The sequence below is a fragment of the Rhinolophus ferrumequinum genome, chromosome 4, assembly GCF_004115265.2.
Source record: "Rhinolophus ferrumequinum isolate MPI-CBG mRhiFer1 chromosome 4, mRhiFer1_v1.p, whole genome shotgun sequence".
Classification (NCBI taxonomy): Eukaryota; Metazoa; Chordata; class Mammalia; order Chiroptera; family Rhinolophidae; genus Rhinolophus; species Rhinolophus ferrumequinum.
The window spans coordinates 99904713-100021655 of record NC_046287.1 but is presented as its reverse complement, the minus strand read 5'-3'; the positions used below and the strand labels follow the sequence as shown (position 1 = coordinate 100021655).

The following is a 116943-nucleotide window of genomic DNA, read 5'->3' as shown; positions in this document are numbered from 1 at the left end:
TTATTAGAACAGGAGCCCCTTCTATCTAGGACTAACCTTCTCTTGTGCTCTGAACTCCCCCTACCCTTCCCCAGGAATCTAGTCAGCATCTTCTCTCTTCTGACTCTCCTTTTAGTATGTGAATATGTAAAGTCTCACATTGAAATGATTTTTAAGGCATCCGTTCCTTTCTGTTGTGAACTTGTGTAGTCAAAACCAAAAATGTGTTTGTGTTTTAAAATCCCAGGAACAAACAATTGGGAAGAAGGCTAACTGATAAGCCACTTTGGAGGGCCACTCGGCCAGAGCTATAAAATTTTTAAATATACCCTACGACCCAACAGTGCCACACGTATCCCCCGCTAGAAAAACGTTTGTGCTCAAGGAGGCATGCATAACAGTATTCATTTGAGGCAGTGATGATAACAGTCAAATTGGAAATCACCTCAATGTTCATCTAATGTTCTCTAAGATCTATTGTTGAATGAAAAAGACATGATGCAGATAAAAATTGTCTGGAGGTCTTACTTTTCACACATTTCATATCTCCTAAAACCACATTTTGTAGCAACTGTCTACTCCTATAGTAGGCCTGTCTCTTTAGGAAGGGTTCATTCTTGAGTATCCTTAACTGAAAATATATTTTCGGTCAACTGTAAGTCATTCTCATGCTAATGAAGATTTCATCCAAAACTGCAAGTAATTCATCAATTGTATTTGCTTTGGGATATAGTGTGAGAATTATTTTTTGTCTGAGTGGCCTCCAGCAACATTTCTCCAGCAACAGATTGCTAAAAATCTAATGTTAATATTAATTCATATTAAGTACCAATAATTGGGAAAACTTCACATTTTCTAAGTGCTTGGTGATTGTGTTAGTGATTGCAGTAGCCTGCATTTAAAAATTCTCACCCAGGGCAATCTAGAGTGGAAACTACATGTGGATAAGTGAGGATGGACTATTTTTGAGTCCCAGAAATGAAGTTTAAAACTGCCTTTATATATTATATATTCATAAAGTTCTATGTCGTCTGATGCTCTAAGTTCATCTCTCTAATTCTTTACAAGGTTATTAGCAACTGCCTAGTGTTAATCTCGTTTTGACAAATTTTTGGTGCACTGAAAACAAAAGCCTTCCTATTTGTGGCGGTTATAAATGACTGCTACGTTAAAAGATTTTTTCGTGTATCTGTGACCTTTCTGCTAGAAGACATAGTCTTTCATCCCTGTCATCATACTTATATATACTTGTATATGTTGCACAGATATTGGAGTCACTGTGGTAGTAAAAGCAACGTGCTCTCTTAGCTTACAAGTTTTCAAAGGACTTAAAGACTCTCTTTATATTCCGGTGAGATTCTATGATTTTAATATTAATTATACTTGGAAGTAACCCTGATAATCAAGTATATTGTTGTTCTCCCCACACACAGCTACTACCAGCCTACAGAAGTACTTTTAACTTAGCAAAGCCCACTGCCACCATTTCTATTGGTTAAGCACCCTATTCCAGAAAATCACTTTAATATTTCTACTATGTGTAATGTGCTCATTATAATTTTAAATATCACAGAGTTCTATATTCAATATCGTTCAATATTAATCACTGATTTTACTGTTTCAAAGATCAGATATTTGTTTCCGTGCAGATTTTCTAGTTTATACTCTGATGAAAAGCTTGAAATCAGGAGACTTGCTGAAAAAAGACTGTATTACAGAAAGAATCTTAAGACATGCCACTAGTAAAATTAAAATAATGCTCCTGGAAGCAAGCAGCTTTGTCTCTTGCAGTCTTGTAACCCCTTCACGTTACCTAGTATAAAGCAAGGATCTGGCTAATACAGTTCATTTGGGATTTTTTATGTTGACCTAAATGCAAACAAAGTTTACAGCTACTCAACCAATGAAAGTGCCCTCTGCACGTATCAGCGGTGCCCTACTGAAGAGGAGCACTCAGCCTGCCCGTAAAGATTAGTCTGTGCTCCTGCTGCCCAGGCCACTGAGTGGGCAGGAAAAAAAAAAAAAAGACTTCCAGGTTGGATTAAGGGAAGAAGAAGACGTGTGTCAGGGTTCAGAGAAGCACTACCACCATGAGTAATGAAGAACAAGGGGTTTGTTTTAGGTCTGACATAATCCGGGGGATCTATGCAGCACTGATGTCTGCATCTGGTGGGGGGTCGGCCAGTAGTGTGGAAGGGGTGCTGGATGTGAACACGAACAGGGCAAAGTGGAGCCTAAAAGGACACCCAGATTCGGGACAGACTAGATCCCACGTCTTTCTCAGGAATTCCGTGTCCTCCTGCTGGGCCCAGAAATCATCAAAGCTGAGAGAAGACGCTGGAGGAACTTGGGGCCTGGTGCTTCCCCACAGCAGTCAGGGCAGCTTGTGCAGCGTCAGAGACCGCAGTGCCCCGGGCCCTCCACTGTGCTCGGCGCCAACGAAGAACCACCCCGGGAAGTGAATTCTGCTAAACACAAGTTCCAGTTGAGCTAATATGACGGAGCACAAAGCAACCACAGTCCTTGACTGTGCATGCTTTTTCTTTCAATGTTTTTAACTTAACAGTGAAAACGATAGCAAAGTCACGGTTCCAACTGAGATGATCCCCTAACCTTCATAAACTTAAAACAAGCAACCCTCCTCCCAAAGGGGGATACAAAGTCCCTTTGTCGGTCTTTGGGTGAATTTCACTCCTAACTGAATCACACACACACTCCTATTGATATCCTGCAACGTACTATTAGCACATATTATGTTAAACGGTACGGGAATGAGAGGAGAGAGGAAAAAGTTAACATACACAAATATATTCAAATCCAAAGAAGAAATAGCTGTTCCAACACTGTTTCTTCAACGTAATCACACGGTCATGGCTGTTTATATTCTTGTCTCCAATACCCATTCCATATTCCCTTGACCTTCAGCAAGCACCTGTGGCCGTTTATGACTCCTTATCTGTTGAGGTGAACCAAGCCTTCATCCCTGAAGGGTCTGGGCCTTTAGCAGTCCTGCCTGTTTTGGGAAGTTGTAGTTTGCCCTTGACTTTAATCGCTAGACAAGGGAATACTCCGAAATGCCCCAGGGGATCTCCATTCCAGGCATACTCCCTACCTCTTTGTGTCCTAGCAATCCAGTTTCCCCTCCATAGTTAGGATTAGTCACCCCAGCTATTAAAATAATTCCCTTCTGTGATTTATAGACATGAATAGCTAAATATGGCCAGTGCAGTCTCAAACCCCAATTCAATGGGTCAGTTAACATGTGCCCCCATTACCAGGGGAAATGGGGTAATTAATACCTTTAAAACTAATCTGATCAGAGAACTAATTCCAAATAATCCAGAACAATGTAGCTAATCCATCCATAAGGTTTTATTCCACTTCTGCTGATCTATTGCTGAATAAGAAGCCACACCAAAACTTAGTGGCAGAAAACCACAACAGTCATTGATTTCTCATCATGAATCTGCAATTGTGGTAGTTTTTTTAAGAAATGGCTCATCTCTGCCCCATGCAGTCAGCTGGGATATCTTGTCTGGGAGCTGGAGATCCATTTTCGAGATGTCTCACACGGCCTGCAAGTTGATGCTTGTTGTCACAGGAGACCACCCAGGACTGAGCCAAGAGTCTCAGTTCTGCTCTGCCTGATCCTTCAACGTGGGCTGCTTGGGCTTCCTCACAGCATGGTGGCCGGGTTCCCAGAGGGAAGTCACACAGCATCACTTCCACGACAGCTTAATCATGGAAGCAGGCACCCACTCACCCAGATTCAAGGGGTAGGGAACTACTCTACCTCTTGATGAGGCCGTGGTTTCTAGAAGAGCACATGGGATGGGAAATATCATCAAAGCCATCTTTGGAAAATATAATCTATTCCAATATGCTGTAGAAAATTGCAAGTAAGAATCAGAAAATTGCAAGTAAAACAATGGGAAAACGTGTATAACACAAACACAACAGGAAGTACTTGTAGAGATAAAGTCACCAAAAAGATTTAACAGTTCCAAATTTGTACATATATAATATATACTCAAAATAGATAATGCAAAATTGTCCAAACTAAAAAGAGAAAACAGACAAATCCACAATCAAAATGGAAAATTTAAACACATACCTTAATAACTGATAGACTAAGCAGACAAAATCAGTAAGGATACAGAAAATGCAAATATGATTAACAAATTTGCCCTGTTATGCACTGTACCTGCAGTGGCAGAATATATATTCTTCTCAAGTGCATACAGAACATTTATAAAACTGACCATATGCTGAACCATAAAGCAGCTTTCACTGAATTCTAAAGAATTGAAATTATGAATGATATGACAATTAAGTTCACGAACTTGCCACCATGAGTTTATATTGGCAGCACTGTGCAAACACCTCGGTAAGGTCTCATAACCTTGGTATATCAGTGTCTCACAGCTGTGTTCGTGTCGAGGTGTAGTGGTGTCTTGCTGAGTGGCGTTCATTATTGTTGTTGCGTGTTTTTGAGTGTTGTCACAAGAATGTCTGAGCTTGAATTAGAGCAACGAACAAACATTAAATTTCTTGTTAAACTTGGCAAGAGTGGACATGAAATCAGGGACACGTTAGTCCAAGTTTATGGGGATAATGCCATGAAGAAAACAGCAGTGTACAAATGGATTACATGTTTTTCTGAGGGGAGAGAACGCGTCACTGATGAAGAGCGGTCAGGGCGACCAGTAACAAGAAGAACTGATGAAAAGATTGCAAAAATTCATTGAATTGTGCATCAAAAGCGTCAGCTGACTGTGAGACGCAAACCATGAGAAAGGTGTGTGCAAAAATGGTCCCGAGGGAGCTCACCAATGGAAAAAAGCAAAGGAGAGTCGAAGTTTGCCAAGACCTTTTGGAGAGGCAAGACGATGTTTTGGGCCATGTTATCACTGGTGATGAAACATGGGTGTACCAATGTGACCCTGAAACAAAGCATCAAAGTACACAGTAGAAGTCAGCCAATTCTCCACAACCAAAGAAGTTCCATCAGTCCAAATCAAGAGTCAAAAAGATGTTGCTAACCTTTTTTGATATCAGAGGGATTATTCATTATGAATTTGTACCAACTAGACAAAGAGTTAACCAAGTTTACTATTTGGAAGTGCTGAAAAGGCTGCATGAAAAAGTTAGATGAAAACAATCTGAACTTTTCACTAACAATTCATGGCTCTTACATCATGAAAATGCACCAGCTCACACAGCACTGTCTGTGAGGGAGTTTTTAGCCAGTAAACAAATAACTGTATTGGAACACGCTCCCTACTCACCGGTGTGGCCCCCAATGACTTCTTTCTTTACCTGAAGATAAAGGAAATATTGAAAGGAAGGCATTTTGATGACATTGAGGACATCAAGGGTAATACGATGACACCTCTGAAGGCCATTCCAGAAAAAGAGTTCCCAAGTTACTTTGAAAGGTGGATGAGGCTAGCATCGGTGCATAGCTTCCCAAGGGGAGTACTTTGAAGGTGACCATAGTGAGGTATGTAGCACTTTTTCTAGGATGAGTTCATGAACTTACTCATCAGACTTCATATATAGTCTCTAATCACAGTGGAATTAAACTAGAAATCAATGACAACATCTGTCAACTGGTGGCTCCCAAATGTATAGCTTCAGTCTGACCTCTTGACATGTATGTCAGAATGCTTACCTGACATTATCATTTAAATTTTCACAGACATTTCTATCATACATTGTCTAGAACTGCATTCTCACTAGTTCTCCAAATTTCTTCCTCTGCTGGCCTTTCCATCTTAGTAAAGGGCATCTCCAAACACCCAGTTTTCTTAGGGAGTCATCCTGACCACCACTTCTCCCTAACTCCCTTCACTCTACCTTCAAAATACATCTACTCTCTTCTCTTCCTCCTCACCTCCAGGGCCCATGTTCAGATCATCATCCCCTCTCTCCTAGAGGATTCTGTTAGCCTCCTACTTTATCGTATGGAATCCATTCTATAAATAGCAGCCAATCAATATTTTAAAAACATAAATTGTCAAAGGGTACAAACTTCCAGTTACAAGATGAATAAGTTCTGGGGATCTAATGTTCAATGTGGTAGCTATAGTTAAAAATGCTGTATTATATGCTTTAAAATTGCTAAGAAAGTACATCTTAAATGTTCTCACCACACACGCGCAAAAAACATAATTATCTGAGGTGATGGATGTGTTAACTAACCTAACTGTGGTCATCGTTTCATGACATATGCATGTATCAAATCATCACATCGTGTGCCTTAAACGTACATAATGTTATATGTCAACTATATCCTGATATGGCTGGGGAAAAATAAAAAGTAAAAATTGTAACTGGAGGATCAAGTCATACCCCACCGCACCCCCATTAAAACATTTCCTGTTGAATTCAGTATATATCTAAAATCCTGGGCATGACCGTCAAAGCCCTGAATGATATGATACGCACTCTACCTCATCTCCTGTTAGTATAGCCCCACTGGCCTTATTTGAGTTCCTTGGCATACCAAACTCTTCTGCTTCAAGGTCTTTGTACAAACCATTTCCTCTGCCTGGAATGCAAACCCCCCACCCCAACACACACACTCTGTCTAACTAACTTGTGCAAATCCTTCTATAGGTCTCAGTTAAAATCTCCTCAGAGAGGCCTTCCCTTACCATCCACTTTAAATTAGGTTTTCAAAAAAATAAAAAAATAAAAAAATAAATTAGGTTTTCATTATGTAGTCTCTCATTAGCAGCTTCTACTTTCTCCCTTTTAGCATACATCATAATTTATAATGATAAGTTATTTGTTTAATGTTTGTCTATCCTACTGGGCTATAAACTCCATGAGGGCAAGGACTGTTCCTATTTAGCTCGGTGCTTGGTGTACAAAAAGCTTTCAATAAATATCTGTCAAGTTAATGAGTAAACAATATAATGGCTAATTAAAATTAGAGCCAGCCTACTAAAATTATAACAGGGTTTGAAGAATATCATCTCTGCTCCTATTATCTTTTGGTATGGTTTTCATGTCACTATTGTCTGTGAGGTATCTCAATGCCAAATATTTTGCCTTTTCTCAGCCTAATAATAATGACGATCAGTTGAATTCAGACTTTTTAGAGTTAGAAACATGATTAGAGCTGAAAGTAGCCATATGGGTGACGAAACAGGGAAGCTGTGGCCTGCCATGGTTATACAGTTTGTGAATGGACATCAGATCTAATAGTGGCCATATCAGTGAATTTTTTTTCACTAGGAGGTAAAATGAGCTGTGGGAGAGAGGAGAGAGCATGGAATTGTAAATGCTAAGTAAGCTAATAGAAATATTTTAGGACATAATTTTTACCCCTACAATATTTCAAATTATTGTCAAGTCTATTTAGTAAATATTGACTTTCCAAAGAAATAACTTTCAGATATTATTCTATAATTAAGCATTTTAATATTTTTAAACTATAGGAATATATAACAACTTCATTCATACAATATATTTTAGAAGATCTTTATATTCAAAATTACTATCTGGATTGGATTCTTATATTTCATCAAATATAAGGTGCGATTAAGATACACTGTTATTTTATGTAATACTAAGGAAAAAAGTGTTCTTATCATTTAGAATTTTTTATACTCATTGTAAGAACTCTTTTAGACTTATTTAGACATAGTTTGTTTGTGTTTTTGACTGTGTACACTCTTGGCATACATAAAAAGGAGAACAAAAGCAAAATTAATTGCCTAATTTTTCCTAAATTTCTTCATTTTTAGAGCCCAGCTCTTCTGAATCACTTTCTGATTCAGAGTTGTCCATGTCTCTGGTTTTTCCACATAAAAAAAATCTCTGGGAATTTAGATTTAGATTTTTAAAAGAAAAATTTTTGTCTACCTTTTTAATTTGATCCCCCAACCAACAAATATTTTTCTTGGAAAGTATATAAATTGCCTGCTGAAAACTGAGAAAAATATACCTGTCTAGCTAAACAAAATTAAAGTCAAAGACAAAAGCTACATGATTATGAAGTGACTAGAGAGTGGATGGAGAGTTGCTATCATTGAGGGGAAAAAATGTTTGGAGCTAGTAACGATGCGTGTGTGTGTGTGTGTGTGTGTGTGTGAGTGTGTATGGTTGGTTTTTAATTTATAGAAAGGAAGAAAATAAAGAAGGAAGGAGGGAAGAAGGAAGGAAAGGAAGAAGGAAAGGGAGGGAAGAAGGAAGAGAGGAAGGGAGGAAGGGAGGAAGGGAGGAAGGGAAGAGAGTGAGCAAAGACCCACTACATTTTCCTTTTTGCTTCTTACTTTGAAATTAAGTTTTATTTTAAAAGGTAAAACTTTATACATCCTTTTAAAATATGAAAATTTGTAAGTTATTAGGCAAGTCAATCCCACAAAACTGTTTACAGCAGGAATTAAAGAAGTGTTAACATTTTACCAGTGTAGAATGTCACAGAATTTGAATCACAACTTGGATCATCAGTGATTCAAGTGTTTTATCCCATTCAATAGGTCTAGCCAGTTTGAAGATACAATTCTTCTTTGGGTAGTCTATTCTCAACCTAGCCCTTCTTTATCACCACAGAGTGCTAGCATAGCTGGCCATGGTGGTGATACCGCAATGGTTGCTCTGGTCTTTGGCCATCTTTATGTAGCCATTCATGCCCCAATCTGTACCCCAACTCTTCTTGACAAGCCCACACTTATTGTTACCCAGTCTGCTCTCTCAATGCCATGGCCAACCACGAGAACACCAAAATCCAGGTCTTCGCTGCTACAGTCTGGATCATGATGAAGGCCTTCTTTCTAGAACTGGAAGGTATCCTGGCCTGCTTCTATACCAACAGAGATGGACCCCACATTTGCCACTACCTTCCTAAGGGACTTCTCCTGGTTACAGATGTTCACAAAGGCAGTGTCATTGGCAGCAGAATCCTCGGGCTTGTATTTGCAGAATTCAACCCTTGCATGATAATGATAGGATTCCTCTGAGCCCAGGCCGCCGTTGTCCATACTGGAAGGCATAATCCATGTAGCCACCATTGCATCCCTAATGACGGATGCTGTCCACCAGGTTCTGCTCACTCAGTGCAATAAGTTTGTCAGTTTTCCGAAGCGTTTGTCCTTCCAGGGCACCAGAGGCACTAAAAGCCCAGCAAGAACCACACAGACCCTGATCCTTCACACGAGTTACATAGCCTTTCTCACTCCAGTGCACAGATGGGGGGAACTCAGCAAAAGAGGTTCTTAGAGCACGTTCCCCTCTTGTGCTTCTGGTTTTGAAGGCCATTCGTCACCCACCTGAATTCTTCACTGGCCATGTAACCAAAGGCATCCGTTGCCATGGTGAAGATGTTTCCCCCGGGCAGTGTTTCTGATTGTGCAGTTCAATCTTTCCCATAGTCTTTTCCCACTGTACTGGCTCTCTACTTCCTCATTCGCTCCATTGTGCTCCCCACGTGTTGTCTTCCACTGGTACCATGTGCATCTAAATTTCCATCAACTTTTGGAGCAGCTGAGGTTATTTCCAAGCAAAGTGTCTTCAGGAAGAGTGAAGGATTCATGTCTCAAAAACTTGCAGCGGGCACAACTTCACAGGCCAGTCAGCAGGTGTGGGGACAGGGGTCTCCAGGGCCCCCACTACATTTTCTCAGCCTTGACCCTCTGTTCAGATTTGGAAACTCAGTCTAAGCTTCGTAACGTCTATTAATACTTGTAGTTTCCTTCCCCCAGGTGATATAACTGATAAAATGAACATTCTGGACTTGTTATTGTACCGCTCTGTTAAATATCCAGAAATAGCATGTGTTTACTATTAGTCTTTTACAGTTTTTCAAGGGGAACACTGCACCCCAATCTAAAATGTAAACTTCTGATCTATTTCACTAAAGCCATGGAAGATTGAACATGTGTGTGGGGGGGAATCTGTGTGGTTTTAGAAATATGCAAAATCAGTGTAGTAATTTTTTTTGATGTGAAGGTAATATTGGTTGAAATGTTTCTGAAAAGTTACTTGTCATTTCAACTCTTTAAATGTTTTTTCGTTTTTTGGGTTTTTTTTTTTTGCCATTCACGATTCATGAGTCATTCTGATTTTCATCCCCGTATTTAGTAGTGGAGAATTTTAAATCGCCAAATTATCCTGGGCCCAAAGTACAAATAAGTGAGTGTCATCAAATAATTTAAATATTTCAAAGGGACTCTTGATGACTCAGATTCCAACTCCACTGCGAAGAGCATGCTGGGTTTTCACGTTGCTAAAACCATGTGAGACTGAAAATATTCTGGTTGATACTAACTGATCATTTTTGCTAGTAATTCTTTTTCTGGAAGAAATTCCAAGCAGCCTTTTCTCAGTTTAACTCATGGCTAATGTAGGTGGTGAAATAATGTTGCAAAATTCATTCATCCAGCAGCCATTTATGGAATACTTACTTCCTACTAGAGCGATTCTACCAGTACGCAACACAATAGCCACCAACCAGTTGCTACTGAGCACTTGAAACATGGTGAGTGTGACTGAGGAAGTCAACTTTTTAATTTATTTAACCTTAATTTAAATTTAAGAACCAATACTCAATTCAGTTATTGGAAAACTTTTAAGTATGTTTACAACAGTTTGGGTATGCAAATCTACTTTTTTTTAATTCTAAAGTTTATGAAATGCAAACGCAGTTCAAGTATAAAAATTTAGCATTTTTTCAAAATTAAGATGTAACGGCAGTGTAAAATATGCACCAGATTTTGAAGACTCCATGCAAAATATACTGAAATATCCAAATAATATGTGGATTGCATACTGAAATAATATTTTGATATTTGGGATTAAAGAAAATACATTATTAAAATTTATTTCACCTGTTCTTTGTCATGTTTTGAAAATGTGCTACTAGAAAATTTCAAATTACATGTGACTTGCATTATATTTCTATTGGACAGCTTTGTGCTAGAGTTTAGAGATAGAGTCAAAAATGTTTTTATATATTCCTTGATCTCAAGAAGCCTATGACTTCAATTTCAATTAGCAAAACCACTTGCTCTCACTCTCTTCTTTAGCCATCAGTCACACCACACACCCCAACCAGTATACAAATATGTGCCATTGGACCTAAAGTTTGATGTGTGGATGAAGCAACACAAATGCATTCATCTTACTAAAAAATATCAACCCAAAGAAAATTGTATGTAGCTGATAGAATGAAAACATAATTTTTTACATACTATTACTAATCAATTCTCATTGTTTTTTATTTTCAACACACTCCAACTTTTCATCTTTTCATAGACTTTAATGATTTCCTGCTTGACCCAAGTTTTATACATGTCTCAATCTATTTCTTAAGGTTTGAGTATAGGCTAAGAAAGGGGAGTCTATTAGTTATCTATTGCTGCTTAAAAGATGACTGCCAAACTTTGAAGCTTAAAACAATGAGCAATTGTTATCTCACAGTTTCTGTGGGTCCGGAATCTGGGCGTGGCGTAAGTAAGTTCCTCTGGCTCCGAGTCTCCCGCAGTCTTCCATCAAAGCCATGGAGGGCTTCAGGATTGACTGGGAAGGATCACCTTCTAAACTCACATTATGTGGCTGTTGTCAAGCCTCACGTCCTCACTGGCTGTTGGCCAGAGATATTAGCTTTTTGCCACATGGACCTCTCCATGGGAAAGCCCACAAGATGGTAGCTGACTTTCCTCAAAGCAAGTGAATGAGAGAGGACAGAGGACCAGCCAAGATGGAAGCCTCCATCATTTTGTAACCTAATCTCAGAAATGGCATCCTGTCCCCTTTGCTATTTTCTGTGTGTTAGAAGAGACTCATTAGGTCCAGCCTACAATCAGTAGAGGTTATTACACAAGGGCATGAATACCAGGCAGTGGGGATCCTTGGAACCACCTTGAAGGTTGCCTACCACCAGGAACAAGCTAAGTCGCAAACCATTTTAACTTGAACCAAAATCAGTTAATGATCTCTTGAATAATTGAGACTGAAGCAAAGAAAGTCTTTAAAGTGACTCTTTTTTAGGTGTAAACCATAAATCAAGAATGCAATCAAATATTTTTGATACCTATATATAGTAATCCTAACTGACTAAAGACATTGGATTACTTTTTGCTGGAGTGCTGGGATTTTTAGGATTATGTTCATGATTTATGAGGGAAAAGGTCCACCAAAATATACGAAATATGACCCATCCCCTAAAATCATGATTGCATCATTAAAATTCTCTGAAGCTTATATTTTAAAAATCCATAGCCAGAGTGCTGAGGAATGTTTTTGTTCATAGGCAAATAATGGCTAGCCACCCTTCAAGATTTTTCCATGTTACTGGCGAGATTTAAGTCTTCCCACTGCTTCTCCTTGGCATGAAAACTTGTGCTGCACTGAGAATGACACCCAATTCCCATTTCAAATTAAAGCCCTCATATAAAATTGATCCCCCTCCTTTTGTTTAACTAACTCATCTCTCGCTATACCCCAACAGAAGTTTCCCATTGTGACCTGACTCATCCACTGAGGTCTCCCTATATGGCCATATCCATAGCAGTCACCCTGACTGATAATAGATCCTTTATGTTTCTCTCTATCAAACTACATTCTTCCCTCTCCTTCCTCTGAGAGTCTGCTGAAGCTCATCTTCCAGGTTAACCCAGCAGATTTTTAATCACACAAATTAATTAGATTTGAATTAAGGTGCAGTCCAGGGAGTAATTGAGAGTTGTTCTTTGGTTGATGTATTGAAATGTAAGATTTCAGAGGTAGAGGATTTTCAAGGTATAACCATGGCAATGAACAGGCACATAGTAATCCAAGTTATTGGCAGCAAGGGCATATATGTTCTTTGAGGGTAGATGGTTGGATGGGTGGATAAGTGCAAATGAATGATGAGAGTAACTAAGTGGGCATGCAACAATATAAAATATTAATATATTAATATAAAATATTAATATTTATACAGGTGTTAATACGTTTTGTAATCATTGTTATAGTTTCTATGTTTTATTCATGATTTGAGATATTTTATATGTTTAAGAGAATCTGACATATTAGACTAATGTTTTTAAATGAAATATTTAGAAATATTTAAATTTATAATCAAAGTTTAATCATTTAAGGGACTTTGATTATTAAATCTATAAATTTTACCTTATTATGCATGTAAATACTCTTTAAATGCTATGGAAATTTAATTAGACCTTATTAGGTATTTGATTGCTAAAGAGGAATAAATTGACTAAATGTGTGACTTATAGTTTGAAATGCTTAAGAAAATTTGGTAAATGTTTAGAAAGATTTAAGAATGAATTTATAATTAATAATTTAAACATAAGATGATTGAGAATTAATCAAGTACAAGTAAAAATGAGTGTTTTAAATGTTAAAGCAAACTATATTAGATTTATTAATAAAATTTGTAAGTTGAGCACCAAATCTTCAAAAAAACTAAGCTCTAAAATTTGCAACCATAACTGAATATTAACTAAAATAAAAAGAGCTATAAAATGCCCAACAACATGGATTGGTTACATAAATTATGATTCATCCATATGATGGAATTTCTGATGAGTAAAAATAACTTTGTAGAAAAATCAACATGGACACTTGATTTTTTGAAAAGCAAGCTATAAAAGAGCATGTATAAGATGATCTCATTTTTTAAATACCAATTTAAATATCAATAGCATATATGTATATATATGCTATACATGTATATGTATACTGTATATACATACATGTATAGAGGAAAAACTAGATGGACCAACATCGAATTGCTAATAGTTACTATTTGGTACTTATAGTATTTGTGTATGACTGTGTACTTCCCAATTTTTTGTGCATTAAACATGTATACTTCAGCTAGAAAAGGAATATTCTTTTTAAAATAAGAAAAGAAAACGGAGGTAATGGTGTGTAAGTAGCAATGAATAGCTCGAAGAATGCCCACGTTCCTGGCTCCACCATCCATGGCATTGGAGGAAAATAAGTAGCATTTGAGAGGACTACGGAGAGGAGTTTCCTTGAGGTAAAGCCGGGGTTCTAAGGCTGAGGGCATGTTTTGTAGAAAATTGACCATACTTTCCATTGGGACCCTGCTATGGCTGGCACATGTGTCTATCAAAGCCCCTGTAACACTTTGATGCAAGTATTTGTTTATGTGACTATCAAGCCATATTAGATTATCCACCTCTTTGAACATAGGAATTATCTTCCTCACCTGTGTAACTCCAGTGCCTCCAGAAGCATTTAATAAGTGTTGGTTGGAGGGAATGAAAAATTATTCTTTATTACTTTTATTGCCTGTCCATTTCAAAAATGCTTGCTCTGAGTTGAAGACCCTTCACCGCACCCCGCAAAAAACCCCAACCTGCTCCAAAGTATCGTCTTACCAGCTTGCCACAGTGATTGAAATCCTCCCCACTGAAGTAACTTTTTAATTTAAAACACTGTCTCCAAAGACTATCCAAAGATTGTCTCTTGAACTCTATCCATCCCCAAATGGCAAAATGATCATGATTGATGGATACATGTATCGTTAGATTGTTCCCCATACTTTTGCATATGACAGAAAATTTCTATATTACAAAGTATTTTAGAAACCTGTGGGAAAATTAAACAAGTCATGCAACAAATATTTAATGACTAATGAGAGCATACTGTATGCTGGTCATTGTATTAAGGTCTAGGAATACAAGTGTGAGTACAAGTGAGGGGTGTGGGTGGGGTGTGGGTTGGAGTGGGACAAACATACTGTGCTACATATAGAAGTGAGAAACAAGAGGATCTACCTAACTCACAGTTGGGGTGGGGTGGGGAGACCGTAGAGTAGTCCCGGATGAATCTAGAAGGTGAATAAAAGTTAGACAGACTGGAAAGGGCAACAGAAATGGTGAGAAAGGGGAATGAGTCATTCCAGGCAAAAACAACATGGGAGTATCAAGACATGGAAACCAGGTAGAATGTAATGAGTTTGAAGTCCTAGTTCACTATGACTCCAACTTCGGGTTTATATGCAGAAATGGTAGGAATAAAAATAGGGTGCAAGTTAAGCTGTTGTTACAGAAAGACCCCAAGGTCCAGTGGATTGAACACGATCAAAATTTATTTCTCTCAAGTAGCAGTCACACATGGTCAATTTTGACTCCTCCCCTCAAACTCCCCACATTAAATTATTTTGAAGAAAACTCCAGACGGTACATCATTTTTAAGTTTTATTGAGATCTAATTGACATGCTCTGTAGTTCGCCTATTAATGTATAATTCTATGGTTTTTAGTTTATTTACAGAGTTGTGCATCTCTCGCTATAATCTAATTTTAGAACATTTTCATCATCCTCAAAAGAAGCCCTGTACTCATTAGTTATTCCCTATTCTCCCTTCAACCTTTCCATTTCATATAATTTTATCATATCTGTAAGTATTTCATATGCACACATAGAAAGATAGGAACTATTTAAAAAAATACATAATAATATCATTATCACGCATAAAAATGTCAGAGATAAAACCAGTAGTCATATTTTCCTGATTATTTTATAATTTATTTTCAGTTTGTTTGCTTAAATCAGGGTCCAAGAAAAACCCTTAATTGCACATTGCAATTGCTTTATCTATCTGTTAGGTTTCTTTTCATCTATCGGTCATCCCTCCAATGCTTGCTTTTTTTTCTTACAAATTTTTGTTGAAGAAACTAGATTATTTGTTCTATAAAGTCTCCTGGGGTCTGGAATTTTCTGATTGTATTATTATGTCATTGTTTAATCTACTCCACCGTCCTATGTAATTTCCTATAAATTGGCAGTTAGATCTGGGATCTTAATCAGATTCAAATATTGTTTGCTTGGATAAGACTACTTCAGTGGTGGAAGTGTTGTGTCAAACTTCCATTTAAATGTTCTTTTATTGTGAATACATCATACTCATAGCAGTATATAAAACTAATTGTAGTTTAAAGAATAATAATAAAGTGAACATCCAGACCCCATTGCAGAGGCTAAAAAACAAGAGTATTGCCATTTGCCTTAATAAAATCGACTTCTCTTTGCATCCCATTCTAGAGGTAAGAACTATCCTCACCTTTGTGATAATTATTCCTTCACTTTCTTTATGCCCCTTATGAGCATATTCCTAAAGAGAATTTGTTTGGTTCAACATTATGATTTTTGAGATTCATCCATGTTGTTTTGGGTAACTGTAGTACATTCATTTTCACTTGTATAGGATTTCATTCTATGAATATATTGCAGTTTATTCTTTAGCTAGTGGACATTTAAATTATCCCTGATTTTCTGATATTACAAACGGAAATGCTATGAACATTCTGGTACAGGTCTCCTGGTGCACATGAGTTTCTCTAAATAGATATAGAGATAAAGATAGAGATAGAGATACAGATGAGAAACCGATGGTGTAATGTGTGCACCTGCTCAATTTAAGTAAGTAATGTCAAATTATTTTCCAAAGTGCTTATAATCATTTAGATCCCCACTAGTAGTGGAAGTTACTCATTGCTCTGAATCCTTGTATACACTTGGAATTGTCAGATTTTGCCAATTGGTGGGTTCAAACTCTTTATTGATAAAAGATGTGTAAAATTGAACGATATAGTTGATATTTCAACTGAATTTACGGGAATCCTATTCAAATATTTCTTTTGCTTGTCCCTTATTTGCAGGAAAATATAAAGTTTTGGATTTAAAAATGACACTAAAGTATTTCACCTATAGGTTGCCCATGAAAATGTGTCACAATTGTTGAAGGGGGAGAGGGAGATATTTGTGTAATTTAAGGTTGGAAAGATGTTCTAAGATGAATGGCCACTTACTCACGGCTATGTAGCAGCTAAGCTTTATAGTGGTAAGAATCTAGATAAAATACTCATTTGTAGGGCTCATGCAAGACACCCCATTCAACCCAGAAACACACTTACTCTTCTCTCTTCCAGTTTCTTTTTTCGTCTTATTCCTCCTCGTTGCTTCTTAACCCTTTAGCGGCTTGTTTATAATAGGCTTCATATCATGAGTTCTGGAACCAACATTTTCCACTTGGGTGTGCATAACTGTTAATAGCTGTGCAATCTAGGGCTCTCGACAATATAAGGCTACCTTCCTAGAGTACTGTTGTGAGGTATAAATTAGGTATCATAATAGATATATGACTCTAGGTACACTTCAAGAATGATGGGTACTATCGCACCTTCTAAATGGCAGCCTATACCTCATACTCCAAAATTTTTCAGTCCACAAAATTTGCTCCACCAATTTCCAGGGAAAATCAGGTGCGTACAGAAGCCATTCCAAGTTTCTCCCCCTCTTACTACATCTTCTCATGGAGATTTCTGCCTTGCATCTAAGATTCTTTGAAAAAGCAGCAGTATCTTCATGATTTTGTGTCCTCAAACAGTGCCTCACCCAAGCTGTTCTTTCGCAAACTTGGAATCATCAGTTTTTTTAACGCTGGTAGTAACCAAGCTATAAATAAAAGGTAATGCATTCGATCTTGGCAACTGGAAGGCTCACTAGCCCACTTTTCTTCCCATTACCAGCCTGCTTCATTGCTTTTATTTCTTCATGCTTCTTAACTCATGCTTCTTCCTCTGGTTCTGTGTCTGACCTCAGATAGACACTTAAAATTTTTGTTTAAGTTTGAATTGTGATAAAATGCACATAACATAGAACTTACCATTGTAGCCATCTTTAAGTGTACAGCTCAGTGGTATTAATTATATTCACATACTGTTGTGCAACCAATCTCTAGAGCCTCTTTGTCTTGCAAAATTGAAGCTCTGTCCTCACTTAATAACCACTCTCTACTCCCTCTGCCTCCAACCCCTGGCAACCAAGCTTCTACTTTCTTTCTCTATGGATTTGACTACTCTAGGTACCTTATATAAGTAGAGTCATACGGTTTTTGTCTTTTTGTGCCTGGCTTAATTCACTTAGCACGTCCTCAAGGTTCCTCCATGTTGTAGTTTCCTCCCTGTTTAAGGCTGAATAATAGTCCATTGTATGGATATACTAATTTTTTTATCCATTTATCCAATTTTGTTTATCCATTTATCTTTGGATGGACATCTGGGTTGCCTGCACCTTTTGCCTATTGTGAATAATGTTGCTATGAATATAGGTTCACAAATATCTGTTTATGACCCTGCTTTCAGTACTTTTGGGTACATACGAGAATTAGTGTATCATATGGTAATTTTATTTTTAATTTTTTTGAGGAACTGCCATATTGCCACTACGGTGGCTGCATCATAGTAGACACTTTAAAGTTTCTGTCATGCCTGCGGGGTAGGGGAAGGTCTATTATTTTTCTATAGACTACAGTAGTGAAAAAGGGTTGTATGGCCGAGAGTGAACATTGTCAATTATCATGCTTTATTAGAAAATGATTAAAATAATTAAAAGCCTGGAAATCCTAGAATTTGGAGACACATTATAAACCATTGGATCCATTCCCCTCCTTTCCAGGTGATTAAAGTGGGACTCTGAGAAGGCAATGGCTTGTGAAGGTCAAAACGCTGCTTAACAAGAGTCAGAACTGGCATCCACAGCTTTCCAATCTTCAATTTATTGCAAATAAAATAAATTTCAACTTGAAATACTATGTAATGAAGAACAAGAACTACGGAGTGGATAATTCAAAACATCCTCTGGGATGCACTGTCAGTGTTTTGCTTTTGTTTCTATGGCAGGTTCTAGCCCCCGAATTGCCTGGGTTGACATTGAAACAGCCTGTTTTTCTTGCTGCCACTGCTGGCTGGGTCCTGGGCATCCTAGGAGACGGAGGGGGAGACAAAGGAAACCAGCGGGCAGTCAGGATTCACCGAGCGCGGAACGCGACCCTCTGCTGGCCTGCGCGCTGGCCAGAGCCGCGGGTGGAGCGCGGTTTATCTCCCATCCTGGGGCCTCAAAGACCTGTCCCCGTGCTCCAGGATCCAAACGAGAACGTTCAGGGACTCGCGGGGTAAGGCCGGTCTTGCCGTGCCTCCTCCCCACCCGGAGCGGCAGAGCCCTTGCTACTGCCCGGGCGAAACGATGCCCAATCCCCGCCGCCACCGCCGGGGAGCCCCGGGAGCGCGGAACGCGGGCTGCGGACACGGCGGGCACGTGGGCTCGGCCGAAGAGCTGCGCCGGCTCTGCCCAACCTCTGCTCGCCTGCCTCGGCCCCTGCGGGTGGGGAGAGGGATCCTCCCCCCTTCCACTTTGCACCAGTCCGAGGGAATTTGCGGTCGGTGACGCGCATCCTTAAGCGAGCCACCTGCAGCGCGGGGCGCGCCGCTCTGGGCGGCATCGCAGGCTGGGCCGGCGCGGCCTGGGGACCCCGGGCTCCGGAGGCCATGCCGGCGTTGACGCGCCGCGGCGGCCGGCTGCCGCTGCTCGGTAAGACCCTGCCCGCCCGCTCGTGGCCCCCATAGCCCCCGGCGCGGCCTCAGCCGCCAGCCCGCACGGTGGCCTGGCGCGCGCCTCCAGGTCCCCACCGCTGCGTTCCTCCCCGCGCCCGCGCCCCTCCCCTATGTTGCGCCCTCCCGACTCGCCCTCAACTGGCTCGCGGCCCCCGTCCTGCCCACCCCATATCCTCCTGCCTCTTCTCTAAAGTCGCTGCCCGGCTCGGGTCGCGTCCGGATCTGCGGCCCGGACTCCGCGGGCGGCCTCGCCGAGGCGCTGCCCCGGGCCGGGGCCGCTCCGCCGCCTGCGCTCCCGCTCGGTTCGGGTGCTGGGCCATCCGCCAGCGTCTGGGACCCCCAGGCTGGCGCCGGTTGGCTCGGGACCTCGCCAGGACCGACCCTGGATATCGTAGGCTCCCGGGTGGCGTCTTTCAGCTCTTCTTTTGGGGTTTTTATGTGTGGAGTGAACTCTGATTGGAAAATTCGCCCGCGTTTTCCCGAAGAGACTCATTCGTAATAACGACCCCTACCCACGCCAAGTTTCGGTTGGGTCAACGAGTAGTGACTTTGGAAATGTTATGCAAAGAGGATTTGCATATTAAAATACTAGCTGCCCCTTCCTCCTCTACTGGATTTTTATCCTGGCATTAAACCCCAAGGGAGTTTTCAAGGACTCAGGTGACGGTTCCCAAATAATCTGCTGGGTAGCATAGTGATTACTACTAAATAAATAAATAAATAAATAAATAAACAAATAAATAAATAACCCTTTCTAAAAGATCCACTCCATCCGTTTGGAAAGATGAGATGGTTGACTCTGGAGTTTGGGATGAAGGAGACAGAGTTCTGGGAGACCGAGAGCCTCGGGTCCCTTATTCTCCTTCTACAGTCTTGGAAGCGGCACCCACAGCTCCCACATTCTAGGGTTCTAACTTAAGGTCTCTGTGGTAAAGAGAGAAAAGATTTCCGATATAGACGTGCAGGAAGTATGTCCAAAGCTGTTGTTACACATCATTCAGAATTACAGAGTAAGAAACGTAACATAAGGAGGAAAGAAGTGGGAAAACAGACAGTTTGCATTTCTGAAACAGATTTACTAGTTGGTAAATAGGTACATTTCAAATGCATAGTACAATATGTTTTTCAGTCTATGAATAAAAAGAGTTAACTTTCTGTTAGGTATGACACCGATAAGTGAGTTTTTCGGTGGCACACAAAGGCTTTGGAAAAGTAAAGATCAGTATTTGCAACTATATTTAAGCTGCATTGAATTCTTTATTTAGGAATGAGCCCCCAGATTTTGACATCTCTCTCCAGATTTTTGTAAATGAGGTATAATTTGCATATAGCAAATATGCACAAATCTTAACAGTGCAACTTCATTAGTTTTTACATACAGGTATGTATGTACCCACATAATCACTGTTGGACCAAGTTTTGAGCAAGTCTAGCTCCGCCCTGTTTCAGTCAGTACCCTGCAAACGTAGCCACTATTTCGACTTCTTATACCATTGGTTTGCCTGTTTTTGAACTTCATGTAAACCAGACCACCATGATATACTCTTTTATGTCCAGATTCTTTCACTCAATATTGTGATTAGGAGATTCAACCTTGTTCTCAGCAGCAGTGGTAATTTTTTTAATTGCTGGGTACTAGTCCTTAATATGAATATACTATACAACTTATCCATTCTCTTGTTGAACATGTAAGTTATTTTCAGTTTTGTGTAATATGAATAATAGTGCTGTGAACATTCTTTGGCACATTTTTTGGTGGACATGAACTCCCATTTCTCCTAGGATGATACCCACGAGTATTATAGGGGAAGGTGTATATTCAGTTTTGTTGGACTCTGTCCAACAGTTTTTCATAGTGGTCGTACCAGTTTACATTCCCACTGGCAGTATATGGGGGTTTCCAGTCCCTCGCATCACTGCCAACACCCAGTAGTACAGATTTTTTTTAATAAAGAAACACAAAATGAGGAGCTTAAAAGTGAGGGCTTTAAAACGTGTAAAAGCTTTGTCTAACCACAATGCTGTACACCCAAAAGTAATATAAAACATTATTGAATAGCAACCATAATGGAAAAATTTAAAAATGTCTAAAAGCTCTAAATTCCTGAAAGTATAATATTCGATCCCCATTTCCCTGATATTGTAAGCTCTACCTTTCATGAATAATGAATGCTGAGTCTTTCTAAGAAGTATGTACAGAAATGTACTGGCCATGGCCTTCACTGCATTGTGTGCTGGTGCTGGATAAGAAAGGGGAGGACTTCAAGATTTCAGTAAATATGATATACGACCTCTTTCACTAGGGTCAGAAAATTCATATTTAGAGACTTGAATTGCACATTTTGGTTGCTATCCGTTGTCCTAGTTGCTTATCTTACTTTATTGGCTTCCTTGTAAACTGCCAGCCTGAGGGGTGGGGAGTGTGATTCAGGAGGAGGAGGAGGGAAGGGATGCCAGGCAAAGACTGGTTTGGATTGGATAAGACACCAGGCCTGGTGAACTGATGTTAAAAGTCCTTTGCATCGGGGCCATCATACAAGTTTAGATTGGCTATTCATTTCTTCCCAGGTACTTCACATCATCCTCTTAGGTTTAATTGTGAACTACTTACCTTCCATTAAAGAATGGCTCTCCTTTTTATAACTAGAAAGACATGTTCAGTAACCCTTATGTATCAGTAAAGATTTTTGTTGTTGTTGAATTCTCCTATTGTTTAACTGAAAAACAGCCAGGTAATAAGATATTAAATGGGGAGAAGGACCACTTACTTATATTCCAGATAAGACTTCAGACAAGAAAGATGATGCGGAAGCATGCATGAGAAAGACTGAAATTTTTCTTGGATAAACTTTAATTGGATACCTATTTTTCTGTGCTAGACACAAGAGGTAGAAAGACAAAAGAGATGGGGATGAGGGAACTTACATAGAAATAGTGAATTCCATTCTATTTAAGAAATGCATGGATGTTGCCTTTCCTCAGGAAAAGCATTTGAGCACAAAGCTTGCTTTCAATTAATTCAACCTTCCAAAACAGTTCTTGTGGTCACTAAATATCCATAGGAGAAAAATAGCATGCTTCAATGAAGGAGCTTCAACCAGGATTTTTGTCTGCTAAAACTACTTCAACATGGCTGCCCTGTATTTAATGGTTGTGGGAAAGAAACTGCTCTTCCATTTTGAATAAAACAATTGGACAGCTCCAGAGTTCGATATGACCATCTTTTGGGTTTTGGGGAGGAAGTAATTGTCTACATGGTTCTTTGAACAAGTTTGTTGACTACATTTTACTCCCAAAAAAGTGTTTCTGCTCACTTGAGAAGCCCCCGCGATGGCTCAGCCTTACCACTTTCTCTATAGTTCATGTTCCTCTCATCTTGTCATTTTCTAATGAAACCCAGAGAGCAGTGTGACGAAAGCCCTTACATGCAATGTTCAAGATTACAATCTTGCTGACTCCTCAAATACCCACCAGATATTGCCTTAATCTTTGGGTAAAGATTCTGATTTGAGAAAAAGCAAATCATCTCAAAAGTATTGTAGTTTAGCATTTTTCTTGATGTTGAAAGGGATCTTGAAGAAAACCAGAGTAAGAATTTGGAGTGGGGAAATGGAGGGGCTGAAACCAGCTTCGTCTGTTTTATAACTGCTCAGCTTGGTCTTGCCACTCACTATGCTGCATCCTTCATTCGCTCTGAAAGAGCAAACTCTTGAGAACCTCACAGTATGCGGTGTGTCTGAGTAGAGCTTTTTGCTTTTCATCAGTTGGCTTCGTGATCTTAAGATTTTTATCCTGACTTCCAGAAAAGCTTTCGCCACTTCTCAGTTAAGTAGCCATAGTTATGTGGCCGAATGTTTTTCTGTCTTTTGGGGGTCTGTGAGCTCTACACTTATGTGATTTCATTACCTTTGATAGATATCTTCTATAGCTGTATCATCAGTGGTCCTCAAAGGATGAAAACTTTTGTTGTACTTGCTTGATGGTTGTTAACTTGAATCATGCAATTCTGTTCTATGGGTACCAACATATGTGGAGGAAATTTAAAAATAATATAAAGTACACACACACACACACACTGTTCCTTTGTGGCTAGAGGAATTGCATAAGACCCTAAAAGAGGAACTATTGTTATTTTTTAGGTTAAACAGTACAAATAGTTTTTCACTGCTGTCATTATAAGTCAGTTGTTAGCCAAGAATCCTCCATACAATTATTTACAGTCTCCACTAAAACAGGATACTGTCATGATTTCTTTAAACTGTTGTGTTTTGGTTATAAGATCTCCATTGAATTCAGTCTTCCAATGCTTTGGTGTTTGAGTTCCAGTTCTCCTCATGCGAGAGAATCTGTTCTTGGAGGAATGCAGGTAGATATATCATAGGACTAACAACACAGGAAACATGCTCTTTACTCTGGCAGGAGATTTCTCTGCACTCAACTTCCTCATTTGTCAAAAGGAGATAAGCAGTATCTTAGTCCTTCATCAGAAAATACCTGTAAGGTGCAGCTGCATTCCTTGTTAGGCAGATGCACTGCAGAAAGACGTGTTACGCGTAAGTCTGGAGAAATCATTAGGCTTTAGAGTCACAGGATTTTCCTCTTTCCCTTCTCAGACACTTGAGAACTGACTATGGCTAGGACTTGTGTTAAGTGCCACATAGGACTTGTACCTGCCCTCCAAGAACTCACAGTGTAATGTTGGGAGTGTTGGCGGCAAAGGGTCAGGAATACAAAAGGAAAATGGCAGTGCAAGTTTAGATATAGGTATACACAGAGGTAGAGCCTTGAACCCAGCTGGGAAAATAAGGCAAGGCTTCCTAGAGGAGGTGATGCCAGAGCCAGGACTAGGAGGATAAGTAACAGTTGACATGAAAAGGGCATGATAAGGACATACCAGGCAAATAGGACAGCAAAGAAAATGGCACTGAGGTAAGAAAGAAACAAGGAGTAGACGGAAAACTGATTCCCTTCCAGGTTGCTGAGGCAGGATGTATGAGGCCTCCAGCAATAGAGCCACTCTCATTTACAACGTTGTAACTCCGAAAATTGTCTGAAGACATTTCAGTGGTTATCTTTTAAAAAAAATTCTGGGGTGCCAGAGGCTCAGTGTGTAATGTGTAAGAAGTGTTTAATGATGTGATATGGGATTTGGACTTTATCATGTAGAAAAGAGAATATGGATGGAATTCAGTGGTCCATTGTGTCTCTCAAGCTGTGTGTGTATGTGTGCGTGCGTGTGTGTGTGTGTACGTACTTGGTATTTTTTGGTGAAAGAGTTTCATCAGATTTTCAAAGGGGTCTGTGACTCAAGAAAGGGTAAGGCCTGTTGGTACAGGTTGTGGAGGGGTTTTAAGCAGACGAGTGACATACTCTGATTTGTATTTTAGAAAGACCGTCTGATGTCTGTATGGAGGATGGACGTCAGGCCAACATGACCATGGCAGGGAGGCCAGCTAGGAAGTTGTTGACAGTAGTCCAGGCCAGAGACAATGAGGGCTTGAGTTAGGGCAGTAAGGGGAGGCGGAGCTGCGGGTCGATTTGGGAGTTATCAGAGGTTAAAATGTCAAGGTTTGGCAACTGCCTGGACGATGGGAAGTGAAGGAGAGGGAGGAGCCAAACATGACTTCTGGGTTTCTGGCTTGGATGACAGTGGATGTGTTGCCACTAACTGAAAGGGAAGATGGAGGAGGGAGTAGGTTCAGAAAGGACAAAGGTGAGTGCAGTCTGAGTTGAAGGTTCCTGGGGACCACCCAGATAGAGAGCTGTATACACAAGAGGTGTGGCTTCGGAATTCATGAGCAAATAGTAGTTAAAGTCATGAGAATCTACAGAGAAAGAGTGTGGAATGAATGGAGAGGCTGAGACCTTACAGCTCTTCAGTTCTACGGAAAAACACATTCCTGTGTGTCTCCTTCCCCTCACGTGACTACCAACACCCATCACTTCCGAAGCTCGCCACCAATGTGTGTGTGGGGACGCGGTTCCCCCACACCCAGCCATTCTGCGACACCAGATAAGTGTTTTCTAACTGGAACTAGTGTCAGATCCCACAGGTTCCGGGCCCTCCTCCCCCATTAGGATGCCACTCACAAGTCCAGGTGTCACCTAGGCTTCTGATGACAGGCTGTAACCAGAGGGTCCCTTGATCCCTTTTTCTGGTTCAATTAATTTGCTAGAGCAGCTCATAAAACTCAGGAAAGCGTTTTATTTGCTAGATTAACAGTTTATTATAAAAGGCTATATAACTCAGAAACAGCCAGATGGAAGAGACGCATGGGGCCAGGTGTGTGGGAAGGGGCGTGGGCGTGCCCTCTGGAGGCAGCCACTCTCCCAGCACCTCCACGTGGTCACCAACCCAGAAACTCACGTTTTCTCAGTTTAAGAATTTGTATAGAGCTTAATCTGCAGCTGCTCCTCTTCCCGATGGTCAGCGGATGGGGCTGAAACTCCCATCCTCTCATCGCTTGGTCTTTCCTGTGACCAGCCCCATCCCAGGCCATCTAAGGGCCCCACCTTAAGTCACCTCATTAGCATAAACTCTGTCGTGCTCAAAAGAGGCCCCTTATGAATAACAAAAGACACGCTTATCCAGATATTTCAAGGGTTTCAGGAGCAGGACTGAGACCAAATACATTCATTATACCACCCCAGTCCACTCCTCTCTCTTAGCAGATGAGGAAAGTGGGGCCAAAAATGATTAAATGACTTGCTGAAACTCAAAGTTATCAAAGTGTATAACCCTCAGAAGAGGGACTTGGGACTCAGGTCTCCAAGTCTTATCCAGTTCTCTTTGCCTCACAAGAGACTTAGATTGGAGGATGTGTAAATGCAGTGCTCTGACGTTCTGTGATTTGTTGTATAACATCGAAATCCATCACTCTTTCAATGGAGTAGATTTTATTTTACCTGAAATTTTGTTTTAAATTAGTGCCCAATATTTTTCTCCACCTACCCCTTCCCCAACTCCAGTTCTGTCCTTTCAAAGTAGACCACTTAGGGAGTGTTTTTCCAATTCCACAGTCTTCCTCTCTGCTCAGAAGGGGTTTGGAACTGGACTCTGGGAAGTGTCACTGGGGTTTTGAAATGGAGTCTCAGAAAGAACCTTTCTATTGACGGTGGCAAATTCTTCCTTTGGCTTTTTAAAAGTCAGGTTTATTGAGGTGCAATTTTCATATCGCAGGTTTCACCTCTTTTAGTGTATGGTCCCATGCATTTAACTAACACATACACTAACACATAACTACCACCACGTATCAAGATATACAACATCTCCATTCTCCCCAAATTTCCCTCATGCCTCTTTCTAGTCAACCCCAGTGCCCACTCCCAAACCCTGACAACCAGTAATCTCTTTTCTGCCCCTACCATTTTTCCATTTCCACAATGTCTATTAGTGGAATTTTACCACAGGTAGCCTTTTGAGTCTGTCTCTTTCACACAGCATAATTATTTGAGATTTACCCATGTCGTTATGTGCATTGGTATGTATTTATGTGTCTCAATACGTTTTTCCTTTCTATGGCTGAGTAGTATTCCATTGAATGGATGTGTCACAGTTTGTTTATCCATTAACCAGATGAAGTTCATTTGTTTGCTTCTAGTTTCTGGCAATGATGAATAAAGCAGCTCTAACTATTTGAATATACGTTTTGGTGTGAGCGTGGGTTTTCCTTTCTCTTGGATAAATATCTAGGAGTGGTATTGTATTGCTAGACTATATACTAAGTGAATGTTCAACCTTACGAGAAACTACCACTTTTCCAAAGTGATTGTACCGCTTTCATCCCCACAATGTCTGAGAGTTGTAGTCACTCAACATCACTATCAGCACTTGATATGGTCAGTTTTTGGGTTTTGTTTTTTAACCATTCTAATAGGGGTGTAGCAATATGTCATTGTGGTTTTAATTTGCATTTCCCTTCTGACTAATGATGTTGATCATCTTTTTGTGTGCTTAATTGCCATCCTATATATTTTGGTGAAGTGTCTCCTAAAATCTTTTGCCCGTTTTTTCTTTTTCTTTTTTTTTAAATCAGGACGTTTGTTTTCTTTTTGTTAGGTTTTAAATATCTTTTATGTATTCTAGATATGTGTTATCAGATATGTGTTTTAGAAATATTTTCTCCCAATCTGTGGCTTGTCTTTTCAATTTCTAAACAATGTCTTTTGAAGAGCATCAATTATTAATTTTGATGAAGCCCATTAGTGGAAAAAAATTAGCCCTAGACTAAACATTGCTCTAGTCCCACCTAACCAAGCTTAAAAGCAAGACCTGAAAGGAACAAAATGTTTATCATGATCTTAACTGAGTCCCAGAAAAAACGTTCAAGAATATTTAATACAACACAAAAACATCTGACACCAGATAAAATTCACAATGTAATGTACAACATGGTGACTATAGTTAGGAATACTCTATTATCTATTTGAAAGTTGCTAAGCATAGTTCTTAAAAGTTCTCATCACAAGAAAAAAAAAGTAACTATTTGAGGCAATTGATGTTAGTTAAACTTACTGTGGTAACCATGTTGCAATATATACATGTATCAAATCATTATTTAATAACACCTAAACCTTATACAATGTTACATGTTGATAATATCTCAATAAAGCTGGGGCAGGGGACTCTCAAAACTCAATAATAAGAAAATAAACAACCTAATTTAAAAAGACTTGATTTGGGCAAAGAATGTGAACAAACACACCACCAGATAATATGTAGATGTCACTTAAGCATCTGCAAGGATGTTCAACATCGATAGTAGAAAACTACAAATTAAAACTGCAGTGAGAAAGAATGCTCCTATTAGAATGGCTAAAATTAAAAATTCTCATCATATCAAGTGTTGGTGAGGGATGTGGCACAACTGGAATTCCCAGACGCTGCCAATAGAAATATAAAATGATGCAACCTCTTCAGAGAACAGTTTGGCACTTTCTTAAAATGTTACACGGACACCTCCCTTACGATGTAGGTATTCCCCCTCCCCCATATTTACTCAGGAAAAATGAAAGCATGTGTCCGTACCAAGACTTTTATACAAATGTTCACAGCAGCTTTATGTGTAAGAGCTCAAAAGTAGAAACAATCCAAATTCAATCAAGAGGTGAATGAATGAAAATATTGTGTTATATTTATATAATAGACTACTACTCAGCAACAAAAGGAACGAACTACTGATATTATACTACAATAGGGGCCAATCTCAAAAAAAAAAAAAATACAGAGTGAAAGAAGCCAGATAAAAAATAAAGAGCTCATACTATGTGATTCCATTTGTATGAAATTCTAGAAACTCGGGACTAATCTGTAGTGACAGAAAGGAGATGGGAGGTCGCTTGGGTATGTGGTACTGGGGTGGGTTAGAGGGAGGCATTAACAAGGGGCGTGTGGAAACTTTTGGGGGTGATGGATAAGTTTTCTATCTTGACTGTGATGGTCAAGATATATATGTATGTGTGTGTGTGAGTGTATTTATGTCAAAGCTTATCAAATTATACACTTTAAATATGTTCAATTTATTGCATGTTAATTATACTAAATAAAACTGTTTTTAAAAAGAATAGGGATAAAAAAATATTAGGGAATAGGGCAGGAAAGTTTCTTAAACTCTCTTTAGTCTTTCTTTCTTTCCTTGCCCTTACTGTTGTGCTCATTTAGTTTCCTTTGAAAGACTGGGGGCTACATCAAGGGAAATGAAAAATACATAATGACTAAGGGCTAACGAGGTCATAGTAAATTTATTACGTTCTCACCTTCCACATGGCAACACAAAATGGGATAGCACCTTTGGAAAACAAGATGGCAAAGCATATCAAGAACCATTTAAATATATTTATATTCTTTGATCGACTAATTCCTCTTCCAGAAACTTATACTAAGGAAATAATACTTTTAAAGTGAAAGGCTTAGTATTTTAAATGGTAGGGGGGAGGAAAAAACAAACCATAAACTGTGTAATAGCTAAGGAATGATTGGGTCATTTTAGATCCACTGAAGAAATGCAAATCAATTACATATGGTGCCGTGAGAAATGCTAATGATATATTGTGTTCAAATCGGAATATAAGATGATTTATACTCTATGAATACAGTTAATTGAAAACTACGTGTACAGATGGGGAAAGTTCTAGAAGAAATGAAAATGTATTTGTTAGGATGCCAGGATTTATAGTAAATTTTCCCGTATAGTTCCACTAGTATTAGTATAATGTGGCTTCTTTAGTAAATAATAAAATAATAAAGACAGATTAAGACAAACCAGTGAATGTGTCTAAATACGTTATCCCCGTAGCTGCAATACTGAGATATTAATGCGGATTACAAGATACAAACATGGTTGAACACAGACATTTACCTCCTGTCTACCAATAGTCCACTCAAATGACAGTTAAAAAAACAAATTATAGATATAAACATATAAGGACAAAGACAATAGGGAAGAAGAAAATAAAAATTTGAGAACTTTAAAGCACATGAGGAAAGCTGAATCATAAGGGGGTGTTGAGAAAACGGGGAAGAAACCTGATTTCCTCTGCAGGGTCCCTGTAGCGTCTAAATTGCCAGCACCAGCTCCCACACCGTGGGCTTTAGGCAAGGAAGAGAAGAGTCTTCTCTCTGGAATCTGACCAGCCCGTGAGAAAACCGAAAGACAACCACACGGAGAAGACCAGGCGGCAGGTGCAGCCACGGGCACGTAGCTTGTGTGATCATTTTGTGCTTTGTTCTTGCATGTGAGCAGCTTGTCAAGAATCATCAGTCATTTGGGAAAAGCATCCCAACACGAAGAGAACAAAGTGAAGGAGAGAGAAGGAATCAGTCAAAGAAATAATTCAAGAAAACTTCTCCAAGAAGAAGTTGAGAAGAATATGAGTTTTTAGGTTGAAAAGGCCCACTGAGTATGAAAAACACGACGGACAAAAATAGACTGTCAAAAAAGCCCGTAATTCTGACAATTTTAACAAAGAGAAGATTCTACAAGCATCCATAAAGAAGAAATGGCTTCTATACAAACAATCAGCTCCTCATCAGTTGCACTAGCCTCATTTCAAATGCTTAATGGCCACATGTCACTAATGGCTATCATTTTGACAGACAGGTAAAGAACATGTCCATCACTGCCGAACGTTCTGTCGGGCTGCACTGCTCTAAGTACCTCAGCTCCTGACTTCTAGCAAGACTCACCCTGTCATGCAGGGCGGCCTGCAGGGTCTCTGCTCCCGCACCCCACATAAGCACACAGGATGTGGTGAGGCCAAAAAGGAACACCCACAGAGCCATAGGTAGGGGAGTCATACCTCAGTGGGGGCTGGATTCACACGATGTACAACCTGCTGTCCGCTTTTCTGCCAACCAACCGACGACTCTCCTCCACTTCCCTCCGTAGCGGCGGCAGTTATATCAGTGGCCAATGGCTTAATGGTTACAGCTGATGGCCAACCAGCCACAGCTGACGGCCATCTACTACACGAGCCAGCACCCCTCCACGTGAGGCCGACAGCCTGGAAACTGCTCTCTGGGGCTCTGTCCCTACACCCCCTGTATGAAATTACATTTCCTGCATACTCTCCTGCTGGCCACTTTTCCTTGATTACCTTTTGTTTTGTTGTTTTGTTGCAAGATGAATACATGTTTTCTTTCTAAGCTGTGCATGTATCAACGTCCTTGTCTTTATTTTGTTTTACAGTTGTCTTTTCAGCAATGATATCGGAGACTATTACAAATCAAGACCTGCCTGTGATCAAGTGTGTTTTAATCAATCATAATAAGAACAGTGGTTCATCAGTGGGGATGTCATCATCATATCCCACGGTAAAGTAATATTAATATAAGTTTAGCTATTTTCTCTGGAAACTATACTTTATAAGGTACCTACCATGGATAAATGGCCTTTTAAAAATGTATTTAAGTATATTATGTACTCATATCTGGTGCAGGTAAGTGTCGCTACTCATTGCTACCTGGCTCCATCAACAGTCGCGCCCTCTTTGGGTGTGATTTCAGGAAGACACTGATACTCAGCATGAATAGGTGATAGGAATTCCCCTTTCTCCTTAAAGAGAATCCAAGCTCCTCTCTCAGACCTGAGTCCCCAGTTTCCAACCGCCTCCTGGATATACATAAATTTTCCATTTGCTCGTTAAAAATCCACCTCCATGATTTATTTCATTTCTATTTCCCCAAACCTGCTCCTATTCTGGTATTACCATGTTTCCCCGAAAATAAGACCTCGCCGGACCATCAGCTCTAATGCGTCTTTTGGAGCAAAAATTAATATAAGACCCAGTCTTATATAATACCCAGTCTTATATTAATTTTTGCTCCAAAAGACGCATTAGAGCTGATGGTCCAGTTAGGTCTTATTTTTGGGAAAACAGAGTGATTGATTTCTGCTTTTGGCCCTGTCTAGTTCCCAGGCTTGAAAGCTTAGCATCATTTTGGAGTACTTACTCTTCCTTGTCTTCACTTTCGGTCAGTTACCAAGTTTTGTCAATTTCCTTTCTTTACTAGTTCTCATACAATCATTTCACATTCTCTAGCTTCACTGTCACGTCCCTAATTCAAGCCCTCATTAACTCCCTCATAGTCACAACAATATCGTAAGGGGCTTCTTCCCTTTGCAGTTCATCTGGAATGGGCTGCCAGACTTCTTCCTGAAGCACAGCTTCATCCTTTACTGCGTGGTTTGGGACCTTCAGTGACTTTACATTACTTAGATTGACATGCAAATTACTCTATAACCTGTCTCAGGCTCCTTCAAATTTCAGCCTTGATTTTCATTACTTGTTTCCTTCTTGCTCTTCATCAAACATAGCCTAGGTATTTACTCATATGAAAGAAGCTCAAGTGATAGAGAACTGAAAATATTAGAAGTCTATGAGTATATACAATAAAAAAATGAATCAAAATTAGCCAATTCCATAGACATTTCCAGTTAAGGAAATTTTCTTTTCCATAGGTATAACACATAAACATATGACATGATTACATACATGCCCTCCCAAAAAGTCAGAGATATTAGAAATATTCTCAAATTTTAAAATCAGCGTGAAGTAGATTTTAATGACAACATTCTACATGAATGTAAGACACCTAATTTAATGCATGACTTTTTTATGCCAGAAGAATGGTTGGTTTTAATCTTTTTAATAGATATTAGTATCATAACACATTATAATAATTACATTAATTATTATAGCATTTTGTATGCATAGTATTTCATATTAATAATTATATGTATTATATAATTATATTAATAATTATAGCATTTTGTATACATAGTATTTCAGTGCAGACAAAAATATTTAATACTACCAGTTGTTTTAAACTTTTAGTGTTTTTTCAACATAAGAAATAATTGCACACATTTAAGTGTTTTCTGACAAAACAGTCTTAAAAAATTAATGATGATTGGTCTTGGTTCCTAGTAGTAAGTCCAGCATTATTTTTCACGTAGCGTGAAAACTATGTTCTCATGAGATATTCAGGAGTATATTAAGACTCAGTAGTACTTAAACAGCATTAAACAAACAACCACACAAATCCTGGCAAAGGGGAGCAGTGTTCACTCTGTGCTTTCATCTCCTTGAAGTTGAGGCTGTTCCATTTGGGCATTTTCCCACTTCAGTATGAAGTGGATTGTTAGGGTGTCGGTGGCTTTTTACAAAAAGGTTTTGATTTCTTCCACAGCTCACAGTTCTCAGATGAGATATCTTTCTGCAAATCCTACAGTTCAGAGATGTCTTGAATAACTGAGCACTGTCTAGGAGACAAAACTTGTCCACGCAACTCTAATATAAAAGCATCTACCTCCTGAGCTATATTACCCGTATGTCCTGGAGCCAAAATAAGATGATTTTACTGTTCTCATGATCTACTCATTGTTTAAAATCTGAATATTTCCATAATTTATCATTCCTTTTTGAATATTAAAGTGGTGTGTGCTGAGTTTCTCCACTGCAAAGTTACTAATTTTCCTTTGTAATTAACAGATATTTGGGGGGAAATGTAGATATCCTTTTTCTCCTCTAATTTTCACCTATTGATTTTAACTTCTGTTGGTGGATCTTGTCCACAACAATTATTACTGTGATGTTTACCTAATGCTGATTTTCTTACTCCCCTCATTCCCTCTACATTTTTACAATTGGCATTCTTCAGGGATGAAGAGCTATCCCTTCCTTCCATTTTACTTTTTTATTTAATTATTTTTTTATACCAGTATGGACTCGTATTTATTTTATTCTATAATCCAAAACAATCATTTTTATTTTGTCGTACAAATGGTTTCAGTGTTGGCCGTTGGGAGCTACTTCAGGTTGTCTCCATGTCTACTTCAGGACACGTCTCCTTTACATGTCCTTTCAACATGTCCCCGTCTTTTTTGTTGTTGTTGTTGTTTTTTAGCACTTCCTTACTTTTTGGCACTACAACACAGTTCAGACTCATCTTGTGTTTTTCTTGCCTCAGCCCTGGAATTAACCACTCCTCCAAGGAGCACTGGTTTTTTGGAGAGTAGTATTTAGAAACCAAGATCTCAGAGCTGGATGGGCTCCTTGCTACTGAGATGCCGTTGTTTCTAGGCCCTGTCAGCAGACAGAGCTAGGAAACATACGTATGTAGCGTAACCTCCCACGCCACTATGTTTGTCTCTCATCTCTACATCTATCTATCTGTATCTATCCTAAGCTCATGCTGATAATTCTGATTTCAATTTGGCACCAAAAGATTCATTCTAGTTTTCTCTCTTTCCTCATTTGTACTTCCCTCTGACAGTAAGAAGCCTGGCTTTCGTTATCATAATTTACTTATGTATTCAATCCTAGTATATACATAAACTAGTTTCAGAATTGTTAACCCACAAACCAGTGAGAAACAGGTTTACTAACTAGAATGCAGGATTTCTGTGACAACTCTTTTTGTCTTTAACCATATTATATCCAAAGTATAATTTCCCAAAGTTACTTAGGTTAGTTCTTTTCTTTCCCACTCCTTTCACTATGGTTATGTTATGTATTTGTTACACATTAAGTTCATTCGGTTTGTGTTCCATTTTGAGTTCCTCTCATATCCTGGTTGGTTTTAATTATTTATTTTCTGAGTATATGAAACATGACATGGTCCTAAAAGCCAAAGCTATATAAAAGGTATACTCAGAGAAGTACCACTCCCTCCTCATCCATTACCAAGTTTCCATCCTTTTCCCACCGACCTCCTGTACTTAACCAGTCTCTTTAGGTTTTCATTACTCTTCCCGTATTTCTTATGCACAAATGAGCAGATACATGTGTATTTTCTTACATCCCCTTCTTTTTTACATGAAGCTTAGCACATTTGAAGGTAGATACTTTTCACACTTAGCTTTTTTGTTTAACAGAATATCCAGGAATCCCTCCCAGTCAGTTCAGAGAGACTGTTCTTTTTCTCTGTACAGCTCCATTGTGTGGATGTACCATGGTTTATTCAACCACTGTCCCATGTATGAGCATTTAGGTTGTTTCCACTATTTTACAATTACAAAGATGCTGTAGTGAATTGTTAGAAGTACATTCCTAGAAGTGAGATTGCTAGTTCAAATGGTGAGTGTGTGAGTAGTTTTATTCAGCAGTGCCAAATCCCCGCTCTGTACAGAAGGCTTGTACAGTTTGCATCCCCCAGCAATGTATGACAGCAGCTGTTTCCTCACAGCCTCACCAGCAACATGTGTTGTCATACCTTAAAATGTGTGCCAGTCTGATAGATGAGAACTGATATCTCAGTGTTGTTTTAATTTATGATTCTTTAATTATAAGCAAGTTGAACATTTTCTCATATGTTCAAGGGCCATTCTTTATGTCCCTTTTTTTTTGATGAATTGTCTATTCATCTCATTTTCCCATTTTTCTGCTATGTTTTTGGTCCTGTCCCTCAATTTTAAAAAATTATTTATTAGGAGCATTAGTCTTTTATTTGTAATATATATTGCAAATACTTTTCTTCTGGTGTGTCAGTTTTTTAAAAAAACTTTGTTCTACACTCATCATCTAAGATTCAGCCTCATTGCCAGACTTCAGCAAGATATCCCACCGCCCCAGCTTGGAAGTCACCTCCGAAGTTCCAGTGCACTGAAATTTACCTTCCAGTGTAGTTGGCATCTTTCTGTGGGACACATCATATTTCACCTTGTGTTTCGCTTATTTCTTTCTATGAGACTCAAAACTCTTAAAGGATAATATTAGTGTCTTTTCTTCCTACTTCCAGAGTACCCAGCAAAATGGTCTAGCACTTGTCAGTTATTGATCAAATGAACTTATCTGATACTAACTGAATAACTGAACAAATAAAATCAGAAATATGCCTTATGATCAGTAGCTACCCTGCCCTTCACTTGAATAAGCTATTTGTGTGTGTGTGTGTGTGTGTGTGTGTGTGTGTGTGCGCGCTGTGCTACATAATACCGTATTTCCCCAAAAATAAGCCAGACAATCAGCTCCAATGCGTCTTTTGGAGCAAAAATTAATGTAAGACCCGGTTTTATATTATGTTATATAAGACCCAGTGTATTTATTATATTATACTCAGTATTATATTATATTATATTATATTATATTATATTATATTATATTATATTATATTATATAAGACCCGGTCTTATATTATAGTAAAATAAGACAAGGTCTTATATTAATTTTTGCTCCAAAAGACGCATTAGAGCTGATTGTCTGGCTAGGTCTTATTTTCGGGGAAACAGGGCAGGGAGTCAGAGGTGATGGATCCATCAGCAGAAGTTGCTACCATACCCTCCTCTCAATATAGCTCAATTTTTTGAAGTAGGAAAGAAGCCTATGGGGAATATCTGCCCAGAAAATATTCTGGTTTTTAAATTCCCTCTAACCTAGATACCAATTTACTATTACTATGTAGATTCTTATCTGTATACAATAATAACAAAAACATTTGCCTGTGTATTATGAATTTTGTAATTATTGTCTGTATATTCATTTGCTGGGGCTGCCATAATACGGTATCATGGACCTATGACTTAAACAACAGAAATTTATCATCTCACAGTTCTGGAGGCTAAAAGTCTGAAATCTAGATGTCAGCAGAGTTGGTTCTTTCTGAAGTCTGTGAGGGAAGGATCTGTTCCAGGCCTCTCTCACTGGCTTGTCGGTGGCTGTTTCATGTCCACATAGCGTTCTCTCTGTGTGCATGTCTTCCCCAAATTTCCTCTTCTTATAAGGACACCAGTCATGCTGGATTAGAGCTCACCCAAACGGCCTCATTTTAACCTGATTACCTCTGTAAAGACTTTACCTCCAAGTAAGGTCACATTCTGAGGGACTGGGGGTTAGGACTTCAACATATGAATTTTGGGGGGTGACACAATTCAATCCATAATAGCCTGTAAAGCATTTTAGAAATGCAGCCTAAAGTTATCTATCTTTTCTTTAGAGACTTATAATTAATGGGATTTTCAGTCAGCGATATGTTCTCAATGGGTTATGACATGCTTCTGTTCTGTGGGCAGTTGGTCAACATGTATGTATTTAGGAAAGGTTCCAGCTCAGAAGAGACTTCATTGGACATGCACTTGTAGTAAATTCACGTTGTTTCATCCATGACACAGCCATCAGAATCCCTGGAGGACCTCGGCTGTGCCTTGAGGCCTGAGAGCACCGAAGCTGTCTACGAAGCGGCCAGCGTGGAAGTAGACATGGCTGCATCCATCACACTGCAAGTGCTGGTCAGCACGCCGGGGGACATCTCCTGTCTCTGGGTCTTTAAGCACAGCTCCCTGGATTGCCAGCCACACTTTGATTCACAAAACAGGTAAGGGAGGGGACTGGATGTGCAAACGGAAGAATTCAGGGAGGAATGCTTTCTTGCCTTTAAATTGCTTTTTGCTTCATTTAGAGTTTCTTTTCAAATTTCTGTTCATGTCCATTGTAACTCTTATCGCCAGTGAAATAATAAACTAAAAATATTGTTAGGGCACGGATACGTGACATTATAGATTTGTCAAAACCCAGAGGATATACAACACAAAAAGTGAAGCTGATGTAAACTGTGAACATTAGTAAATACAAATATTGGTTCATCAATTGTAGGAAATGGAGCACACCAAGAAAGATGTCAGTAATAGGGAAAATAGAGTGTGGGGGTGGGGGAAACGGTGTTTGTGGGATTTCTCTGCACTTCCTGCTCAATTTTTCTGTAAATCTAAAATTGCTCTAAAACAGTCTATTTTAAAAATTATATAGAGGGGTGGCCGGTTAGCTCAGTTGGTTAGAATATGGTGCTGGTAGCACCAAGATTGCTGATTTGATCCCTGCGTGGGCCACTGTGAACTGCGCCCTCCTTAAAGTATCTATGTATATATACATATATATATATATATGGAGAGAGAGAGAGAGAGAGAGAGGTAGAAAGAGAGAGAGAGGTAGAGAGGAATAGTTAGGGTTTAAGAAAGCAGCAAGTCACTGGTAAAATGTAAAACAAATAATGAAAAAACTATATGGGATTCTTAAACTGTCTTGTTTTTTAATTGGATTTTGTCTTAAAAATGAAGTTAGAAAGTTTTCATTGCATTCTAGTTAAAGTAGTAAGACACTCCTTTCCGGGAAATGTTGGGGAAAGAACATTTCATTTTATCTATTTTATTTCTCAGTATGATGAGCAGAATTACAATGTGATGTCCACACAATATTTTAGTAAGAAATTGGTCTGTGTATGAGGAACATCGGTCTCATGATCCAGAAAAATATTAGCCAAGATTTGTGCATTGACATCAAAGCCTGTATCTAACTCTGTCGTGATTGCGTCTCCTGCTGTCACTTTCCTCTTGTTGAGACCAGATAAGGGCAGGAAGCAAGGGTCACAGGCCATTTAAATGCCCCCTTAATAAATCTAAGGCTGCCTTTCTCTCGAGTTCTTGGGGGTGTTCTGATGCTCCAAAGCTGTAGAAGAGGCAGAGTCTTTCCAGAAACAAGGCAGTAAATGGCCTATTGGGGGTTCAGACCATTTGAATGAGTAATGGGGGAACATCCGTGTGACTGGACTTCAGTACTTCTGTTTGTTTCTTTAAGGTCAAACTCTTAAGTAATTTTCAGGACAGTGGCTATAATTCTGAAGTTTGGTTCTAAATTTCGGAACACACTCATTTTCCTTTCCTCTTTTGAGACTGTATTACTCACTTCTGTTTTTCGGTTACTTTTGCCTTGGGGTTAAACCCAAACACTCTTTTTCAGTACATGTGCTGCCGAAGCGGGCACCCAAACACTCTTCTATTAAGAATATTGACTGAAAACAAATGTTCGGATAACCTGATTTAAAAATTTGATGCCACAAAAGTTCTCACTGCAAAAAAAAAAAGTTCTCCCTGCACTGAGACCAAAAAGCAAAGGAAAAACCTAGGGTTTTTTCACTCAATAAGAGGTGGCCTTTTTCGTTTTAGGATAGGCAGCCCGTCTGTTAGCTGAAGTCACAGATCTTGTGTGGATTAGTTACCTTAGTACCAAAACATTTTCAGTGACTATTTCATAGTAGAGAATTATAGAAAATTTTATCTGTACTCTGACTTATAGCCGGAAAGATGGAACACCTAAGCTTTGAGAACTGTCTTCTAGTTTTGTATGATATGCACCAGAGGTCACAAATGATACAAGGACAGGGAATAGTCCAGAGAAAGAAGGCACATCACTAATCAAATGTGTAACCCACTGTCTATGTGGATACAAGCACAAATACTCTTGAGCTCTGCTGCTTGGAGCACTGAAGGTTCTCTAGTATAACCTGCATTTGGATGGCCTGGGGATCTTGTTAAGATGCACATTCTGGTGCAGTAGGTCTGGGTGGGGCCTGAGATTCTGCACCTCCATCAACTCCCAGCTGACACTAACACTGTGGGAGAAAGACCACACTTTGAGTAGTAAGGATCTAAAAGTCAGGAAATGTACATTGAAATCCAACATTACTCAACAGACTGCTAGAGAGTATTTTTAGTTTTAACGAGAATGGGTATCACCAAACACACATCAAAGCGGTTTCTTTGAAGAGAATGCCCTTAGCCAAATTTATCTTCACCAAATATCTGAAAAGTTCAAAATATGAACATTGAGACATCTCCCTCCTTACATCCATGTGATATGTCAGCATAATTGTTACTTCATAGGAAAATGCCTTGTATAGATTTTGCTTCGATTCTTTCATCTAGAGAGAGAGGCACAAACAGACTGTTTTTTATCTCACTGTATCTTGTTTGTACAGTGATCTGGTCTTGCAAATGGGTGGCCAGATAGCTGGGCCAATTTGACTGTGGAGGATGCTTTATGGTTGAAGGGAAGGTCGTGCCAGTGCCACTAGGAGCACACCATGAGCCTGTGCATTTTGGGATGGGAGTTTTCCCTCCAAGGGGCTTGGGAAGCACTAGGTGACGGTGCTGGAATGGAGGTCCCTCATTCTCAAGGGAGGTTAAAAGTCAAGGTCAGGGGCGGCCGGATGGCTCAGTTGGTTAAAGAGCGGTGCTCTTAACAACAAGGTTGCCGATTCGATCCCCACATGGGCCACCGTGAGCTGCGCCCTCCACAACTAGATTGAAACAACTACTTGACTTGGAGCTGATGGGTCCTGGAAAAACACACTTAAAAAAAAAAGTCAAGGTCAGACTAAGGAGGCTCAGGCTGAGTGTTGGACACATGACATAAGCTGTGCTTTCCGCAGAGTAACCATCCGTGTCACAGTCAGAGATGGAATACAGGAGCCACCAAACCGCCTCTGACTCAGGATGAAATTTTGTTTTTAGTTTCACACATTTTCCAAAATAACCAGTTCTCTTTCTTGTTTTTCAGAGGAGTTGTTTCTATGTTCATTTTGAAAATGACAGAAACCCAAGCTGGAGAATACCGACTTTTAATTGAAAGTGAAGCGACCAATTACACAATATTGTTTACAGTGAGTATAAGAAGTAAGTGCAGCTTGCTATTAGGTCTTCACAATTGACCATGATGTTGTTTGGAACCCATGGGCTTTTCCCGGCTGCTCTAGATACAATATTCAGGTTTTCCTCAGCATGTAGTTAAATTGATTGAACTCACTTCAACTATCCATGTAACCTATTGAGACTCTGTGATATGACCCATGGACTGTCAGAGTTAACACCCTGAAAAACCCATGGCATCCTCTATCCAGACCCCTCATTTTTTTTCAGTGACAGATGATTGACAGGGAGGAAGACATTTTGACCTGGTTTCTTATCCTGAATCTGATATGACCACCTTTGGCAGGTCACTTAATCTCTTGGAGCTTTAATTTCCTTATGTAAAATAGGGATAAAAATACATAGCTCATGGGACTGTAAGATCCTTGCACTATCCCAAGGAACTCTCTGAGATGATGAAAATGTCTGTGTCTGCCATTTCCTGTGTGGTAGCCACTGGCCACAGGTGGCTGTCGAACACTTGAAATACGGCCAGCGTGGCTGAGGAACCAAAGTCTTAATTTTATTTAATTTTAATAAATTAAAGAGGGATTTTAAATAGCCACATATAGCTAGTGGCTACGGTGTTTATACAAATGCCAGATCACTAAGCAAACTATAAGGAATAGTCCAATGCTCTTGACCAGGGGGACAACCGTGCATTGGCAGAACTGCCGCCTGCATGTGTCTTCTGGCTTTTCGTTTCCTCCCAGCTGTGCACAGGCCTAACGCTTGCTGTACACCCTGGATGCTTTACCTCCCATGACAGTCAAGGACTAGAGATAGGCACATTCACATAGGTCCTACTGCCTTTAGTGATGGAGGAAGACTCTGAAAACTCTGGGTCTGTGCCATTTTTAATTAGGTTCCCTGGTCACACGTTGGTCCGACTTGCAAACCCCCCTCCTTGTCAGTGACTGGAAGTCACAAAGCCACGGCGTGGTGTATGTGCGTCCAGCACAGAGGTCCCCGGCTCAAGAATAACCACAGTTATCCTGCTGAGGGTGTTCAGCATGTACCATCTCCATCCTCACTGTGCTCCTGCCTTCACGCAGGTGAGGAAATGGACAGCCGAAAGGTGTGGTGATGGCCACAGCTAGAGTCAAGTTTATCCAGGTCTGCACTTCCCTTCCTGTACCATGCTGCACTGGGGCTTGCACTCAAAGCTGCGACAGAAAGAGCACATGTGGCCATTTACAGTCCCAAAGTGTCATTTGCCTGGGGTTGGGGTTGGGGTGTTAGGTTCTAAAGTCAGCCTGTAGAGCAAAAATTAGGTAAGGTCAAAGTTAGTCAAAATTTGTTCTGAAAAGCCCTTCATTACTCTGAAATTTACGGGACCAGAACCCTAGAGGCTCAAAAGACAACAGGTACCTTTTGTTGCTCTTTGATTTGGTCTTGTTCCCTGTCCCGTCTCCAATCCCTGACCTCCCTCTGAGGGACAGTAAGTCTTTTTGCTTCAGGTTGGAAGAGAATAAGAGATTTCTTGCTCCCTTTCTCTCTCTTTTCCCAAATGTTTATGGTTTGAATTTGTTTGAAAATGTTTATGGTTATGAATTTGTTAAAGGTAAGCGGGCATCTGCCGTGGCCCTATTATATTTAGGGTACCTTCTTTACACTTAAGATTTACAGTGTAAAAACTTACCAACAATCAATTCAAGTAAATTGTTACCTGTTTTTAGCATTCTGCTGGGTGGTGGGGTTCGAAAAAAAAATCAGATGGGGGAGACTTGGCAACAGTCAGCGTGAAAAAGAGGAAAGGGTTTAGTGAACCACAAGTTCAGTATTAGCCAACAGTATGGCATGGTTGCTAAAGAAGAAAATCTGAATGTTGGCAGCATTTATGAAAATATAATGTGTGGGTTAAGGAAATTGGTAGATTATTATTTTCAGCTCTCCATTTTTTTTTTCCAGATGAATATTGACAAAACAGAGCAATCAGGATAGTGAAGAACTTGGAATTCCTTCAGTTAGGAGCAACTGAAGGAATCGGGAATGTTAAGCATAGAGAAGGAAGTATTTTGAGGACAGGAGTAGATTGATTGCAGTGTAATGTAGAGGAAATTCTTCTGGCATCTGAGTCAGGAAACCGGGCTAACTAGTTAAAATACCTTATCTCCCTTGACTTTGGTTTCTGATTTTAAATATATGAAAGATTGTCATGTGGAACCAAAGCTACACTTTACAAAAATTGCTCTAGACAGTAGAATTGAGACCAATGGTCAGAAATTACAGGGAGAGAAAGTTAAAACCACCACAAAATGGGAAAGATATTTGCAATTCACATAATGGAGAAAGGATTAGTAGTCATAAAAGCGCTCCTATAAATCAATAAGAAAAAAAAAGTAGAACAATGAACAAAAGACATGAGTGGTCATTTCACTTTCAGAATATGAAGCCTAAATGGTCAATACACATGTTAGATTAATAATCGAGAAATGCAAATTAATACCACAACAAGATACCATTTTATACCCACTAGATTGTTGAAAATTTAGAATTCTGGCTGAGTAAATATGGAGCACTAGGAAACCTCATATCCTGCTATGTAAGTGGAAAGCAGTGTAACCATTTTGGAAAACAGATGTCATTAACTATAAAATTGAATGTGCTCACGCCACATAATCCAGAAGTTCTACTCCTAGGTACATTACCAAAGAAACTTACACACTGTCTCAGTAGAAATACACAAAATGTTCAAAGCACCGATTGTTGGTAATACAAAAAACTGGAAACCACCCAAATGTCCACAGCAAGGAGGAGGAATAATAAGATTATAATCTATTCACCAATGGAATGCTATATAACAGTAAAAAGAAAAATGAATGAAGTATAACTACAGGCAAAACCATGGATGCGTCTTAAAAACATAAGGTTGGATGAGAAAATGAACTTGTGCAAGACAACATATTGAGTGATACCTCTTGTTGTAGCTCAAAAACAAACAAAACAAACTAATATATTGTTTAGGACCATATATCTGTGATGAAAACATTTTTAAAAGCATGGGAATGATAAGCACAAAATTCAGGATACAGGTTACCTAGGACTGAGAGATGGGGAGAGGCACAAAAGTAGATTCAGGTGTTTATTAATATTCTGGTTACTAAGTTGAGTATGGGTCCATGGGTATTCGTTTTTATTATTATGCTTCAAAATTTACACTTCATATATTCTTTTGTGTATACATACACACACACACACACACACCAGGGGTGCCAAAAAAATGTGTACAAGTGGACACTTTGGTCAATGTTACTCAAGCAGTAGTTCACCATGATCAAAAGCGTCTAGACACTGATGGTAACCACTTTGAGCGCCTCTTGTTATTGCAGAAATCAAACATGACTTGTACTCATCTTTTGTTATTGGTATATATTGAGTATTACAATTTTAATAGTTTTTTCCTTTTTTAAAATGTGTATACATTTTTTGGCACCATCTGTATATAAAGTACTATATAATACTTTAAAATAAAATTTATTATAAGAGGGGAGATTGGAGTTTAGCATAGGGACTTAATTAAAAAAAAAATAAGGTGTGTTAAAAAAAGTGGAATGATCGCTCAGGGAGGCAGTGAACTCCTGTTCCTAGAGGGCTCCAAGCAGATGTAGAAAGAAAGTTTATATGTTAAGCTTTGTGGGGGGAGAAGGGTGGGAGAGGGGCACAGTGTGATGGTCCAATGTGAATAGAAGGCTACACTGAACCTCTCAATTTGGTTCCAGTTCTAACTCCATCTTACTACTGTGTTTCCCCGAAAATAAGACCTAGCCAGACCACCAGCTCTAATGCGTCTTTTGGAGCAAAAATTAATATAAGACCTGGTATTATATTATATTATATTATATTATATTATATTATATTATATTATACCTGGTCTTATAGTAAAATAAGACCAGGTCTTATATTAATTTTTGCTCCAAAGACACATTAGAGCTGATTGTCCAGCTAGGTCTTATTTTCGGGGAAACACGGTATATTTCTGCATTTCTAAATCAGTATATTTCTGCCTACATCTAGGTAAAACTATGGGAAGAAAGTTGGGTCTTAAACTATACAAGTATGGGTTTTAAGCTTTATGTTGTTTCCAGTGTTCCTTTTCCAACGTGTATCAATATTTGTAATTTTCACTCCACTCAACTTTAGTTCTCTGTGGATTTCTGAAATGCCCAAAGAAATTGGCTAAGAGAATAAGTACTAAAGTTAGCATTTCAGCCAGAGTTGAATTTAATGTATTGATGAGGAGAGGATACATTATCATATATATTTTGAGTGGAGCAGAAGATAGACACTGTTATGGTGTGAAATACTAGCTTTTCTTAGTGATGTAGAATTCTTTTCTGAGGGGGCTGCTAAGACAATTATTTTAAAAATATTAAAATGTTCGTAATTTATGATGCCTTAGATACACTGCTTTACACATTAAGGAGACCGTACTTTAGAAAAATGGAAAATCAGGACGCCTTGGTCTGCATATCTGAGAGCATTCCAGAACCGACTGTGGAATGGGTGTTTTGCAATTCACAGAGTGAAAGGTATGACATGCATGGAGCTCACTGCTGATTGCTTTATTTTTGTGGTCTTTTTCTAATATGGTTGACATCATACTGTATGTACAATTGAACTTGTCACTATGTTAACTGGAAACTTGGCTTCCTAAGGAATGATTAGTGTGGACTTCAACGCGGTTTAGTAAGGAGGCCTTTTGGAACTCTTCTGTGTCACTCAGCTCAGGGTCCTCCCTGGACATTACACAACACAAATACTAAAAGCCCTTTTAAGTTACAGGATTGTTAGCTCCCTGAGCATCTGGCTGGGAAAAGGAAAGGTATGGAATTTTAGTGTGATTCCCTCTAAGTAAGAAATTTCCTGTGAATAAATGTTTAATTTGTGATTATTCTGTTTATTCTGGAAGTGTTTAAGGACATAGAATCTAGACAAGGTTTGGGCCCTGGTTTGCTCATGATCTTTGTGGCCTTGGGCAAGTTACTTAACCTCTCCTTTCTCATCAGAAAAATGGGGATGGTAACAGGACTTACCTTATAGGATTGCTGTGATGATTAAATGAATTGAAATGTGCAAAGCACATAGAACAGTGCTTGGCAGATAGTAAGTACCGTATAACTGATTACTTTTGTTTTTCGTATGTGCCATAGCTAAGCTTTCACAAATTAAGAATTCATGCATTTTGAACTAATTAAAATTTACTAAACAACTTTTATTGAAAAATGGGACTAAAGAGGAGAATAAGTAAGAAAAGTTAGTAGACGACATGCATGTGATTCCAAATTTTAGAGGGGGAAAAAAGAGATTACCTGTAGATATATATGTAATGCGTGCATAGGAAAAAAAAAAATTGGAAAGCTACACACCAAATTAGTAACAGTTGTTATCTTAAGGTGGTAGGAATCTGGGCAATTTAAAATTCTTTTGTTTGGGGTTTTCTATATTTTCCAAAATTTCTACAATGGACCCAATTACTGTTATCTTATAATAATAAGATATTATTATAATATCTTATAATAATAATAATAATATAATATTTTCTTATAATAATAAACAAGGAAAAGAATACACTTGACTAAAGTGATAAGGAGGAGAAAAGTGACTATACGTAAACTCCAAAAGCCCTATCTATTTTGGGAAAGGTAATGGTTAGGGAAACTCAGGAGGAATCAAAGTCCATCTTCTGCTAACGGGGACGGGACGAGGGCTCCGCCAAACCCCGAGACACGGCTGACTTCCCTCAGGAAGTAACACTGGGCTCCCCTCTGTTAGCTTGGGGAACTGATGACCTTCACAGCTTAAGCCTCTCTTCCTGACACTGGTTGTTCCAGTAGATGCTTCAAAGAAAAGATGCTCTATTAAAACCTAATCGTGCTTTCTTTTTCTCTTCTTTTCCTCACTTTCTGTCTTTCTCAGTTCTTCCTTTCTTTCTCTCTCTTTTGACGACAACAAAAGACATCACCAACCACAAAAAATATGGAACTGTTTTATTATGTAATTCTCTCCAGTCTTATTCTAGTTGGTTGAGATGAGTAACTAACTAGTTCTCTTAATGCTGAAATCATACATTTGGGTTTTTGTTTACCTTTTGACCTGCTCACTCTTAAAACAGGCTCTAATGAGCCTGTTTAGGCTCTAGAACATTTAACTCTCTTCTTCTCCTGAACAGTCCTTTGTAATTTTAAAACATGTTTAGTCAAATGACATTTATTTTCTAATTGCAGCTGTAAAGGAAAAAGTGCAGCTGTTGTTACAAAGGAGGAAAGTGTTCTTCATGAGTTGTTTGGAACAGACATAAGGTGCTGTGCCAGAAATGAGCTGGGGAGGGAATGTACCAAGCTGTTCACAATAGGTAAGACCATAAAATCACGTATTTCTACTTTCAGGGCCTATTCCTTAGAAACGATCTGGGACTCGCCATGAAGGTTTAGGTAATCATTCAGCTTCAGAAATTTTGTAGTTCCTTTAGACCATTTTAGATGTAATATTGTAGATTCTGTAACTGCTACAAGATTTGGTAAAATAATTAAAAGTTTTTCATTAATTTTAAAAGGTTAAAAAAATAATAAAAAGTCCGTAACATTTGAAATGACCTTGACATCTTTGTTCTCCAGAATGTTCCGGGTATATTTTGCGATGAGGAAAAATCACTTTTTTTCTTACTCAGGATGTTCTCGTCTTCTAGATCTAAACCAGACGCCTCAGACCACACTGCCACAGTTATTTCTTAAAGTGGGGGAACCCTTATGGATCAGGTGCAAAGCTGTGCACGTAAACCACGGATTCGGGCTCACCTGGGAATTAGAAAATAAAGCGCTGGAGAAGGTAATAGACGCGTTTGCATTCTGAAAATGCAGAAACAGTGAACTGATGGTGCAGGTTGAAATCATTAAACTCACTCTGTTTTATTAACACCTAGGGCAGCTACTTTGAGATGAGTACCTATTCCAAAAACAGAACTATGATACGGATTCTGTTTGCTTTTGTATCATCAGTGGGAAGAAACAACACCGGATATTATACTTGCTCCTCTTCCAAGCATCCCAATCAATCAGCTTTGGTTACCATCGTAGGTAATGCAGGCTGCTCATGCAATCTATTCAGTTTTAGTTGCTTTAGTGTGTACTGGGACGTATGTGCTGCAAATTTGATTTCAATATAATGTTAGTGTCAAAGAGCTGAGAAGGGCACTCAATTAGAATAGGTTTGCAAATGCGCACTACCCACTCCCTTCCTTTTCCACTTAAACCGAGCCCCCTTGAATGTCACTGTCTTCGAACGTACCGTAATGGCACGTGACCATCTGTTTGTGGAATTTTGTCTTCCAATAGCCTGTAAGTTTCCCAAGGACAGGAGTAATTCCATCCATCCTTGTAGTCCCAGAACCTGGAAGAGAACCTGACACAAAATCGGCACTTACTAAATATTTGTTCTAAGAACAAACTGTGAGGGCAATGACCAATGACTATGCGAACCGGACAAGCTCCCAGATGCATTGGAATTTGGGTGGGCTATGGTGGATTTGAAAATAATCACACTTTCAGTAATCTCAGAGTAGGTGGCAGCCTTCAGCCCTCAGGAAAATGCTAAGAAATGAAGTGATTCTGTTATCACACCCATAAGGAAGTGTTCCCCCAAGGAAACCTTGTAAATATTGCTCCTTAGAGTGTTCTTTTATTTGTGCCCTGAGGTCATTTTATATGGGATGTGTCACTGAGAGAGCCATTCAGGCTGAGGACCCCTCCTCTGTACAAGCTCAGTGGGGCTGGGAGAGCCCTTTCAACCTCCTGAAATTGTCTGCGAAATCTGTGTGTTTACTTATAAGTTTCCTTGGGGAAGAGAGTCAGTTATTTACATTCAATTCTCTGAAGGCTGAGCTCAGGCTTGTAACGGGGGAGAGGTCTCCTGTATTTCTTGTTGGACTATTGAATCTGACCTGCAGCGTGCCCACATCTGGGCTTTCTTGCATTAAATCGATGAATAAAAATGTATTTATCTTCTCAATATATTTCCATATGAGTCTCATTATCTAATTTATAAATGCCTTTTTTTTTTTTTTTTTTTACAGAGAAGGGATTTATAAACGCTTCCAAAACAAGTGAAGATTATGAAATTGACCAGTATGAAGAGTTTTGTTTTTCTGTCAGGTTTAAGGCATATCCACAGATCAGATGTACATGGACCTTCTCGCGAAAATCATTTCCTTGTGAACAAAGTGTCCTGGACGATGGGTACAGGTGAGGCAACAAAGACCTTCAGGACCTCTGTCATGCTTAGCACTCTTGTTGCCCCAACAGAAGGGCACTTTTGAGTTATATGAGTTCATATATTATTGAGTTGACACCGAAGACGAGAAAACAAACAACAGATGTGAGGACCCGGTAGCAGACAGTTTTATAGTCAGTTCAGGTAAGATACCCCACTGCACACAAAAAACGGAAAGAATCCTATTAGATTGAGGAAGGTTCCTTGCCTTTTTCTGAGTCACCAGATTGTTACTTCCTGTTTGAGAGTACCGTCCTGTAGTAAGTAGACCGAGTCTCCTTGAGCACATTTGCAGATGATTGAGGAACTAAAACCCCTTGAAAACCTGTAGGTGTATTGATTTATGTTTTCAAAAAATGAAAATGCAGAAATCACCCAGTAATAAATGCTAAAGGAAAATTTCATTTTCCCGAGTTCTCAAGGTTCTCTTACAGGAGAAATTCTTCATTCCCTCTTTGGAAAACAAATAACTTTTTCTTGTATTTTCTATGGCTACAATACCTCTTATCTCTTAAAGCAAATCCTATGTAACGTGGTTTCAGGCTAGACTGTGAATGACTGAGAGGGACTCTTTCTCTCTGAAGCAAGTCACTGTTCTGGAATACATCATTGTTTCTCAACATGTAGACCGTAAAACAACTGTATAGGCATCATCTGGGCAAATGTTAAAATGTGGATTCCTGGATCCCATTCTAGACACGCGGAGCTGAAATTGGAGCAAAATGCCCAGATTCTGCATTTTTAATGAGAACCTCTGTGATTCGTGCCACAGGTCTAAGTCTGTGCTGTGTAGTACAGTAGCTACCGACCACATGTGGCTGTTGAGAACTTGAAATGCGGCTAGACCAAATTGAGATGGGCTGGAACTATAAAGTACACACTAGACTTTGAAGACTTAGCAAGAAAAAGAGTGTAAAAAAGTCGCTTTTCAGGTAATTCAGAACGCAGCCTTTGGCCTGTGCACTGACTGATACACAGTCTCCTAAGTCAGGGCTTCTCAAAGCAGCGCTATTGACATCTCGGCCTGGATAATTCCTTGTTCTGGGGGGGCTCTCCTCTGCACTGCAGGGCATTTGACAGGACCTCTGGCCTCCACCTGCTGCATGTCAGTAGCACCACCACCCCCAGTTGTGACGACCAAAAGTATCTCCAGACATTGCCAAGCATCCCCTGGTGAGGGAAAATTGCCTGTGGTGGAGAACCACTGCTTTGGAGGGATCACCCATTGTCATAAACCCTGATTCTGAATCATCAAACTTGAAAGTAGGAGGCCAGGGACTCAGCCACCTTCTTCCTAGTTAAATTGACTATACCACAGGCTTGTGTTCCGGAGGATATCAGAGCTGTCACTTTTCCCTCCCTTCTTTGTGTTGTGACCTAGTGTCAGAGAAGCTCTTAACACTACGGGATTCTCTTCTGAACCTGATTCAAAGAGATAGAAAATCAACTCAACTTAGTTCCAGGAACATTCCTTTAATATCTTCTTACAGGCTTGATGCCATGAGGGCCCACAAGAGGGAATAAGGTAATGTTTCTCTTCCCCCACCCCCTCCCTCAAATGTACAGGGCACGTTTAAGAGCCCGAGGCCACCTGGGAGACCATTGCGACTGTGCTGGTGACATGTGGCACGACCTCTTAAGATTTTACGAAATCATTTAGAGAAACATGTCTCTGACACATGGGTTGTGGGCCTATCTAGTGGGTTAGTTCATTTGGTTTCATGCCATGATCACAATCTGTACCCTTGACTCCAAGCAGTTATCTTGTAACTCCCTAACCAAGTGAATGAATCAGTGCAGACCCTGCTTCCTCTAGTGTTTGTACCGCTCAGTCGTCATGACTTGGGGGTATAGTTAACCTCTTCGTGTGTAGAATCTCAGCAGTGAGTTTATAAACTCCAGAAGGATAGGCTGTCTGTCATTTCTCTATCTGTGTATAATGCCTCCTTCAGTCAAGGAGTGTTTATTTAGTAAATGAACGAATCGTCATCACCTCTGGAAAGTAACTCAGTGCATCGCCTGGGCCAAAGATGAGGCAGGGGCGTCCTCTTTGCACTGCAACGACCAACACGTGGCACTTACCACGACACCCAGCCCTCGCTGTTCGTCTTACTTAAAAGGTTCTTGTAGAGCTAGTGCTTGTTGGTGATAATGACACCCTACGGGTGACGGCCCACTCAATAAATATGCAAAGGGAAGACGGCGCCTTCTTCTTCATGAAAAAGATGCTCAACATACCAAATAAAAATGAACAACAAAAAATGTGAACACTAGTGCTCTAAATGTCTTTTGCTCTCCACATGACGCTCTGTGTTGAGACGGGATGGCAGACTAAATTAAAGTCTGAGTTCTTTTCAACTTTTTACCATAAAAAGTTTCACAATTGCCAGTCAACTCGAAGAACAGGACAGTGAGCATCCTTTTCCCACCACCTAGATTCACCAATTTAATCAAATTGAATTTTGTGTGTGAAGTGCAGTATTTAAGTCGTGTTGCAGAGATTACTTTATAATCAAAGCGACACAAGTTTTTATATGTAACTGTAATGTCTATGCAATAACATTGCTCCTGAAAAAAGCTTTGATGTGGTCAGTGTGTGTGCCAGAAGTCTTTCAGCTTCCTCACCTTCGCAGCTTCGTTTCTCCAATTTACTTCCTCAAATTTTACACCAAAGTTGATTATGGCTTGCCTTTATGTGTTTACACTTTATTAAAGTATAACTTTCCCTCAGTCTTGACATCCTGGTCTTGAGAAAGGGTTCTAGGAGATTTCATCTGTTGGTTTGCATAATTTTTTCTCTCTAAAGACTGAATTACAAACAAATCTACCTTAGCTTTTCCTACTTTCATGGTAAAAACAAAACAAAACAAAAAACCAACTTATTAGAATGTTATAATTATTTAGTAATTTCTTCTGAAAGAGGTTCCTTAGGCCTGCCCAATCCTTTTGTTTTTCTTCTCTCTGAGATATTTAATTTCCCAACTCTACCAGTCTGAGCCCTGCCCTGACAGCCCACCCCTCCATGCTCATTAAGTGAGCGTCTGGTAATCGGAGTGTGGTTGTCGTCGGGGTTCTGGGTAGGGAGACTCGTTCCTTCTCATGAACAAATCAATAAATGATATGTAATTACAGAAGAGTAGAGAGCCTCTTGGGAGGATTGCTGTTTTCTGAAGGAGATGAGCCTGAGCTAGACAGAAAGGAGAGAAAAGATATTTGGGTATAGTGAAATATCGAGAGCCCCCAAGCAAATCCTGATCCCCTCCGGTGCACACCACATGAAGCCACTCACTGAGAAGAAAAGAAACTTCTCTGAGCGCTTACCGTGTGCCAGATAATGTGCAAAGTCCTTTACATGGATGATCTCATTTAATCCTCATAATACCATTTTATGAAATCTGGAAGCAGGCTGAGTTACTTGCCCGATCACACAGGGCAAGGTCAATAGACTTCATTCACTGTTTTCTGAAATTGCCTTTAAAATAAAAATAGAAATAACCCCCCAAAGTCTACCTCCAGAGATTATATTTCAAACTTTTTCTATGTAACCACCATGACAGAAACATGTAAATATAGGTTTTTGCACGAACGTGAAATTGTGCCATTTATAACCTGATTTTTCATTTAAAAAAATATTTCTATTTGAATAAGCACATCTTACATTAGTTACAGTATCATTTTAATGCCGCACAGTATTTCACTTTTGAGAAAAGTTTATTTCAACTAAGTCCTGTTGATGGGCATCTTTGCACCTTTTCATTTTAATGTGATTTTCTCACTGGCTGTATACCTCAGAGAAAAGCTTCTAAATGATGTTTTTATTCAAGGTGACTACTGGACTTAACAAGATTCATAATAATAATAATAATAATAATAATAATAATAATCCAACACATATATTGTGTTTACTATATGCTAGTCTCTATTATAGGCACTTTATACAAAACTGCTTAAAAAAAAACTTGACAGAAAGTTCTCCAACAACCATATGAGGTAGATGCAACTACTGTCTTCATTTTCCAGATGAGGAAACTGAGGAACAGAGATGATAAGTGACTTGCCCAAGGTTACATCACTGGGCAATGGCAGAGTTGGGATGCCAGCAAAAACAGACGGATTCAAAGTTTGTGATTTTAACCTTATCACTATATGCCTCTTGACAACCAGCTCATTTCAAAAGTACGAGCTTCTCAAACACAGTGTGTAAGAAAACAAAAATACAAACACACTCCTTGGCTATTTAAAAATAAAAATGTGCTTCCTTATGAGATGAGCCATCCTTCACTATTGAGTTTTCAATGGTTATACGTCCCCAGGCTTGTCAGGTCCCCTGAAAGGAAATAAAAATGAACTAGGTATTATATAGACTAAAATAAAATCATCAGCCCCTCTCTCCCGCCGCCTGACTCTCTATCTAACTCAGGACAGAAATACGAACAGATCAGATTCAGCTTCAGCCGGGTGTATTCCCCCAGCCCCGCCGAAACTTCAGTCTGAGGGAGATAGGAGCACCTGCTTCCTGATCAGGTGTCCTCCGGTGCCTGTAAAGCCACCTCGGTCGTGTCAGCTCTTCGCTCTCCAGTTTCAAAAGCTCTCAGCTTCCCCAATCCTGCTTTATCACTCTCTGCATTCTGATTTGACTTTGCTAATCCCTTGTTCTTTGAATAAAGCATCTTTATAGTCAAATTATGCTGCTAGAAAGAGCCTTCTTTTTCTCAGGTCCTCCCCTCTAGGCGCCAAATGGAAAATAAAAATGACCTGCACTTTGATTGTACAGAGGAGAAAATCCCTTTCATAGTTGTCCTGAGAGTGCATCTTCTTAGTCACTCAGACATTATGTCACTGTAAACTCCAGTTTTCTCATCTCCCATCTCATGCCAACTGGCCAGTTTTTAGAAAAACACCGAGAGAAAGAGGAAGCTTTGAATCCCCCAGTCACCAAGTTGGGTGGACCCTTGGAATTTCCAGAGGAGGTTCAGCGATGCCGTTGTCGTGATTGCAGGGTTGACTGTCATCCTCGTAAGCAGGAGGACATGCAGTTTAACACGACCTGAACAGTCACCTTTATGTTCGGGCTATTTATGTGACCACTTTATCAGCTGGAAAAGTGAGAATATTTTAGATGCTACCTCGTTTACACCATGGCCAATCATACTCCATGAAGACAGCACCAAAGACTTAGGAGGAAAAGAGTTTACAAAACAGTTTGCATTGGTATGCATGATACTCAACAGCTGTATCAGTAATTTCTTTTTCTGTCAAATTGATTGGTGCCTTTGGCATGGTTTCTGGCTAGCCAAAGGGCTCCTTCTTCTCCTTCTTCTTCTCCTTCTTCTTCTCCTCCTTCTTTTCCTCCTCCTCCTTCTTCTTCTTCTTTTTTAATCTCCTCTCTTGTTCCTTTTCATGGTCTTTGGCTATTGTCCATTGAAAATTACATTTTTGCCTTATAGAGGCTCTTTTTGGACCATTTAAACTGAGTCTTCCTAAAGTCTGGGAATCACATGTAGCTGTATCTGATAGCTTTTCTCCCTAGGGTTATAATTTGGCTTTCCCCCAATTTTCTACCACTTCCATTTCAACCATTTCCTTCTTCTCGTCCAGAAGTAGGTCAGGATAAGAAATTCCCTTTTTACTTCTTTTTTTGTAAATTTAGTTTTAAGTATAGTTGACATATATTATTATATGAGTGTCAGATGTACCCTCAACGTTTATATGCCTTACGAAGTGATCACCACAGTAAGTCTAGTACCCATCTGCCACCACATGTAGTTATTAGGTATTATTGATTCTATTCCCTGTGCTGTACTTTACATCCCTGTGATTTATTTGATAACTGGCAGATAGTACTTCTTAATCCCCTGCCCCTTTTTCACCCATCCCCCTACCACTGTTTTATTTCTTCAGCCGTCATGTTAACAAGGCAAACAAAAAGCTTGTTAAATTCTCACTTGGCATGTCAGCGCAATCAGTTCTCTCATCCCTATAGCAGTCAGAGCTACCTTTTAGCTTCGGAGTTCAGGATGCACAGCACCGGTGTCGGATAAACATGGGCTCGAAGCTGCTCATCAGTTGTTAACGTGTGTGATTTGCATCTTAGGGATCAACTGGGGTTCTATTCTCTCCTCATCTCTATATCCAGTCCAGCACCTGCTCTTTCTTTTTTGCTGGTGCCCTTGGGTCGGCTGTTTCCTCTCCTTTCTCATTTTCCCTACCTTAGACAACACTCACCTTTCCATGCTCAGAGCTCTCAAATCTGAACCTCTCCTCTCATAGGACTTCCCACATTATACTGTAACTGCTTATTCACTTGTCTGCTGTCACCAGCTGAGAATTCTGTGAAAGCACAAACCTATTTTTTTCTAACTCACTGTTGTATTCCTGATTCCTTCCACGAATAGGCTCTACCAATGAATGAATGAGTGAATTCCTAGGTTATGACAACTGCCCCCAGATTTCCTTCCAATAAACTTTCTCTACTGCCATCAGTCTAAACTAAAATACTGTTCATGATATTCAGGTCTTTCTTAGGAGTTCATAGCATCTTCTGCTTTCTCATCAGATCTAAATAAGCTGGTTTTTCAAGGTCCCTGATCAGTTGGCCCCGCCTACCCATTTAGCCCTCTTTTCTATCACCTCCCACCATGCACCTGTGCCCGAGTCCAGCACCCTCTCCATCGCTCTCCTTGTGGTGAATTCCCATCTTGTGTCTTAAGTCCTGCCGATGCCTGCTCCTCAAAGGTCTTTTCTTTTGACCTCATTAAAACCAACTCTAACCATTACATTGTTTTGTACAACTGAAACTAATAAAAAATAAATAAAAAAAATTAAACTAAAAAAAAAAACCAACTCATCCACGAAGACCTTGCTCAAGCCCCACTTCTAAGAAGCCCTCAGAACTTGTCTTATCAACACTGGCCTCTCATCCTTTGATCTTCTCTTGGCCAGATTACGTCATTTAGCGCTTTAAGTATTCCGCTTGTGTGGGCTTTGCCACCCAACTGGATTACGATCTCTCTGAGGACAGGAGCCATATTGTATAGTTTGCCTTCTACGTAGCTCCTAGTTTATGGCCGGCGTCCACTCAGGGTCCTGATCTTTACATTTCTACCTTGTCCAAACATAATCTTTGTTAGTTATGTTTTGTTTTTGTTTGTTTTTTGTTTTTTTTTTTTACTTCAGGTAGGCTGTATAGAGGAGGCCTAAGTAAATAACTTCTGAAAAAGCCTTAAATTTTCTTAACCTAAGGGAAGTTTTTCCTATTTCTTCAATTCATGAAGACATATTCCAGAGCTTCTTACTCCCCTACCCCTCCTACACTATCCCACAGCCCCCTACACTAGCCAGCATCTTGTATACGTGGTAGACATGACAGAGAACCTCCAATATCATGTTAGCCACGCCAAAATGTGGTGAGTGGTTGCTGAGCATTCCAAATGGATATCAGAGCCTGCTGACCACCCAAAGATTTGTGTACAAATTCAGTGGATTTGAACCCTCATCACTGTTAATCGCTATTTCTGTAGGTCATAGGTCCTGCTTTGGACCAACACCAGAGAGCCATTCTTTCAGGAAGCAGGGGAGATACGGGCTCCTCCAATTACAGAGGTTCTTCCAGATTTCGTGGCAGTTGGACTAGTCCAGGAGATATAGAATAGTAGAGGCAGGAAGCTTCCCATCTCTCTAAGGCGCCCCAGCCTAGATCAGCTTCTCAACTTTTAATGTGCATACAAATCACATGGAGATCATCTTAAAATGCAGACTTTAAGTCAGTAGGTCTGAGGTGGGGCCTGAGATTTTGTATTTCTAACAAGCTCCCAGATAATACTGGTGCTGATACTTTCTATCTATGGACTGCACTTTGAGTAGCAAGGGCCTGGCATACAGACACCTCCTTGTCCATCGAACTTTAAGAGTGAGAGTCTCCAGGGGGACGCTTCCCACGCACACCATCATTCATTTCAGCAACTCCTGTGAGAATCGGGCTAAGTCTGTCATTAATTCTTTTTCAAACAGCATATCTAAGTTTTGCAACCATCAACACCAGCCAGGAGAATACATATTCCATGCGGAAAATGATGATGCCCAGTTCACAAAAATGTTCACGCTGAATATAAGAAGTAAGTTAAATTGTCAAGAAATTTAATTTTAATCTTATAACTCCTTAACTCTTTATTAACTGTAACCAAAAAGAGCTAAGTAATGGTGTAGAAGGAATGCTATAAACTTTTTGTATACCGAAGCGTTTCGGAATTTTACTTTCATAAAATTCATCCTTTGAAGTTAAGAGACTTAGTGCATGCCCTCTCTGAATGTGCTTTAGTGTTGTGACATTATTGACTTTAGTACCTCAGAAGGTCATGTTTAAGGAAAGGCCAAACATCATGTTACCTGCCATTTACTTGTTTTAATAGTCTGTGTTTCTTTGGTCTATAAAAAGATAAGAGTACACTTCGTTGGAATTTTTGCAGTTACTTCTGAAGCCAAGAATCCTTTTGAGGTGTGCGGGTAGATAGAGGTCTACACCTTAGCTCCTATGGAGCCTAGCAGTGGAAAAGTGGTGTTCCATAGGGCTGCCTGTGCAGAAGTTCACATGACAAGGACATAACCAGAGGTCTCGAGTTATCCTGCATGAGACACCCTCCCAGAAGCACAGGCTGCTCAGAGTACATGGGCAGTCTATGTGAAGCTGACCTGGAAACCATTTCTGGAAAGTACCGTACTACATGGGCTTATTTTTCATGTTACTCTCTGCAGGGAAACCTCAAGTGCGAGGCGAGGCATCAACAAGTAACGCTTCTTGTTCCTCTGATGGATACCCATTACCATCTTGGACCTGGAAGAAGTGTTCCGACAAGTCTTCCAAGTAATAAAGACACTGGTGTCTCTTGTATTGGAACAACATGAAACTCACACTCCCTCTGACATATTGGCTCTCATGAGCACAATTTGAGAAGAAATGATGAAGCATTTAAAATGCTTACTTTCTGAGTCCACCATAATGCCCCATGGTTATAGATTGTTTCTGATCGATAACTCATAACAGACGAATCTCTTTCTGAGCTCACTAGAGAAACCCTAACTTCCGGTCTGACGAGAGCCCCGCCTATCCAATTTCTCTATCTGCCATTTCTTTTCAGCTGCACAGAAGAAATCACAGAAGGAATTTGGAATAAAAAGGTTAACAGAAAAGTGGTTGGACCGTGGATATCCAACAGTATTTTGAACATGAGTGAAGCCATCAAAGGGGCCCTGGTGAAGTGCTGTGCACACAATTCCTTGGGCACATCTTGTGAAACGATCCTTTTACACTCACCAGGTATACAACAGCTGCTATGGTAACGTACCACCTTCAGGAATTCCCCACTAAAACTTAGTCCTGTCGTTCACTTCTATTTGGGGAATTTTACAAGAGAGTAGAGGTTCAGTGTGTGACACAAGAAGGCTTCTGAGTCAGGCAGGAATCCCCACTGAACATACAGCGTTAGTGTTGTGTAGCTCGGGGCAGAGTGACTTCTACATAAGGTTACTATGACTTGCGCATCAGAGTGATGTATGTAGAACCACAAACTCCCACAATAATGACCATCCCCCAAAAGAGACCAAACTCTTGAGAAACAGATGTAGTAATTTGGAGTTGCTACCATTTTCTCTTTTGCTTAATCTCTTTATTTGCCCTTAGCCTGCTATTTTATAATTTTTAGTTTGTTTTTCAGAGCCCTTCTAAGTTAAACAATTCTGAACCTGGCCACCTACGCTTATCATTTAGAATCAACAGCATCTCAAAACTAACTTCTCCACATTCATACATTATCTTCATGGGGGAACACAAACTTCTCTTTTTACCTGACTTGTAGACCCTGTGGGTTTAAATAGATGTGATTCTTACAACCCTAGTAAATGATTTGTAGGAAAGGGTTCAGGATCATTTAAAATTTTCTAGGAAGGAAACTTGTCCTTTACACGACCATTGCATGATTTTCTTTGGGGAGTGGAGTACTTGCCGAGAGCTTGTAAGGGTTGCAAATCATGGTGACTCAAATTCAGGAATCCTAATTCACTGCTCGTTGACACTTTTGTTGCAGGCCCCTTCCCTTTCCTCCAGGACAACATCTCATTCTACGCAACCATAGGGCTTTGTCTCCCCTTCATTGCCGTTTTAACCATGCTAATTTGTCACAAGTACAAAAAGGTAAAAAAAAAAATAAAGGTAAACATTCATCATTGTTTCCTGTTCCCCAAGAACTGCCTATTGCTAACTGACTGATTATTGCATCTCTGAAGCAATTTAGGTATGAAAGCCAGCTGCAGATGGTACAGATGACCGGTGCTTTGGATAATGAGTACTTCTACATTGACTTCAGAGAATATGAATATGATTTCAAATGGGAGTTTCCAAGGGAAAATTTAGAATTTGGTAAGAATCGAATGTTCCAGATGTTTTTGTAGCGTTTCCTTTCTGTGGGAAAATCTCAAACATGTACTCACCGTTTATCTTGCAGGCAAAGTGCTAGGATCAGGTGCTTTTGGAAAAGTGATGAACGCAACAGCTTATGGAATTAGTAAAACAGGAGTCTCGATCCAGGTTGCAGTCAAAATGCTGAAAGGTACAGTAAAGTGGCATTGTAGCCACAAAGAGGGTGGTGCAGGTCCCACCTCCCCTTCTCCTTTCTCCCATCATTTCTGTGGTTACTGCTTGCCATGCTTCAGGGCTAAAAAGGGAGTGCGTTGGGGTCAGTGGCAACCAAGTAAGAATGTAAAATGCAAGTCATGAATCCAAAACTCCATCTCTTCTCTCTTCGTTTAGGGTTGTTTGTTTGTTTGTTTTGTTTTGTTGGCTTTGGTGTTTGGGGAAACTGTTGTTACAGGCAGATGCTGTTTGTGCCGTTTTGACATCGACCCTGGGTAGAAGAGCAAATTGGAACTCTGTATCGCTTCCCACTCCTTACTCCATCTGCTCCCATCTGGCTCCCACCACCATCCCCGCCCTTAGCCTCACTCACTGAGCAGGAACATATCCGGCTGGCTTTTGCTAAAGTGATCCGTGACCACCAGTGAGCTAAGTCTAACGGGCATTTATCAGTCCTTACATGGGTTGAACCTTTAGCATGAATTGGCACGATTGACTATTCTCCATCTTTAAGTGCCTATTTCCTTTTGGTTTCCACGGCACCATTTTTTCTGGTTTTCCTCCTACCTCGCTGACAGCTTCATAGCCTTTTGCCAGCTCTTTATGTGGAGTTCCCGCAGGCGCGCTCCTGAGTCCCCTTCCATTTTCTCTCCACACGTTTCCCATCTCAACCACAGCCGGGACTTCATCCTGTATACCAACAATTCTCACGATTGTGTCTTCCTTCTGAGCAACCAGGTTCATACGTCCAAATGCTTGGATGTCTCTAAAGTCCCTTTAACTCAGCTCATCCACACCGAACCCCTCCCACCCTGGCCCTCCATCAATACTTCCTCCTCAATGATTGGTACCAGTACCCATGATGAGCCACGTTCCACACAATTGGGCCAACAAGAAACCTAGGACTCATCCTTGAAACCATCCCCATTCTATTGGTTTCAGAAGCTATTCCTGTTGGATTTCCTGCTTAGTATCCGTTGAGTCCATCTCTTCTCCTATCTCTATTACTACTACCCTAGTCCAAGTCCATGTCTCCTGGATGGCTGCCATGCCTTCTACGCAGCTACCCTGTATGCACTCCATCTCCTTTCAGATTCTCTGTGCTGAAGCCCAAGTGATGTTTATAAAACGCAAAACAGACCCAGTCATTTTCCCACTTAACATTACCAGTTGCTTTCCAGTCCTCTTGAGACACACGACATAACCCGACATGGTCTGGCTGCTCACCACCCGATCCGCACTCTTGGCACGCCAGCTCATCGGCCTTCTTTCACTTCCTCCAGAGCACCGAGCTCCCTCCCGTCCCAGAGCCTCACACAGCCTGACCCTCTGCTGGCCCTTCTCCTTCATGTGGTTCTCCCCAACTCGGTCCTCAAGTCTCAACGTAGATATCACTTCTTCAGGGAGGCCTTGTCTCACACCAAAGACGAGATCAAGTTCCTTGCAATGTGCTATCTTAGCTCTCCATAGACTTTTTCCCCATAGAGTTTATCACGACATGTAATTACATATTTAATTATTCAAGTACTATTTGATCTGCCATATTAGTCCGTAAGCCTCATGAGGGCGGGGTCTGTACCTGTTTTGCTCTGCTCTCTTCTTTCTTGATCTTTGCCCATTCTGTCACCTCACTATGGAATGTTCTTCTTCCTCCCTCCTCCCTGTGCATTCACCTGGTTAACACCTACTTTTCCTCAGGTGTCAGCATAGATATTTGGCATCCCCTTCCCCACCCCTCCTAAGCTTGGTTAGGTGTCCCTCTGGTGTGACCTCACATTCATTTGCCATATTGCATTTATCCCACTATATTGTAATTATGTATTTGTGTGTCTCTCTTTTCCAGGAGACTCTAAGCTCCAGGATGACAGGGGCTGTGTCTTATCTATCACTTTTCCCCCCAAGGCCTGGCACATTGCCTGATACACAGTAGGCACTCAGTAAATACTTATTCAGTGAATTAATAATGAATGTCAGGTAATGGTATATGAAAGTGCTTTGAAAAAGTTAAGCACCACATAAAATGTATTATTTTGGCCGTAAGGAGTAAGACATGGACAGTTGAAAGCCACGAATCTCTATAAAACATGAAGCAGCGGAAGACATGAGGTGGTAGTGGGTCACAGTGCACAAGTCAAGGACCTCACACCCAAGACAAGATGTTGGGAACACGGACACTCCTGATGGCTTCAGTGTTCTGGAAAAGCCACCATAAAGGCTGGGGTGTCTTCCAGGACAAAATAACGAGACTTGGAAGTATCTTAATCAAATCTCCATTGAATGTAAAGAAAAGTTACCATGTTTGTAAGAAAGAATAAGTTAACAGAGGGGTGGGTACCGGGTGCCTTGAGCCTGGACAGGGAAGTCTTGCCTTTACGGCTCCACTACCCACCTGGGCAGAGCTGCCCTGACCAACTGGCACATCAGCCTCAATGACACAAGACCTTCAAGTTCATCAATAACTACTCATGCTATGCTTCTAAGTAAGACTATGAGTACAATTTGCTAATCTATCAAGACTTTTCTCCAGGGAGAGAATGCTTTGGCCAGTGGATACATCCTAGCCTACTCATTCGTTATAGTTCTCATTATCAATTAATGAGTCTCTTGAGAACTTGGTTAGTGAGGATTGGTCCTTTTTGACCTCCTCACCATTAGACCCACTGACAAATTTAAAGTTGTAGACCTGAGGGCCACAGGCTGGAGCCAACCACCCTCACTGACATTCCTATCCTGTCTCTCAATGATGTCAACAAATTCAAGAGTCAAAAACAAAAACAAACAAACAAAAAAAAAAAAACAGTGTGTTTCTCCCTTCAGCATCTGTATTAACTTCTGTGGAGGAAAAGCATGTGTTATTATTTTGTTTTATTTTGTTTTTTGAGGGTCAATATTAAGGGTTTTAATTTTGGTAGATACAGAAACATCCAGTAGAAAGAAAGGCACATTATGAGATTCAGCTTTGAAACTACAATCTTTGGAATTCTGTCTTAAAAGACAGGATATTATTATTCAAAATGCATGTATTAGTTGATGTATTTTTAAAATGTTTATGCAAACCTGCTCTGAACTGAGGAAAGATTTCATTTATTAAGTGACCTAAAATTCCTATTTTGTAGTTTTGTATTTTTTGTGTGCTCTTCCATTTACAGAAAAAGCAGACAGTTCTGAAAAAGAAGCTCTCATGTCTGAACTCAAGATGATGACTCACCTGGGAAACCATGAGAATATCGTGAATCTGCTGGGGGCATGCACACAGTCAGGTAATTCGGCTGAAAACTCCCAATGAAAAATATTTTAGCCCGAAGACAATAAGGACATTGGTTCTCACATGTTTCATTTTTCTCAGTCATGGTATGGGCTCTCAAACCCAAGTGGAATTAGACACGAGCGTGTTGTAATCAGATGGGTCAGTGTAGAGGAACCCCTCTCTAGTGGGATATGCCACGTGATTCTAACCTACTTACCAGTCACCACACTGCAAATACATTTTGTAGTTTCTCCCTCCACCGTCTCCCCAGCTGGGAAGCTGGCGTAAACGCAGTGCATGGAATGGCTGCTGAGTTTGGCTGCTGCCTGGGTTGGGCCGTTTCAAAGAAGCACAGCCAAGCCAGACTTCAGACCTTATTTTCCCATAATTTAATGGAGATGCGCTCTGATTCTCTCACTTCAGCGTAGAAATATGGGAACAATGTGACCCAGGGTCATTCTTTCTGGGACAGGCGGCCTGGGACTGGGACTAAAAGAACAAAAAAAAAGAGAAAATGGATCTTAGAGAGGGGATTAGGAATATATGAGGTGTGATCAAAAGATATGGTGAATGTTTAAATTAAAAAAATGTATTACAGTAAAAGACACCTGGCCATTAATCCCCCTGAAAATAGTCCCCTCTCTTTGAACACACTTATCCCATCATTCTTGCCACTTTCTAAAGCAGTTCTGGAAGTTCTCTTTCGTGAGTGTCTTTACTTGCACTGTTGTGCCTGCCTTCATGTCCTGAATCTATTCAAAACGTTTACCTTTCATGGTCATTTTGACTTTGGGGAAGAACCAGATGTCACACAGTGCCAGATCTGGTCAATAAGGTGGATGAGGACACACCGTAATATTTTTATTTGACAGAAATTGCCATACCAGAAGCGATGTGTGACATGGAACCTTTCCATTGTGATCAAAACATACGGTGAATGCTGCTACCAAGTGCCATCCAAGGGAAAGGCAGAGATCTTTAATACAGGAAGCAGTGCATCTAACCTTAGTAACAATGTCTGACAAGTTTCAACTTGTTCGGTGTAGTCAGTTGGTGCAAGCTATAGTTGAGAGAAGGTGTATTTTAAAATGTGCCATAAATCATCCTCCATCATGACAATGCTCCATGTCACACATCGCTTCTGATATATGGTAATTTCTATCAAATAAAAGCATACAGTGTGTCCTCATCCACCTTATTCACTGGGTCTGGCACCGTGTGACTTCTGGCTCTTCCCCAAAGTCAAAATGACTCAGGACACGGGCACAGCCATGACAGCGCAATTAAAGACACTCACGAAAGAGGACTTCCAGAAATGCTTCAGAAAGTGGAAAGATGGTGGGATAAGTGTGTTTGAAGCGAGGGGGAGTACTTTGAGGGGCGTTATTGGCAATGTGTCTTTTGCTGTAATACATTTTTTTTAATTTAAACATTCACCATATTTTTTGGTCACACCAGGTAGTTAGTTGTCTCTTCTAGGCAACTACAAATCAGCACATACTTACAAAGTGTTCTTTATGCATCTGGCCTATTATTTCCAATTGCAAACTGGAGAACTACATGGACAGTGATAATTGATGAGGCCACATGTACAACAAGGGCCAAAGTGGAAGGCAGAAGACACTGCTTTCCAAAGGAGTTTGAGCAAAAAGCTGACGTTGAATTTAAAGTATAAGAAGAGTTAGGCTCAGGAAAAGTTGTACTCTCCCAAAGTCAAGGAGAAGTGAGATCTCATTGAGAATGTTTTCTGCTACACAGACATCTGAAAAAATTATTTGGTATTTGTTTACCTATAGCTAAAACTGTCACTATTTCAGGACCAATTTACTTGATTTTTGAATACTGTTGCTATGGTGATCTTCTCAACTATCTAAGAAATAAAAGAGAAAAATTTCACAGGACATGGACGGAGATTTTCAAGGAACACAATTTCAGTTTTTACCCCACTTTCCAATCACATCCAAATTCCAGGTAAGAGACTAAGTCCAGGTAAGAGACTAGTTTCATAATTACACATTCTCGAACACAAACTATGATGGTTAAACAGCTCCCTACACACACACACACACACACACACACACACACACACACACACACACACTGGCCAGTTTCTAAAGGCCAGAGTCCAGCATTGTGTAATCGGTGGGTTCTGAGACCTAGAAATGTCGCTTGTCTTTGCTATAGTTTCCTTGTTGATTTGGAACAGTGAGACCTTTCCCTTTCCTACAGGCACTGCAGTGGAGCCAGTCTCTGTCCGCCTGAGCCTAAATCACACCCTAGACACATATTCAGTTTGGAGAAAGGTGCCTTGTTCATCCTTTCAGTCCTCCTGGTGGACATTTAGGGATGGGTGGAGAGAAGGAACATTTTTCCAAAGTGTTGGACGTGTTCATAGAGGTCCTGGGAGTATTGCACAACAGTGCTCTCAACTCATAAACTAGATTTTTAAAAATTAGGATAGATCAGTTGACATAATCTGATGGGGACAGAATAAAGTAGTGGTAACATTTATCTGTGCTCTGCGTTGCACCTTCCTCCATCTGAGGGAATCCTGGGTGATTCTCGGTGCTGATTTCTTGTTTTGGCATGCATCGATGAGGGCTGGAGAAGTCTGTGGCATGCTCATCCTCATCCTTGGAATTTCTTGCTAATTACTTGGACGTAACACCTCTCTGAATGAATCCACAGGCATTTTGATAGGAAGATCCCTCAATCCACTGTGGTGTCCTATTTCCGTGCGTATGGGAAAGCTCTCCCTTACCCTAAAGGCACATTTGTCTGAGTCTTGTATCTTTTCCAGGGGGGATTTTTGGAGGGTGCATTTGAAAGTCCAGCCTTGTTTTCTTAGCACGTAAGTTTCAGTGCAGACCCAGCATCTTAGAGCTGGAAGGCCCCATGGAGATCCCCGTGCATGTCTGTGTGCGGTTGCCCTTCACCAATTCGTACCTGTTATACCAGTCCTCCCTTCTATACTCATTTCTTAGTTCATGGTCTAAAACTGAGAAAAGTCTATAATGGCATCCATATTCTAGAGCAGAGGGCCTACCCTAATGAGTCAGATGTTTGTGAGCAGGACTCCACGGTTGGTAATAACCAATGCTGGTAAGCTTAGCGCCTGCGGTTCACTCACTGGGGTATTAAACACACTGAAGCGATCACTTTTGGACTGTTTGTGGTCTGAAGGCATCAAGCCATTTTCCAGACACATGGAAGCTGTGAGCTGGGGTAAACTGGTATGCTGGAGTAAATCAAATTGTTGTCTGTATATAATGCATGCGAGGTGCTTCAGGGAAGAATTCTATATTATGTACCATAAAAGAGATTGACATGATTAGTATTTATTAATTTCACAGGAAAAGGAAACGAGCTTTACAAAGGTCAGCTTGGAAAAAAGGGGGATGGTGGAACACTTAAAGATCTCTATGGAAGATCTGTATTACATGAACTCTTAGAGAAAAAGTGGGCTGAGTTTAAAAACAGAAGACTGAGGTGTGAGTCCTAGCTGTCCCCTTTATTAGCTTCATGATTTCAGCAGATACTATTCAGCTCCCCAAGCCTAGTTTCTCTTTTAGCAAATGTGACTTTCACACTCAGCTTATAGAGTGTGGTAAGGATTGAGTGAGGTCGTCTTTGAATGGTAAGATTTCATACAGATAACGGGCCCTCTCCTCCCCTGGTATGACTCAATTACACAGATGTTTTTAATGCCACAGAAAAGTGGACAAGTTGATGCTGTGCTTTTAATTTAAAAAGCCCATTTATAACTGGAATTCATTTCTTTGATGAAGTGTATTTTTTAATATAAAATGTCTACTCAGAAGAACATAAATAACGGAAAAACAATTTTTTAAAATAGTATGCCTGGTTCAAGAGAAGTTCAAGTACAGCAGGACTTGGATCGTACCTCAGGGTTGAATGGGAATTCGTTTCAATCTGAAGGTAATATTTTATTCGAATTAGTAGCACTTTAAAATAGAAACAGATACAAGAGTTCTGTGTTAGCTGTTTTTTTTTAAGTGTAAATACAAAAGCATGTTTTTCTTTGCTACTGTCATCTATAAGCTTTATGAATGCAGATTTGCTTTAAAAGTAGTTAAAACCCAACAGTTTATATATTGTGAATCTTAAGTCAGTGTTTAATAAACACTGAGGGCTATTTTATTTGGTCAGGTTATTCTTTTTAAAGTCATGAATTCATTGGAGCCAACCTGATATCTGGAAAAGATGGTGAATTCTGGAGTCAGATAGAAGTTGGGTTAACCTGTGGTTCCTTCACTTTCTGGCTGGACGCCTTTGGGTAAATTATTTAATCACCTGAATTACAATTTTCTCATTTGTAAAATGGGCCCATTAATACTTTCCTCATAGGACTGTTGGATTAAGTGGAAGAACATTAACTGTACAATATGGTCCCTAAAATGTGGTAGGTAGATATTAACTCTTTTCCCAATGTGACAAACTACCTATTGCAAAAAAGTGTCTGAAACCCCTGACTGATCAGGACGCCATCTGTCACCAAAGCAGCTAGAGAATTATTTTATCCCTTTAACCAAAAAGAATTCTTAGGTGACTCTTCATACGCTGCCCTGTTCTCAGCGTCAATAGCCCTCCTGCCATCAGGAAAATGATGTGAGAGCTTCATTTGTACATCTTGGCACCTCACCTAACCGTGGCTTTAATAACCTCCTCATAGAGACTTAATAAGGCAACTTCTTAGAGTTTTGGCAAAAATGAGGACCACTTCTATTTTCTAGATGAAATTGAATACGAAAACCAAAAAAGGCTGGAGGAAGAAGAAGACTTGAATGTGCTTACGTTTGAAGACCTTCTTTGCTTTGCTTATCAAGTTGCCAAAGGAATGGAATTTCTGGAATTTAAGTCGGTAAGCTCCTTTTAAAGAACGAAACTAACAACAACAAAAGATAATTTAGAAAAAGAGAGGTGCTTTTCTTTTTTTTGTCTTGTTGATTTTAACTTGTATCCCTTAAAGTCTATCATCTTTCCTGTCTATAGTTGGCGACATTTAGAATGTTACCTGGCTCTGGGCTAGCTATATAGCTTAAAGGCTCGGGAGCCCTTCCTAGCTCGTGGTTGTCATTGCCCTCCCAGGAGGCCCAAAGTCCCCTGACACTTCCAGGCAGGAAGTCCTCAGGGATCCCTCCTCACCACAAGGTGTAGCGCGGCAGTCCTTCCTTAGACAGTTCAGGGGGTCAGGCCGTGCCCTGCATATGGGCATTTGGCCCAGGGGGTGAATGGACGCTCAGATACAGTGTTCCCTGCTTGCCAAGCAAGCCACCCTGGGCTGGGTGCCTTTGCCTACTGTCCTGCCACTGATCCCAGATCATTTAGGGCTGTGATGAGAACACCTGGTGCCTGCCTCAAACTATGGCCTCTACCTCAGTTTTGCATTCTGTCCATACTTGCCTTTCAGCCCTGCTCTTCTCTGACGTTTCAAATGTCTCCAGCCTACGAGCGAGCGCATTCAAACCACTCCTCTGGCTATTTTCTGTCCTCATTTGCGTACCTTGCATCACCTACTCTTTATTTCCCAAACTTTTTCTTCCTCTTTTTTCTTCAAGTCTTTGATTCTCTTCCTCCCTGTTTCCTCCACTCCTCTCCCTTTGCCTCCTCTCTCCTCTTTCTCCCTGAATTTGGAGAGAATCATTCCAACTATGTTTTTTCCTTTAAAAAATGACCATCTGTAGTATAACGTATGTGTCAATTATATCTCAATTTTTAAAAGATTAACATAAAAAAAATCATTAGCTTTGAAGAATAGAGAAAAACCCCTTCACAATAGCAACCAAACTTGTGAAACACCTTGAAACAAACATAGCAAGAAACATCTAAGATCCACATGAAGAAACCTGTGACACTTTATTAAAGGGCAAAAAAGAAGACCTGAATAAACAAGTCCTACTGTGTTCATAGGAGAGAATCAATGTTTAAGAGAAAAGTCAATTTTCTTTAAATTAAGTTCAAGGATTTTTTTTTCCCCTCAGGATATTGAAAGTGCCTATTACCGTCTTTGATCTTCTTTTCTAAATTTGGGTGTCCTTGCTTAATAGTTTTAAAATAAATTACTGTCTTATAATATTTTCCCACCCCTCACCTATGAGGCATATTCTTCTCTTCACTTGCTCCCTGCTTCTGGAGACCTCATGTCTCGAGTTTCTTTATCTGTAGTTCCCCTACCCATCTACAGCAGTGCTTTCATGGGTGTCTTTGTAGACATTGTAGGGTTATCCATGTGGATCGTCCAGCCTGGTGTTCTGCCTATGGTTAAGTAAATACTCAAGCTGCTCACAATCGGAGGTCAAGGGGCACTGCCTAATAATAAGAATTTTTTGAAGAATATCCAGTTTCTTAGACCCTCTCCCCTTGTTTTCCCTGTAGGCCTTCCCCTCTGAATCATCAACACCATGTCCTGTTTGTTTTTGCTTCCTCTTCTCTGGTGCTTCTCTGTAGGCTCTGTGACTCTTTCACACATTAACTTGAGTATTGACAAGAGCCGAGCCCCATGCTAGACTCACTGTTAGGGGAGAAAGAGATGAACAGACATGCAAATCAAAGACTAGACTGTAGCGTGATAAGTATTGTGTTCCAGTACATTCTGGGAACCAAGGGAAGGACAGGCACATCAGACTGGGGATGGGGGCAGGGGGTTGGTGCAGAAAAGCCTTTCTGAAGGAAAAGCAGCAGGGCACACAGGATAAGGGTCCAGCACATGAAATCAGGAGGAAGTTTGTTGAGAAAGGTCATGAGTTAAACATGTTGAATGTGAGGTTCATTAGGCAACAAAATAAGGCTGAATCCAGGAGATACCTGGCGATGTCCATCTGAATCTCAAGAGAACTGTTTGGGTTGGAACTAGAGATTTGGGTGACGGTAGTTGCATCTGTCAGTTTGGCCCCGGGGAGGATGTGGAATAAGAGAGGGTGCGGCCCTAGGGAATGAGAGCAAGCCCAGGTCCAGAGCTGCAGGTGGAAACGGAACCATCAGAACAGTAGGGAAAAAATGGGCTAGAGAACTGCAGAGCCCACAGAAGGAAGGACCTGAAGCAGGAGGCGGGCCAAACAGTACAGATACCACCGAGAGGTCCAATCAAATCTCACCTGCAGTGGCTGTGCAGGTCACCAGGGAGCTTAGCCAGGGCAGACAGCGAGGTGGAAGGCAGGCTGGGTGCAGTGGGTGACATGTAAAGGGAAACTGCAAGGACCTCACTCCCAGGAAACTGAGTGGGGAAAAAGGAGAGCTCAGGGATTTAAGTCTTTATGGTTTTTGTTTTTATTTTTCAAGTATTGAAGAAAGCCCTTTGACTTTTGCTACAGGTGCCCTGTTCCTTTTAAATCTTCCTTCTTAGAGTTAATTTTCTTACCAGACCACTTGGATTAATGTCATGTCATCTCTCAGTTTAGGGATTCTTTCTAATTCTACTTTAGTCAAACTTCCCAAACTTATTTTTAGTTTTTTTCCAAATATTTTCTTTGAGATCACTCCATTTTATTGCCAAAGCTGTTTTCCCGTCAGAATAGAGATTATTTTCTCCACCCCACAATAAGAGTGCTGGAAGGCAGCCTCCGAAAAATCCCTTTGGGAGCCCAGCAGAGAGCCCTGTTTTGTTTTATTTACAGCCAGGTACGACACTGGCTCAGTTTGATCCCCTCCCTTTTTCTTTTTTTAAAGATTTTATTGGGGAAGGGGAACAGGACTTTATTGGGGAACAGTGTGTATTTTTCCAGGATTTTTTCCAAGTTGTTGTCCTTTCAGTCTTAGTTGTGGAGGGAACAGCTCAGCTTCAGGTCCAGTTGCCCAGGGAGCGCAGCCCACCATCCCTTGCGGGAGTCGAAACAGCAACCTTGTGGTTGAGAGCCCACTGGCCCACGTGGGAATCGAACCAGCAGCCTTCGGAGTTAGGAGCACAGAGCTCTAACCGCCTGAGCCACCGGGCTGGCACTGATCCCCTTTTTAAGAACCCATCCCGTTTGGCCTCTAGGAGCGTTCCATAAGCAGTACAATGACTGTGATCACACTAGCTGAAGAATTGTCACCTCTCCCCCTTTCACTGAGTTGGTTACACTTTACGATGACTGCTCATGGCCCAGCAAAGATAAGAGGAACTACACATTTCCGTCTTCTGAAACTCCTCCTGAACTTGAAGTTGGAAGAAAGTGTGCACGCTGTGATAGCCCCACACCACAGTACCTAACCCTCCAATCTCATTCCTTACAGTGTGTCCACAGAGACCTGGCAGCCAGGAATGTGCTCGTGACCCGTGGGAAAGTGGTGAAGATATGTGATTTTGGATTGGCTCGAGATATTATGAGCGATTCCAACTACGTTATCAGGGGCAACGTGAGATTGCTGTTTCTTACACATTTTATGCTGTTATTTTATATTTTGTCATTGTGGAGTGCACATCTGCTGTGTGGTGATTAACATTCAAAAACGTCCTCACAGCAGTTTCCTTTCTTATGCTTAACAGGTTTTTTGCAGCTTCCATCTGTAAAAAAAGTTGAGCAAAATAGCACCTTGTCTATCCTTGGGTTAGTTAGAAGTCAGTTAGGGTCCTCTGAGTGCTATCCACACTTAAAAACAAATCTCATTATTTGCATTTATTTCAGTTCCTTTAACTGTAAAGTGACGATTGAGTTATATTTCCAATGATGGGATACGTAATAGTTACAATAAAGCATTTAAAAAGCACAATGTAGAAATTAAACATGAAATGTAAATTTCTAAAAGGCATAATGTTTAAATTAAACATTAGCTAATGAATATTTGTCATCCATTACTGTTACAGAGGGAAACCTAAAACATGACTGGATCTACTTGTTAATAAAAAGCTGAGGGCAGATGTGTTATTTACAAGAGAACTATTGGAAAGACTAGATGATAACACCGTGTAGTTGAAAGAGTATGGTTTTGAAGAATCGCAACCCCTGGATTCAAGCCTCTATTCTTCTTCATTGTGGCTGTTCATCTTTGGGATTTCATTCTGCTTTCCCGTACCTAATTGTGAAGTAGTAATAACAACAAATACTCACACAGTGCTCACACTAAGTGCTTTACATATATTAATTCAGTTAGTCCTAAAGTACCCATTTGTGGGTGAGGAAACTGCACAGAAACGCAATTTGCCTGGGATTACACAGCCCATGGATTAGAATACAAATGGTCTGGGGATTATACATTTAACCTCAGAGTGTTGTTGTGGAAATGAACCAGTAAAAGCAACATGAAAGCTCCTGTCCACTGTAAATGTCCAATAAGTGTTAAAAATCAAATTCAACTGTATCCCCGCTAGACTCAAATAATCATCTTAGCTGATTTTAGATCTGTGCCTCACTCATTGTAGCTGAAGTAACAAATATGATGAACACAGTTTCATGGCCGTGCAGTTTCTACCCTACTAGCTGGTAGTTTCTTATAAGAGAAAATGAATCCCATTTGGAGCCACAGTTAATTCCTTTAATTAAATCAAATTAGCCAGATGAGCCTGCTTGATTCTATCAGCTCATTGGTTTGTGGAGGATTTCAAGTAGGGTTTCTATCTTGAGCTTTGATTTTACTTGGCAGAATAAACGTGCACTGTGAAGAGCTCCCCGACCCATGAAAAAGAAACTACTATAAAATACCTCAGCCCCTGTGTCTTGATTCTAGTCTGAGGCTGTACTCATTCAAAACCCCCTTTCATGCTACTGGAAATTATTAAAACCACAGAAGCTATCCTGGTATCATTTCTGGAAGTGATGACATATGTTCCCCTCACCACATTCTTATGGAGAGCATTTTCATTACAGTTCTTCCAAGAAATGCTTTAACAAAATAATCCACTATTCACTGGTATCCATTCACCTCTGGGAAACGGAATGGCTACTCCTTAATAGAAAATACCTACTATTAAGCTTACTAATTGCAAGTATAAGTCTCTATTCGAGATGAGTCTTAAAGAAAAAATTTTTTAAGGCTACTAGTATGTTAGAATGTTAATTTGAGTGTTGTGAAGGGAATCCATTGTTGATTTACAGCTGTTTAATTTGTTGTAACTTCAAGAGGAGATTTCAAGGAGCACCCCTCATGCCGCCATGTTTCTGATGTCCTAAAACGTTAATTTGAAAGTGAAACACTTGTGCTTAAAGAATATGATTTTCTCAACTAAGCATTAAGAGTGGCATTAAGAAGATAAAATGTATCTTCTAGCTCACAAGAGACAAGAAGTAATGTTTGTCCGTGGAAACTCACCATTGATCTCCTCTTGGATTTTACACAGGCCCGCCTGCCTGTGAAGTGGATGGCTCCTGAAAGCTTATTTGAAGGGATCTACACAATTAAGAGTGATGTCTGGTCATACGGAATATTACTCTGGGAGATATTCTCACTTGGTACGTTTTGCAGTTTGCTGGCTTCCCTGGGCACCGGGCTTCTGGACGTTCTGTCTTTCTGTGTCCGTCCCCCACTCCCAAGTCAAAGAGTGGATTAAATGCCACCTCAGATGTGCCCAGAACTCCTGAGTCTTACTTCTGTGACAACAGGTGACACTTGATGTTTTTTTGCTGATGTCTACAGTTCAGTCTTCCTCACCAGCCTATAACCCGTCTGACAGCAGGAACCATGAGTTTGCCCAGTTGCCACCCAGCGCACAGTGCAGTGTCTGACTCACAGGCGCTGTCCCTGTGTGTTTGTTAATTGCGTGAATAAATAAACAAATGAAGAATGAATGAATGCTTATACTCCCTAATGTTCTTCTCAGGTGTCAATCCTTATCCTGGCATTCCAGTGGACACTAACTTCTATAAACTCATTCAGAGTGGATTTAAAATGGACCAGCCATTTTATGCTACAGAAGAAATGTAAGTTCACATCAGATCGTAAAGTGGCTGAAATCAGAAATATACAGTCTGGGGGCAGCCGGTTAGCTCAGTTGGTTAGAGCGCGGTGCTCTTAACAACAAGGTTGCCGGTTTGATCCCCACATGGGCCACTGTGAGCTGCGCCCTCCACAACTAGATTGAAACAACTACTTGACTTGGAGCTGATGGGTCCGGGAAAAACACACTTAAGATAAAAATAGAAGTTAAAACAAAACCAAAAGTAAAAACAAAAACAACAACAACAAAAGTCTATTAAAAAAGAAACACGAAGTGTACAGTCTGTCTAGTTACAAATGCATGACCAAAAAAAGTAAAACTCCTTAATGCAAAGTTCATATGACTATTTTAAGAAAAGAAACCTACCTTTGTGTTTAGGGGGATTTCTGAACAAAACTGAACCTTTTCTGCCCTAAGGTACCCTCACTTCTGAGTTTCAATTCCTTTGCTTGAGGGATCCGTGAGGGCAGTAAGACTCCATCTCCTGACTTCTGGTCAACATTGTATTTTTTAAAACATATTTCTGTCCATCATTGAATTTGTCCTTTCTGATATGAGTTCAAAATCTAGTCCAGCACTTGCCACAAAACAAACATACATAAATAACTAGCTCTGTGGCAATAAATGGTACTTCGTTAAGTGGCAAATGATCCCATTGTCTCCATTCAGATGTCCTCATCTTGCTCTTCATTCTGTTGCTTTTACAGATACTTTATAATGCAATCCTGCTGGGCTTTTGACTCAAGGAAACGGCCCTCCTTCCCTAACTTGACTTCATTTTTGGGATGTCAGTTGGCAGATGCAGAAGAAGCGGTAGGTAGCAGCACAGTACTTTATCTAGCATGACGAGGATGGATAGCAATGAGAAAACTCCATGATGATTTCCTAAGAACCAAAGGTACCTCGTGGTCTTCCTCAGCACAGTTTGTCATGGTTGCCCTTTAAAGTTTATATGGGGAGATACATATAAACTCCCCAGGGGCTGATGGGATAAGGAATTGTGTTATATTGTAATACAATATTGAATCATATTGTAATAATTTACCTACATATCTGTAAGAATGTGAGTACCTTAAAATCATGTATCCCCAGAATCTAGCCGAGGTGTAAACGTAGTTGAAGCTCAGAAAGTATTTATTGGCTGAATAAACTTAGTTTATTCAATTGAAACTGTGATCAAATTCTGACTATCATTTACTAACAATGTAAACTGATATAATACTGTATGTCAACTGTATTTTTCAATTGAAAATTGAAAAAAACTTTTAAAAAACACATTGTGTAGTGTGAGATATACTTATCCATAAGTGATTTTAGGGAAGAGGAAAAAAAGCGTTTCCTAAAGATTTCAGCCAATTGGTTAAGAAATTAAATGCAGTTAAGTGTCCAGTGCAGAGAACTAAACAACTAAATAAAACTTAATCCCTGACCTCCAGAAGCCACGGACCTTTCCTAATTCAACAAGAAGCTTTAGTATGGAATAATTGCACAGTTCAGTCATGTAGTATAGTGGAGTGGAAAGAGCGTTGACCTGGAGCCATGAGAGTCTAATACCAGCTCTACCACTCTACCTCCCATAGCTGTGTGAATTATGGCAAGCCACTTTACTTCTCTGGGCCTTAGTTCTCTCACCTGTAGAATGGGTTACTAAGCCAGATGATCCTTGGGTTTTGGGAACATGGAACTACTTTGCTGACTCTGCCCCTCATTAATACCACCTGGCACAGTGAAATGAGCCATCCGCTAGATGAAGTGAACAACGGATGGGAACTTGAACTCCCAATACCTAGGTCCAAATCTTGGCTCCATCATTTGCTTCTTATACAACCTGAGTAAGCCACTTAACATTTTGGGGGTCTGAACTGCCTTCTTGGAAATAAGGGATTAACAAAAATTACTTCATGGAGTTGTAAGGAGTAATTAAGAAGACATATGAAAAGACTTAGCACATAGTGGGCACTTAGTAGTTAATAAATGTTAGTTAAATATGACTCTGATTCTTTAAATGAATCGTCTGTCCTGTTTTGCAAAATTAGTAACAGTCCATTTTCAATTCTGCAGTCTCTCTAGAGGCCTGTATAAATGGCGAGTGTGCTCTCCTCCTGTTAGGAGTTTTTAAAAATTGCATATGGAAACTAAGTTACTGTCTGGGAATTAGGACAAAAAGATTAGGGGAGATGGAAGCAATGAGCCGATGACCTGTAAACAGTTAATGACACTGTGAAATAAAGTGAAAGAGGAGTTATAGAGAGAAACGAGAGATGAGCTGTTGGAGTAAAGAAAAAGCGTTGAGTGCTTTTTACTTGTTGGGGAGCTGAGTAAGGATTCACAGAAGTGGTCTTTGAGCTACGCTCTGAAGAATTAGTATTTTGGCTGTTGGGGAACGATGGGTTAGTAGGTTGTTCCAGGCTAGATGAATAATATAAATAAAGGGTCAAAATTGAGAAAATGGAATGGGAAATAAATGGCTGCGGCTACAGTGCAGGGTGCGTGGGGGAACGCGGAGGAAACGAGACTGTGACGGTAGTGTAACCAGGTAGAGGGCCCACTGTTGCTGACGAAGCAAGCCCTTGGCTTTGTGCGGGACCACCTCGGTCTTGGCCTGCGGTTCTGCTTTCATGTCCTCACACCCACAGGATGTCCAAATCCCCCTCTCTCTGTTCTGGGGGGCCTTTGAGGTATCAGGAATTGTTGAATGGCAGGCTCTCCATGGATGATGATTCAGCTGAGGGTAATCATGCGCAAGGATAGTCCTCCGACTTCTCCCCCTAATCTCTTCCTCTCCCCCTGACCCTCTGTGATGGAAGGTTTCCCTTCCAGTATCAGAAATACTGGCAGGAAGTAGAAAATGGCGCCCCCTCTGGGGCTGGAGGATGAATACACCAAGAGGAGCCCCTTACTCCTGATTGGTGAAGTGGGCCCCAGTCTAGACGCCTGGGGAGTAGAGCACAGATGGGTTTCAGTGCCCGCTGGGCAGAGCACCTTTGAGCAAGAAGTAATCTACACAACCATCCCAGGGAGCTCTGCCCATTATGAGCAAACCCTGTTCCTCCTCTGCCACGCCATCTTTTCTCTTCACATCTCCTAAGCACAGTTATATCCAGTCTCTTGGATGGGAACACAGGCCTTGCCAGCATTCTTTCCTTGTACTCATGGGAATGGTTTCTGTAGAATCTCTGTTTCTGCTTCATCAGGGACCAGGGAAAGAAAATGGATCTCGGATCTCGGAGAATAAGTGAGAAGAGGAGGGAAACACATAAGTAGGTGAATACTTTTAGATAGAACCCAACCCCAGTGGTATGGAGTTAGAGCAGGGAGATGGTTGACTAACATGCGAAGGCATTTTTTAGACAATGGTGAACCAATGAAGATTTTAGAATGGACAAACATGCTTCAATATCTGTCTTAAAGACCCAGGTTACTATATATAGTGACGGCTGTTAACTGCACTTATTGGGGTGATCATTTTGCAATATATACAAATATAGAATCATTGTGTTGTACACCTGAAACTAATATAATGTCATGTGTCCATTATTCCTCAGTTTAAGAAAATAAAAGAGCCAGACAAATATTCTCTCCTCTCCAAAGACTCTCCTAACTTCTCTAGTCAGATTTCAGGCTCCTTCTTCTCAATCCCCTACACTTTATATATAACTGTATGAGATGCAAATCACGTTGTGTGACCATTTTGCTTTATGGGTTTGTCTTTCTCATGACAAGACTTAATTTATGAGGGCAGGGAGGGTGTGCTGCTCATCTTTACGTTACCTGATGGAGTCCCATAGTCAGGAGACAATCACTGGTCACTAAATGAATGAAAGTCAGCGTGAGAGCCGGTTAGAATGTACTATTCACTATTTGTCCACCCAGCTGTTAGCATGATGCTTAGCATATGGAAGGTGGAAGCAAATATTTCTGGAAGGAAGGAAAGGAAACATAAAAGTAAGTTTGGGAAAGCACAGGCAAAAAAGTGAAAGCAGGTGAGTCGGGAACAGGAGGTGGGCACAGACGAGGGCGTGAACCGAGGCAGTGGCCCTGGGGCACGAGCTCACACCCTCTCGCCCTTCGTATTGGCCCCCATATATACGTAGAAAGAAGTGAGGCCATAATTAACTGCCTTTGAAAAGCAAGAAGGAGATCTCTGTGAACAAGAGACTGTGGAAAATGCCCTAGACAATTAGAAGGTAAGACTGGACAGACGAAGGAAAACCTACAACAGAAGATGTTTTGAAAGAACAAGGAAAAGTGCTTTCATAAAAGGTAGGAAGAGGTCCAGTAGGATTCTGCAGTGGGGGCAGCCACACTGCTAAATAAACATGAGAATAAAAAGGGTGTGAAAAATGTCAGTGTAAGCACTGGTAAAATAGAAATAGAATGTATAGAATGTAAGCGGAGAGGGAAAAGAGGACCATAAAAAACATGATCAAGCCAACAAAATGGGGAAGAGAGAAGCAAAGAGAAGTCATGGACGTATAAAACACAGAATGGCAAGAATTAGTAAACACACTTAAGAAAGAGAATTTCAAAATAAACGAAACTGTTATCATACAGGCTACATTCACTAACCTCAATGCAGTGAAATGAGAAATCACTGATAACACCCAAAAAAGCCCCCAGGTAATATATCAGAAATTAAAAATCAAGTCTTTTGTTAAGAAGAAGGAGGGAGAGGGGGAAGAAGAAAAAGAAGTAAAAATGGACACTGCTTATTAAAACCTGGGGAAGTTGGCCGGATTTATATCTCTAAATTCATTTATTAGGAGGAGGGAGAAGAGGAAGAGAATGAACAAAGTGAAAAGAAGGATTTAATAGAGATAAAGGCAGAATTTTATAAACCAAGAACAACAAAAACAAAATTATAAGTGATGACCAGGAAAACCAAAAGTTGTTTTTGAACTGATAATGGTAATAATGTAATGTAATTGCTGAAATTTTTTGAGTGTTGATCACACACTCTACTAAGATATTAGTAACTCATTTACTCCTCATAGCAATCTTATGAAGCAGGTTCTGTTATTACCTGTATTGTAGATCAGTCAACTGAGGCATAGAGAGGTTAAGTAATTTGCCCAAGGTAACACAGTATGTGTCAGGATTTGAATATTATATTATTTAAATATAATATTCAAAGCATATGAATAGTGTGTATTAACAAAGTTTACAAATATGCCACTAAAGCATGCTAACTATGACGAGTACAGTTAAGAAAAATGGGGAAGGACAAATAAGTAGCATTCAGAATGAAAAAAGCATAACTGTGGATAGAAAAACCATTTTAAAAAGCCCAAGAAAATCTTATGTACCTCTTTATATTGATATACTTGAAAACCCAGGGTTTTAAATTTTTATAAGGAGAATGTAGTCATGTGTTAGTTGTGCAATGAAAAAATTTATTTTAAAAAATCACTTAAAGAGATGGAAAGGAAGACGTTTTAAAAAGTGATATATCAGAACCAGACCCACTAACTGATTGGCAGTGGGTGTAGAGAGAGCTTGAGGAGATAGTTCTGAAACTTCTAAACTGTGGGACTGGATGAATGGCAGTGTGTTAAGTGGAACTGTAAATACAGGAAGAAGAGAAGGTTTGGAGGTCAAAGATAATGAATTCAGGTGTGGGGATGTTGGATTTGAAGTGTTATTGGTATTTTTGTCACAGGCTTCATTAGTCGTTAGAAAGTCAGTGCCTGAGATACACATGTGGTTCAGCAGGTCCAACAGGTCATAACCAACTGCTAAGTCCACTTCACAAAAAAAGATGTATCGTTACAGTTCATCCTTAAGGGTACAGGCAAGCTGTCATTATGCAGACGGGGTTTGAAAGGATATATACCATGTTTGCCCGAAAATAAGACCTAGCTCGACAATCAGCTCTAATACGTCTTTTGGAGCAAAAATTAGTATAAGACCCGATCTTATTTTACTACGGTATAAGACCGGGTCTTATATAATATAATAATATAATATAATACCAGTTCTTATATTAATTTTTGCTCCAAAAGACGCATTAGAACTGATTGTCCAGTTAGGTCTTATTTTCGGGGAAACACAGTATATATGTTTTTGTTTTTTTTCTAGAAAGAAAAAATCAGAGTATGGGACAGTTCAGTCAGTTAACACTATAACTGACTGTGAAAAACAAACAAACAAACAAACAAAACAAAAAGGAAAACAGCGAGGGGTGGGGGGAAAGGAGGATTCTGTTAAAGAATGCACAACCTGGGACGATCGGATGGCTCAGTTGGTCAGAGCGCAAGCTCTGAATGACAGGGTTGCCGGTTCGATTCCCACATGGGCCAGTGAGCTGTGCCCTCCACAACTAGATTGAAGGACAACTACTTGGAGCCGATAGGCCCTGGAGAAACACACTGTTCCCCAATATTCCCCAATAAAATTTTAAAAATATGCACAACCCCTACTTCACAAAGAGTTCTTATAAATAATAAGAAAAACTTGTCAGCCCAATATCGGAGTACAAAGGAGAGTAGCAAACTATTCACAATGACATACAAACGGCTCCTGAATATAACAAAAGATGCTCAACTTTGTTTATTGTGAAACATACGAAGGTAAGGAGATAAAACTGGAGAAAATAGTCTTTCTAGACACAGTTGATAAGAGAAGAAATAAGGAAACTGCTCTTCAGGGCAGCACAAGTCAAATATATCACAATTCAAATGTGCATCCCCTTCGATCATTTTCCTCACTTCCCCCAAAGACGGACAAGGTCACGTGTGCACTTTTTCACTTTGATCTAAGTGATTATATAACCAACCCATCAAAGGGTTAACTGTGCTCCATCAGTAGAATCCTAGGCTGCCATTAAAAAGATGATATGTGTTCGTGTTATAGTGAAAATATGTAACATATGAACAATATAATTGACACATGTGACATGAATAACATGTTAGTAATTCAAAATAAGATTTTAAAACAGAATCTACTTTCTGAGCCCACTGGCACAGAATTGTTTGTGCATTGCAAGCTATCTGTCAGAATGGTGGCTACCTCTGATGGTTTTAGCTTTTTTCTACATAACTCTCTATACTGCTTTAATTGTCTGTATGAATGTGTATTTTATAACCAGACCAAAACAATAGAGCTGTTTTTATTTTGGAAAAAATGTACAAGTCACTACGCTCCCAAGTGAAAACTCAAGAAGAATGAGCGGACCGCTTTTTGTGGCCTTTCTCTTTTGTGCACGGTTTTTTGCATGGCTTGAGGATTTCTAGATGGAGATTTTATGCCTAAGCACAGAAACCATAATGGAATACAATATATAACTATGACTTGATTTCTCCATTAATAAAAGGACCCAAATTGCTTTGTCAGTTAATATTTAGAATAGTCTCTAAGGCCTGTGCATAGGAAAAGCAAGTAATAATTTGCAACATGAGCACATGACATGTAAGTCTTAATCAGATGGTGATGAGTGTTCTGTGTCTTCCCATGTTCAGGTGTACCAGAACATGGATGGCCATGTTTCGGAGCGTCCTTCCGTCTACCAAAGCAGGAGACCTTACAGCAGACAGGTGGACGCAGGCCTACCCTCTCCACAGGCGCACGCGGAAGATTCCTAGAGAAACAACATCATCTTAAGGACTCATCCCTCCACCCCGGCTACCTTCAACAGATTATCTATCACCAAACAAGATTAACATCATCACTAAAAGAAAGTATATTCTCAACTGCTGCTTTGCTGGACTTTTCTCTAGAAGCTCTCTGTATTTGCTCTTGTTGTCAAAGGAACTTTTGTAGAATCGAATCAGCCTTTTTGCAAGGCAGAAAGAGCTGGTAAGTAACTTTCCTGGAGCATATACATACACCCAAAGGCCACATCAGGCCAGCTTGAGTGAAAATTGTGTACCTGAAGTATATTCTTGTAAATACATAAAAGAAAAGCATTTTGTTAAGGAAAAGCTGATATGATTTTTTTAAATCTATGTTTTAAAATAATATGTAACTTTTTCAGCTATTTAGTGATATATTTTATGAATGGAAATAAAATTTCTACTATAGAAATGTTCGTTATTGAATTGTTTACATGGTATATTTAGATCCGACTTAACTGGAGTTCATGAACCTCCTGAAATTGTGTGTGATATTTTGTTTGTGTGTGTGTATTTTTGTTTCCTACTGAGGAGGCCCATTCTTTCATCAGTCTTAAAAGGATCCATGACTCCTGCCCCCAGACTAAGAGAAGAATACCTGATGTTGGATGTCTGCTGTCCTCTCTGCAGCTCTCCTTTGAAGCAGTTCCTTTCGTCATCCTTTGAAGCTTAGCATCCTCCATCCCACAGGCTTATAAAGTTGGACGTGTTCTTGTCCTTACATGCCAGGTGTAGTTCTTGGTGAAGAACTTGGTGAAGTTTTGTCTTTTCTTTCTTCCTTCCCTCCTCTTCTCCTCCTCTTTTCCTCCTCCTCCATCTTCTCCTCCTCCTCCTCATCCTCCTTTTCCTCTTCATCCTCCTCTCTCTCTCTCTCTCTCTCTCTCTCTATCTCTGTCTCTCTCCCTCTCTTCACCGAGGCTGGAATTCTCTCTCCACCACTTTTTAGCTGTGCAACATTGGGCAAGGAACTGGCCTCAGTTTCCTCTTCTGGAAAATGGGATAATAAAAATGGGATAATAATGGCACCTATTTTACAGGGTTGTGAAAATTAGATGAGTTACATATATTGTATATGAATGTCATAAACATATACATGTATTACATAAACATAAAAATCACTTAGATCAATGCTTGGTCCATAAATATAATCTAATTATTATCATTTGCGCTTTGCTTTCTGGTTTTAATCCTTTACTGTGAACCAGGCCACCATAAACTCACTTAGATTACACTAATCCCTTCTCCTAATCTCTCCATCATCCAGTGTTTTCTCTGAGCCCCCAACAGATTCATCACCCTAAAGTATTGATTTGCATCTATCACTGAGCTGGGAGCTTTCGGGGCCCCCCATAGCCAGTTCCATTGAGTTTCTCCTATTAGATGACAGAACACTGTCACTCTAGCCAAAACCTTGCTCCTGTTCACTGGGCATGTCTCTAGCGTTCCCATCTCCAGTTTTTCTTTTCTTCACCCTCTCTCTATCTGGGATGGGAACTCCCTTATCCTCTCCCGATTTAAGTCCTTGCTTTGTGACCAGGCTAGAGCTCCATGTTCTCCTCCGGTCTTTCTCAGCTCCACCAGAGGCGGCTCCCCCACTGACATCTTGTAAAGGCTTTGAGTCTATACCATCTGATTGGCTCTGAACATGGAGTCTATCTATCTACCTTATGTGGTAATTTATCTTCTTAAATAAACATCCTCTCTTTTTACTTGAATTTTAAGAAGTTTGAAAGTAGATATGATGTATGCCAAGTTGTATGTCTAATTCCTATTTGTGTATACAGTCGGGACACAATAAATATATGTATTCAATTATTTCTTACCTACACAACTTAAAGTATGAAACATACTTGATATTAAAAATTCAGATGATTTTATATTTTTACTTATACTGATAAGTGAAATTTCCCCATTATGCACCCAAATTCCAAATTCTTCAGGGGAACTACTGTTAAAATTTTAGGTATATTTTCTCCATCTTTTTCTTTAAATATATATACATCATTCACATATTTATACACACACACACACACACACACACACACACACAAAGAGTTCTTTGTCTTTTTACATAAATGGAATTACGTGCTTTTTGTTCTTCACAATATGTCAATATTTCCCAACTTTGTAGTTTGTGAGCCACTTGTGTGCTAAGCATTGTGCTGAGACTGACATGTGCATTATCTCTTTTAATCTTCATAATTACATCACGAAATAGGTATCAAAATTATACCAATTTTTTTCTGAGGAAATTGAAATGTAGATGAATAACTTGCAGTCTCCAAGCTCCTGGTAACACTTACCTTGCAATTTCTCTGGGGTCTACTATTATTTTGTTTTATTTACTTATTGATTTATTTATTTCTAATAGTAAAATACATGTGACATAAAACTCGCTGTCTTGACCATTTGTGAGTGTACAGTTCAGTAGTGTTAAAGATATTTATTGTTTGTTTGTTTTTTAAGATTTTATTGGGGAAGGGGAACAGGACTTTATTGAGGAAGAGTGTATACTTCCAGGGTTTTTTTTTAGGGAACAGTGTGTTTTTCCCAGGACCCATCAGCTCCATCCAAGTCAAGTTGTTGTCCTTTCAATCTTAGTTGTGGAGGGCGTAGCTCATCTCCAAATCCAGTCTCCGTTGTTAGTTGCAGGGGGCACAGCCCACCATCCCTTGTGGGAGTCCAACCAGCAACCTTATGGTTGAGAGGACGCGCTCCAACCAACTGAGCCATCTGGCCATCAGGGAGCTCAGTGGCAGCTCAGAGGCAGCTCATTGTCTTCATTCTAGTTGCGGAGGGCGCAGCTCGCTGGCCCATGTGGGAATCGAACCGGCAGCCCTGTTGCCCAGAGCTTGTGCTCTAACCAACTGAGCCACCAGTCCTCCCCAAGATATTTACTTTGTTGTGAAACAGATCTCCAGAACTTTTTCACCTTGCAAATCTGAAAACTCTACACCCATTAAACTCCCTTTCCTGCCACCCCCAGCTCCTGGCACCCACCATTCCACTTTCTGTCTGTATGAATTTGACTCCTCTGCTACCTCATACAAGTGGAATTATATTTGTCTTTTTGTGACTGGCTTATTTCACTTAGTACAATGTCTTCAAGATTCATCCATGTTGTAGCATGTGACAGAATTTCCTTCCTTTTTAAGGTTGAATAATATTCCATGGTGTGTGTGTATGTGTGTGCATGTGTGTGTGTGTGTATCACAATATTCATTCATCCATTAATGGACATTGAGTTTGCTTCCACCTCTAGGCTGTTGTGAATAATACTGCTATGAACATGGGGGTGCAAATATTTCTTTGAGACCCTGCTTTCAATTCTTTTGTGTATACACCCAGAAGTGGGATTGCTGGATCGTATGGTAATTCTATTTTTAATTTTTTGTTGTATTTATTATTTGTAAAGACCCTGTCATAGTGACCATGTGTTTCTTTCTCCATCAGCATTTATTCTGGTAACAGCACCGTGACATTAAGGTATTCTCCCTGTTGTACAGTGCGTTGGGACTTCACTCGGGAGCTTTGCCTTCTAAACAAGGAGGATCTTTGACTCAAGCTAGGAGAATAAATGCCCTCTCTTGTTCTAGAACTTTGCATCTAGACTGGATTCAGGCAAACATGAGGAAAGGAGTTGGAGTTCATTATTCACCAAGTACAATCTCTGAAAACAATGACAAGCTCTTCCCACTTCTAGATCCCTGGCATTGCTTTGGTCCCTCTTGCTGCCCAAGCTTTGGTCCCCAGCATTCCTGCTAGGCCACCAAATTTTCTGATGCAGTGAGCCCATCAGCCCCTACACCTTACCACCTGAGAACCTTGGCGCACATACCTGCACTGACTCACAGTCTCGTTGGATGAACTGAAGGGCTCATTGGCTTTATCCTCTCCAGAAAGTCCTCTCTGTTTTGGTTGGCCAGTGGTTTTCTTTCCAGCTTTGAGTGCCATGCTGATTTATCTTTGTTAGTATATTCTTCTACTGTCTTGATAGGATCTGAAGGAATAGAGTCGCAGGCACTTGTTAAGCCCTCTTGAAGTGCTTGTCAAAAAAATGTTGGTGATCACAGGGAGAAAAATAAAAGTGAGTTAACATTTAGTGGAATATTGTCCTTTTCTTTCTGCCAGAGTGATTTTAGTCAGGATGCACGTGCATTCTGAACGTGACTGCACTGTGGATAGAGCCAAGCAAATACACGATGTGATTAAAAAAAATTTATGGTGATTGTTTAAATTTAAAAAAAGTATTATAGTAAAAGACACATTGCCATTAATCCCCCTCAGAATACTCCCCCTTACTTTGAATACACTTATCCCATCATTCTTGCCACTTTCTGAAGCAGTTTTGAAGTCCTCTTTCATGAGTGTTTCTAGTTGCACTGTCATCGCTGCCTCGATGTCCTAAATCATTTTGACTTTGGGGAAGAGGCAGAAGTCACACGGTACCAGATCTGGTGAATAAGGTGGATGAGGACACACTATAATGTTTTTATTTGACAGAAATTGCTGTACCAGAAGCGACGTGTGACACGGAGTATTGTCATGATAGAGGATGAAGTAAAGACATGAAAGAGGACTTCCAGAACTGCTTCAAAAAATAGCAAGAATGAGGGGATAAGTGTGTTCGAAACGAGGAGGAGTATTTTGGGCGGATTAATGACAATGTGTCTTTTACTGTAATAATTTTTAATTTAAGCATTCACCATATTTTTCAATCATACCTTGTATGTTTACACGTGGAATAACCTACCTAGCACACCTCTTGTTTCAGTATTAAAGGCACCAACGAATTTGATTTCCTTGAAAACGAATATTCTCTTGTTCATGAGCTTTGTAAAAGTGGTATCGGACTCTATTAGACTCCTAGATCCCGCTTTCTAAAACAAAAACAAAAACAAAAAAACCCATTATGCTTCTAAGATTCACTCGTGGTGTTACAAGAAGTCCTTTCATTTCACTGTTGCTCTATGTGAACACACAGTCACCACCATTTGCTTATTCCCACACTGATGACATTTGAAGTGTTTTGTGTTAGGTGGGGTAATGCGTTCACAGGTGTTCATTACACTATTTTACTTCTATAGCATTTGTTATACCAAATATGATATTTAAAAGGCAACATTCTCTGAGGAAGAGTGGCATTTTAATGAAATTAGATTCTATTAAACACAGCTCTGACTACCAATTCTGTTTCAGTTTGGGTCGTGCGGTGTCCCTGACGTAACGACACAGTTTTAGCATGTGTCAGAACACAACTTGAAAGCACTGATTTTAGAGACAGCTTGCTGCTACTGCTTAGACAGCCCCTTCCGCCAGGCCTTTGCAGCTGACTCACCAGTAGGTGGCGCCCTAGGACTACTGTTTTTAAATCGCAGGTATCAGCCCTGACTTCATTCCTTTACCCCGCTCCTGGAAAGGTACCTTTTTGAAGCAGAATTAAAGGAAAGGTCAATCCGCTGATTAGAAGGAAGACAACCCTCTATACATATAATTTCAATTCATTTATTCAGCCTTCAATTGTTTCTTAACTATGGTAACAATTGTGCGTTTTATGTGTATTATTTATCACATTCCTGCCATTAACTGAGCAGCCTAATGTCAGATTCTTTTATAGAACCTGGTTTTACCACTCTGTACTATATAGTGCATTCATCTGCACGTGGAATTAACTTATTTATTTGTTTGTTTATTTATTTATTTAAAGTGTGTTTTTCCAGGACCCATCAGCTCCAAGTCAAGTCGTTGTTTCAATCTAGTTGTGGAGGGCGCAGCTCGCAGTGGCCCATGTGGAGATCAAACCGGCAACCTTGTTGTTAAGAGCACCGAGCTCTAACCAACTGAGCTAACCAGCCGCCCCCTGGAATTGATTTTTGAACTTCTTCTTGGAGCACCTTCTATGCTAAGTGTTGTCTGAGCCTGAACCGGCTTCCTATATTGAAATAAAGAGTCTAATTCCTGGAGATTTTTTGGACTAAGAAAAACACCCAGGGGTATTTGGCCTGCAGCGGGAAGATGTCCTGGGTGACCTCTTATCGCAGTCCAGCCCTTCAATTACCCACCTTTCTTTCTGTCCCTCCTTCCCCCTCCATTGCCACTTGTGTTTCTTCCTGCTCTTCTTTCTCTCTCCTTAGCTCTCCGTGAAGGACTTCCCTAGTAACAGATTTATCCGAATTCCTCTGCCACTGCCAGTATCATTTTTGTCAAAGATAAATGACATATCAGTGTTCTCACTTGTTTCTGTCTATGTCACAATCACCCTCAGCAACAGAAAACAAAAAAGGTGGGGGATATTCCAAATTATCTTAATAAGGCAGAAAAGGTTCTTTGGTGGTAGAATATACATCGTGTAAAATTTACCGTTTTAACCTTTTTTTTTAAACTGTGTTTTTCCAGGACCCATCAGTTCCAAGTCAAGTAGTTGTTTCAATCTAGTTGTGGAGGGCGCAGCTCACAGTGACTAATGTGGGGATCGAACCGGCAACCTTGTTGTTAAGAGCACCGCGCTCTAACCAACTGAGCTACCCAGCCACTCTCATTTTAACCATTCTTAAGTGTACAGCTCAGTGGCATGAGTTACTTTCACATTGTTGTGCAACCATCGCCATCATCCATCTCCAGAACTTTTTCATCTTCTCAAACTGAAACTCTGCCCCCACCAAACACTCACTCCCCTTTCCTGCTTCCTCAGCCCCTGGCAGTCGCCTTTCTACTCTCTGCTTCTATAAATTAGACTACTCTAGGTATCTCATATATGTGGAACACGGTATTTGTCTTTTATAACTGGTTTATTGCACTCAGCATAAGGTCTTCAGGGTCTGCTTTGATGAATTCTTTAACATTTACTGATAACACGTTACCAGAGCTGTGCTAAAGGTTTCACATGTATTATTTCATTTAACAAATGGTGAGGCAGGAGCTTGTTCTGGGGTCATTTAACAGGTGGTGAAACCAAGGCTTAAGAAGGTTAAGTCAGTTCATTCCATGGAGGTACCAAGTGCAGGCCTGGCCTGGAACCCCCCCCCCACCCCGCCCGCCTCCTCACAATCACACGTCCCCTGTGCCTGGCTGGCTTCCCGCCTGCAATGCAGCCCTGCATCTTGCTTTGGCTCAGTACTCAGCCAATGCACACCGTCTGGTAACAGCAAGATTACAGGAGTTCCAACTCCCAACTTGCCTCAAATTGCAGATGTATATGTAGGAAGGCAATATGTCTATCTAGTATCTTATTGAGAAAACACTCCTGCATAAGCTCCATTTATGAAAAGTTAACGGCTGCAGTTGAAGGGAGCAGGCGCATGAAACGTTTCAACCAAAAAATGAAATAAAAAATTGACTATGTCTCTTTAAGAATTTTCTCCAGGTACTGCTAACAGTCTCTCATTGTAAAAGAAAAACTATGATGATGCTAAGTATAATATAGTCAGTAGTCAGAACATAAAAACCATATCTTATATGGTTAAACACTAATTATGAGGCTACATTTATATACAAATTAACTTTTAAAAACCCAGCTTTTTTTGGTATCTATTTCATATACCATCCAGTTCACTTCTTTCTAGTGTACAATTTAATAACTTAGTTTTCTGCTTGGATGAAAATTGCCTTACCTTCTGACCACCTTACATGACTTTGATTGATTTGACTGGTAGGAGTCAAAAACTGGAACAGTTTAGCCCCAGAGTTCTTCTGCATCATGAGCTGCTGTACTAGTTTCATATTAGTAATTTTTTTTGTCAGTGTTGTTTCTATATCCATGACTATTTAATTCCTTAACCTTGTGTGTCTTAAAGGTTCACGTGTTGTAGGTTATTTGGAGTTCCATTGTTGTATGATGCAACAAAATAAAAGGAAGTTAACCTTTCAGTCAGAGCCAGAAATGCAGGGAGGTCAGTCAGCAGACCCTTCCCACCAGGTGTGTCAGCATTTTTTGCCACCTGCAAATTCAGATGTCTATCTCCTACTGCTCTCAGAGGGACTGAGAACCCCCAGGCTCCAAGCCCCAGGCAGGAGCTCCTTTGAGGGCAGGGAGACCCTCAATGTGCAGAGATAAGAGAAGGAAATAGTAGGGGGCCATCTGAAAGGGATGGGGGACAAGAAAAGTACAGCTCTGTTCCACCTTCTTTCTCCACTAAACGAGAGCCTGGGAATAAGGCTGGGAGCCTGGACAGACCACACTTTTCCTTTCCCCACAGGCGTACTCAAACGTGGCGGGTGCTGCACGGTCAGCTCTCGGACAAACCGAGACTCAGGGAGGTGGGAGAGGGAGAAGACGGCGACGACATAGATGTTGGGCGGTTAACTGAGTCTGCGGGGAAACCTGCAAGGACAAGGAAAAGACCATGTGACTCTGGTGGCAGAAGGGAAACAAGAAAATTCCATAGTTGGTCCAGTGAGGGTCTGTACATAGAAAAGGTGATATTAGCCAACACATGTGTAGTGCTGTGTGAAGGGACCATTTCAAGCGCTTCGGTATATTCACTGAATCTTTGCAAGTACCCCCTGAGGTAAACACCATTATGATCCCCATTTTACAGACAAGGAAACTGAGGTACAGAAAAGTTCAATAACTTGCCCAATGTCAGATGGTAGGTGGCACAGCCATGATCAAAATTCTCCCCAGTCCATGCTCTCTGCCCTGGGCTCTAGGCCCAAAGCTGCATGTACACTGCAGGAGCCCATGTTTTCACATATATGTAGGTGTATGATGTATGAGTGTTGATCTTATGTAGCTTCCTTCATATTTGAAGACAAGACAAGTAATGGTGGTACTTCTGGCACCAGATTCATCCCTTTGAAAAGCAAATTTCATCAGCTTGTTTTCAAGGGAGGAGGTCTTGATCCATCCTTCAGTCATGACCTTGGCCCCAGGAGTCAGGGTGAGACCTGGGCTGGGACATGTCTACAGAGTTAGGACAAAATCTGTAGCTGCTGGTAGGCAGGCACGGCTGTCACCTGCTTCTCACAGACCACAGGGACAAATATGACCGATTGATGAATGCTAACGACGTTCCTCTGGCATTGACTTTTGATTCAGATGGAAGCAAAAGTGTAGCTACTATAACTTTTGGAAATACATTTGTGTTTTTAGTTCTAAAGGGAAATAGCCACAGTATTCTGTATCCTCAAATTCTGACCCCTTTTTTCTTTGACTTTATCTGCCACAGTATTTTTGTTTTGAGAATATGTGAAAAATATTAGGGTGAAAAATGTAATCTGTGTGGTCATTTAGGAACCAGTACATCCCACGGGGCTTATGAGTTGCCCACCGTGGGCACAGTTCTAGGCACCCAGGAAGCAGATGCAAATAACACACACCATCTCCAGGCTCATGGAACTAGTCAGGGCTGTGAGATGATATGCAAATCAGCCAATACGATACTCGAGGTGATTGCAGGTAAGGATAGATATATTCAGGAAGAAAATAACAGACCTTTTGAGCCTTGCTTTTGCTCTGGCGCTCTTTGGAGTGTACTTTTTCTTCTAATAAACTGCTCTTTCGCTACTTTAAAGAAAAGGAAAAAAGAAAAGAACAGTGGTATTTGAGAGACAACTGAGAACTGGGCAGAATAATTCCCTACACACTGCATCCTGTTTAACGAGCATGTATTAAGTACCTAAAAAGAGTTAAGCATTTGAGATACGGAGAAAGAGTAAAACATACTATCTGTCCTCCGGAGCAGCAACAAGAGGTGGGGAAGCAAATTCCAAGGGGGTTGACTTGTGACCTGTCTTTGAGTTAACTTCCCGGGGATACCGTTGACATTAAAATGTTGATACTAAAACTATAACGTGGCTTAAATGCTGAGAGTGAAATACAGCCCCCAATGGCTTTGATTGTGAGCACAGTGATTGGACGTGTTTAGCACGCAGAGCTCTCTCCCTGGGCTAGAACCGTAAGCCTGTGTTTGCTCATTACACAACTCCTCTGGATGTGCTTCTCCCAGAGGCACTGAAGACATGTCCAGCTGATGTTGCATAAAACACAAGCTTGTGCGTTCAGCAAATATAACCCGCTGAGCAGAGTGCGCGTCACCCAGTCGCGGAGAGGGGAGCCGCCGCGCCTGCTGCCGTCAGGTGAACACAAGCCATGGACATTGAGAAGGTCAACTCCATGGACTTCGGGGAATTTGTGGATGTGTTTGGGAATGTCGTTGAGAGATGTCCTCTGATTGCTGCAGCTGTTTGGTCCCAGCGCCCATTCTCTGACTTGCAAGACTTAAAGCAGCACTTTTATGCCTTCATTGATGCTCTTCCTCAGTCAGGTAAGACTTCGGGATTAGACACTGAGAGTCTCCCCAGAGCGCTTTCAAATATTCTTGTCAAAAAACATTTCCCGACATTTTCGCCTCGTTGCTTATAATGGATATATTTATTTAGCTCTTTTGGTGGTAAGGTTCGCTAAGTTTTCTCAGATGCAAGCACTGGCAAGGTGTTAAGCCAAAAGTAAAACGAAAGAATGGATATTGACTCGGGTAATGGGGCTGTTAAATATTAAAGCTGTGAGGTCACAAGGGCCTCAGGGGGGGGTGCAGAGGCCAAAGTTCAGGCCGACGGCCCACCCTCGCTCAGCTGAGCTGCGCACTTTGGGAATGTCCTATATGCAGGAGAGGAAACAACTCAGTATCAGACTATCTCAGGAGCCCAGGGGAAAGAGCAAAGGGCTGACATTTTGACCAGACAAGGGCAGTTTGGACCAGCTTGATGAAGAAAGTAAACTCATTCAGATCAGCTTGAGGGTGGGGAGTGGGGTGAGAGGGAAAAGACTAAAATCTGAATGAATTCCTCTGGAGAAAGGGAAAGACACTGTGGATCTCCTCTGGGTAGAGAGAGAAAAGGAGGCACTTCTGGGTGAGGGGCGGGAAGAGGCAGAGGTGAAGATTTAGGCAAACCTCAAGTGATGCCGAATGCCACACAGCTGCCCCGGGATTCAGAGGCCGAGGGTTAGCAGTGGAGGCTGTCCTCATCCTCTTCAGTGAAGCCTGCCCGGAGCTGAAGGGACGCAGGCGGGGTAAGGCCCTCCACAGGGCCCTGGGGCGGGGGGCACGGGGGGAGTGGAGCTGCTGCTCTTCTCTCTTCCCTAGCACACAGGGTGTAGCCTACCAGTCCCCGACTTTCACTGGTGGCTTCCCATTGTCAGGTGACTGTCTCCCAAGTAAGGACCTCGTTTTCATTCATTTTAGGCACATCCAGGAAGCATGGAGGGTAGTGTTATAAAGTCAAACGGATAGAAATGGTGGGGCCGTGTAGACATTCCCCCACTTCTCAGGGCCTCTGCAAAGCTGCACCTCGCTGCCCACCCCCTGCCCCACTGGGCTCAGGCATGGCGGGGAGCTGACCACACTGGAGCCTTCTGGCTGATGACTCAGGAACAATCAGTCCACCTTGCTGAGTCAAGTGACTCCAACTTGTCAGCCCAAAGCCTGCAGAGCAAGAGGCCATAGGAGCCCACAGTCAAAATGTCTGGCCGGAAAACGGATGATGCCAAATCAAAGTCTTCTAAGCCAGAGGGGAAATGACGTTTAAAGGGTGTGAATGCCTTATGAATGACATTTTTGTTCTATCAGGAAAAATAAGGAGGAACATCCTGTGATCAGTCTCAATACCCAAAGGGGTGGTGGGGCTGGGTAACAAATGTATTGAGAGAGAAAGCTATGATGTCATCAATAATTTAAATCTAGGATTCATTAGTTTATACAGTTAATGAACATTTATTGGGATTTACTTTATACCAGGAGCTTAGATAATAAAATTTTTCCTATTTCTGTCTTTTCCACAAGCAGTCACCCCGACCAGTTTGACCAGAAGCTCTGGTTAAGGTTAGTTAAGGTCTAGTTAAGAGACCTGTCTGCTGGTGGAGCCTACTTCTCAGCCCGGTGCTGGTGTCCACACTTGTCTTAGGCAGCTGGGAGCAGAGCTCCAGTGCTGTCTGGGTAGATGCCCTGTAACTAATCACCTTGATTACATCAGGTAGGTGATGTCAGCAAAGTAGTAATAACAACAATAGCTAAAATGTATTCAACCCTTACTAGCACTGTGTTGCAGGCACTTCTCCAAACACTTTGCATTTGTTAACTCATGGAATCCTCATACTAATCTTATAAAACAATCATTATGATAATCATTATTACCCCCAATTTTCAGATGAGAAAACTGAAGCACAGAGAGCTTAAGTAACTTGATCAAGGACACACAGCTAGAAAGTGGCAGAACTGGGATTCAAATCCTGATAAGTCAACCCAACAGCTTTTGAAGGATTTCCCAGAGAATCAGAAACAAAATCTATAAACAGTTTCTAGAGGTTTGATTTATCCAGTCACTAATTTATTCAATTAATATTAACGCTTGATGTCCCAGATCCCATTTTGGTTCCTTAAATAATCAAATAAAATGGGATTTACTGCATAGTCTAGCTTTACTCCTTGAATAGTAGGGAACAAACTGGGTGTAATAGTCTTTGTATCCTAAAACTAAAAGGGACTTTTAAAGAGATGTGCAGGATATGGTAACCTACCTGATCAAAATTTGTTTTAAATGATGTAAGAAAACTACCATCAACAGGAAACTGAAAATCCCATTTTTTTACGGTAAACCAAGGTTGACAATCCATTTAGGTTATGCTATGATGGTGATTAGCCAGTAGGTGGCAGTCCAGGACTAATATTCAGGTCCATCACTATTCTGCAAAGTACCCTTTCGGGTGGATCAGTTCCTGTTTCCCAGAAGGGAATGTCAATAGGAAAAGAGAAGAAGTCCGTACACACACACACACACACACACACACACACACACACACACACACGCGCGCGCGCGCACGGACGCACGCACACAGCCAATGGTGAACCAGTTCAGTACTGATTTGTGTTAAATACCAAAGAACAATAAAACTGTCAGAATAGAGTTAATTGTGCATCTCTTTGTGGCATTTTGGAATTGCAATAATGCCATAATTCATTATTTATTACTTATTGCAAAACATAGTCATTGGATTAATGAAGGAGTTAGATACTAATAAATCCCTTGTATGCAGGCTATAAGGTATTTAGATGAGGCTATTAAAATATATTCCATCAAAAAATATATAACACTCCTTCCTGAGAGTGATGTGTTGGTCGATAAATACTTACTGAGTGCCCACAATGGCCCAGGAATTGTCCCAGGCTGTGGGGACAGAGCAATGACCAAGACATGTCCCTGCCTTCGGTGACTTTATACTGTAGCGAAGAGAGACAGGATTAACATAAAAATATAATTTTAGATTCTAGGAACTATTAAAAGAAAATATGTAATATTGTTGGAAATATGTGATAAAAGAGGTCTTCCTCCGGAAGTGACATTTGAGTTTAAAACCTAAAGATGAGAAGAAAGCAGCCAAAGATCTAGGAGGCCACTCTAAGAAAAGGAACGTGAGACCTTTGACATTTTGGGGGCACAGAAAGACCAAGGTGGCTGGAGAGTAGTGACGAGTGCAGGGATATGAGGAGAGAGGTCAGGTGAGGGGCTGCCGCAGTAGTAACTAACAGGAGAGGTGTCGGTTATCTGGATTGGGGTTGGAGCAGGAGGGATGGAGAGACGTGGCTGGGTTTTTGGAATAGATTTTAGAGTCTGAGCCAACCGATTTTGGGGATGGGTTTGTTGGGGGAGGCAGGCCAGAAACTAAGGGAAATGAAGGATAACTCCTAAGTGTTTAGTTTGAGCAACTGGGTGTGCAGTGGCTCTGCTTTCTATCCTGAGGAAGACTTTAGAATTGAGAGGACAGGATGAAGAATGGGACTTTGTTCATCTCAGATGCCTGCTAATCACCCAGACAAAAACACTGTGTGTTCAGGTGGACCATGACAAAGGAACTCCGTGGAAAGCTGTGGGCTACACTAGATCTGGGTGTCATCAAAGAGTTGATGGCATTCAAAGCCATAGAACTAGATGAGAACACGTAGGGCATCAGTGTAAACACAGAAGGGAGCAGATGTGAGTACTGAGCTCTGGGTACCTCAGCGTTAGTGACCTGGCAGAGCAAGAATCAGCGGTGAAAATAGGTAAGGCATGCTGTTCTTTCAAGAATGCGAGAGGGCCACCCATGTGACATGCTCCCAACAGGTGAAGAGAGAAGAGGACGGCACTGGTTACGGGCTTGGGCAAGATGTCCATCTGCGACCCTGATGGGTGCAGACTGGTTGGTGGGTGGGGCTGAAAGCTTGGCAGAGTGAACTGGAAATGGGAGGGCGGGAAGTGCAGATACTATGCAGACAGCTCCTTTGAGTTGCTGTAAGGAGGATTAGAGACATGTGGAGAACCTAGAGGACATCGGGGACTCAAGGGAGGGATTTAATTTTGTTTATGGGACGAGGTATGTTTGTGTGTTGACGATAAAGCAGTGGGTTGTAGGAGAGAAACATGTTTGAAATTGCAGCCTTTGAGAGGGAAAGAGGGGCTGGCTTCTAGCACACCAGTAGAGAGGTTGGTCTTCAACAGAAAAGACAGACGATGCATTGTACCAGGAGGGAGCACACACCAGTCGGCACAGATGGAGGGCCACTGGTGGACTGGACGGGGGTTCGAAGCCAATTGCCTGCTCTACGGTGGTCACCATTGCCTTCCCTGTTCTTTTCCTATTGGAACAAGGAGAGTCAGCTCTGTGCCAGGAATTCTCCTAGGAATAAAAATTCATGACTTGTGGCTGGCTGCAACAATCAATACACATCCACATCTCTAACTATGATATGCCTGTGGCATAGGCAGTAAGTCTAAGATTTTAGGAAAGATTGAAGAGCAAGCAGCATTGAAATGGCCCTGCGAATCATGGGACATTCCACCGACCTGGCTAGCTACCACTTGGGCCTTCCAGGCGGGAGGCCCCTCAGTACAGAGGCAGGGAGGTGGGAAGGACCCCCCCCCCCCCGAGGTTTAAGGCCAGCTTTGAGAGTGCTTACAGCATTGGAGGGGTAACTGGACTCTGCTGAAGGTGGGGGCGGGGAGGGAGAGCTGGGACAGGCCATCCTGGGCAGTACTCAAGGACTCAGTGGTTTGGGGCAATAACGATGGAGGATGAGGCTGGACAGGGTCAGGTCCTGTTTCTTGGGACCTACCATCCCCTATCTGACTCCCAGCACCTTTTTATCTGCAGCTGAGGTGTCTGTGTGTGTAAATTCCAGTTCCTCTTTTTTTGTCTCTTTTCTTCTTCCCTTTGCTCTGCCCCTTTTCTCGGCCTCCTTTCTCTCCTCCCTGCAAATGGTGGAAAACACATCTCAATCCTAGGCAAACATTAACCCCAAGCGATGTTTTCAAGAGAGGAGACAAACCCAGGGGAGTGAGAAGAGAGGTGTAAGGGCTAGAAGGAAAGCGGCAGGTAGGGCATGCCTGGGAGGACAAGGGGATTCCCCTAGGGGGTGGTAAGGAGATAGACCCAGCCCTCACACTGGGGCTCCCACTGATAAATAGTGTCCCTAGGCTCGAGCTGGGTCTCTACAGAGTAAGAAATGGGGGGAAGGGAAGCCAAGAGACATGCGGTCCTGTGAGAAGTCCGGGGCTCAGCCACCCCTCCTAGAGCCTGCTTTGAAAATCTGAATATACAAGCAGGGGGCGTTGGGTTTGGTCCTGGCAGGTGGGGACCTGCTGAGCTGCCCAGGACTCGCAGTTCCCTCCACCCCAGCCAGCCAGGTCACGTGCAGGTCCCAGGGCTGTGTGTGTGTGTTTGCAGTGGGTCAAGCGGCCACATGGCACAGCTAGCCCAGGCCCAGGGCTGGGATCTCCTAGGTAGGGAATCTAACACCTATGTTTTCGCACCACTGGGACAGGGCTGGCCGCAGGAATCAGGTAATAACCACCTCATGTTTGCAGGGCCCAAGGGACAGGGTCCAAGAGAGGGGTTCTAAAACAGTGGTTGTATAGAGGTGGAATCACTGGTGACATGAGTTTCGTTTTAAACTCCCCTTAACCTTGCAGAGGCAACCAGTGCTCAGGAGACGCCTATGATTTGGAGTCCAGGGGCCAGGCCAGATCAGCTACTGGCTTAGTGACCTTGGGCAGGTCACTTAACCCTTTCTGAGCTTCCATGAAATTTTCTCTTAAATGCAGGTGTTCCCCCCAGTTCTTCTCATCTCTCAGGACGCTGGTCCATGAGTTAGATGGTGCACTCCCAATCATCCTTTAATTGGGCAGAGGCGATAAGGTTTGAGTAAGGGGAGGTTTACAGCACAACGAAAGGGTCTTAAAATGATCCCTTTCCCAAGAGAGCCCCCACCTATTCCCAGGGACAAAGTCAGATGCTTCCAGCTGTGCCTCAGTCAGTTACACTGAGCTGACTGAGAACAGTGTGGCTGTGTATTGAACGTTTGCTCACTTTAGGTGCTGTGTTTTAGGCAAGTGAGTCATCTCTAATCCTCACAACTACTCAGCAAGTTCAGGTGTCTTTATCCTCATTAGACAGATGACAGCTCCCTCTCACCACATCTAAAATCTCCCTGAGTCCTGAGTATTCCAATTCACTCTCTAGAGAGCTAAAGGGAAGGACTGGCCAGGGCTCAGGGAAAGCCCTGGATTAGGATTTCAAATCCCAGGAATCACACCAGGGGTTTTAAATTTAGGCCTAGGGGATTATGAGAAGCTATTTTCAAAAACCGAAAAAACTTATTCCCCATGGTCTCTTTGGGATCCATGGGCAGAGATGGGGAATGAGCCTCAGACAGAGTGGGTGGTGAGTGGGTGCTATTTTCCTAAAAGGAGGAAAGCCACTTTCATTCAAAGGGCTGTGGAATTCTGGCTGGAAATTTGCAGTTAATCATCTGCAGGGCTCTTTGGACACCTGATTCCAGAAGGGTCACAAAATCCTGGGCATTTATTTGCCAAGCCCCATGGATGTCCCTATGGACCTTCCCTGCCCTTCTCATTTGGAACTGAACGAACCCCATTCCGTGGCCTTTGCAGGAAGTCCCCAGGCCCTTGAGTCCGGCCCTCTGCGACATCAAAGCCCCCCTGAGAGCAAAGGACTTTGAAAAGATACGAAATGCTCGGGCTCCTTATCGCGTACCTGCTCCCTCCCCAGCAAGCCATAAATTCCGAGTCTCTTGTGCCTCTCCCCTTGGCTCTTCTTGCCCCCAGGTCTCAAAGGACAAACTTGTCACTTCCCGCCCCGCCCCTGGATTCTGGCTGAGGCCGAAAGAAGCGGGGACGGAGGGGCGCAAGGTTCGGGAACATATTTGAGGGGCGGGTGCAGTGTGCGCCCTGCACCTCCTGGACACTCCTCGTTGACCCTCATCACCTCCTGGGGACCTCGCTTCCCTCCCGAAGCCTCTTCGGGTCAGGGCATGCGGGAGCCCTGTGCTCCCTGTCCGCCGCGCGGTAACGCTCTCCGCCGCTTGTCTGTGCTTCTCTGCAGGCCAAGAGGGCATCCTGCGCTGCCACCCGGACCTGGCGGGCCGCGAGTTGCAGCTGGGCACGCTCACCGCCGAGTCGCAGCGGGAGCAGAGCGGCGCGGGCCTCACGAGCCTGGGCGCCGACGAGCGGCTCCGGCTGGCGGAGCTCAACGCTCAGTACCGCGCGCGCTTCGGCTTCCCCTTCGTGCTGGCCGCGCGCCTCAGCGACCGGGCGGCCGTACCGCGCGAGCTGGCGCGCCGGCTGCACTGCCCGCGGGCGCAGGAGCTGCGCACCGCCCTGGGCGAGGTGAAGAAGATCGCCCGCCTGCGGCTCGCCGACCTCCTCGGCATTGACCCCGCCCGACTTTAGCGGCCGCGCGCGCGCGGGATCCGGGACGCACGTCGGGACGCGCGGGGACCGCGACCCTGCCGTGTGCGCTCTGGGCGGGAGGCTGACGCAGGCCGGGGCCGGCGTCCGCACGCGCGCACAAAGGAAGGGGACAATTGAGGCAATCATACAAATAATGAGCCACCGTGACTCCTCCACCACCACCACCACACACACGCGCGCGCGCTTTGCCAAAATATCTATCTAGTTTCGTGCTGTGCCCCGATTCTTCCAGCTCACTGCTTGGATTCTTCACTCCCTTTGCGGCCCGTTGACACCGTCAGCCTTTGTGGATTCCAAAGCGCTTATCCAGCTTTGGCTCCCCACCCTCGACAGCTGAGCCGGAGCTACCCAGCAAAACGGATGGAAAAGGAATCTTTTATTCCACAGCGGTTTGTCTGTTTGTTTTTTCTTCTCCCACCTCATTTGCTGCACCGACATTTACATGTGAGCAGAAGCGGCTTTCTCACTCAGAGGCACTTACAGGAGGAGCCTAAGCAAGGAAAGCAAGCGCTGGGCTTGGCCTGCGGCGCCGGGGACGCAGCCTGTGGGGATGGTGGGCAGGAGAGAGTCCTGCGATGGGACACCGTGGGGCAGGCGGTGTGACTACTACGGTCGCTCTGAAGAAAGGGGTGGGAGTAGGGACGTCTCCAAGCTGGATTGGCGGCCTCCTGTCTCTCTCGGAGGTGGGCCCAGGACAGTTGGCTCCTCAGAACTTCAGACTACCCAGGAAACCCATCGGTCATTAAAGAAATAAAAATATAATAATAATTATAGTAATTAATAATAATCTGAGCACTGCTGGAAATTGTGGGCCCTGGGATCAAGGCGAGACCCCATACCGCTGATAAAGCAGGTAGTGGAGGAAAATCAGTACTCATAAAAATCTTTGTGGCCAGAGTAGAATGGCTCTGGGGACCCTATCAACCCTCCCGAGCCCCAGCCAACTGGGCAGCTCCTTACACTGGCCTCCAGAATGTCCACTCCTGCAGGAGGAGCTCACCACACTCTCTCTCAGCCACACACACCGGAAAGTCTAACAGACCCCAACAAATGCTTCTTAGGCTTCTGTTGGCAGAGGAGAAACAAGCCGTGTGCATCCCCCTGAACACAGCCAGGGTAAGAAGTGAAGGCAGGGTTGGCCCTTCCCAGGAAGACAAGAACTTCCATTAGTGACCATCCTGTCTGACTTAGCAGCAGCAACAGCAACAAAATAACCTTTTTTCCATAAAAAGTGATGTGGCCACACTCTTGTTGGGGGTTGCACTCAACAGAAAGAAGCAGCTTGGGAAGCACCGGGAATTTTAATGGGGGAACCTCATCTTACAGGTGTTCCCTGTAAGTGGTAAGGGTGGGGGCCAGAAACTGTTGAGATGAGTAGGAGGGAAGTGAGCTGTGGCCACCAGTGTCTTCGAGACTGGGCCTGTGTCAGACGCCTTCTTCTTTGGGTGAAGGAAGGCAGGTGCAAGCCACAGAGGGAACTGGATGGCTCCATTTCTGTGCTCTAGGACCCGGAGGCAATGGTGGAACCCTTGGGCCTAGGGCTAGATGCCTGTCTCTCTCCGGCCTGGGTAACCTGGGGGCTTTCCTGACACACACAGGAAACCTGCTGCTTGGCTAAGAGGGTTTTCTGTCCCGGAAGTGCCACAGGCTGAGCCTGACGCTCAGAATAATGCACTAGATTTAAGTCACCTTGTCCAACCCTGGCTGAGTCCAACTCTTAGATAGATGGACCCCCAAATGCAGAGTCTGGGCCCTTTCTGTAAATGTGTTCACCCTAAGACAGGCAGGCCTCCCCAGGGCTGAGATTCCCAGCAGTGTTTTTAGAAGGAGGGTAGATGTCATCTGGACCTCTCAGGCACAACCGCGGTGTCTCCAATTTCACAGTTACATTTCAACGTTTCAAAGCTTGTCGGGTAAATTGTTTATTTCTGCATGAGCGGGTATAGGTGGGGGAAGTCGCTGGATCGCCCCCTTCAAAGGAGCTGGACGGTGAATGAGGAGGAAGAACTGGCAGTGCCTCTTTCAAAGACGCCAGAGCCCTTGCAGCCGAGAGGGCAGGCGCGGGACACGGGACTGGGTGCCCGGCTGGGCAGGGCCCTGGACAAAGACACTGGTGGCTCCTGCTTTCTTCTCCAGTGGGAGCAGAGGCGAGGCTGTTCCTCGCGCGGACGGGTCACCTGTGGCTGCCGAGGTCTAGCAGGGCAGTTTTCTACGGCCACATTTTGGCTCAAACGATGACACACCCTGGGCTTCTGCTGGCCACGGCCTGGCGGAGACGTTTTCTGATTTCCGCGCTCTGGTGCGCAGGATGCGGGAGACAAACCCGGACAGCAGGGACCGCGGCCGTGGGCTCGGACCTCCGCGTGAGCACCAGCCGCCGCCGCGGGGAGGCCAGAGTGCGCCCAGCGAGTGTCCAGGACGCTGACGTGGTTGGTGCAGACGCCAGGGTGAATGAGAATATTTTACTTACAAATTCGTTTAAAAAAAAAAAAAGCACGATGGAAACGCTAAGAAGAGCTGGAGGCCCAGGAACTGATTTCACTTTCCAGGACCCTTCAAGCCCTCCATGCACACTCCCTTCTGGGGGACGGGGGGGGGGGGGGGGGGGTGCTGCTCTGCCGATTTTCACTTCCCATTAAAATGTGCAAGCCCAGGCCGGCGCGTGCTCCGAGTGAAAGGACCAGACAGCTGTCCCGCTAGGAATTCTCGGGCCCAGCTGAGCTTGGCTTTCATCTAGTAACCGGAAGCCTGAAAGGGGGCCTGCTTTTATTTCCTCAGAGAGGGAGGCTTTGGGGGCTGTACGTCCAAAAGCTGTCCCGGGACACTAATATGGGAAGAAGGGCGAAGGGAAGACAACACAATTTCTTTGCATAACCATTACTCGTTTTTAAATTTGACACATTTCCAGAGAACAACCGCAGGATATCAGATTTGGTTTAAAAAATAAAAAGCGTTTTTCAGAAATCATTTACTGAGGGACAAAAGCAAATAGATACCTTCTCTGGCAATTGGGAAAAAATCTGGGGTAGAATTTAAGGAAAACTCACCATCTAATAAACAAATAAACCGCAGTTAGCAGGTGCCTGTGAAAGGGAGAAATACATAGGACATGGAAAGTAGTCAGAATTGTTCCAACAGCAAACCTGATTGTTCTGGTTCTATTTGGGTTGGGTGGGGGGAGTGGGGAGCTGGCATTCCGGAGGAGTCATGCCTGTTAGTTTCCTGTTGGGGAGGCAGTGTTTCCAGGGTGGCACCAGCAGCCTTAATAATGATTAACGTGTGCACAGAATATTATGGATTACAAAGAATGTACCTATAGCAGCTCATTTAATTTTAGTGACTGGAATAGCTAGCTGTACGACCTTGGGAAAGTCACCTAACCTCTCTGGGCCTCAGATTTCTCCTTTGTAAAATGGAAGGGCTACATAGATGCTAAGTCCCCTGTCTCTTCTCTAGGGAGAGTAGCTTTCTGATGGGCGCAGTGACTCAGGCAAAACCGAGCCTTTATTTGAGCCCCTCCTGCAGCACATAAAGCCTCCTGTGTAGGGCTTCTGAGGAACATATTTTCATATGATAAGCAAAGGTCATTGTAGGCATGAGACGTTGGCGAGTGAACAAACGGTAACTGAAGACCCTTCGTGTCAAAGCCACTTGATGACATTTAGCTGTTGCTGGCCCGAGAGTCTGGTTCCCTCAGCATCAAGGGTGCAACCCCAAGTCCCTCCCTCTGGGGCTTTAAACCATCCATCACACAGAATTAGAGTGTGTTATTCAAGACACACGGAGTCCACAGACTAATTTCAGTTAAAAGGAAGAAGAATATGGGCAACCCCACCATTGACTTGCATAACTTTCATTCACCAATGAGCAAAACCAGATTTCTGCACCCAAATACCACCCCCTCTCCTGAGGCTCTTTATTTTCCTAGATCTCCTGGCATTTAGAATATATTTTGGATAGAAGAGCAGGAAAAAATGTATTCCTTGCCGTTGGACCAGAAGGCTTGGTAGGGCCTCCTTGGGAGGAGTAAGGCAGCTATTTCCCCGCTTTCGGGCACTCTGGTCCCTGAGTTCCACCAATGACCCCGCAAATTCAGGAATTTTTCCTCAGGTAGAGAGGACCGACACTCAGTTTGCTTGGGGAAAACATTCTTGACTCTGCTGGGCAGAGACACATCTGCTCCTGTGAATGGAGCCTGGGCAGCTGCGGGCAGCTGCAGCCCCTCCGTGCTTTTCAGGATGAACACACTGGGCTCCACGTGGCCCGATGGGGCTGAGCAGGTGATGGACTGGGGGGGAGGGGTAGGCCCCACAGAGAGGACACTGTGATCTTTCCTTCCCAGCGAGGTTAGCTGAGTGAGCTGTGGCAGGCCAGGGTGGGGTTGTTGGGGTCAAACCAGGAATTATGGAGCCTTCCTTTGTGTGGGAAGGGGGGTTGCTGATTGAATGCAATGGCTGAGAAACTCCCTACTCCAGTGAAGAAATGACTCCACAGCAATGCAGATTGCCGAGCTGAACATGTTATTAGACAACATTTTCTTCCTTCTTACTCTTCCTTAACTATCCTGGGAACTCAGGGCAATGCAGGGTGAGAGGCTTTCCTGTGCAGAGGCGGAGAGGGAGTTGGGAAGGGTCCACTACCTGGACAATTTCCTTGATCTTAAAAGGGATTCAGAAAGTGGACTTGCGTGCTAAGGTGGATAAAGATGGTCTGCCCTATCTGGGTTACAATGGTCACAGGCTCCCCAGTTTCTAAGAGTCACAAATATGAGGGAAAGCAGGGTCCCCCAAGCTGGAGCAAACACCGGGGACCTTTGAGCAGGGAGGGAGCCCTGTCAATGATCTGTGGATTCAAGGAGTGTCTCATCTGCCTAGAGGAGCAGCCCGCCCCTTCCGGCACCTCCTGCTCACCAGCCACCTCTGCGCCCCTGTCCTTGCCACCAGGCGGATCCTGGAAGCCCCAACCCTCTCCGAGGAATGCAGAATGGCCTCTACACCAACAGTAACAAAGAGATGTCCCTTTGATAACTGAGTCGTGGCTACCCCGATAGTCTTCCTGACACTTTATTTACCTGAGGCACTTCTCACCCTCTTTTGCCTTTAAAAGCTTGCTCTAGCTCTGGCTCCCTGGGGCCATAGCTTCAGCCCCAGCCCCAGCCCCAGCCCAGCCCAAGCTTCCCAGACAAGTTGGTCTCCAGAGCGATTTGCTGAAGGCTCCTCTGGTGGGGCAGCCGGCTGGAGACCAGAGGTACTGGCTGGAAGGGAGCCTTGAGCAGCGAGGTTGGGAATGACCTTGGAAGGTGTTTCTCAGCTCAGGCCAAAGGCTCTGAGAAAGCTGACAAGTACCTTGGGTCTAGGACTGAGAAAGTTGTGCTTGGGGTCCTGATGCACCTGCACCCTCCCACAGCCACACAACCTTCACCCAGAGGCTGGAGAAGCCACCCCATCCAGAGCAGGCCTTGGAATAGGCACTTAACAAAGACCTGCCAGCGGCTAAGCCGTCCGATTACAGACACCCAGGCTCCCTCCCCATCAGCCACCTCCAGCCACCCAGCCCTGTGAGCACCCAGATGGGCCTCTCAGGGTTAAGAGGGCAACCCGGAAGAGAGGTGACACTTTCACTCTGAGGAGTCTGTCCAAGGACATCACTATTGGCTTCTTTCCCCTCACCCAACAGCCTAGACTGCACAGTCCCTTTTCCCAGGAGGAAAAACGATTGGTTTTCACAAGGATTTCCTTTCTCCAGCCCTCAAACCCCAAGTGGGTCTCAGGCTTCTCTGCGGTCTGGCTAGCTCTGCGGCCTGGCATGACCCCTGGGGCCAGAGCAACCCCAGCCCCCCCATTTGGGTGGGCAGGCCAGAGCCCTTCCTCTGGGGCAGAGCACAGAGACACAGCTGGAAAACCGGGACAATTAGCCAGTGGCCGGCGGCCGGGCCATAAAAACGCAGGAAGCGGCCACCGCAGGGCGGAGGGGATGGCTGTCCCCAATAAAGTGATTGTTCCAAAGAATGCCCACATTCCGAAGACACAGGCTCGAGCCCGGGCCTCGGCTGGCTTCCAGAGCTGGAGGCTTGGGAAGGGGGTGTGGGGACGGAAGGAGGGATTGATTGTGTCTCCAGGAAGAGCAGGAAGATGTTTTCGAGATCAAAAGTCTGCAGTTCCCATCACTTAACCTCTCACGTTCTTGCCTCGTCAAGACTGCAGACACCTCTTGCACACACACACCCCATTCAATGACTTGGGTTCTGTAATGGGGCTTGCTATATATCTTCTATTTTTTTCTCAAGAGGTCCGATGACACTAAGCTGTCCAGGCCAGGCCCAGGAGGTCCACATGGATGACCTGCTCTGGTCTTGCACCTCTTGAGTGCTCAACTCGCTGCCCCACACCCACCCACACCTTAGGAAACAGGAAGGATGGGAGCGACCAGCAAACAGGAGATCCCCAAAGCCCTGAACCTGCTTGGGCCTAGCATCTCTGCACCATGAAGCTTGGTAGGCGTCATTTGTAAAATGGAGAGGATGACAACGTCAGCTTTGTTCCGGATAGAGGGAGATGTGAGGATGAAGGGAGATAAAAGATGACAAGATGAAGTGACAAATGCCAGAGAGCGCTTGACAGTGAGAACCAAGTGCAGATCTGGAGGACAGTGGCCAGCGCCCCACCGCCCAGAGCGCGCTCAAAGCCACCCAGTCAGCTTGCCCAGCCCGCCGAACCTGGCCCTGCGAATCCTAGCCTGGCAGTGCCATCTGAGTTCCGAGAGAAGACCCATGGCGACGCGGGTCCACTCCCTGTGGTTGCTAAACCGAGATGGGTGGGTGTGGGAGCCGAATTTCGTGGCCATGCGCTTCTGTTCGGGCAGATCCCCAGCCAGGCCCTGCAGCACAGGTCCCCATAGCCGCCACCGCCAGCCCCTGGCCCCTTGGAACTGCTTCAAAATCCAAGGAAGATCCTCTCTCAACCCTTCCCCACTCGTAGCTTTTCAGAAGAAATCATTAGTAATGGGCCAGGGTTCCTTCCCTTCCCTTCCCCTGGAGAGGAAAAACCATTTTCTTCTGAGAATGTTTTACTTTGTAAAGGAGAAAGTGGTTTTAAGAGCAAGGTATGATGTGTGACAAAAAAACCTACGTACACATTAGCAGACATTCTAGGCTCCTTTTTCTTTGACTTTTTTACCCCTTATTTAGGTATAGTAAACATGTAAGTGTAGCTCGCTGGATTTTCACAAACACCCCGTGTAACCAGCACTCTGCTCAAGAAACAGAGTATTACCTGCACTCTGGCCCCCTCCATTACTGTCCCCCACTAGCCTGACTTCTACCTTGGCTTTAAAAAAAAAAGTTAAGACTTTTGAGTCTTGAATGTAAATGCTTAAAAGTTGATCGCTTTAACTTAAATCCCAAATGTGAGATGACCTCGGAGATGCAGCCTGCAGCTAAGGTCACAATTTATCTCGTGCCGAGGGAGATTGGTTTCCTTGGGGAAGAAAATAAATGATTAGCGCTGACATTTATTTAGGGAGAGCAGTTGTCCTGGCCAGGGGTGCAGAGCGGAAAGGAGCCAGCCCAACTCTTCTGGCTCAACTTGTCACCTCCTGGGTTAGTTAGAAATGTTGTCATCAAAGCAATGGTTTCCCTTTTCTTTTCTCTTTGGGATAGAAGGAGCCCTGGACTGCCCTCCTCCCCTTTTCTGCAAATGCATAAACACAACTCCTTAGTCTCCAAGCCCAGATTCCCACCAAGATAGCTCTTTCCCCCTCTCTTTTGCAAGCCTCTTGATTTCATTCTTTGAACCTGTGATTGGAGGTTAAAGTGCACCAGGTTGGAAGGAGGAAGCTCTTAACAATAAAGGTTTGAATATTTAGCTGTGGTCGGGTCGCGGCCCTCTCGCGAGCTCCCCCCACCTTATCTTTTAAAATGCAAATCGTGTTTCGGGGGGCTGTGCGCGGGGTGCGCGCTGCGCCTCGACGTCTCCAGCCATTGGTGTCTGTGTCATTACTAATAGAGTCCTGTAAACACTCGTTAATCACGTAAGGCCGCCGGCTCCGGGCTCCGCACGCCAGCCTGTGGCGGGTCTTCCCCGCCTCTGCAGCCTAGTGGGAAGGAGGTGGGAGGAAAGAAGGAAGAAAGGGAGGGAGGGAGGAGACAGGCCAGTGGGAGGGACCGCCTCAGAGGCAGAAGCGCCGCGAGGAGCCAGCGGAGCACCGCGGGCTAGGGCGCAGCCACCCGCTGCTCCTCGCACCCCCTCGCCCCTTCCCCTTCGCGCCCCCCGGCAGTCCCCAGCGTCCGTCCCCAGGCAGCATGGTGAGGTTGGCTGTCGGGCCCTCGCCACCATGTACGTGAGCTACCTCCTGGACAAGGACGTGAGCATGTACCCCAGCTCCGTTCGCCACTCTGGCGGCCTCAACCTGGCCCCGCAGAACTTCGTCAGTCCCCCTCAGTACCCGGACTACGGTGGCTACCATGTGGCGGCCGCAGCTGCAGCGGCCGCGAACTTGGACAATGCGCAGTCCCCGGGGCCATCGTGGCCGGCGGCCTACGGCGCCCCGCTCCGGGAGGATTGGAACGGCTACGCGCCGGGGGGCGCCGCGGCCGCCGCCAACGCCGTGGCGCACGGCCTCAACGGGGGCTCGCCGGCCGCAGCCATGGGCTACAGCAGCCCGGCCGACTACCACGCACACCATCACCCACACCACCACCCGCACCACCCGCCCGCCGCGCCTCCCTGTGCCTCGGGATTGCTGCAGACTCTCAACCCCGGCCCTCCGGGGCCCGCCGCCACTAACGCCGCGGAACAGCTGTCCCCCGGTGGCCAGCGGCGGAACCTGTGCGAGTGGATGCGGAAGCCCGCGCAGCCGTCCCTTGGAAGCCAAGGTAAGCGGCGACGCGCCCCGCGGGAGGGCGCCCTGCGAGGCGCTGACTCCGCGCCGGCTGCTGGGCGGGCCGCGTGTCCTGTGCGCACCCGGGCATCCGGGGCTATCTGGAGGCTACGCGCCAGGAAGGAGAGGCGGGGAGCTGGGACCCTCAGGGCTTCTCTAGATCCTTCGCCTGGGCTGGCGGGGGTCGAGGGTGAATATTTTGGTGTCACACGCGGTGCTCAGTTTAGGGCAGAGGAGAAGCACGGCTGTACAGAGTGGATCCCGCCCTCCCCACTTGCTGCCACCGCCGCTCGCACTCCGTGCGCAGCTTTCAGCCACAGGGAAGAGGGAGCCTCGAACTCCACCCGCCGGGCTCTTGACCATTTCACTCCACGTCCTCCTTCCGCATCTGACTAATTCGGAAGAGCGGTGGCCTGGGGGGCTAGGAGGGCGGCGCGTGGGGCCAGGTCTGGCCATTCGGGCCAGCTCAACTGATCAGAGCTACAGCCAGTAGGGAGACCGGGCAGAGGTGCTGTGGCTAGAAAGGAGGTGTTGGCCCCGGAACTAAGGGGAAGGGGGCGCGCCCGATCTTTGAAACTTTGATCGGTAAAGGGGTTATTTCAATCAGAAGCTGGAGGGCTAGGGGCAAGAAGCCGCGGGAGGGAAGGAACCTTGGTGGCAATACAGCCGCAGCTCCGGACGTGGGATAATTTGTCCCAAATCAAGCATCTCAGGGTGCGTGTATGTACACACACACATGCAGCCAAGAAGCTTGCTTAGGAGACGTTTCTGTCAAGATCCTATGTTTGCCGGACTGTGGGGCTCATGGGTCCAGGGTCTGCCCCATCTAATATCGGGATGTGTGTTCAGGTGGGAAGGAAGTACGACTAGGTGTGTTGGGGAGAGTCCTGCTGGCCGCCCCCTTACTCCGTGAAGTTTTTCCAGCCCTCTGCACTTCCGCTTTTTTCTCTTCCCTCCTTTCTGGCCCAGCCAGGCCGCATGCAGGTTATGGCCACTTCGCAGAGGTTTATAGCCTATTACAGCCGTATAAATCAGAGCTGCCCTTGGGGGCTGTCTCTGGGTATCGGTTTCTGCGTCACTGGGCACATGCCGGGATCGTCCGGGTGGGAAATGCTGCCGCCCAGGGAGAAGGTCACAGGGCCAGCCTCGCAACTTGGGCTTGGTCCCTTCTCCTGGATGAGGCGCCCTGGTCGGAACCGAGCGCACTCGCAAAGAAGGCCCCCTTTATAGAGCCTGCCTGGGACGCAACTGGTGGGGAGCCGGCGGCCTAAGGGAGACCTTCGGCGAGTCCAGGGCGGGGGGGAGGGGTCGCAGAAGGAGGGGAGAGCCGCAGGAGCCCAGGCCGCAGGGTCAGCAGATGAGAGGCCGCTGTGAAGTCCCGCACCGAGGTGGCGAGGCCGCAGTCGGCGCCGGGCGCCCTTGTGATGTTAATGTGGGGAGGCCGCGGTCCGCAGGCCGGAGACCGGCTCCTCTGCGGAGCGTCATCTGTCAAGGGGCGAGGGGGTGGTACTAGGCCCGGCCCGCTTTGATATACACCTTCCCAGCTCTGCCATTGTCTCTTTTAGGGCCCGGAAAGAGGGTGGTGACTTTCGCAGTCAATAATGAATTCTGGCAAGTTCCTCTCATCTCTCCCCTCCTCCAGCCCCTTCCTCGGTTCCCAGGGGGTGCAGGGCTCCTCCGAGACCCTTGGGCGCGGGCGGCAGAGCGCCAGGGGTCCTGGTTACCAAGTTCCCCGGCGCGTCCGGGATACTGAAAGGGCAGCACCCCAGCAAAAGCTGCCCCCAAGCACCCCAGGGCGAGTGTCGCTACTGGGGAGTTGGGCTTGGAGAACTCCTTTGCGCACCGCTGCGTAGCCCTGGAGGTGTCCCTGGTGGCTCCAACTAGGCTCCAATGCCAGCCGCACCCCTCCTATCGGCCTGACCTGGTCTGATTCTCAGTTTCCTTACCTGTAAAAAGGGGACGATTACCACTGGCGGCCTCGAGTGGGTGTGAGGCAGCAACGTGTGTGAATGCGCCCACCCATTGGAAGGCCCTGGGGACGTGTTAGTTCCCTTCACTTTCTTCGCAGGCGCGGGGTCGGGGCCGCTGCGCCCATTCAAATGCGCCTGCCGGGCAGTGTTTATGTTAATGCGCCTGGCGGGGAGGGGGATGAAAGCCGGGGCCGCCATTTGCTCAGTAGTGGTAATTCAAACAGAATGCGGTGGTTATTAAGGCATTGAAAGGGCTTTTCTTTGATAAGATCGCCTTGTCCGGCATTGTTTGCGACTGTGTTCCCCTTTCAGCGGCCTGGGGGAGCTCCCTCTGATCCCGCCTGTATCTTCCCAGGGCGCTTTTGTTGTGGTTTGCAAAGGGTTTTACCTGAACAAAGTCGGCCTGCGGGGCATGAAACACCTCCAAGCAGCTCCCAGACCTTTAGATCTTCCTGTTGGACTGGGCGCTGGGAGATGGAACCCGTTCTGCTGCCAGAAGACCCGGGCCTGGTCAGGGCTATGTGGAGGATTGACCCAGAACAGACCCAGTGGAGACGCCAGGCTCCGGCCTGCTCCCACTGCGTCGGCACTATTTGTCAAGGCCCTTCAGTAAAACCATCAATCCCAGGTTTAACATGTTGACAATCCAATGAGCACAGATCACTGGTCAGGATAGCTCTGGCAGGGTTTGCAGCAGAAATAAATGGGGAATTAAAAAAGAAAACATGGGGAATGCCAAACCAGGTTCCACCAGATATGTGTCATGTCCCCAGCTGGAGAATTCCCCAGCTCAGAATTCCTCCAGCGGGGCCTAGGGTTCAGGGGGTAGTTCAGGTGACTTGAGGGGTCCTGTCCCCTCCTGCACCCCCTTTTCACTTCTAATAAAGCAAACAGAAAGTAACCCCCCACCTCCGCCACCAACAACGGCAGCCCTGCAAACCCAGCTGTTTCTAGGTGAGCTTCCATCTCTGGTGGGCCTGAAAATCTGAATATTCCTGGGACTCTGCCCTGCCCCCTTTCCCTTTGGGCCCAGGCAGCTCCACTACTGTATTTGGTTCTCTGAAAGGGTGCCTGGGTTCTGCTTTCTTCTATGTGTATGAGGTTTTAGTTTTTATTAATTAAAAAAAAAGCCCTCTTAAGCCCAAGGTTAGTTTTGTTGTTCCACAGAGCCCCACACCCTCCCCCCAGGACCCTCTGGGGGGTCTTGTCAGACTCTGCAGGAACCAGCCAAACCCCTACCCCCAGGGCAGCAGAGGAAGAGAAATGGCCCTTGGGTTAGGGAGGTTTGTCATTACCCATGACTGATGGGCCTCGCAGTTCTCAGCCCAAACTTCTGCTTCCTCCAGTGAAAACCAGGACGAAAGACAAATACCGGGTCGTGTACACGGACCACCAGCGGCTGGAGCTGGAGAAGGAGTTTCACTACAGTCGCTATATCACCATCCGGAGGAAAGCCGAGCTGGCCGCCACATTGGGGCTCTCCGAGAGGCAGGTGGGAACCACCCTGCTCCCTCCTGGACCTGGTCACGGCCTTGGATTGGGGGGAGTCACCTGGGGAGAGTTAGAAGTCAGGTGGAAGATCTACCTAGTTCTGTGAGCAGATTAAAGCAGCAGGATGGAGAACATTTTCTTTCTGAATACTTTTTTAAAAAGTCTCCTTCCACCTGCAGTTGTCTTTTCTTGATGATGTTGAATATCCGCCCCCTTTTTGAGGGGTCTGAGATGTGTAAGAAAGAACAGTATTAGTTTAATTCAGATTTCTATTTGGGTCAATAACGACTTAAAGACGTATTCTCTTTGGACCCAGCACTGTACTGGGGGCAACAAAAGTAATATAAGACCCAATCTCTGCCGATAAAAACTAGAGGGCTGAGGCTTGGCTCATAAACACTCTGCATGGTCTAGAAAAAACAGGCCAAATTCACAGCCAGGAAGCCCCACACTGAATCTCAGTCTCAGCTCCACGGTGAGGAATATTACTTTTCAGTTTAGCTCTGAGAGGCCAAAGGTTGTCATCTAAGGTACATCAGCACCGGCTTCCTCTTGCTTGGTGTAGCAAGGGCCTTGCAGTTTCTGTTTTCCTTGGTTGTGAGACTCTGAACTTTTCCAGTAACGTTGTAGATAAAGGTTGCTTTGGAAAGAAACCTGGGAACAAGGAGGAAGGAAGGCTCTTCTCTCAGGAGGCGGAAGTGGGCTTGGGAAGGGCTCCAGCGTGGCTGCTACAGGGCTGTCCCATGAAAGGCTGTGCGAGGGTTTGGGGGTCCTTCCATCAGAGAGGGCACTTCTTTAGTTGGAGAGGGACATATTGCTGCTAGTGCTGAATACTGGTCCTTTCCCCTCTCACATCCTCTTTTTCACCACCTTCTGTTTTCTCCACCTTCCCATTTCCAGGTTAAAATTTGGTTTCAGAACCGCCGAGCAAAGGAAAGGAAAATCAACAAGAAGAAACTGCAGCAGCAACAGCAGCCCCCACCATCTGCACCCCAGCCACAGCCAGGTCCTCTGAGGAGTGTCCCAGAGCCTCTGAGTCCTGTGTCTTCCCTGCAAGGCTCCGTGCCTGGCTCTGTTCCTGGGGTTCTGGGGCCTGGGGGGGTGTTGAACCCCACTGTCACCCAATGACCTACAGTGGCCTGCAGCAGCAGAGCAATTCCAGGCTGAGTCATGAGGTGCATGGACTCTGCTCGAAGCCTCAGGAGAGACCCCTTTCCTCCCACCCACAATGTACACCAACTTATCCAGCTCTCAGAGGAGAAATGGGGGCCAGGAGAAAAGACGAGTGGGTATGGAGACCTCCAGGAAGACATTGTCCCAGATTTTGACCTTTTCCGGTCTGACTCTTTCTGCCAGTGAGGAGACGGGTAATGATGACCACCAGGGCTTCACGTAGTACTGGCAGCAGTGCCTGGACTGGCTAAACGGACCAGGCTTTCCGCCCCTTCCTCCCCAGCTCTTTTTGTCTTCAAAATCTGAGGATGCACCTCTGGTTGGAGCTGAGGGAAGAGAGGGACTCGGGAGCACCAGTGCTTGGAGCCAAGATGGCTGCTGCCTACTCACTGCCATCTAAGGACCAGCTGGCCCCTCCTGCCTCAAGGGAAGGCAAGATTTACACTGCAGAAGCCAGAGGCAGCTAAGATAGAAACCTGGACCGACCAAAGACTGCAGAAGACAGACTGCTTTGTCTGTCTTCTCTTCCCTCCCCAGACCAGGAAAGGCTTGGCTGGTGAATATGCAGTCAATGGGGTGTGTGTGTGTGTTGGGGTGGGGGGTAAGGTGGTTCTTGGACTCCAGGCCTGACAAGGGGGCCCGGGACTGGACCTTGTTTAGAAAGCCTGTCACCAGAGCTTCTCTGGGCTGAATGTATGTCAGTGCTATAAATGCCAGAGCCAACCTGGACTTCCTGTCATTTTCACAATCTTGGGGCTGATGAAGAAGGGGAGTTGTTGTTGCTGCTGTGTGGGTTGTTGGTCTGTGTAACATCCAAGCCAGCCTTTAAAAAGCCTTCTGGAACCATGGGGAGAGAAGTGATATGGTGAAGGGAAGTAGGGGGTATTTGAGCACAGTTGAATTTTTTCTAAAAAGAAACAGAAAGATAAATGAGCTTCCCAGATTTCAGATTCTGTATTTATTGTCTTCAGCTTTTGTCCAGAATTATTATTATTATTATTTTAAGAAATGAAAATCTACTCAACTTGCCAATGAGAATTAGCAAAATCAGGCAGGGGGTGGAGAAGGTTATCTGGACAACCTCATTTTACCCCAGAGCGTCAGAAGCTGGAGGGAGCAGGTTCTGAGACCTTCCCTTCCCCCAAGCCTGGGCCCAGCCGCGGATTGTGAAATGTGTAGTTCTCCTGGGGGTGCCTTTGGGCAAAATGCACATCTGAATGGGCTGCTGCTTCCCAGCTGCGGGCGGTTTTGGGGGTTGGAGGTCAGAGAGCCCCTCGTGGCATCTCATCAAATTCACACGGAGGCATTCGCAAACGTTCCCTTCGCCAGAGATTCCCTTCTTTCTAGGGATGCCCCACAGTTCAGTAGTTAAACATGAGCATCAAGTAAAAATATTTTATTTCCTATTTTCCCAAGGCAACAATTCCATGAACATAGCCTTCTGTGAATCGCCGGGCACTGACGTGAGCCCTTTCTCTCTCCACCCCATGCCCTGCCCTGCGCAGTTTCCTTATACGATCTCCCCCCTTCCCGCGTACCCCCAGAAACAAGAATTCAAGAACCAGCCTAAGAAGATCCTTTCAGTGATGGCTGCTTGTTATCTGGCTGATCCGTTGGGGTCCGGGCTGCTGTCCTTGAAGTTCTTGGTCCTGGAGGCAGTTGAGCTGAGCGCTCTGGGCAGGGCTTCGTTTTCCTACAAATCCTTGGAGCCTTAATCAGCTCCTCCGGCGAGGGAGGAGGTGTACGGGGGGGCTGGGGAGGACGAACAAAACTGCGAGACATACCCCCCCCCATGCAACATCTCCCCAATTACGCGGCCCTTCTGGGTGGTAAAGGGGCCCTTGGGGGCCGGGCCCGCAGACGCCTGGCCTCAGGGTTGGAGGGAGAGTGTCGGGCCCCCTCCCACAGGGGAAGCCAGGTTAGGGTCCGTTGAGCAGGGGACCCTGGGGTGTCGGGGCGCCGGGATCCCGCAGTGGCCGCGCCCCCTCGCCCGCCCCCTCGCCGCCGCCTCGGTTGCTATGCGTTGCTGTGAAACGCCTGTCAATAAACCCTGTTTGGACAGTGGAGCGAGAGCACAAGGGTTGTTTGCTTAGTGGTTAGAGGTTCAAAAGTCGGCATTGTCCCGCTGCAAGCGATTACAAGCTCTTCCCCTTCCCCGCCCGGCCCACCGCTCCGACGCCCGCCGCTGGTTAGACCGCGCGGGGCTCTTCCGGGCGAGGAGGGGCGCTCGGCTGCTCCGAAATGCCAGGACCCGCTCCCGCCGCCAGCCGCCCGCCAGTCTCCCAGGCCGCTGAAAGGGCAAGAAATGCGGGCCGTCGCCTGCAAGGCAGGCCACCGCGCTTCCGACGCCAGGACACCGCCCCCCATCCCGCCACCCCCGGAGCGAGCCCAAGACAACACGGGGACGTGGCGCCAGTGGGCAGTGCAGACTGGGGAGGCTTAGCTGGGTCGGCGCCCGGACGCCCGGGTTTACATTTGGTAGGATGACTTAGCGGCTGCCGGCGCCTCTGGCGCTGGACAGGGCGTGGGGGACCCGGGAATCCCTTAGCCCTTCGGCATCCAGTTCCCGGCTCCGGCCGCCAGGGGGCGCGCGCGCTCTGCGAAGAGCTAAGGCCACAGCCCGCGTTCCTCGCACCCTCGGAAGTGAACCCGGAAAGGGACCCGGTTCTGACCCAAATGGAAGGTGTCAGCTGCAGCGCCTCTCCTACCCCAGGCCCTCCCAAACTGGGGACCGGCGAAACTTCCCCACAGGCTGCCACGGGCCTGTTGAAACGAAGTTGAACTAAAGGCAGCCACAGGAGATTCTTAGATCTGTTAAATCTTTAAGAAAAGCAAATTTGGCGGAGGGCAGCTACCCACCGTTCTAAAAGGGTCTTTTTGCACAAGATGTTTCCTTAAAAAATTACAGTAATATGGGTACGATACTAATATATGGAAAGATTGAGAACTTATGATAAATATTGGGGAGGGTGAGAGGAAGTACCAGCATTATGGAACGCAAGTCAAAAAAGGTAGATATGGGGAGAAATCAGCCTGAGGTTTTTTGTTTGTTTGTTTGTTTTTGTTTTCCTGTGAGCAATTCACGGCTTTACCATATTCACCCAATAAAGTTAACAAGATGGACTGCTAATTAAAGCAAAGAAAGTTTCAATGAGTTTCGCTTCTTTCTGATTTAACACCTACTAAAGAAAACCAATCTTAAATAGAAATCTCAATATATAAACAGCAATATTCTTGCTGTTGTTATTCACAACCACTCAGGAAAAAAGAATAAGAGAAGGCAGAAATGAAAGCAATCTCAGCTGCAGAAGAGATTATATGTTTTTTAGGAGCACTATTCGCACCTGGTTTTAGAGACAGGCTGCTATTTACCAGTTCGGTGACCTTGGAGAGATCACAAGCTTTGAGCCACCACTTCCGCATCTGTAATATGGGGCCCAAATGAGGTCATGTAAAGAATTGCAAGTTACAGCATACACTTAGGATTGGATCCCGATAATTGCACCAACTGCTGCTGCTTTTTTTTTTTTATCACGAACCACCTTCTGCAAAGTGCTCTAGGGTCCTTACAAAGACCCTTTGAACAAGGATATTTCCAGTAACAATAGAATTAGAATAACCCCTTCCCAGAGTTGTTTGTAATGTGTTCAGGTTTGCTTACTTCAAAATAGCCTCAAGTCTGTTGTCTCTTCATTTCCACAGCCTCAATGTCTGCATAGAATCTCAGTGGCAAAGCTCTGACATTCCAGATGAGAAGATGAGTTAGTGATCTGCATAGCTCACTCGCCCTTTCATCTACTAGAAGAGATGTCCCCAAACACTTGTACTTAGGAGACAGATTAGTTGAGGATGTAGTTGAGAACCTCCTTATAAGCTATCAGGACACTTTTTAAAGTTTCTTTATTTTGAAACAATTTCCATCCCAATATCTCAGTATTGATTCTGTGCTCTTTAATTTATTTTGTTATTTGGTTTTAAGAATTTAAGTTAAAATTTAAATTATTTTCTTAAACCACACAGACTTCCAACTCCCATTACGCTTACATTTAGCCATTTTTTTCCCATTACCTTTTTCCTTTCCCATCTACTCTTCTTTGTCAACAGGATGACTATGATTTTAGAAAACCAAGCAGGTTTTATTGATAACTGAGAAACGAGCTGAGTGAAACTGGGCCAAAACAATCACTAAATTTACTTAGCTACAAATCAGAGGGAATATTTACTCCTTTATCATTACTTTCTTGAAGGTTATGAAATTAGAACCAGGGGAAGAAAACTCTCAAATTTAAAACAAGGAAAGTAGAATCTGCTAGTTACCAAGATTATATCAACATTACCTTGAAATTCTTCTTGGAAGAATCAGTTTTAGCGAAGGTGGGGGCAAGTGCATAGGTGACCTTTTGGCTCTTATGTTTTTAGTACCCAAACATATTTGTTTTAACAAAAGCTTTTCCAAATTGGGATTTGTCATTGTTCTCAGTGGATATAGATAATATCAACTAGCCTGCCAGAGCCTCAAAGTTAAATGAGCAGTTTGTTCTTTCTGCTGGATCCTGGCAATTCTGTGCTAGAGATCTAATCCATAAACCAGAACACAACCAGTTTTGATCCACGAAGAAGAGTGCCCTGAGATTAAATGATAACCAAACCATCCCTTCATGCATACACACATTTACTTCAAAATAATATTCAGGTCATGTATTGGGTTTATGTGGCTAATATTTTATTGAGAAGTAAGAACCCAGGCATTTATG

General features: G+C 43.0%; 3 protein-coding genes and 1 pseudogene across 7 annotated transcripts; 3 read left to right on the top strand and 1 right to left on the bottom strand.

Moving 5' to 3' along the window:
• Window positions 1-8535: 8535 nt before the first annotated feature.
• On the bottom strand, window positions 8536-9523 carry LOC117021229 (cathepsin L1-like; annotated as a pseudogene).
• A 9569-nt stretch (window positions 9524-19092) lies between these two features.
• Window positions 19093-84455, top strand: FLT3 (fms related receptor tyrosine kinase 3). Of its 4 annotated transcripts, none has more exons than XR_004422802.1 (25): window positions 19093-19337; window positions 31048-31172; window positions 36970-37172; window positions 40190-40305; window positions 44720-44849; window positions 46545-46672; window positions 47006-47145; window positions 47240-47393; window positions 48389-48557; window positions 56596-56699; window positions 57337-57445; window positions 57720-57898; window positions 58665-58771; window positions 58864-58996; window positions 59082-59186; window positions 62359-62469; window positions 64274-64427; window positions 66313-66395; window positions 67211-67338; window positions 70689-70811; window positions 72730-72841; window positions 73210-73309; window positions 74034-74139; window positions 80784-81120; window positions 84390-84455. XR_004422802.1 is itself a non-coding variant. In XM_033103817.1 (24 exons), exons 1-24 carry the CDS (start codon window positions 19295-19297, stop codon window positions 80904-80906), a joined length of 2985 nt encoding a protein of 994 aa, XP_032959708.1. In that variant the 5' UTR covers window positions 19093-19294; the 3' UTR covers window positions 80907-81367. The 4 variants fall into 4 exon arrangements, 1 of the variants encoding a protein (XP_032959708.1); XR_004422800.1 differs by lacking the exon at window positions 84390-84455 and adding an exon at window positions 81471-82923; XR_004422801.1 differs by lacking the exon at window positions 84390-84455 and adding an exon at window positions 81488-82894.
• Window positions 84456-90969: 6514 nt separating this feature from the next.
• On the top strand, window positions 90970-99584 carry URAD (ureidoimidazoline (2-oxo-4-hydroxy-4-carboxy-5-) decarboxylase). The gene is made up of 2 exons (XM_033103891.1): window positions 90970-91201; window positions 98311-99584. The coding sequence occupies exons 1-2, from the start codon at window positions 91027-91029 to the stop codon at window positions 98655-98657; spliced, it is 522 nt and encodes a 173-aa protein (XP_032959782.1). The 5' UTR covers window positions 90970-91026; the 3' UTR covers window positions 98658-99584.
• A 7063-nt stretch (window positions 99585-106647) lies between these two features.
• Window positions 106648-113137, top strand: CDX2 (caudal type homeobox 2). 2 transcript variants are annotated; one of them, XM_033103733.1, is made up of 3 exons: window positions 106648-107550; window positions 110872-111017; window positions 111917-113137. In XM_033103733.1, the coding sequence occupies exons 1-3, from the start codon at window positions 107010-107012 to the stop codon at window positions 112142-112144; spliced, it is 915 nt and encodes a 304-aa protein (XP_032959624.1). In that variant the 5' UTR covers window positions 106648-107009; the 3' UTR covers window positions 112145-113137. The 2 variants fall into 2 exon arrangements, with proteins under 2 accessions (XP_032959624.1, XP_032959625.1); XM_033103734.1 differs by having other exon boundaries at window positions 106833-107550; window positions 110872-111013.
• The last annotated feature ends 3806 nt before the right edge of the window (window positions 113138-116943 follow it).

Excerpts from the sequence above, each read along its gene's own strand:
- FLT3 (XM_033103817.1), top strand. The coding sequence starts at position 19,295 with ATGCCGGCGTTGACGCGCCGCGGCGGCCGGCTGCCGCTGCTCG. Across the intron at positions 31,173-36,969 it reads TGTCATCATCATATCCCACG|CCATCAGAATCCCTGGAGGA; the intron begins GTAAAGTAATAT and ends TCCATGACACAG. Across the intron at positions 66,396-67,210 it reads GAATTCGTTTCAATCTGAAG|ATGAAATTGAATACGAAAAC; the intron begins GTAATATTTTAT and ends TCTATTTTCTAG.
- URAD (XM_033103891.1), top strand. The coding sequence starts at position 91,027 with ATGGACATTGAGAAGGTCAACTCCATGGACTTCGGGGAATTTGTGGAT. Across the intron at positions 91,202-98,310 it reads TGATGCTCTTCCTCAGTCAG|GCCAAGAGGGCATCCTGCGC; the intron begins GTAAGACTTCGG and ends GCTTCTCTGCAG.
- CDX2 (XM_033103733.1), top strand. The coding sequence starts at position 107,010 with ATGTACGTGAGCTACCTCCTGGACAAGGACGTGAGCATGTACCCCAGC. Across the intron at positions 107,551-110,871 it reads GCCGTCCCTTGGAAGCCAAG|TGAAAACCAGGACGAAAGAC; the intron begins GTAAGCGGCGAC and ends TGCTTCCTCCAG. Across the intron at positions 111,018-111,916 it reads TGGGGCTCTCCGAGAGGCAG|GTTAAAATTTGGTTTCAGAA; the intron begins GTGGGAACCACC and ends TCCCATTTCCAG.